The sequence below is a fragment of the Megalops cyprinoides genome, chromosome 9, assembly GCF_013368585.1.
Source record: "Megalops cyprinoides isolate fMegCyp1 chromosome 9, fMegCyp1.pri, whole genome shotgun sequence".
NCBI lineage: Eukaryota > Metazoa > Chordata > Actinopteri > Elopiformes > Megalopidae > Megalops > Megalops cyprinoides.
Window position 1 is genome coordinate 10,630,327 of NC_050591.1, and position 144,179 is coordinate 10,774,505.

Sequence of the window (144,179 nt, forward strand, 5' to 3'; positions counted from 1 at the left end):
CAAAATAAAATCATGTTCTCTTTCAGATCAGTCCCTCATAAAAGTTGATAAAGAACTGTGTTGTACATTAAGTGTAACAGTTTTAAGTACTTCTGTGCAGTTTATACAAATATGTCTGTGTACAGTGTTGGTAACGAGGTGTTGGGAAACTGAGGCCTGTGTGTAAAATAGTGGTAAGGAGCAGGAGTTGTAAACGAAAGATTGCCAGTTGGATTTCCTGTGCTGTTGTCCCCTTGGGCATGGTTCTTAACACAAAATTGCCTCTGTAAATATCCAGCTTTATAAATGGGTAACATGTAAAAAATGTAACCTAAGTAAGTTGCTGTGGATAAGGGTGTCTTCCAAATGCCTGTAATGTAATGTCATTTTTTTTTCCAGCCTGAAAGTAGCCAAAGACCTGCACTGTATGTTTGGACACATCACAGGAACAAAGTGGATACTTTGAAACTGAAGTGACTGCCATGCATAAAGTAGTTGCGTCACCATTATAATGTGAGAGAATATAAAGCCAGAGAGGTGATATGACCATCCACTGCTTTAGTAGTGGTAGAAAACATGGAAACTTTGCAGAGTACATCATTGGCACGGTGTATGAAAGTGAATTTCATGATTTATGATTCCCTCAAATCCAGACATTGTATGTGACTCTACAACTTTGATTTTTACAGGAATTTACTGTGTTTAAAAGAAATTGCAAATTGCAGTATTAATGGAAATAGATTTATTATTAAGTGAGAATGCATGGTGATTTTGATTTATAGTGACTGATTCAAGTGGCACATTATTATGTATTTTATTAGTGCTTTGAATTACACTCGCAGAACAGAAATTGAATGCTATGGTATAGGATAGGGAGAAGAGGGATATGCAGTACAGAGCAGATGGGCACAGCATTAAGGCATAGGACTTGTAAACCAAATATCTGTTTGGCCTGCTGTTGTATCCCTAGGTAAGGTACATAATCCAGATTGTCTCACTAAATATCCTACAGTATAAATGGATAATGTGTACAAATTGTAAGCTATATACATTGCTCTGGATGCCAAACAACTGCAATTTAATGTGAGATACAGAAAATGGAGTTTGTGTGTCTCTTGGGGGGACACTTACACATAAGCACCCTTGAATCTGAAGGGTCACATTAATGTATGAGGAAAATAGTTTGCCTACAGGAAATAGTTTCAGATATAGACTGACACCTTTAAAACTAGTGAACAGACATCACCACTACTTCAAATGGAAAAAATGGGTTCAAACCACACTATAACAGCAACAAGTTTTATATATATGCCAATACAGGCAAAAATCCACAAAACTAAATTGGTTTGCTGCCAAAGAAATGCACATATATATGTACAGATATGGAGAGATACTGTATATAAGCTTGCTTGTTTCCCTTCAGAAATATTAGTGTTTTCTTTGTTGGCTTAAAAAATGCAGTCTCAAAGGGTAGGGGGAGATGGTGATATCCATAATTCTACTTACATTTGCACCTTATAAAAAGTATCGGGGATGTTAGTCTTCCTCACACGGGGTACCAATTGTGTAGCGGACATACCTATCCCCACAGAGGCACCAGCCATTTGGTGAGGATAGTTAACATTCCTCAAAGAACATAATAATTAATAAAATGAGATCTTTTAGCATGGTTTGTCAATACAAAATTCAGAGGCAGCATTTTAATTAATAAAACAAGTTTATTAACACAACGCAGACAAACACTGACGAAACGAAACAAAATAAACTAGGATATCTAAACAAACAGGACAGAAAATGAATTAATGAATCAATGGTGAGAAGGTTACTGTGGAACAGGGCAACACAAAAAGGGTAAACGTAATGATAAGGATTTATATGTTTCGGAGTGGTTATTAGCAGCTAAGTCAAACTACAAGAGATCACAAAGTGATGGCAAAACGTTAATTAGACGTGTTTCTAACTGTTCAAGTTACCTTACTTGACAAGTTCAGTTGCCTGACCATCGTTGGGGAGCAAACGTGGCATCCAGGTCCATCACCGGAGGTCTGCTTATTATGGCTGTCCTTGCCAGACACACATCATTGATGTGGGAATGTCGGAAAGATCCGGTCATCTTCACAATCAATAAGATAGCCGTCTTTTCCAACAGCTTCCAACTTCGTGTTGGGCATTTCGGTCTCTATGGTCACATAGTTCATTGTCAAGGGACTTGCTTCCAGAGCCGGTCTGGATTCAGAGGCAGCATTTTAATTAATAAAACAAGTTTATTAACACAACGCAGACAAACACTGACGCAACGAAACAAAATAAACTAGGATATCTAAACAAACAGGACAGAAAATGAATTAATGAATCAATGGTGAGAAGGTTACTGTGGAACAGGGCAACACAAAAAGGGTAAACGTAATGATAAGGATTTATATGTTTCGGAGTGGTTATTAGCAGCTAAGTCAAACTACAAGAGATCACAAAGTGATGGCAAAACGTTAATTAGACGTGTTTCTAACTGTTCAAGTTACCTTACTTGACAAGCTCAGTTGCCTGACCATCGTTGGGGAGCAAACGTGGCATCCAGGTCCATCACCGGAGGTCTGCTTATTATGGCTGTCCTTGCCAGACACACATCATTGATGTGGGAATGTCGGAAAGATCCGGTCATCTTCACAATCAATAAGATAGCCGTCTTTTCCAACAGCTTCCAACTTCGTGTTGGGCATTTCGGAATCTATGGTCACATAGTTCATTGTCAAGGGACTTGCTTCCAGAGCCGGTCTGGATTCATAACGGGGAGTACTGCAAAGAGCTTGGCCATGCAGAGTTGAAGATGAGTTCACGATGCATTGGCGGTGAGTTCAGGATGCATTGTTTTGATTTCAGGAGGGACTGGCAGAGGAGTCTACCTCTTTCAGAGCTTGCTGATTTCAGAAAAAATAAGTGCATCTGTTTCGGGGCGAAAGGACCCCCCCCCCCCCCCCCACCAGAGCAAGGAGGGGCCCGCTAGCAGAGCGAGATGAGGTGTGATGCCATCAGCAACAGGGAGCAAGGGAAACAAAGGACACTGCTTTTGCTGCACTTCTCTAGAGCCACTTCAAACGCTAGAGTCTACGTGGACACACAGTTCAGTCACTGGTAGAAAACTCGCGCCTCTAATCGTCGCGCAATCTGATTGGACGATAGGAGCCCATGTAGATGCTACGTGACAAAGACCTGAGAATCTCCAGTGAACTGTGTGTGATCCCATAGAGGCTCACGTTTCAGGTGTCAAGTGTCTCAGAGGTATTGCACACATGGCTGTGCCAGGATGTGTGTGTTTATCTTAAACCAAGAGCAGTGTCACGAAGCCCATCAATAAACGGCTTAGTGTTCTTTTGTAGCCTGATAAGGGTGAGGGGTCATGCAGAGCCCAATCCTCTCCTTACCCGATGGCCAGGGCCATATACGTTCCGAAGATGCCAGGAGTAAGCATGGTAAAGAACTTGACTTTAGTTGTAGATATGTGTCCATATCCCTACAAAAGTAATCAATTAATTAGTTAATCTGTTAACAGTCAGCAACTGTAGCTACATTTCTGAAGCTGGAGCTATGCAGTCAGGCAGGTGTATCTGTTTTTCTATATCAAGTTCAAGCCTTTTGGTAATGGCTGGTTCTAGCAACCATAGTGACTGCATTTCACATGCAAGTATGAATATTGAGTATGCTCAGTATTTACACTCACTTCACCCACACTCACACCCACTTTGCAAACAGAACCCAATTCATTTTACTTTGCGAAAGGTTAGATAAGCACACAAGTGGGAGAAAAATAAGTACTGAAATTTAACCATATTGCAAATATGTATTTAGCACAGAAATGTTAATTTCTTGAATAGCTTCTGGCTCATGGGTCACTTTTTTGAGACAGTTGTTGAGTTACATGTTATATGCTGGTTGATTTGATAGAAAAACCCAGTTCATTATATTATGTGGTGACAAGTATATTGTTACAGCTGTCATACCTTATTTGTCTGACATACAGTAACAATATACATTTTGTTATTGATATATGTTTGTACATGCTAGTGAACTGTGCCTCATTACAGACTGAAAATTGGTTTGTTATAGTATTTTGTGTTATTTTTCATATTTTGTTTCCCCTATAGTGAACAAAATAGGTTGTTTTTATGTTTCAAGTTTTCATTTATTTTGAAAGCACATGCAACTTTAATGCCGATACCTAAATCTATAATCCGATACCGAATCTATTCAACACTTGTTGATATACATTGGTTTCATTTTTTTCTCAACATGTGCACATCCATTTAGATTCCTGCCTGACTCATTGGATTGGTATTAAGCACTTGTAGTACATCATCTTTTTTTTTTTTTTTCATGTGTGTGATTTAAGGCCATTGGATTGGGTGTCGTTGTTGTGTCAACTCTCATAACAGAGAGGTGTAAACATGCTGTGACATTTACGCGGCAATCAACAAGGTGCAGCAAGCACAGATGAGACAGCCTGTTCCCTGTACTCGTGTTGCATTTAACCCCTGATCAAGCTGTGCGTTGGATAAGATGGAAAAACCATATGCGAAAGACATACAAAGCATGCAAAGGGCAAGGTGAAATACTTCAGGTGGACCTTTTTTATGACCTTGCACACAGACCTGCCATATATGTTTAAAGGAAAACTCTAGTCAAAATGTGAGACACTTATGAAGCGCTTGCATGCATTAGTTAGATCTCTGAACCACAACCAGGAAAAAAGGAAACATGGAGAACCTTTTCTAATGAATCTGTTTCTCCATTAATATCTCACCAATGATTTAAGACATCACATAACCAATTTATGTTAGTTGTATTAATTATGTAAGAATTATTATTAACGTGTTGTAGCTTTGGGGCCACCAACATATACAATTTTTGCATAAAACTTCACAAAGAAGATCCAGATTACAAAATATTATACATGTATACACTTTATTACTGAACCACTTAATTGACCCAATCAAGTAACAAGAGGTCACACTAAAATCCGGTTGTGTTGATTGGCTAGTTCAAAACCAAGGTGCAAAAAGGAAACATTACATCAAAGTCAAAGAGAGCAACCTTTATGTTACAGTTATGTTTTAATTAGTGAAGGGTGGCTCCAGGCCACAGTAGCTAATGAAGTACTATAATATGAGGATCATAGGATATACATTAAAGTCCTTGTATGCATTTTCATTTAATATATTGTCAATCACCTGATGCTCACCTAGAGTGACTTAAAATGTAAGAGGACACATACATATATATACTCAGTGAATGACACATTCCAATCTATGGTCCTCCACAGACAGCAAAGTTGGTAACATGAAATAACTTTTTGGTTATTTTTTTGTTTGTTTGTGCCTGTGCTGTCTGTGTTTTTCCAATCCACTGAGAATTCTTCCCAGGAATCACAGCATTTGCCAACAGCCCTGGGAATCGGGTTTGATCCAGTGATTTTTTTTGAGCCTGCAGGGTTGGATCACAGCTCCGGCTTTGGCCCTTGTACACCAAGGCTCCGCTGTGTTCAGGCCCCACCAGCTTTTGATCATCCTTCTCTCGCATCCCTAGGCAAGCCTGGCTCGGAACAGTAATTGAACTTCTCTGCTGTGGATTAGCTCCTCTGCACATTTCAAATGACTGTGTGTGCTTCAGCCCCCCAAGACTCGTGGAGAGCGGTCTTCCCGGCTCTGCTCTCCAGAATGAAGCCCTGCAGCTCTCTCTGCAGTCCTGAGGGGTGCTCCGACGGAGGAAGAACTCCACTCATTTGCATTAACCATTTACATGTGCTGTAATATTCAGCAACCCACTCCTACTGCAATAAAGATGGCATGAAATATGCATGGCCTGCCATTCTCGCCATCCTGCCTAGAAGAGAGAGAGGTGGTTGGGAATGCGTGCCAGGCGTCTTCCAGCGAGTCCGAATTAAAAAAAAACCCAGGATTCCCTCGGGAAATCGGGTTGATGAGGCACAATCACATTTCCTGCGCCGGAGTCTGAGAGCTTCTGAGAGCTCTTCAGCGGCTTTTCCGCCATTTGTGGCCCTCGTGTGTCCCTCGTGTGTCCCTGAGGCAAGGGATTAACCCGCAGGGATAGACGTCCACGAATCTAGCTAATGGCAAACCGCTGTCAGAGGGTCAGGAACATTGCACTCATATTCATCCGCTGAAGGGAACAGGTGAACATCATGCATGGGATTTACAGGACTGTCTTTAGGATACTTTCACAAAGGAGGTTTAAGAACATAAAAGTCAGATACAGGGAGACAACAATGGCATAGCGGCAAGGTAAGGAGAGGTGATGTGCTGGGGAATAGCAAGGTAAGAAACTAAACCGAGCATTCAAGGTTACGATATTACCCTACGGCCCATTACATACATACCTAGGGTGGCGGCAGTGTTTCCAAATCTAATCTCGCCTTTAGATATAAACAAGTCAGATTTGAACTCGAAGTTTAGTTCAGCTTATAAATGACTTTATGTGAGAAATCACCCTGGATTTGAAAAACATGCACTGAACAGCAATGGTCCACCAAAACAATCTTTTGTTTAATTTTCAAACAGCCTGACTCAATGACTCACTTCCAAACAGCTGAAATATTTAAAATTTTCCATTTCTTCGGCTCAACAGCATGACTTTCAGAACTTCAAAATGATCACATTCTGTCTATATACTCAAATAATTCAGACTATGTTTTTCAAATGCAATGTCATATGATATATGACATTTATTTATGGGCAACCAGAATACTATTTTGCAAAGTGGCCTTAATTATCATGCTTTTTAAAATATATGTTGCTTTTAACATACATGCCAGATTACAAAATACTATCTGGGTCAACCAAATATATATTCTTAAAGAAAGACAAAGAACAAAGAACAAAGGAGTATTATACTTCCCTCCTTATCCTACAGATAAACTCAGTAGAGGCCAGGAATTCTCTCACATTTTTAAAAGGAATACCACTGCACAGGGAGAATATGAATTTCTACCCTTGATCTACTGCAACAAAAAAGATGATTCTGCACACAATCATTTATCTTCATCAGTTAAATGAAAATATGACATTCCAGTAGTGCCAATGTCACAACAACAATTTACATTGAAATCAGATGTTGCTTGCTTAGGAGAACTAAAAAAAATAAAAAGAAAATTTGAGCGATGAGCAATTGTGATACTGAAATTTACAGTAGCTTTATGTACTAATCTATGCATACTGAGCATTTGTTGGTGAATGCAAACATGGCAACAACAGTACGTGGGCTGATATATTCTGGAAATAATATTTCAAATTATTTTCAAATAAGTGGTATTTTTATATCTGAAATATTACTTTGCCTCTGCACAATATCTGCTGTGCACTTCAATTTATACTAAATTGCCTCAGTAGGATCTTACTCCTTCCATACATGCCTATGAATTCATGAGCCAATTTATACAAAGTTAATTTTCATCTCTGTGAGTTCTTTAATGCACATACTCTTCACAGGTCAAGCTTTTGTGACGGATGCCAAATGATCCATGAGTGAAATTAATTATTAATATTAACAAAATGTTCATGTTCACACAAAAGACAATATGGAGTGATACCTGATAGAACTTAAATCTATAATTATCTTGCTTTTTAATCAATAAACTCCCTGAAAAGGCACTTAGAGTAGTTAAAATGAGGACATTTGCCTCTGGTTGATCTTAATAGGCACTTAAAAATCATTTACTTGCTTTATACAATGCTTACCCAGCAGTTTGCTTTTGAATTTTTGTTGATTTTTTTTTTTTTTCCAAAAAAAAAAAGAAAAATAGTTTTAAGATCCATTTAGATATACAGTACATGCTCATGGTGTTTTTTGAGGTAAAATGTTGATATCGTTAGAAGACACCCATAGGTCCTCTTTAATAGGAAATTAAGAGTGCAGATAGTTTTGGGAAATTTATGTTAGAAATTGGATATATTGCTCATAGCTGTTGACTCAGCTTTTGTGAGTTGGAAATTAATTTTTATAAGTGAAATATTCAAGCAAAATCATCTCAGACAGTTAAATAGTAAGGGTAATATCTAGCCACTTCCACTGGAGCATTCTGTCAAGCCTCTAACTGAGCTTACTGTACATGGTCATTACTACATGACCATGCTAGAGCATACAAAAGCTACCCCCAGCCCACCCCAGATCCACTCATTCATCTAATGAATGGTGAAACTCAACAGAAAGCCAATGAGACCATTGCCATGTTACTAACTTTGTCATTCAGAATCAGTTCTGTAACACTTTTCACTATCATGTTCACTCACACGTTCACATCTTCAATCACTATTCACTCGCATGACTAAGGCAGATTCTCTACTGAGGAAACATTCATCAATTTCACCTCAGAACACAAGTTTGTGAAAAAAGGAGAAAAAGGTAAGCTTTCACACCCAGGAAGAGAGAAAGAGAAGAAATGGCAACAAGTGCAATCAAGAACGCACCCTAGAAGAACCCATTTGTTGAAAGGGTCGGTCAGCATGCATAAAATATGCACATGCAAAGCATGTTTGTCAAAGCTAATGTTCCAAAAATGTCAAGTACACTCATATTTCTAATGTCATTTGCATATATGGTAATATCTCAGTGACAGGGGTTGTGAAAGAAATGGAGAGAGAAATGAATGGCAGTGCAATTGCGAGAGAGTTTATATTCAGTTGGGATAGTGACACTGACGAGGAATTTCTTGGGTTTACGAAGGGCTGGGAGATTTAAATGAGGAGGATGACATCGAAGGGTGTGTTGAAGTGGAGTCCCACGCAAGGAGAGAGTAGGCTGACTTGCAGTCACTACCAAGTGAAGACAAAGCAGGTCAGGGGGAGTGACATGAAGTGTCACACAAGGGATTACCTTGTTCAGTGACACCAAGGTGGTGTCTTCAGGTTATAGTCAGGGCTACAAAGAGTTTGGAGTAGTTCTGAGCTCCATGACCACCCCCCCCCCCCCCCCCCCCCAAACACACACCTGACATCCTCGATTAAATTGATACCTCAATTTCTGCCCCCTAACACCTGCCACTTGTGGTACTTACTATTCTACATGTAGTATTGCCATGTGTTTTAGATTCTGTTATCTAGTGACTGGTGTATGGTAGTGTACTTGGCTTCCCTTGCCTACTCAGTTTGCATAAAATAACTTGTGGTAGGCTTGAGTAGTGTTATGCTCACACTCACTGGTCTGGGAGTGTTTTCAGCCTGGTCTGACACGGTTGCTCATTCAATTTGAATAGATACACTTATGTTCTATTGTGCTGGAAGTCTCTCTGGGTAAGAGTGTCTGCTAAATAAATGTAATGTAATATAATGATATGCTAGTGCTGTTTGTGACTAGCACATCTGTAGCCCTGTTTTCCATGTCTGAGTGATTGGAGACCCACAGATGGGCGTCAGATATAAATGTTTTGGTATCAGGTTTAGTAGCCAAGCCAAAAAAGCCCACATTACTGGAACAGAAATTCAGACTTGCTTAGATGGACCATGAATAATGCTCCAAAATAACGCAGAGACGGTATTACAAAATATTGAGCTCGTGCTTGCATTTCACCAATAACACACAGCATGCGGAGGGGGCACATCCAAATCCATACTCTCTTTGATGAAGTTCTCAAAAACACACAAACTGAGTACCCTATCATGGCTCTATCATGGCCTCTCAATAGACAGGTCCATGATTTCTTTCCTTGGCAGAGCTTTTGCAGACAGAGTTTTTGCAAAACTTTGTTATAGCACTCATCTAAATATCTGCATTTGGCAATGGGGAATATCTGTATAAGTATATAACTCTAAATATGAAGAATATTGTGAAGCATAATTTTATGTTTATATATGTTTATATGTTTTGCGTGGAAAAAAAAAAATGTCACAGATTGGAAATATCTTTGCAAAGTTTATGTGTATTGGTGATATCATTTTCAACATTTACAAGGAATGCAAGGACACAGAAATCCTCCGTCCACGTTTTTATGGCCTTTTATCCTCTTGTGTTAAAATGGCTGCAATGAAAGGAAAAATACAAAGTTGCTTTGCACCAGACTGTTATTCCCATTTTCCAAGTCTGTTTTAAAGGGCCATTGTAGTCATCTAACCATGAGAGAGGAGTACTCTTCTGTAGTGTTAACAAGTTGGTGGCAGTGGCATCATGGTCATTGTTTGAGCTCTTGCTAAAAAAATAAATAAATAAATAACATAATACTGCATGATGATAATGTAATTTCAGACAAATGCCACCACAGGGTTCATACATTCAGGTGTTAACTGCATGAATTACTGTTATGCAAACCTAATGCTTTCCAACACCACTTTACTCTTGGGCACCTGAAACATGCTTGATTGATGATTATATAAGTGTGGGTGTGGATGATACTGTGTAAAATGATACTTTGGATCTGCACTTAAAGCAAGAATGCTGATAGAAAAGGTGCTCAAACTCAAATTTCTGCAGTGAAAGTCCAGCTCTAAGTAACATGTAATGTGATAATTATTTATGCTGTCCAATGTAAGGGCATCTTCTGTGAAAATAAGCGCTGTATTCTGCAAATCTGGCAGCAGCTGCCTCTTAAGTATGGAAAATGCATAGCATGATGTAATTTTATATCCACAAAGGCTTATGAGAGACATTCATAAAATGAACGAATGAATGAAAAATTACACTATATTTTCACAAATTCTGTACATTCTACCTGTAACCTCAGAAATTCAATTCAGAAAATTACCATATTCACCGAATTCTTTACATTCTACCTGTAACCTCAGAAAATTCACTCAAAGGATGGTGTCTGCAGGCCTTGTCATTAGTCTCTTTAAAAATGACATTACAAAAGCCCAGGTCACAAACACTATATGGCCAAAAGTATGTGGACACCTGACCATCACACCTATATGAGCTTATTGGACATCCCATTCCAAAACCATGGGCATTCAAATGAGCCCCCCACGCCCCCCCCCCCCCAACCCGCACCATTTGCAGCTATAACAGCCTACACTCTTCTGGGAAGACTTTCTACAGGATTTTGGAGTGTTTCTGTGGGAATTTGTGCCCATTCAGCCAAAAGAGCATTTGTGAAGTCAGGCACTGATGTTGGATGAGAAGGCCTGGCCTTCTAATTCATCCCAATGGTGTTCAATGGGGTTGAGGTCAGGGCTCTGTGCAGGCCACTGGAGTTTCTCCACACTAAACTCTGTGTCTTTATGGATGTTGCTTTGTGCACAGGGGCACAGTCATGCTGGAACAGGAAAGGGCTTTCCCAAAATTGTTGCCACAAAGTTGGAAGCATACAATTGTCCAAAATGTCTTTGTATGCTGTAGCATTAATGTTACCCTTCACTAGAACTAAGGGGCCTAGCCCAAACCCTGAAAAACAGCCCCAGACCATTATCCCTGCTCCACAAAACTTTACAGTAGGCACTGTGCATTTCGGTAGGTAGCGCTCTCCTGGCATCTGCCAAACCCAGATTTGTCGATCAGTGAAGCATTGTTCATGTCAATGGAGATTGCATGGCTATGTACTTGATTTTATGCACCTGTTAACAATCAGTGTGGCTGAAACACCTGAACTCAATAATTAGGAGGGGTGTCCACATACTTTTGGCCATATAGTGTACTTAGTCACGGGGTAGTGAAACTAATTACTTAAAATCCAGGTTATTTAAGTTTGTGCCTAGTTTTTCCACCATCACTGAACCGCTCAATCATCTGTTGAGAAAAAAAAAAAAAAAATAATAGAAAGTTCATCTGGACAGAAGCCTACCTGATGACCTTTGATCAGTTAAAGACAATACTGTCATGTGAGCCTGTTTTAACTGCTCTGGATTTTTCATACATTTTTATGTTTGCTATTGATGCCCTGTGATGTAGGCGTGATTGTTGTACCATTGCAAGCACATGACTCTGGAACAGTCCCACTTGTAGCTTATTGCACAAAGAAGCTTATGAAACATGAAAATTTTATTAAATCATTGAAAAGGAAGCCCTAGGTCTAGCGCTGTCCATTTGACATTTCGAGGTGATGTGGGCTATCACCGTGTATACCGATCACAACCCACTGGTGTTTTTGGAAAAGTCAAAAACCAAGCATCTACGACCTTGCTGTTGAACCTTAGTGTTGCATAAATACAAGCTTAATATACAACACATTGCACAGATGGATAACATAATAGCTGACATCCTGTCAAGATCCTAGCTCACCCATACCCAATTCAGGAATTGTATAACACATGAATGGAGCACTGAACACCATCCACGCGATCACTTATTCACATATATAATATTATACTAATATTATTATTATTTTTTTGTTTTAGGAAGGCTGTATTTGATGCCCTTACACAACTTGGGGTGGTTAATCCAGAAGTAGTTAATATGGGAATCTCAAATGTCATATGAGGAAGAAAGGAGTGTTGGCAGTTGTCCAATTGCTAGATATACTGTATGTGAGATATTTTTGGTATTGCAAATAATACATTTCTGTCAGTAAAAACACCATCTGAGGGCTTATGAAACTGTTTCAGCAAAGAGGTGTATATTTGGACACCTATTTTCCTTTTCTTTTGGTGGGATATTATCTTTCTTATTTGTTTGGGTTTGATTCCATTGTACTTGAATTGTGAACTGTGTGGTAGGAACAAACCAAAACAAAACAAAAAAAACCACTCTCCGGAAAGGCACGACCTGGCTCTTTCAAGCGGCCTGAGGAGTCAGACCGCACTTCCCTGGGGCGTTTTCCACAGCGGATGGAGTTTCTTTGATTTTGTTTCTCACAGCACACTTGACTGCACCCACACTTACACCTCACCTCACTTCACCTGCTCACTTGGGTGCAAGCAGTTTTGTGGTCAAGGATGGATCGTAACCATACCAACTAAATACATCATTTTAGAAACATTAAGTAGATGAAAACATTAAAACGATGCATCCCCACATTAGTTATTATCATGTGTCGTCCCTATTAATATAATGTAATCTAACAAAGTATATACATTTTGATTTTGTGCATTTTGTGTGCTTTTTGTGTTTGATTTGAATGTAAAACTTGCATGCCCATTCTCCAGGCTTGATTTCACCCAGTATGCTTTACTCAGACTCAGCCTTAGCTAAATGCATTGGGGCTTTTGCTCGGCTGTGGATACCAACCTCATCCTCCACAACAGCTGGGTAGTAATTACTGTGCCAATTAAGCGACAGTTTATATTAAAGACCTAATTAACCTATACAGGTGCAATGTACTTCCATGAGAACTGGGTAACTGCATGCAAGTTAGATTAGATTACATAACTGTTGCATTTGCAAAACAGGTTTAAGTTAGGTTTGGTTTAGGTATTCAGATTACAAGATGAGCTGGGCTTGTTATGATGCCTTGTGCACTCATATACCATGTTACATATTAATTACTATGTAATAAGATGTATATGTATTGTCATTACAGCATAATTATATGTAAACAGTATATTGTCTTCTCTAAATAAAAAAGTTAGTGATTCAACAGTTGTAGTTTTCTTGATTGCTCAGAATAAAGGTCAAATAGTATGATTAGCATTGCAATGTCATGTTGCAATTTCCTGAACATCCCTCAGTGTGTAGAGTAGCGATTACACAGGGATGGCTAAATGGTATTAAAGCTGCAAAATAAAATGTAGCTGAACCTTCTCCACCTTAAATTTTGTCTTCTGGGGAAAAAAAAATCAATTAAAACAATGTTAAAGTAATTGTCATTCATTTGTATACATTCCACTGCATCATACTGGTCATTCTACTTACTTCAGCCAAGTTATATGATGTATCATCTGAACAATCAGATGCAGTAGGGTAGAGTCTCTCACCTTACAATTCAACCAACCGCGTTTTTTTTTTCAACTGCAGCGATCTTTGCTGCGACTCGTTTCACCGCTTGTCGGACGCGTGACTCACTGCGGGAACAGAACAGCTGGCTTTGATGGCACTCGCACGAATCCGCTCCCTTCCTGGCAGCCGTGTGCGGAAGAACGGAAGCCATCGCCACCAGTCCAACTCAGACAGCATCCGCTGCAGTTGCGAGAGAAGTGGGAAAGGGTTTTTTTTTTGTTTGTTTGTTTTGGTTTTGTTTTTCAAAGGCAAATTTTGCATTGACGTATTGTCTCGCAGAAAGACAAAAAATAATGTTATATAAATTGGAATTGAGGTTGATGTTATGCAACAAAGCAGTTTCCAGCTCTGGTGGCAATTCCGCACACAGCTTTTTTTTCTGTAGCAATGACTCAAAATTACAAGGTTAGTTTGAATGCAATATTTTTGTCAATGCCTACATTTCAGCACCCCCAACCCTTACAGGTTATGTAAGACCAGAAAATAACAAAACTCTTGGTTCATGACTCACCAATAAAGGCAAGGCATGATTGTTATAGTGCCTGGTCTGCCAAGGAGGCAAAGTTTTGTTTCTTTTTTAAAATTGAAGTCCATTTTCTGAGATTTCTTCGCATCTTTTTTTTTTTTCCTTTCAAAGTTTTCAAGGTTCACAGGGGTAGAACAAATGTTTTGGTTCAATGCCATTAGCATTTCCCAGTGTGTAGACAAACAAGAAAGAGAGCCAAAATGTATTTTATTATATTTTATTTAATTATTTTTCATACTAGTCTTGCCATCCATACTTTGAAAAATAATAGAAGAAAATAAATCTCTGAATTTGTGTGAAAAGAGTGCGAAACCCATCTTTTCTTGGAGTTTGAAGTTTACACATCTTACCTTAACGGTCACACTTCTATTGTCTTTAACTGAAATAACAGGAAAAAATAATGTGCATGTAATGTTAGTTTACTTTGCTTCAAATTTGTTTTTGGGTATGTATTGCTGCAACTTATCACATCGTGGTTGATGAAATGAAATTTGGTTTCTGAAACCAAACAGACCTCTGAATGCATCTCATGAGATAGAGAGAACAGAGGAAAGTGAGAGAGGCACATTAAAAAAAAATTTATCCAGGAGAACAGTGGGTCTACTGTGTCAGTGCCATGCTGTATTTTTTTCATTCATTTCTTCAGGGATGTCTGTTTGATTTATAACACCTCTTGATATTTACAAGTCAAGTCAGTTCAAGTCAATGTAGAACAACTGGGCAGCAGAATATTTATCCTTTGACATCCAATATGTCAAAAGAAGGGACAGGCACAAGACCCACGGGGATATTTGAAGCCACCTTCAGCTTATTATATTTGATTTCAGCCCCGGAGAAAATGCGTTACTCCAGGGATTCTGAGACGATGTTGTCCATGGTCGAGTTTTAAAGGATGAGGGCTAGAGCTTGTTGCTTGTTGCCAGGTATGACAGCCCATGGCGTGAAATTGATTACGTCATACGGGATACAGAAAAACCTCCTGTCCTTTCCTATATTTTCCTTATTTTTTACATTTTTTGTGGCTGTTTTGCCTGCTGTCTCTGAGGAGCCAGGTAAGCCACTAACAGTAAATTTGTGGGATTCAAGACTCAATCTAGACAGGAATATCCACAGGGGTGTTGCTTTTGACAATAGTCCTCTGTCTCTTCTATTTATTCCTTCCCTTTGATATTTTTTCCCCCCGCTTAATTGGCCTGCTCAGAGATGTTCTGAAGACAGATACTTGTGTCGTGTGGCAGCTTCCTGGATGATCTTTTCAAACCCTGACAATTCTGTGCCAGCAGGCGGTTTCTGTCAGCTCCATGCTAAAAGAAAAGCAAATCAATAAAATTCTGGAGGGTGTCTGCACTTTTAGATTGGTGTCCAGGAATGAGCAGGAGCACAGAACCCTCTTTACTTCTCACATTCATGGGTTCATTTGCACCATTGTCAGTGCATCTGTTTTCTAGAAATGTAAAATCTGGAATTGAGAGTTCTCGCCTACCATATGAAAAAAACACAGGATATCACAGGATTTATCTTACACACAACATTATGACAATTTAATTCAATGGAACTGGCAACATGACAGCAAACTTGTTTGATTGCACATTTTTTTCTCAAATTAATCAAAAATAGATTTTAGTCAATGGCATTTTTCACTGAATGCGGTCGCGTTTATTGAAATAATGAATGTCTGAGGTCCCAAACAGATTAAGTTGAGGGAGTACAAATGTCCTTGGCATAATGTTTTTTTATGAATTTAACAGGATTTAGCAGGACCAAAATATATTAAATCAGGATTTAGCAGGATTTAGAAATGACACCTACATCAACAGAAATGGCGTTGGATTTGTACCACCATGCGGAGCTAAACATTTAAAATGTAGTAGGAAATCACATGCTAAATGATTTTTTTTTTCTCATTTTCATTTTTAAATCCATTTAAAGCAGAACAATTGCACGGGAACCATATCGTCATAAAATGTCAGTTATTGGATGTGTCTGAATATGTTCTGAATGTTCTGAATATGTTCAGTAAATACAAAAGGAGAGTGAAAGAGATAAAAAAAAACAGAATTCTGAGAGGGTTTTGTAAGTATTAAAAATATGTATTTTTTTTCCTATGCCATGCAAAGGTTTTTATGGAGTCGACAGCTCAGTATGTGCTTTGTGAAACTGTGCTGCTCACTTGACGAAACTCTGAGCAGGTTCCAGCCTTGCCGCGCCGCAGTCTGTTGTCAGAACGTGGCTCAAAGCCTCGGTGTTAGCCTTCTTCTTTCCTTTCTGTCCCACGTTGACAGAGGAGTTGATGGATTTTCAGCTCAGGAACACATCTTGCTCTCCATATCCTGGAAGGGCTCCCGTTAGTAATATCAGACTCCCCGCAGTGATTGTCATCCGTTAACCTTTTCAGTCTTCCATCACCGTCGACAGGTGCCGAGGAGGAAAAAGTGCACACTGGATCAGTTTAGGATTATCTTTTCAAAGGGAGATGCTTGTGCCGGAAGGGGCATGCAGGAGAACCTTGGCTGCATGCAAATTTAAGCATGCACTCGGTGCCTCCGCTGTAGAAGATTAATGTCAAAGTCGTTAACTGTAATTACATGTTTAAATGGTTGTCTAATAGAAGGCACACATTGTAAATTTGCAGAATTCGACCGCTGGTCTAGCCCTGGAACCTCTGCCTTGCCGAAACTGTTAGGTGTCACGATTCTATGGTTCTGTAGTTCTAGTTCTGTTTCCATTTGTGACTAAATAAGAGTATCCCCATACCCCCCCCCCCCCCCCCCCCTCCCCACATACTTACACACACACACACACACAGTTTTACTGTCTCCAGAAGAACTGATGCACAAACCTATTCGCCATATCATAAACACAATTGTGTTGACTCATGGTCATTGAATTTAGTCACATGTACCTACAGTGTATATCCATGCCACTATATTAGATGTGATTAAATAACAATGAAGCAGTCGCTAATGGGTGAGCCTTAGTTAAACTGGTACATTTCCTACGCATATATAACAATAACCAATCAGGTTCAGGGTCATCATCAATATGCTTCTCTACACCAAGCAAATGAGCCACCACTTTTGTTTGTGCATTTTAGCTGCACATAAACACATAAAAGCCTCCCCCAAGGTGTCTCCAAAGACATGACAACGAAGACATTATAACACAGAGTGGTTTCAGAAGTGGGATCGCTCTCCACTCTCAGACAGGCAACTGAACAGCGAAGGGGAAATCGCGGTCCCTTAGTCCTTAATGCCATCTGCTTTGCTTTGCTAATTGACTCAAAGCACAAAGAGTCACATCTGTAATTTGCATCGCAATACGGTAATCCACAGGCTTTCAGCGGTCTCATCCCCCTGGCAAACAATAGACAGATGGATTGCTGAGGGGCTGGAGTGTTAACGGGCTAAACTGTCACCTCTGAACATTTCAGTGACCCTCATCACTCGGCTCACAACCTGTAACTTCTGTTGCCAGTGAGTTACATGGAGCTCTCTCAATCATGACTACAGTCCATTATTCTTTATAGACATGCTTTAGTATGTACATGCGTACAATGACTTATAATTATGAGAATATGTTTTTAATCAAGAAGTCAATCTGAGATACCCTGTCTTCACTGGATTATTATAATGCAACTAATAATAATACTTTATACTTGGACAGACAGCATATTCCAAAGGGGCTAACACATTACTATGAGAAGTATTGCTATTTTCTATTTCCATGGTTCACAAGCAATTGCATACTCAACTATTTTAATCCATACATTTTCTTCTGTTACCACAGGTAACAAATTAGCTTTACAACAGTAACATTTAGTCTGGCAAGCAAGGGTTTAATGCATGTTGGAATTAAATCAGAAAGGCTGTCATAGTCATATCCCTTGCTAGGCACTACTATGAGAGTATGACAGTCAGGCATCAACATGATATGACACTGTATAGAAATGTATTAAAATCTTCAAAACAATATTGTTACTTCTAGTCTACATTTGTTTAATATTTCCAACAGTGAAATGCCAGCGATTTATAGGTACCTCTCTAAAAAAATGAAATTTGATGAATCATTCTAGATCTTTACATTGAGTGATATGTGCCATGGAGCTTTATGGACTAAATGAAATGTCAGACTGGGGGTCTTATGGTAACAAATGAGATGGTATCTTCCATTGGTGATTGTACTGATGAGGATCAAATTAGGTTCTAAATAAGTGCGTACATATTTTAATCCTGAAAGACACAAAGTAATTTTTGAGAATAATTGATACAATGATGTCATTTTTTCAGTATAAATTGTCCCAGAAAATTTCACAATGGTAAATTGTCTTTAAGTGAACTGACATTTATTTTCCAGACGTATTGCCAATGAATGTAATTCACTATGAGTTTCTCTTGTAAATTCTGTGATGTGGGCTTGAATGGTTTCTTTTAATTAGTATTGGGACCGTGATTGATATTGCCTTTTTCACATGGATGTCTTGTCCTTGCTCATCATGAGATGAAGTAGTATTTTGATTGACCTCTTCTATTTGCCTTTTAGGACTGTTAACATCTTCTCAGTTGGCTGAATGTAACTGCTGAATCTGTGCTGAATCCTGAACTATTGCTTGTGGTTGAATTTTTATGGCACATGTAAACCAGCTTCTAAATGTGACAAATGTGCCCTTAACATTTATGGCTTCATATGTGTTGCCAGTTATTTAATGAGAATGATGAATGAATTTACATGTATGTTTTTTTCTATAATGATCTTTGTACCTCAAAAATGTTTTATTTAATGCACATATATGGGATGGTGACCAAGGAAGGAAACTAAGGAAGAAGAACCAAAATTCACTGGTTGTTTCCTGCTGTATTTCTGTTTTGTGCGTTTGTGCGATTGCATAGGCTATCAGGCCAAGTGAGTATCTGTTTTATAATTAGTTTACAATGATGTAATAGAGTTTACAGTACCACTGAGTCTCCCACATATCATCAATTCTCAACAGCAATCCTACCCATTTTCAAATGATCAGCGTAATCAAATAGTCAGGTGTCACTCCTGTAATTCTGTAACACTGCCCATCTTTGCTATTCCAGTTGCCTTTGATTGCAAAGCACCTTCAAAAAAATCCTAACCGCAGGAGATGCTTTTAAAGAAAGAAAGAAAGAAAAAAATTCAACAGGAAAAAACTGAGTCATTTGCCCCTGCACCTTCTAGTCTCCATTGAGAGGCTTTCCTCGCGGTTTGTGACTTGAAAAGGAACTTCATCAGGCAGAAGGGTTTCCTCAGGAAAAAGCTTGGGTGCAAACCACTAGCGGAGGCTCTTTCGCTTTGTTTTTCCTACCAGGGTCTCAGAGGCGGCTGAACCGAGTCTGTCAGCGCCACTGTCAATCCAAAAGAGCTCCAGGAGGCTTGTTGAGAAATGTGAAAGGGCAAACCGGCCCATCCTAATGAGTCAGGAAAGGTCGAGAATCATCTCCGCGGGTAACCCCATGGGTGTTTGCACAGCACTGGCCTCAACTACAGTATATTTACTTTGGAGTTTTTTAGTTAATTGACAGACATGCTCAGTGGCAGCTGTCATGCCAATCATTTAACTTTTTCACCGTTAGACTGCCATATTATCTCAATTCAAAACAGTCATTTGGAAAAAAAAAAATGCTGTAAAATAAATTCTCATGTTTGTGAGCCTTGCAGTGGTATGGCTGGCACGCTGATGATCTATTAAATATTAAATGAATGTTTTTGACCATGGGGAAATAAGTCAAACATTGGTTACTCCAGTAATGCATTGAGAAGATTCAGAACTTTGGGTAATATTCAGACATGCCTTGATGCACACCCTCACACATCCACCCTGTATCCCTCCGTCCCTGTTGCGCGTTCTGTATGATATTGTGCTCACTTGCTAAACAGGATGGCATAACGTGCTGTATGACCCAATATACTTGCTCTGAAAGGTGCAAAAAACCAGTCTGAAGATGTGATGCAAATGAATTGCATCAACATGTTGTGAGGGCTGTCTTTGCAGTTTAATGAACAGGGAACGCTGTATGGACTGTTTGCTTATTTAGAGGCTGACACTCGCGGTTTGGCATTAATCAAGCTGATGAGACAAGCTTTCCATCCATTCATCAGAAGAGCAACATGATTACAATATATACTGACTTCCGATGCATCTTCCCTGCAGCTACCTCAGCTGCTCACCAAACACCACTGCTCACCATTCTGTATCTCATTTCATTGTTCACATGGCTTATTATCACGTGAAACATAATAAAGTTGTCATTTTGTTGGGAGGACATAAATAAATAAACTGTAATAACATTACTTCACATATCCACTCCAATATGTCTTTAATGTAAATTATGTGAAGTGAAAAGCAATGGGTTTTGATTCTTTGAAATGACCCTTTGATGCCATATGCATTAATTGGACTTGAGGTTTGACAGAGAGGTATACCAATGGAATGGCTATCTATTTCAGAGGCAGGATTTGTTGTCTACCTCCTTCCTTCATTAGACATTTTTGTAAGCTGTGTCTCATCCAGACCTTTATTATCAATCTTTGATGATTTGATCATTGGCAAAGTCTGTGCATATTTCTCCCTTATGTGATCCAGGAGGAGAACATTCTTTGCCATTAGTCTTTTTTGCTTCAGTTACCCGCACCTCACACATATGATCACTGACAACCACAGAGCTTCTGGTCTGGGGTAATTTCTAAGAATAGAAGCCTATCTGTCAGCTACACCACAGTTCAACAGTCTCACACAGACACACTGCACAAGTACACATGGATTAAAGGACTTACATTCATGGAATGGCATACCTCATACAGTATATGTATGATGCTGTGGATTTAATAAGTCAGTCTGTCCTGAAGTGAACAGAAACTTACTGTGCACGGCACACGAGAAGAGGAAGTGCAATGGATGTTCAAAGGCACCTTGCTGACCAAGCGTATCATGGCGCTGGCAGAGATCAGAGAGCACTGAATATCTGAGACGAGTTCAACTAATTTTGATTTTACTGCAGTGGGATTGCTCTGCATCAAGAAGGTGGTAGGCGCCACATGCAAAGTACACTTGTCTTTGCATGTCTGTGTTTGCACAGCTGGTGCAGCATGTTATTTATTTGTGAGAACAAAGCATCTGATCAATATGAATCATATTACAGACTTTATTTGGGAACATCTGTCTCTGTACTCCAGGCACCAATGAGCTCATAACACGTGTTTGCATTAAACACTAAGACATGGTAGACTATGCAATATATCCACGATGTCTTGGCATTGCTGTTGTGTCATAAATGTTGATGGTGTTTAGGACCAGGGTGTGGCAGAGACTTGCTATAGTTGTTCCTTTGACAAACCTCCATGTTCTCAGGTAATTTGAGAATTTGAGAACATGTTTCTTCAGCCCTTAATTTTGAAATGATCCCACATAATTTTAACCAAGAATTATAGCTGTTAAGTTAGTAGCCAAGCATTTTAATAACTAAAAGAGAGCCCATATTGTAAGGTGCAATCAGTGTATACCCCCAGGCTTGTGCTACTGACAACATTTCTAATGCATTCACAAACAAGGTATAGATTATGCCATTAGCTAGTCGGGTAAGCTCGTCTGGCTTGGTTTCTTAGCCTTTATTTCTTTATTTATTTATTAACTGAATGATGCAAGGGGGATTTTTGTGTTTTCCTCAGATCAACTAATGGCACCATTTCTAGAAGCTAAACAAATGCAATTCCCTCAATTCATATTAAGATGTGGGTGGATCTAAGACCTTTAAATTAGCAATATCATGACAACTAGGCTAAAATCCAGGAGTAAGTTACAGTATCCTGGCCCACAGTGACAGATGTGTCCTAAAACGGTATGTCCATCATATATGTTGGGATTTTAGAAGCATGTCTGTTTAATCATACATTCCAGTCACATAGCTCAATGCCCTCATTACATTTTCCAAAAAATTCCAACAAGTTCAACAACAATATTCCACATGATACTTTTTTCACTATTTGGATTGATTTTGAACTATTAAAATAACTAGGCTGTGTCTTATTTGCTTGCAGCAAACAAGCTTACAGCATCCCTCATTTCTCCTCCTGAAGAAAGTACAAGAACTGGACATTAGGTCTTAGACCTCTCTGTTTCCAGTGCTTGGTGGATAGTCAAGTAGATCAAAATCAAATTTTACCCATTACTTCCTCCATTGCCTTAGAGACTTAAATGAGCACTTAGGACAATTGCAGGAACATGAGAGCCTATTGGTTATTGAAAATCAACTGCTATTGAAGTAAGACCATATTCTGTATTGTATAACCATTATATCAAGAGTCTGAAGCATAATATGAAAGCCATTAACAGTACACTGTTATAAATGCTCAAAAATGCTCTGTGCTGCAGACATTTCAAATTTCATGCAAAATATATAAGCTGCATGTGACTCTTGCAATATTTCAAGAAATCTTACTTGTTTAAATGGTCATAAATAATAGCCACATGAGTGACTACAGTACTTTTCAAATATTGTTTGTGTCCTCCATCAGCCATCAGGGTATATTTCATATAGTGACTTTCTCGCTAGCATACATGATGTTCTGTGTGGAACCTGTTTGCATCTCAATTGTATCTGTATATGTGAAGCCATACTAATAATGTCCCAAAACTGCTGCAACCCATCATAAGTCTAACTAAGTTTTTACATTGGCAGGATTACCTTAGCTTTTACTTGTATTGAAATAGGTCGGGAACCTACGTGGTAAAAATGCATGAAACCTGACTGCTAGTTCACTACTGATCATTCATTTTTCCCTGTTTTGCAGCATCTTTGGGTGGGGATGAGCCTGGCAATGCAGCTCTGTGGTCTATGAACCTTTTTTTGTTAGCCAAATTGACTAAATTCTCTCTGCTATCAAGCTCATACCAATGTAGTGGATTTGAAAAGCCAGCCACCTTTTTTTTTTCCTTAAAAAAAATCACATCAACCACCATATGTTTTCAGGCACATGAGCGAGATGGACTCTTTCCTGAGTAAAATGAGTCATGATTTTGTGTCCTTACTGATTAGTTTGTTGTAAGAAGCCATGTGTTGTTTAGTCTATTTTTTTCCTTGATGTCTCTCCAATGTGAAAGTTGCTAAAGATTTGATTGTAAATGTAGTATGATGGTTTTGGCTGAGGGCTGATATTACATTGGCTTGGGAGTTTGAAATCAGGCAAATAACCCAGCTGAGACCTAGCCAGCTGAGACTGCTAGGCATGTGTGGCACAGCCACCTGACTCTGGCTTGTCTGCCAAGATAATGCTGCACCCTCAAGGTGAATTTTTCCCCTGTCCTGCCTCAGATAAAAATGTGCCTGTGGACTCATTCTACATTTCACCCTGCATGCATAGTTTGAATTCATGCCTCTTGACTCTGCCTAAGTTAGCATTAACCAATCCCATTACAAGCTGCCAATGGCTGTCGGAAGTATCAAGTTCATTTAAATGAAAGTTGGTTAAAGTAAACCTGATATTAAATACGATTCTGTCTTTTTTTCTTTATCTACCTCAAAGTTAGGATTAAGGATTCTTATCATTATGTAATGAATTTACATTAAAGATGAATAAGAATTTATCAGAGTAACATTTTAAACAAACCCAAAGAACCTCTAAGCTCTCAGATCTTGAATATAAGTGTAGTGATATATTCATCTGGCAGCCTTGAGTCTCCAGCTGTGTGGTCACTGCTGGGACTACATCCTTTGTTCAGCATGAAACTGCATGGTCATATGGCTGGGTGCTGAAGCTGTTCAGCTGTGCTTATGCTGACAAAGATCTTATGATCTGGCAAAGAACTTCTGGCAGGTCCCTCTTCACAAGCTCCTCTACAATGCTGTTAATGGAGGTTTTGCACTAAAACTCATTTCTGGGCAGGTCATTTGGAATAAGCTTGAAAATAAACCAACATATTTAACTTTTTTCCTCTGATTGACACACACACACACACCCACACACACACCCACACACACACCCACACACACACACACAACGCACGCACACACACACACACACACACAACAACAACTTTCGAACAATTCCACTGAAATTAAACAACTACAGATGCATTAAGCTAATGTATGCACACAACATAAAAGTCATCTTCTGTTTGTTTCACTAAAACCTTCCAGGGTGGAATGCTTAACATAGTGTAATACATTGACCTATTTTTTTTTTTTTATTTGAAGTTTTATTCGGTTGCCATTGCTAAGCTTCTTGTCTTAAGTACAGTACTACAAAGCTTGTCAGAGGCTTTGGAGTGTTAAATTGATTTCTGACAAACTCTAGCTGAAACTAGCCAATGTAATGTGTTTGGGCAGGGTAGCTCTCATCTCTCATCCCAACCTTGGAGTGCTTTACATCTCAACTAATCTTTGTCTGGAAGTGTATACAGTCACTTGGGCATTCACGATACTGGTGTTTCTGTGCATTAACTTTAACATTTAAGTGATACTCTACAAAAATGTTTGAAAGAGTGAATACAGTTTGTATCATGGATTTCTTTTCCAGTTCTTGCATCTTAGGTGTTTAGTTTATCCTCTTCTTTAAAGTTTGGGTGGCAAAATAAGCGCTACTGAATGGTTGTCTATTGGGATTTATCCATTTTCAGGAAAAAGGCCAACAACGTCCTTTCTGGTAATGCAAATTCAGTCAGGATGAGTACAAATCAGAAAAGTGGTTATGTCTGAAGTGCAAATCATTCCAGTAAAACTGTAATGCAATGTTCTTTCATGTTATATATTGTATGTTATGACAATTGCATGACAAAGTGAATAAGTCATTGCAATGTTACCAGAAAACTCTTGAAGCTGATTCAAGCTGATAACACAAAAATACTCCGAGGGTTAAAGATTACTTTTCAAGATAGCCCAGCTAATTTCCTTATATGTACTTCTCTGATTGGGTTAAAATTCTACTTACATTTTCTTGTCAATTTGCCAGAAACAACACAAGACCTAAAAAAGGTGAGACACAAATGTTATATTTTTGGGTTTTTCTTCTGTTTGTGTCTATGCAACATGACCAATTATGCACAGATTTCACTGACATGCTGACTTGATGATTCCCTCAACACCCTATCGATTTCCTGGTCATAAGGTCAAAGATCAGGCCTCAATGGCTCTTAGCAGGTTTTAGGTTTGCAGTCTCTAACTTGACCTATTCTGCTTCGATTTTAATTTTAAAAATTTACTTCAGCTTTCTCATTTTACTGAAGAATACCAGTGATCCTGAAGTTAAAAGGTCAGACAGTGTGGTCACGGAGAATCCTGATATGTTTCAGAACTGTCTCATTACCTGCGCAGCTGCACTTATATACTCAACTCCATTTCTGACCATTATGCATTGTTTGTGTGTGTGTGTGTGTGTGTGTGTGTGTGTGTATATATATATGTATATATATATATATATATATATATAATCAATGCCAGCCTTGACAGGTTTGTAGATAAGTTCCAATATTTATTGTTTTGTGTTTAGGCCACAGAAATGCATCCTGAGGAAAGATCAGATTTAATCAAATCCATTTCATGACAATCCGCTGGGATTCACAGAGAGACTGTGGACTGCTCAGATGATATGTCATCCTCCATGTGTTAGCTAGCATGTCTATCACCTTGCTCTTGCCAGCAGGAGACTCCTGTCAAATGTAATTTAAAGTTTATTTTTATTTCATGGACTATCCACACTTGCAAGAGGAAAAAATTGAAGGATGTTATCCTGTCAAGCACATGGAATGAGGACAAGATTTTTTTTTCTTAATGTGAGATAAATAGAGTGATTCTTTTCCTCTGAGTCAAGCTAAAATCGCTACCATGAAGATATTCTGATGACAAAGAATGATGGCTTTTGAGCTGCAAATGATGATTTGTGATGATTTTATGATTTAACATTAATCACTGATTCAGGCATATGTGTACATTTCTATGTATGGATACAGTTTTTATATTCTGATATTGTTTATCCCTGCCTTTTTTCATAATAAACCTAAAGACTTAGTCACTGCACGAAGCATTCTGGGATTCCAATAAGAAATTTTGAAAGTAATCAATGTGTACAACTATATTCAAAGTAGTGCACATTTATATAGACATTAAAACAGTCTCCTTAATTGAGAAAATTAAAAACAAGCACAGATCCTTATATTATAGTCACCAATGTATTAGACATAGCTTTTGTAAGATATGTATTGGCATATTTTTGCTGCATGCTGTTGTTTGTGAAAATGTATATCTAGTTTATATTTTTGCACCTTAATTTGTAAAGGCTTAGGTAGATTGTTTACTGTTTTGCATGTTTTCATGGTGCGTCTGCTGGGAAATATTTTTTGCACATGCCTGAACCACTTCAACTGACCTTCTTATAGTTTCTTCATGTGTCTTACCACTGTCCTTGTAGTATCATTATTTTATCATCTGATTTGATTTTTTTTGTCATCCCTGCAAATGTTTGATGTTGGTTTGCATTTATTTATTGATTTATTTTTATTTTGTTGCGCTATTATTATTATTATTGCCTTTTCCTGCCATTTCACTATAATCCTATCGATTACTTTCAGATTCAGCCATCAAAAACGTGTATCAAAATTCACACCAACTGTGTTATGCTGTAGGACTGTGCATTTTGTCACAGTGCAGCCCTCAACTTCCTCTACTTGTCAAAATAGGTTGCCAGATGGCACTCATGTTCCTGTTGGAACTTGCTGAGAAATTACATTCATTTTGTTACATTCCTATAAGTCTACAATAGCCTACTTTACCTGAGTACAGCTTCCAAGTAACTTCCTTTACACTTTATTCAGGTGCTGGATATATCACTACAGGATATATTCCTACAGGTCTACTTTGTCGTTGTACAAACAGGAGATGTACTGTCTCTACGGTAGGTGTTAGTTGCAAAGACATACCCTATACGAATATAAAATATAAACAAATGCAAAACCATGCAAATTATTTACAGGTTAAATGTGCCATCTTGAGAAATTCCAAATTATGGATAGCAAAAAGTTTCACATCACTATCAGATTTTACTCACTCAGCCCGTATCCTTTAGATTTGTAGAACTAGAGAAAGTGAGTAGGCTTCATGGTTTTTGTAGCCCTTACTGTCAACCTACTGTCCTAAATGCTACATCATATGTAAGTCATAGCCAGTTGCCACCATTTAGATAAGTAGGCCATCTCTACATTAGCCAGGCCTACTAAAAATGGTTAAATATATTAGTATAAGAGTTTTAGTATAAATACAGTGGAAACCGCTTATAGTGATCATGTCTGTCCGGGTGAAATTGATCACTATAAGTGGAAGATCGTTATAACCAATTTTTTTTTTCTTTTCTTTACTTTGCATGCAGATTACCATCTAATTGACACACCATCACATTGACTTTGTTTATTGTACATTGACATTGTATATTTATTTCATGAATGTATAATTCAAATACACTATAATACAGTATAGTACTGTATATAAAATATAGCTTATTGTAGTTCAAATTATGATTAGGCTATAGCCTAAAATGTAAAAGTATTGTGCGGTTTACAAAATACAGTAACATGCGAATACAGGCTAAAACACGACTTGGCCGGGGTTTCAGTGCATTTCTCAACTTGTAACAGAACTGAAAATAAACTGTAGGCTATCAATGATGAAGTGGTAGCAGAGTTTGAAATCAAACTTATTCGTAAAATATTCATCCACTTGACGAGGGTGGCTTCAACCACAGGTGCTTTCCCTGTGTGCATTCGTTTTCTGTCTCCATCATTAGCAGCCAGGACTGTTTCTTGTTGTTAGAGAAGACTACACAAAGTAGCCTGAGGAACACCAAGTTTCGCTGCTGCGTCTCGTTGGCTTGTTTTTGGCAGTTTGTCATAAGCTTCGATGAGTCCACGTTTGTCATTGAGAGAAAATTAATTTCTTTTTCCCATCATGATTTCTGTGCAAGCAGCATTAGCCTTAGGTAGCTAGCCAGAAGCAGATGGGTTACCATGAGGCAAAGGAGGCCTATCAAAGTAAAGTAAAAAAAAAAAAAAAAGAATTACCCTAGTTCTAATTTTTTTCCATATGTTGTCATGTATAAAAAGACCCAAAATGAACACTGTAAGCGGACTACTTGATTGCTATAAGCAAATTATTTAAACAGTATTTGTATAGGAATGATTCTGTCCCAAGCATTTTGATCTATATAAGCGGTTGATCACTATAACCGTGGTCATTATAAGCGGTTTCCACTGTATATTGAAAATAGTTCCCATTCATTCCTTTCATTCAGATGGTACTCCGCAATTTTAATTTGATTTGGTAGTTTTGAGTCTGAGTCATGTCAAAAAATCTTCAGGAAGTGAGATGTTTTCATCAGGTCATGAATAATAGCCAAACATTTTGTTTCATAATGTAATACAAAAATATTCATAAACATTTTCCAAGCCCACTCCAGGATAATCATATCACTGTACATGTAAGAAGACAAGTTAGCCTCCTTGTCAAACATTCTGAATGGATATTCTTAATTTAGCTCTCAGAGTAACAGTTATAGTTATAAATTTAATACAGGCTTATATTGTATTGGTCAGAATCGTTTAGTATATAGCAAGCTGCAAAAAAGATTGTATGTATTCACAGTCAATAAACACCCCTGAATTAACTCAACTTTGTATGTCACAGTGCCTCCTTAGTTTTCCTAGAACTTCACTGTTTCAGTACTGGGATGGCATTTATTTCATCTGCCAAGTAACAGATAGTAAGGGCATACACCATACCCATACAGGAGTCAGCGTTAGCACCTTTTTGGGCTATGACCACAATGACCCTGATGACTGATTCCTTATTAACATTTATTTTATACCATCTAACCTCATTTGAACATACAGACTTCTGATACAACTTCAGGTGACCACATAAATGGCCAAATAGCCACACTTGGCCCATTTTGCACTTTTGTCCTTATCATCTTCTTCTCCATTTTAATTTTCTTGCCACATTACATCATGACAAATGTTCCTCTAGCCTTAATTACACTCTTAACCATTGATCTCTGTTCATATTCAGCTAAAATCTGTTAATTTTCTTAGTTGAAACTGGGCCCTGCTGCTGTAGTATCAGATGAAAATTTTATGGACATAGTCCTTTGTGTCACACAAGTCTCTGTAATGTTTTGTTACACTAAGGGCATTTTTTTTTTTTTAGGGGAGATGTTATAAGTGATATTCCCCTCATAATTATTACCACCAGGCACCTGCTGTTTATTGTTTATGTTTTTATTTTTTTGGTGTCTGCAGTATTCTTTGTTTCTCTAAGTGCCCCACCAACCCTTTCTGTTTAAAAGGATTACACGTTAGTCATGCTGGCCCAGGCAGCTTACCTCACACTTTGCCACAAGACATGGAATTCAGCCAGAAACATAGCCCTTTACTTATTTACACGTAATCCACTGCAATATGCAAATGCATGAACAACAATACAATAGCATACAGATGGAATGCCATGAAGTAAAAACACCACGCGTACATTTAGGGACACAAATTAAGATGTTTTAAACACTTGAAATGGCGTCATTTAGAGTGGCAGCATTCAGACCAGACCCTTGTGGCTGATGACTAACACAAGAGGCACTGGACGTTAATCATGCCTGATTACTGAGGCACATGAATGAAAGGACTTTATACAGAGAAATGTGAATGTGATGGTGTCCTACAGTTTTAAAATAATAACTCTGAATAACCATGAATAAATACTGAGAAATATTTCTGAGAAAAATAGTCTTGAAATGGTACCTGGAAACATTTGCATTCTGAAATTTTGGCCCTCTAATGGAGGGGAAGCAAGACTTAATGGCAAGACCAACCAATGTAGACTGATTTCTTAACGGCTCACACTGCTGCTACTGCTGTGTTCTGTATTTTTAATTTCATATGGTTTTACCCAAGAGGTTTGTTAGCAAAGCAATGCTGTGATTTATTTTTGATTAAAATACAGTATAAATCTGTTTCTCTGTGTCTACTTTCTCTGGTTGAACAGATAAATCCTCATTTTGTTAACAGAGAGTTCACCTCAAAGCTCTACAGTTTTGGCAAGAGTAGAAAATTCCACGAAGAACAAAGGTACCTTTGCATACTGTAGATCACAATGTGAAACAAGTAATAACACATTGGAAAGAATGTGCTGCGGCATAGCTTGAAAAGGCACTCGTTGGTCCAAATTTTAATCACAGAAAGCAGGCAGAGCCTTGTGTTTGAGAAAGTAGGCAGGAATCTCACCTCAGCTTTGTCCTTTTCATGTTATTTGTTTCAGCTTGATTTTGAACCAGCTGATTCAACTGAACTTCAGCCTGACTGAATCAATGCACCTTCTCTTCTGAAATAGTGAGTTAGAAGCTGAAAATGAGCAGCAAGACCTTTTGGAACTTTGCCCCTCTATGACCAAAGTTTCAGCCATTCTGTCTCTAACGCTAAAACCTAACAAGAAGTAATAATGAGGTGATAGTGCTGCAGACGGAATATTTGAACTAATACAATCAGCACCATTTTAAAGTGAGGCATCACTGATCATGTCGAATAGAGTACTAAAATGTAATTTTGATTGAAGTTGTGGGGATTAGATCAAGTTATGGATTATGTTTTGGATTTTGTTTCTAAAAACAGCTGTGAGATAATCTCAGTCTGGTTCAGTCCCACCTTCCTCCCGAAGATCACATTGACAAATATTCATTAGTGTTAGACTAAACATCCACTATGTCTTTTTTCAAGGATGCTTAATGCAGTTCTTGATGCTTTAGGGAAATGTTGCCCAAAACACATTAAATCTCAAACATAAATGTACAAAAACAGCACATTACTCACACGCTCAATTTTCTCCAGAAAACAGCATATAAATATCCAAAACAATTAACTCTACCACTAAAAGTATCTGGAGAGAAAGCACTGCATGTATGCCACACCAAGGATATGCAATGAATGTGCAAATCTATAGAGCATATTTCAAATGTATTCAAATTTATACAGTCATCATACATGTAGAACCATGTCAAAAACTGCTGTGTCGGCTGTTCGTTTTCATTATTCATGTGTAAAAAATGTTGACTATGTGGCGCTGTCATGTCAGTCTAATCTGTGTGTGATGTTATAGGAAAAGAACTGATCTGCTTAGTTTCCCAGTCTGCGTGTAATTTTTGGCTGCATAGTGGTGGGGGGACCGTAAGCAGGCCACACTGTATTTTTTGGCTGAGTTTATTCTTTGCACCATTCAAGTCCAAAACCATCTGAAACCCCCTGGTTTCCTGGCTACTGGGAGTCACGCAAACAATTTAACCCACCTCCACTGCCATGCTGGAGTGCATAAAACCTGAGCTGAAGAGGAGGCTCCTCTACTGAAAAGGATGTTGGAGCACCTCCAGCTCTAGTGTTGCTAAATATATGGTGCAGTCTTTCTTAAATCAAAGCATTGGAAATTGAAGAACCTCTGTGGATTATCAAATGTGTGCTTCGCCGAACCATGTATTAATTTCTAATTTATCCACTTAAATTGCCTTATTGTTCTTTTTCCTTGATTAATCGTTACTCTACAGGGCTCTGGAACCGGCTTGAACTACTTCAAACATCTCTGCCATTACTGTGCAGCCTTTGATGTGCCTTTAATACATGGGTAAACCCTGAACAATCTCAGTACCAGAGCAGCCGGTTTTTGATCAATCAAGAATGCATACGTCCATCTGTCTTCGTCTCTGTGTCTTTTGATTGAGTGCATTTTTTAATGACATATTTTTGAGATGATAAATTAAGTTGGATTCTCTAACTTAGGGGTAACTTTTGAGGTAGATGGGGTTTTCATCAGGGCAGAGTGAGGAGCAGCAGGCTTCTATCAGGTATATTTATATTGCTGAAATAAGACATGCAGAACCTACATCAGAATAGAATCAGAATCAGAATAGACTTTATTGTCATTGCACGGTGGGGGTGCAACGAAATTGTGGGTGGTCTGCAACAGTAGCGGACTGAGGAACATTTATGTAAACACAGTACAAATAAGGCACACGACATAGGAGAAAAAATATACAAAATATACAATAAAATACTATAAATACAGTAAAATACAAATTTACAAATTTTAAAAAAAGACACATTGTAAATGAAAAGAAATAAAAAGAAAAACTTGTGCACTTATAATACTGCAATAAATGAAACAAAAAGGAAGAAAAAAGTAGGTAAATATTAATCAAACTTTAAATGTCAACTGGAATCAACCCTTTTCCTAAGTTTGGCTTGTTAAGTGAAGTATTATCAGAAGGCCTTGAAAATGGCTTCAAAATGTAATTTTGAATAGAAATAATCATGACGTATCCATGGATAATGTCCCATGAGGAAAAAGCTATGTTTTTTGTGTAACACTATTTTGAAGCTTCATATTGGAAATCATTATCAACTTTTTTATCTTTAATATGCAACTAGGAAGGGTTATGGTAATAACAAAATCATGGAAATTTTGGGCTGGATGCACCAAATATTTATACAGCAGCCTTTTATCTGCTATTGATTTGTGTCTGTTTGGTACTGTCACGGTTCAGACAAAGACTCAATCGCAGACCACAGGAGCGTCGAATTCCAGGCGGTTTATTAATCACAGGCAGGATCGTAAACGAAAAACAAGCAGGGTCAAAACCAGAGAGGAGTCTGAGGGCAATCCAGGTTCAGGGAAACAGGAGCAGGCAGGGTCGAACACCGGGCAGGCAGAACAATCGGGCGATCAGGGCAGAGCGGCAGGCAGGAATCAGGTCGAATAACGAACAGGTCAGAAAACGAGAATAGTGCACAGACGAAAAACAGCGGGGACGAAACAGGTGAAATACACGCTGCTACGAACTAGCAACAGGACAGGGACACATGGGGAAGATATAGAGCAGGGCTAACGAGGGAATGGGAAGCAGGTGTGCAGACAATCAGGTGGTGGGAGATCTGGCGGGGAGCGGGGCAGGGCTAGAACACAAGGGAAACAAAAGCACATGGACAGGAAAAACAAAAACACCACAGCTAAGGGGGCAGAGCACTGATAGGTACATTTAACTGAATGTGTTTAATCTTCAAATACCTAGTTTCTTTCCCTTGAGGACATAAGAGTTCAAGTTTCAGTTGGACAGAAGGTTAACACTGCTTAATGTTTCAGAGTGCAGCCTTAGGTATCCTTAAAGTACATGTTAGTACCTTATGCATATGAAAAATGGTACTATTAGGTACTACTATGGTTACTATTCAAACTAATTGGTATTCATGCTAAATTGAGTTTGAAGCCAGCCTGGAGCTGAACTCCATAAGCTACTCAGGAGCTGCGGGCAGAAAATTAAGGGCACCACCATACTTCCTGTGTGTTTAATAACTTCCCACATCATTACATTCCTAAATATGTGATAATCGGCTTCAATTACATACAATCAAAAAGGCATATGCATATATTATGTGATTCAGAGGGTACACAAAATGTTCATGTTCATTTTAATTTAGTATGCTTATGTTTACGATGAGAATGATCTTTGATGTGCACAGTAATGAGAAACATGAATTGTAGTTAACTATTTCACTGAAAAGAACTGTAATGCAAGAGACACATTAAGATACCACTAGGCACAAGTTCTGATAAGAGATGTGACAAATCTGAGAGATACTTTTAAGTACTGGGATGAACAATACACCATTCAATGTCATTTACCAACAATCTCATTATTAAAAATTAGTAGATTGTTCATGCAAATGCTATGTCAGAAATGTGGGCAAAATTGCAATGAATTGTAGGGCACACTCAGGTACACCCAAAGTTATCGATTTCACCACCATTTTGATTCAACATAAATATATTGTGAAACTTTTGTAAATCAGAGACTCTTGGCTGTTAGTCCCTTCCTATGGAAATCCACTTACAAAGAAATTCTGTTATCAAGCACAATCTGAGCTAATTATTCATTCCTGATATATTCCCAGCTTCTTGTGCAGTTCCATAGTGTTGTTACATGACAGTAGCAGTATTGCTCTTTCCCAGATACATTAAAACTCTGTCTTGAAGGAACAAAGCGTTTCTGAGTGAGGTATTTGCATTTCCTGAGCAGTAGTTCATTAAAGGAAGTGTCACAAACAGTATGTCAAAGGAAAAAATTGAATCACTTTTAGTCAATACGGGGCCAAACAAATTTCTTGCACCTGGTTACGAACGTAGGTGATGAATGAAATGGAGACAGGCTGGCAATCAAATGTCAAATGTGAATGTGCCGTTTGGTGTACCGGGCATTGAAAAGGCTCTCATTTCTGGAGTGTCTTTTTGTTTCTTTGACAGGACATTGGCACCTTCATCTTTGCTCATGAACTCTGGTTTTGTCTAAATTGATTTTCACTGCATTTCTTCACGCAGTGCCTGGAAGTAATTTATAATACTGGACTCCGCTCTCTTTTATTCTTGTTTTCAGTACAAATGGCTGACCCGTTTTACAACTGTGTGTGACACACAGATTTAGATAAGGGACTAATTCGTCAAATACGACTGGTGTTCCAAGTCTCACCATGCGCCTAGTGTGATAAAGGACTTCTGAAGGTAGCGTAACACTGTATGTTTTCCAAATACTACAATACATGAGCCTTTACGCAGAATGTATTAGCGATGTGAATGTGATGTGATGTGAATTGCATTATTTCATGTTAATCTTGATGAAACCCATATCCATTTTATAAACCACCCCAAGCATTCGTCATCTGAAGTTGCAATACTGCATCTAAGATTTATTATGTTATTATTTCCTTAGACAATCCAATCCACATATGTCCTGAAATATGAAATGGGATGGCGAATGTATACCAAATGGTCCTGATGGAACCACGCATTTTTGATATGTTGTAAGTGCAGCAAGACGTTTTGGTTGCCAGTAATCAAAGTTACAGGCATTGATATCTGATTAAGATTAAAAGGCATGTTGGAAAATGGTGGCATTAGAATCTGCTACAGTTTTTCACTAATGGTGTAACGTGCTCCTGTCAACAGAGGGCTTTCATGACTAATGACCATGATCACTTTGTGGGGGGGGGGCAACCCTCATGAGCTGTACACCCCCACTTGACTAGAAAGTTGGGTGCAAGAGAACTGAGAGTTGGCCATAGATATTTGAGCCAATGAGGCATCTTTTCATCCCACTGTCATTGACTCACGCGTTTGGTGTCTATTGGAGAGACTGATTTTTGTCTGTACCACATCTAATCATTACACAGGCAGCTACAGTCCCCCCCCCCCCCCCCCCCCCATGCATTAATATAGGTGTTGTTAGCCGCGCATCATGAGGACGTGAATAATTCATGACGGCCTGATTAATGCCCAAAAACCAAAGTAGTCACACATTCAGCGCGCTCTCCCCTCCAAATCGCCACAGATGAAACCACGCCACCAAATTGAAAACAGGCAAATGAAGCAGCAGGTTGCTCATTCATTATTTATGAAGGGCCCAGGCATCTGCCGTTCTGCTGCGCGGTGATTAATTTCCGGATGGCGTATGCTGCGTTGACACGATCGATAGAGAGCCGAAAGCGTAAAATTCGGGCACCTTTTTTTTTTTTTTTTTTGACGTGATCAAACATGCGTTCCATTATCGGGAGCCATGCAGCGCATGCCAAAAGCCCCGGCCCCACTCCCTTCCATTTGCCCTGTGTGGCTAAGTTGCTGGCAATAACTAACTTTTGGTTGTGAAAGTGTTAGTCATGGTTATATGAGTTAGAGAGGAGAGTGAATTGTATAGTGGATGTTTCTATTATTACCTCTTCTTTCATATTTGCATAATGTGGAGTAATGCATCAGCATGGGAACCATAGGCATCTTCACTGGTACGTCCCTGTTTAATCCTCACCCATTCAGTGTCACAATTTTCCTCTTATCTTAGCTGCTCCATTATGTATGTGCCTTACACATATTAAAGGGCAGCGAGAGCTCAGTGTGAGTGGCACAAGCCATTGGTATAATGCTGTAGTAGGTAAGGGACTGGATTTTTTACAAGGGGGTCTGCAGGTCCTAGGTGGGGTTTTGCAGTTATTCTGTTGAGTGTGAATAATGTCCATGAATATCCAGAAGTGTACTGCATAAAAAAACCTATATATTATTCAATTAAATATATCTGTGTGTGTGCATTTATTGGAAAAGGACACCTCTGCCACTTGTGATGAAATGGCCTGTGTTTAAGAGGAATGTGCTTATCCATTTTAGGTGCTTGGCTACAACAGTGGCTGACCCACATTTTGGGGAGGTTTTTATTTTATTTGTTTATTTATTTTTTATGGCTCTTTATGGTGGTACATTAGAAAGAACTCAAGTCTTCCAGCACATTCTGCTATGAGTAATGCATTTGTATTAATCCAAATTGGATTCGCCAGACCTTTAAGCAGCCCCATGCATATTCATGCCTTCATGTTAATCATATTATCACATTTTTTATGCTATTTAAGATTTTGACTCATGGAGCGAAAGTGTCCAGAATTGCTCATACCTTAATTGTTCTGCATCTTAATATTGGAGCAGAATAAATAGAACCTTCTTGTTTTAATCGTTATTTGTCATGCAGCGCAATTGTTATTCTGTTTTGCCCAAGGGGACACGTCTTAGCGTAAAATGAATGAAAGCACTGGTTTATGCAGAAGGAATTAAAGGGAACAAGAGCCATACCTGTCCGAGTAATGCAGTTCCATCACTGCAAGTATCTCCTATTAGTAATGTATTCTTAACCTACTCTCCTAACTCCGTGCATCACCAGCCATGAAAACTGTCCACCCCTAAACATTACATGGCTGTCAAAATGTGCTGGGTCATAACTCCGCGGACATGACGGACACAGCCACTGCGTGTCTCAGCTGATTGGGAACGACAGGCCTGGGATGGAATTCTCCATCACCGACGCTTGCCGTGGGTTCACTTCTGCTCAGGGTGCATTGCACAGATTTCTCATGACAAGGCGTTTTATACCTGTCTAAATATTCCAGTGTCTGGCCTCAGCCTGGAGGAATGAGAGCATGTGAAAACTTCATTGGGCAGGGTAAATGGTTTGTTTAATTACAGCCTGAGCAACCGAGTGTTCAATACTGCAAAGACTTCAGTAAATTGAATCTGAACTCACAGACTGTACCCTGGCTGTAAACAGCTTGAAAAATTAGATTTGGATTAAACTGCATTACGACAAAGTGGCAGCCAGAAAGCACTTTCCTAGGGAAATCTGGGCTTTCTCATATTTAAATTACGAGAGCCGGTTCTGAGCTAATGTCAGAATTGTAAATACGGCACCTTTGTATATTAATTAAAGGCTGACACCCCTGTTATTTTCACCCAAAATTAAGTTTACAAACCCCTCCTAAAGGGCTTAGATGACTGTTCTCTGATAAAATAACTAGGAATTTGTCGCTTTCATCATCCAATGCATTTCTAATCAGAGCTTTAAGTGAACCATTCTGGAAGCAGTCGATAGGAGTTTAAAAATGAACTCTGCAGAAAGTTTATTTGGACATGCCAAGTACACCAAGTCAATGGCCCTGATGTCACGTTATGAGAAATTTCTTGCCGTTTGCCCCTGGGCACGAATTCAAGCCCGCGCTGGATCCATTTTCCTCCTCAGTGACTCCCACAACACAGATCACAGACCATGCAGGTAAGGAGCTAAGTTCTCTATTAATACACACTTTCACAAAAGCAAACACATTAAACAGACTTTCCAAGACCAATACTACCATGTGGAAATTCCCGCAGTCTGCAGCCCCCGCCACCCCCCACCTTCCCCAACCAAATCCCCCACTAATCTAAGCAAAACTAGTCCAACAGTTATTTTCTTCTGCTTTCTGCTATTCTGGGCTGAGGTCACATTGTTAAAGTGTCGCAAGTCTTAGCAACATCATATTAAAAAACAAACGTCATCCATATTCTGCATTACCACTGTTGTGGTAAAACAAAAAGTAGTGGAACTTAGCTGAGCTGATGATTTTTAATTTTCCTGGAAGTGTGTAATTGTGATTAACGATTTTGGTGTTCGCCTGTCCATCCCACCTTGATGAGGACGCTAATGAGCGAACATTTTTACAAATGTCAGCCAAATCATTGTAACCGAGGCAAAATGAGGAGAAGTCAGTTAAGAAACCGACATTTAGTACAAGGTCTAGTTTATTGCTGTGGCTATCTGTCAACTCCGCTTGGAAAAACTGTAAAAGCTGCTGGATCTATGGGGCTGTGGTGCAGTTTGTAAATCACATATCATAAAGATTTGGGTGCAGATTACAGAGATTTATTTGTGTGCACCTTTCCCAGCCGAGTGGTGTATTAATGCACTTATTATTAAGGAATGGCAGGGGTACAGTATTTAGAATCTAATACCTAACATCAGAAAGGACATTTCCAAAATTTCTTTTTGCACAGTGACACAATACACAATACACACACAATAGGTGGCATCACTCCAAATATGAGAAAATGAAAATGAGAAAAAGAACAACAACTTCATTTTTTGGGGGCATATCTTTTGCTACACCTCTAACCTGTTAATTGGCACTACCCCAACCCCCAAATACTGCACTATGTTGCACCTATGCTACCCATTACAACATTGATCTGTGACCTTGTCTCACATAGCACAAAAATAAATCAAATTAGTATATTATTGAGTCACACAGGCAACACCCTTAACAACTTTAACTTACAAAGATCGATGTCTTCTTTCTTTTTTTATGACATATAGGTTATACCATACAATGACGAATAAAATATATTTGGAAAAAGAAATCAAAGCTGCAATTTAATCTAAATGATCAAAAACTAATTAACAGCTCTGGTTAAAAAAAGGAGCAATTAAAACAATGAGCTGTGCATAAGAATAAGTTTGATGTGAAAATTTGCCATAATGACAACTTCACCAAGACAGGTGTGGTGAATTTATGCAAAGCAAGTCAGAAAGAAAATCCTGACTAGTTACTGACAAGTTAGTCACAAGACACTTAGCATTTTACTAGTTTTCCACCCACTGATGTACCTCTTCATTGTCCTGTCCTGTCCTGTGTAATACAAATGATTGAAGAATAAGCAAACACAATTATTGAGAATTTCTGAGGCATCAATAATCGCTCCGCTCACATCTGTTTTCATAGCTTCATAAATGACTTCAGGTTCAGAGTTCTGAGGGGTGAGAGTTTATTTATTTATTTATTTATTTGTTTATTTAATTAATTTATTTATTTTTGACTTCCCACTCTTACGTGGGAAATATCTATGACAGAGAAAACTGTGAACGCTGGCACAATATTTAGAGATTCACATATTCATGCTTCAAGTATGCATTTTGTGTCTGTCAATTATTTGACATGTTTATCCAGTAAACATATCAATGTGCTCAGATCCAAGACATTTCACATTTCAAAAGATAATTTAAAGAGAGAGCAAGTTTCATTTATTTCCTCTGACTGGAGGATTAACATATCTGATATGGTTCTCAAACAAGATTACTGCAGATATCCAATTTTTCACACTTTTTTGTGTCTTTAAAAAGATGGCTGGGTACAGTTACACAACAGGGTGGGGGTGGAATACAAAAATGGTCTCATTTTATCATTTCATTATCAGCATTAAGATTCAACTTGAACATGAACATTACACTCATACATAATCACTGTAGCTATTGGTATCATCTGGGTTGTGATCCCTCTGTGTCCCTGCACTAATAACTGAAGATACAGTAGCTATTTATTATTGCACCTATATCTATGTATATAAAAGCTGTTTAATATGATGTTGATGTTGGTGTATACCCCTGCAATAGACTTCAGGACTTGCTGTTCAATCAATTTCATTAGAGAGCTACCATTCACTTTCATACATAGCCTCTGTATGGTGTTTCACACAGTTGGAGATCCCTGTACTAGCATGCCTACACTGTAACTGGGGAAAGTGGAAGCTTTAGAATTGCTGACAAAATGGAGAACATCGCAAGGGTTAGGTCGTATCAGTAACTACTGCATTATGGGGGACCTAAATGAAGTAAAGAACACAGTTTGTCGTTGTGTCACATTTTATCATCAGGTTTTGTATACAAACCACAATATTAACTCTTGAAATCTCCATGTGTATTGCATATTGTACAACTTAACGTGTTATGTACATGTAATACTACAAATGTGATAAGCATATATTGGTAATAGCTAAGACTAAATGAAATGCACTTTGCCATAAGTCCCTGCCCTAATAAAGGGAACAACAACCTCAACCAGACAGACTGCAAATGATTAATTTCCCGCCAGTTTTATTACATTGTCTTTGTGCCTGGTTACTGTTGTGTGCATTATAATGAGATCAAAGACAGCTCTGACAGATTTGTTTGTTTATCTAGAGCCGGTCTGTCCTGCGAGCAGATTCCATCAACTGTGTTAATTTCAAGGTGCAAATTGCAATACAAATTTCCCCCTCTATTTGTCCGTCTCATTTTTCTCTGCGTGACTCAGCGAATGGCAATGCAGGGACCTTCGCGATGATGTGGCTCATTAACTTAATGGCAAATTCAAATCTTTAACTGTTAATGAAACATTTTTGCAAAGGTTAATTTGTGTCAGACGAATTTGTTGAAACTCCATTAATTCCATTAACGACGATGGCACAAAACTTTGTCTAACAATGAAAAACATTTCTCTTTTGACGCAAGATTTTTTTTTTTTTCTTTCCAAGTAGTTGCTTACAGTGGGAGGAACTTGCCAGCCAGTGGAGAGGAATCTTCTAAATCTATCTTTAACAGCTGAAAGCATTTATTATAGACAGTTTTATGAGTTTGACTTTCCTCTGAGAAATTACTGAACACATGGGCCAGTCTGAGGGGAATTTTCCTGCTGTTCTGATTCTGAACGAGAAGCACTTAGCACTTCTTTGGCTATCAAATGCAGCAGGTATCCAAAGCAAGGCCCTCTCTTCCATCTGCTTGAAAATTTAGCGTGAAAAACCCAGTGTCAGCAGTCACAGTCAACAGACTTCATACAGATGGGTTTTTGACAACATTCACTCATTTGTCTGTCATGTTGCTTGCTCATCACCCATGATGTAAATCCGCAAACATTTGTCTCAGCTTTTAGTTCCTGAGCAAAGAAAGCCACACCTGATACAGAGGCAAAACACAATTTTTGAATTTGTTCCCTGACAGTGTCTGTTTGTCTCTTATTGGCTCAGGTATAAGGTGGCTTTTTGAAAAGCCATTTGGACTTGTCCATAAATCCAGAGTGAGTTGCATATGTTAATGCTAAGTGGGAAAATGTAGCACTGTCCACTTTAGTGGGTTGGGTGCAGAGTCAGCAGTTGCATAGTTTAGTTACCACAGCAGTAGGAAAATAGATAATCCTACCTGCACTGATCAAAAGCTAGACATGTAGCAAGGGGATTGATGAAGACCTATGATGCCAATTGTAGGATCATGGTATTTAATGAAGCAGAGGCCTCAAACACCTGTCAAACTATTGAAAATAATGTGAGAAGATGATGGTGCAAGCAAAACGGAGCCCCTTTTAAACATTACCTCTGCAGTTCATTTGAATGATAAGATGAGAAGGTTGTTGAATTTGTGATCTAGATATTTAATGAGGAGATACCAGCTACCAGGACAATAACTGGATTACAAAAAAGAGCTCTAACACAAAATCAATCTAAGGATTGGATTGTCTATACTGTCTATAGTGAGATAAAAAAAAAAAAAAATGACACTCCAAAAAAAAAAAATAATAATAAGGACCTTCCTGGCTTGTCAAAGGCGCTGGCAACATTTAACGTATTGTCCTTCATAGTAACCATAGCGTTCACTACAATATTTTCTTTCAACTGACCTTTAAGAGATGGTATATTCCTAGAGCTCTGCTACCACAGGCTTGGTTACCCTTGTGTGAAATGAGTGAAATATCCATATCGAGACCTAGCAGCCCTTTCACAATGTGTGATAGTTAATGATATATCCAAGTACATCATTTAATGATGTGTTTCAGTTCAGTGCAACTCTCTGTCTGTACAATTCTTAATGCAATTCAAGTAATACAGTGAATGTTACGTCATGCATGTTTTTCCTTCAAGGTGGCTTGGAGGAAGACAGACATGGAACTGAAGCTTTCAGATGAAGTCTGTGGGTGGCCATCACTGCTGTGTATAGATTAGTCTGTGAAATATTTTTCTGTGCTTCAGCAGTCAGTATTTTAAATTAAACAACTTTGTCAGTTCTTGACCTGGTTGATGTTACATTGCAAGTTCTATTGCAAGTTGACCCACAGAGACAGAATGAGATTATAAATTATAATCAAAAGAATGTGAAAGGTAAATCAATATGAATCGTAAAACATTTAAAATGCGCAGACAAAACTAAATGGCACATTAGTAGAAGGTTCCTCTCAGCAAATGGGGCTGAGACTGAACTCTTCAGACTTGTTAAAGAAGCGAGAATGTTAAACACGTCAGTCTGTCAAAATATGTAACATGCTTTGTATAAAAAAGTAGCTAGTTTGCTGAAATAGACACTTTTTTCTTATGCTAACATTGCAAAAGAATCCAGCAGTTTCCCATCACTTTACTAAAAGGTAATGTCTGCTGATTGTGGTAAAGGGGGGAGTACTGGAGGATTGTTAATTAGATTATTGCTGGTAAATCAACCCTGCTAGTCTTACATTACCATTGTATTTGTAAAGCAGTGTACTGCACATGGTCAGTGTAAATGTTAATGCATATTTATGTGGATGTGTAATATTACCTCTCTGGTAAAGTGCAATTTCCATTGACCAGAATTCTGGGCCCCTGTGCTGGGCTGTGCTGTAGATACATGCAGTGTTTGACAGTGCAGGAGTCTGAAGCTGTCAACCTGGAAATTGGACATTGTCTCAGTAATTAAATCCAGGCTAAAACAGTTCTCTTCAACCTCTCACAAGCTCCCTTGACACCTTTCTTACTATGGCTGTCAATCATACGAGAAGAGCTAATAACCAGGAGGTCCTTGAGTAATCCCTGGTAAGTCTCCACAGTCTTATAAAATGATTGATAGACTGGCACTACCCGTGGCCGAACCCTAATAAGGTCTGTCTGTCTTCATCAATCTTATTGAAATGACAGTGAGACCTTACATTAGTTACATCATTTGTTTGCTCATTAGACACCCTTACCCGATTTGCTTAGCAGCCAGCATTTCTGCATTATCCGTTTTACTACTGGATACACAATGGCAAGTCAGGTACGCCGCTCAATGGCACACCATGTCCCATACAGGATCTGAACCTGCAATTTTGTCATTTCTACACTGCATGCAAAAATAGAGAATCTCCCTGGATGGCCATGTAGTATCAAAATCAAAGACACATAGCAGAGGTGCTGTGCTGCACCTCGTATAACAGCCCTAAAAGAATTTGGTTGTTTCAGTTATCCTCATGGTTAGCCAGACCAGCGTGGAGGCGCTCCACAGGATGCTGGTTCTTAGTTGCTTAGAAAAAAAAAAAATAATATTATATATATATATATATATATATATATATATATATATATCTGCAGACATATCTTGATCAAGTACCCCACAGACTCAGCTGAAATTGTTGTGCATTTTGCATTTTAACTTAAACACAAACTATGGCAGACTGACATTCATATCTTAGTGACAGCATTTTTCCCACATATTTACAGGAGTTTATTAAATTGCCTCTTGCAACGAGATCAGAAAATATTTTCCTTTTTTTTAATTCCTTTGTCCTTTGAAAAAGTGTTCTATGTCACACAAAAGAGAATTGATTCAAATGCATATTCTTTTTTCAATTTCTTGAAATCACCTCTATAGGTGAGCTTTGCACAGGGCACTGTGCGACTTGCAGTGTGGATGGTTTCAATGTCTTTAAAAAGTACAGACAGACCAAAAAGATACATTACTCACAGATATATCTAAATGAAACAAGACAGTCCAATTAATCCTTCAGTGTCTTCATCAGAGCAAGCCTTTGGCAATTTTCTTTCAAAAATCGTGGTCAGATTTTCCTGAGATGGTCCGATAATGATTTAAGACAAGCCACTCGCTGTGTAGTGTCAAAAATACTGGATGGAGAAATGCATTGTAGTACAGCTCAACCCACAATACATCTGTACAAAGACTTTCAGGGCAATGCCCCTTACAGTAGCATGGTACTCATGATTTTCCATTTCTTGTAACTCCACCCCCTGGAAATAATCAGCTATTATGGTAAATGCTCACTATGTGTAAATGTCTTGCTTAGCAGATCTCCTGATGTAATTGTGGTAATTTACGGCACCAGAGCATGTTCTGGTGTATTTGTTTTTCCCCAAGGTAACCATTTATAGTAAAGAAATGGTGCTCTGACTACCACAGCTGAGAACACCACAGCTTAATAATGTATACACTGTGAGCAAGTGTTTAGTGTGATCCCCCTGCTACCTGTATGTGGCTTGCCGTTTCTCCTCCATTGCTGTGTAGTCAGACAGAAAGTTTGCTGTGTTTGTACAAACCGCCCTTTGCTTTAATTGGCTATTTGGTGATTTATTTAACTGCCTAAAGTGCCTGATTAATTTTGTGTTTAATGACTCTGCAAAGGACAAAAAATACATTTTTGCTTTTCCCTTCCACAGGAAGTACAGTATATCATCTTATTATTCGGCTCAATGTGCTGGACCCTTAAGTTGAACATCATGGCCGGGTTTATCTCTTTACATTAGATGGGAAGACACTAAGGTCTTAAAGGATAATTATAACATAAAATGCCTGCTGTAGCAGCATAGTGGGTCCAAGGGAAAATTGATGTGTTTTGGTGATCTGTACAACATATAGAAATAGAACCAAAACAAACTGTCAAGCAGGGTTAGCCTAAGGTCCACCCCCACTCTCCAGGATGAAGTAATTCCCTTCATGCTGCACCCACACTGTTTGCAGTTGTGTGTGTGCGCGCGTGTGCCTGTGTGTATGCACAAGGGGTTAGGGGGTCAGAAGAATGGCTGCTCATCTTATGGAAGATAAAACGCACATGCAGACAATCAGCAAACTGGTCTCTGCCCCCATCTGCGTTTGAATGCTGTGCCATTGAGATACAGCTCGGCTCCCCATTCAATGCGTATCGATCATATCCCTGATAAATGGCAATGGAGCGTTATAAAGTGTAATGATTTCAAAAGGCTTGTCTGATAGACTGGAAAAGGATCATCAAACATGCCTGAAGAAGCTGGCAGCAGGGCCTTGATGGAGTTTTTTTTGATGTGGTTTATCCATGGCTGCTCCAAAATGGGAGCATAAAGCTTAGATAAATGGATTCTTCAAACCACACAAGCCCTGATGGGATCATCTTTGTCCCTTATATTTTGATAAAACTTCAAAACGTGAGGGAACCAGATATTTTTTACAGATACACCTGGAGGAGATGGGTATAACTTATTTTCAACATGGGAGCTGGAGCGAGAGTTGTATAACATCAAGTTCTGTGCATGTAATAAGGTGTACAGGCACACTCTAAAAAGATAACAATCGATTTCAAATGAGTGGTACACTCATGATTTTCATTAGACCTGGGGTGTCTGCAGTTCTGGCCAGTTGGTATCATATGATTGGGTAACTCCGTCCAACATCTATAGCAATTATGGGCAAGTACCTTACAACCTGGGGCATACCAGGACATTCTACTCATTAGGCCAAAACATATTTCTTACTATGAGCTTTGACTGTAAAATGTGTGAATTCACATTGGGTTTATTTAATATGTCTTACTTTCCTTATGTCTGTTGCCTATTCCCAGTATGTTGTACATAAACATGGTGTTCACTTTGACTGATAGGCCAAAATTGTACACCCTACTTACATGGTCCAGTGGCTGTGCTTTGCAGGTTCTCTGAAATGAAAGAGATAAGGACAGGCACAAACCACTAAGGAGAAAACAGCGTGTTCTGATAAGTACTACAGCCATGAGTAAAAGCAGATTACAACTGCAGTACTGGTAGATTGCTAAATTCTGAGAATATGAATCTAAAAAAAAATCTCTGTGGTGTAAAGATTCCATTGCTAAACAACCATAGTTTTTTATTCAGGATTGAGGTTTGACTGTGTGGAATCTACCGCAGATAAGTATGAATTGTGAAGACTATTTTTACAGGGAATGCAAGAGTGTGATAATGTAAACAAAGAGCAACATGTAAAAACATTGCTTTGCACAAGCCATATATTCAACAAATGAGGATTGTGAATAAGACTTTATAGCTTGGTACATTGGATTTCCATGTACTAGTGCTCTATTAGTGGTCCAGGTCCAAGTGGTCCAAGAGCAAATGGTTGGTAAGTGAATACATACGTACAACAAAAAAAAAACAGCAGGGCTTATGCTATGCTACCAGTACCAGTAACCACTGCACCAAGCGATTGCTGCAATGCAAATGTTTACTAACTTGCTTCAATTCAGCAGCTTTCCATTTCACATAGATTGCAACTGGCATTTGATATAAATTGCCTGTCACACTATCACACCCCCCCCTCCCCCCCACTCATGAGCAATTATTGGAACACACTGTTACAAGTGCGGACCCTTGTTGGTTTGAGATGTCAAAGTTGTGTGCTCACGCTCATTATTAATCAGCTTTGACGCACACAGACAGACACACATGGTAGGGTGAAAGGTAAGTCATGCTTTACATGCAAAAGACTCAGTGCTTGCACCAATACATGTAATCGACTACTGTGTGCAGATGGGTTCTGGTGCTCGGATGAATAGTTCTGTACATAAAATCAGTAAACCAATCCATTCAAAAAAGAAATTATGTTTTTAACACAGATATACAACAGCTTGTTAGTTTCCAGTGCCATCTTAATAAGGAAATCCTTAATTTGCGAACCTTATCTGTAAAATACAACACCACACTGACCCTGCAAATAACCTTTAACTACCATACACATACCTCTCAAAATTTGCTAACTCTTAATGCATACATTGATTCACTACCCCTGCATTACTATGAAATAGGACATTGTATCCCATGTTGTATAGTCTTAATATGATGCACTTGTTGCCGTGTGCTGTTTTGCTTTTGCCACAAAGCTTGTATTTTTTTCATCTTGCTTTTTTGTTTCTTTTCTTGCTGACTACTATCTGATATATATTAATTGTTTTGGAAATTTCCTGCGGATTGCATTGTACAGATACAATTATAATTATTTGTGTCATAGTTTATTTTTTAATATTTCACTCATTGCCCCAAATTCATCAGTAGCCCGACAGAGTTTCTTCTGTTAAAGTATTTTTTTGTCTTAAATATTTTCCTGATTTTTTTTTTTCTGCTGTAAATAATCATGTTACTTAGCTTCTATGATGTTTGTAATTATGTAGATTAAACTAAAAACATTAAATAATTTGTATATACTGTAATGGTTAGCCTTAAATCACAATAAAACAAACATTATACATAGATTGTTGTAAGCTAAATTAGCACAGGCAGTGCTACTCAGAGCAAAGCCACGAAGGGAAAACCACAAATTAAATTAAACAATTAATATAATTAAAATATTTTTCTTTCAATCTTTTTCTTACGTTTTATTTTTGTCACACTTAAACATCCATCAGTTCTGTTAGGTATTCTCATATGGTGTGCTTTTTTTTCACACCAAGAAGTAAACATGAGAATGGCTGATGGACAAGGAAGAAACATACACAACTGCGAAGACAACAACTGGTCATCAAGGCCTGTTGTGGCAGTCCTTAGCTGTAGTTAATACTAGGCAGCGCTAGCTTTTACAGTTTGCATAATATTGTATATTTAGGAAAATTAAAAAAGAGAGCAATCACAATCCCATAAGTTGTTTTTTTTCTCTCTTTTTTTGTGTGAACTTACGCAATGTTCTGAGACGACTGAGAAAATGTCTCTCTTCTCTAGACAGTACTTCATACGTGAGGAAGACATTAAGCAAGAGAAGCAAACATGACACATATTATAACACAAATTGCATGGCTGATGTTTGTTGTTAGCTGTAGACTAAGACTGTAGACTGTAGAGAATTTCTATAAATTAGTGTTGAAAAGTGCTGGGAAGGCAGCTTGACCTGGTGAGAACGATGCTGAATGCCAGGATGACTGACAGCAAAAGGTCTTTTGAAGACATTCAGAATACTTGACTGGCAGCGATTAGATGAGAATGCATTATGTGAGACAGCATCTGACTTTGAAGAACAGCCATGAGACAGATAACATGAAAGAAGCTCAAACTCAGCAAGTTGGGTTGACATGTTGGAAGTTTACATTTGCAAAATGCAATCTAGATGTAGGCTAGTCAATTTCTCATTCTTTTTTTTCCCGTTAAATAAATAAATATTTTGCCATCAAAGACTTCATTTCATGAAAATCAGTGTGTGAAGATGGCAAAATCATTGCTTTTTTCTTTCTTGCTTCAAAATAGTCCTTTACTTACAGAGCAGCATATTTGAAGTTGGAATAAAGCACAGCGTTATCTAAGGAGTGCTGTAGTTACAGTAGTAGTATGTTTGAAGCGGAATGAAGCACATCATTATCTAATACCCCTCATATGGACTTGCTTTGTAAACAGTGGGATGCCAGACATGCCATTCATTAAGCTACACACTGGTGGGGCGCACCATATTATACAGTAAGATTTAGTTCATTTTTGAGATATCCTATAGAAATAACCATAATGATTATAATGATTGGACAACTTGAACGTTATTTATCTTTTTTTTCTGCTTCTCTGTCTTAATTTTCCTGCCACATTAAGTCATCCAAACCATTCCAATGGCCAAATCTTTGACTACAGCAAGTCACTATTTTGTCTTGGCTGAAAATAGATGACAGCCTTCCTGGTTACACCCAAACAACAAATGCCTGGTATTTAACTCATAACAGGTAGCATGGGCAGGTCTAGATTTAATATCCATGGCCAGCTGTATCACCATCTCTGAATTAAAGACTGTCACAAACTAGCTTACTAATTATATGATCATAAAGTCGGCTTGATAGCAAAGTCATTGGCTGGACAGCTAACTTGCTAGCTAGCTAGTCAGCTTTGTCGTTAGCTAGGTAGCTAGGTATGCATGTCACTCAGTTATATTCAATGTCATTTAAGCTTTGGAATGCCACTTTTTTGACACATTAACTGTACTTCTCACTTAAAGCATTATTTAGTGCTCAAACCATCTTGAAAAGGGGGTTTTAATACTATGTTGGCACAGAAATGCTCTTCATGAATTACACTTCATTATTGTATATGAGCTAAAATTAAGATTAAAGTTAAGATTAAGATGCTATATATCAGGGAGTGGTGCCACTGTTTACATTTGAAAAGTGTACAGTCAAGTAGTAATATCTTTATGACATCAGTCATACTTTTATTTTGCCATAGAAAGCTTTGTCTTTAACTACACAGTTTAACTCAATATTTATTCCATGTTGAGATTATGTTAGTACAGTAGTCCCTGCGGATTGCTGAAACCGTGGATAGTAACGAACCCTATATATATGTTTTTTCCTATACATCAGTGACTAATGGGCAGGTAGCATATACAGCATGGATACGCTGGACAACAAGATGATTCACTTTCCGGGAGGGACAGCATGAGATTTCATCATGCTACTCAGAACGGCGCACAATTTAAAACTTATGAACATGGTTGACTGCAGGTAACTGAAACCGTGGAGAGCGAAACTGCGGATAAGGGGGCACCACTGTTTAGTATTGTAAACCTGACTTAAATACCATAGCCTTGGTTTCTATGCATTAGCCATTTGCAACCAAGGACATTATTCAGTCCAATAATATCTGTGACATCGATTATTATCACTCTTTTATGCCTTTGAATGCAGCTTGTATATAATACAGTATATGCCTTGTGAACGCTTGACACTATCTCATTCAGGTGCGCAGGAATACTGTCCGACATTGCTCGGCTCAAATGCAAAATACTAAGACCCATAATGCATTAGCACAGAGGAAGTTGAGGAGGTCGAAGGACACTGATAACCCTGCCCTAACGTTTTGTTCTTTTAAGAATACATAAACAACAGTCTGCTGTTTATGCTCTGATGAAATAAAAGCAGAGAGAACATGACGTGTATTTCATGGAACAGGTTTATCAACTATAAAAAGCAGGGCATGAAATCAACCACAACCATGTCAGATTTAGTCAGCACAACTTCTGCTGTTGCCTGAAGCAATGCATGCGATCCCATCTCTCCATTTTCACCAGGGAATAAATAAATACATAAATAAATAAACCAAATAGAACAAAATATGTATCAGTCTGCCAAATGTGACAATTGAACATGTGAGCATACTACAAAATGAGCTGAGCTTCACCTAGGACTGATGGCCTACAATGTCATGAGCGAAATTTTACCATAGAGGCTTTTTTATGGCAGGCGCGTGGCACAGCATGCGTCATGGAATCGTTACTTACCATAATGAGAATGTAGAGCCTTGTTGTACAACACAAGGAAGCTAACATGCATAAAGCCATGTCTAATGCTGGAGCTCTTAGCATACTGGAGGATGCTTGGAACACACACACACATGCACGCATGCACACGTGCACACACACACACACACACGTGCACACCCGTGCAAGCATATACGCACGCACGCACACACACACACACACACTCCATGAGTGTATGTGCAATAACCTCTTCACTCAACAATTTACACGCCTCTGATTTTGTAACTGGAGAACGTTCTGTGTTTACATTTCTAGTCTTCGGTGTGTGGACACATGCTGACAAATTCTGTCTGTCTGTCTCTCTCTGTGGACAGGTATACCATCCACTCAGATACAGGTTGGAGGATTATACCCCATACCTACACAACACAAAAGTTAGGTTTTGTTTGGGGTTTCCTATAATTACATACACCCACATGAATATGGAAAATAAGTCCTTGTGGTTTCCAAAAAAAAAAAAAATTCAAAGGAAGGATGTATGCATTTAATGTCAATTTCCATCAAGCACATTAATTAAGCACTAGAAAAACTCTCAAGTACAAGTGCAACAGTAATTATCATGTGTTGTTGTGATTAGTGTGTGAATCATCTAGTTGTACCTGTGATTCTCGTAAACCTCAGTGATCTGAATTTCCAAAAATGAAACTGAAGAGATTCTCTGCATGAACATGAATCTCCTTCTTGAGGGGGTGCTCACTGGGCATTGCAATACACTTTTAAAGGGCAAATTTGTGGTGAACCTGCAAATTGATTGGTGCATTTCAACATAATTCAGAAAATGCAGGTTCACAGATTGATAATATTGAAAACATCATGTATGAGGACAAAACCAATTTTGTACAAATACACAAACAAGAAAAAAAAGTTTTATGCAAAAATAAGAAAGTTAATTGTAAATAAATAAATTAGTAAATAGATGGATGAATGAGTAAATGAATAAATGCTCCAGGATGCATTCTCTATGCAAAAGAATGTGCAGCAAAACAGACTGAAAAATACTGAATATAGTCTTTTCCTTTTGAGACCACTGAAAATTACCAAAGATATTTCAGTAGAATTACCCCTACCACTCAATACTGACTTTAATTTCCCCCTGGAATTGTTATTTTAGGCTGCATTTTGGAAACCTTTCTTCAGCCTTTTTTTTTCCTTTTTGACAGTTGTCACTCAGTTATTTGTGTTCTGAGTTTTGGGACAGGTGTGATAAATACTTATTCTTTTTTTTTTGTAAAACTTTTTAGTTGACTTTGAATGTTATCATCTGCCCAAAGGTTAATTAAACAAATTAAGCAAAAGCTTTCTCAGCTTCCTTCTAACAAGTACAACATGTTCTAGAATTAAAAGATATTTCAAAATAATTTAATTAAACTGTCACTAAACGTTTGCAAACAAATGGCCAATTAGACTTCTTTGAACAATCATTATTCAGGGGTCGAACCCATTAGGCTATTCCAAACCAGCTCCCAGGCCATTGGTGTTGCAGTACTGGTTGGCGCCTCTTTGAATCTCATGCTAGCTGATTTCAGATTTTGTACTCTGAGTGTATTGGTAGGTTTCCAGCTTTCCAGTATCTTTCTTTGTCAAGATATGTACAAATGATATGATTACGATTATATCTGCATGTAGAAATGCATCTGATTAATTTGTCATGTATTTTGTGATGGCAACACCATTGCACCAGAACAAAATTGAAATCTGGCTAATGTTACCCTACTCAATTGTTGCTACTGATAGATAGCATACCCAGACATGACAGATAATGAAGACAAAGAAAGAAAACAACTGGGGTGGATTTTTTCATTACTGTAAAGCATTGCTTACATTGGTAGTTTACGCATCTCCCACAATGAAATAAGGTCATTTTGGGAACCACATTCTGTGTCTGAGTTTCATTTTAAAGTCAAAGACAAGACTTGTCTAAATAGTGCATCAAATAGGCATCAAAACCATCTTGAACATACGATTGTTAATACTGTAAGCTACTGTAGTTAGCTAGTTATCTTATGTCTGTAAAAGGTATATTTCCTCTTTTTCTGTTATCAATTACTATTTGTACAGGTGTTGGTGTTAGTTTGTTGTTAGGATCATGCTAGATAGCCAATGTTAATTGCACATGCAGTAATTACTGTGGCCTGCTATTGACATGCCCTGTACTGTACAAAGCCGATCAACAAACCAATTGCTTTTACTATGCAATGATCCATGCTATTATTCAACTAGATACAAAAATTTCAGAATGTAAATTAATGTTGGTCAGTTAGGGATTCTCTCTTGTATGTTGTTTTATTTGCCTTTTGAGTGCTCCTTCCAAGTGAAATTTGAAGAATCTGTGTGAGACATGAGATATGAGAGACTTCCATGATTGCACGTGTAGGTGGTGCATGGGTTTGCATTCTTTTCTGCTACATATGGATGGAATCAGTTGTCAAAGCTTCATCAATTGACAGTTTTATTGGTCACTACTAAGCAAGCACATACAAATGTCAGACCACAAAGTAAGGTACCCATCTGAGAAGTCTCACAAAAAAAAAATAGGCCAAACAGACAAAATGTTTATGTATCACTGTACCTTTGCGTCTGACATAGATGTGACATCATCTGACATCTGACATCATCATATAATTATTTCATCTGTAATTAGAATTACTAGCAGTTGTCAGTGTTAGTTTTTTAGTCTGTTCCCTCATCAATAACAAATGAAGCAATTCATCTCTGGTTGATTAATTGTTTCCATACCAGATTAAGATCCAAATACTACATTTGGATGGTAGTGCAAAGAAAACAAGCTTGTTTATTGTCACCTTCTTCTCTGAACTTCCTGTTGTAAGGACTGTTGGGTGGATAGCTCACAAACTGACTGTATTCTGCAGGCTACTGCCATGAGTTTTCATGTCACTCATAACTGTGAGTAATAATAGAGCAAAAATAATAATAGCAAAAACAGAGACCAACTTACAGGACACTTACTTCTGTAACATCAATTATACTGTGAATGGACATGTAAAAACTAATGGTTACAACAAACAGAAGCAAGGAGTATGTAAGCAGCCTGCATTTGAACACTACACTGTTATGCTAACATGAAAAAAGAGCATCTCAAAAGCCTGCTTGTTACAGTAGCTAGCTCATTCACTAGCCACCTGGCTAGCCAGTCAGTTCAGCAGCATGACATTAACAGATTAACACATCGTTCATCCAGTCTCGACTCTCTCAAGAAAATTGCAAACCATTTCTACAGTAACCTTATAGCACCATGAACCGAACACGTTTCCTGAAATAACCGAGCTATGAAATAGCTGCCCCCACATTGCTGTTGTTTGACTCTGTAATGTGTCAATGGTAATTTAAATATCAATTCAAAAGTATTCTTGACAGGCTCTACAGAATTTGGGTGCAGTGATCAATTTAACCAATTTTTCATTGAGATTATTCTTTGCAGTATCTTACTATCAGTAGGTAGCTCAAATGCATAGGATGAACTTTGTATTGTTGCCTATAACAGGCTAATGCAGTACACATGTATGTACACATTTCTTGACCCTCCATTTCTATTCCAGCCATTTGTGTACTATATAACTATGCAACAATAAGTTGCAACTATAATTGCAGCTGTCAATAAGTGTCGACACCCAAACTACAATGTGTAGACCAGGCTATAAAATCGAAACCATTCATATAAATTATTAATCAAAAGAACTAGGATGAAGATCTTATTTTCTGCAGATTTAAGTTCAGATATCATTTATCTGCTGTCTCTCCATTTGAAACTGTTTTTTGACAGCAATGGCAAAGATCATTGTGGGAAAGGGTGCTGTTTGTGTAGTTTTTAAATTTCACACACCTGCGGAGAATTTTACTGTTTCAACCGACACTGTGAGAATTATGATTTTGAAGTGATTTCCAGAAGCCAAGTCACTGAAAAATACCATTCCTGCAAGTATATACTGTAGGACTTTATTTGCGTCATGTTGCATGAAGTATGGACTCCTTCATTCACTCATTTGGATTGGGAGGCCTCCTCGTTCTCAATACATACTTATCTGCTTTGCAGAAAAGGGGAATTTACTCCCTCATATGGAAAACAAGAGAATTACAACATCAATGAATATTCATCAGTGCATCCACATGCTGTCATGGCGGCAGAAGATGTGACAAATTAAACTGATGCATCTGTGCTTACTTAGACTTTCTGTAACAGAAGTCTGAACTTCACAGTCTTCTAAGATAATAATTAAAGAAAGTGTTTGATTCCTCAGCCTCCCCTTTTGTGGCAGGAGTAACCGCTTTGCCAAGACTGATTGAACAAGGATAACGATGGAAACATTCTTGGCACTCTAGCCATGGTATCCTAACTTGCATTTGGCCTTTGCTAACTCTTTCTATTGGATCAAATGTCATGTTTTGACTGGAAGTCAGTGCGCTTCTCCTTTCACTGATGGTAGGGACAAGAACATGTTATTTGTAAATGCTTACAAGGACACTTGTCAACCTTGAAATCAACCTTGAAACCTTCAATGACCTTGACAGGTCATTGAAGTCTCCAAAAACAGGACAGACTCGTGAGGGAAGCACTAAGAAAAAAAATGTAAGAATTATCCACATCCACGGTTGATCAAGCAATTACCTCACAATGAAAAACACTGCCATGAAAATAAGATCCCGTCTTCACAGTCTGAAAATACTTAATTTCTTTATTCCCCTGGACTTGGATAGCTTTTCATGGTACATTTAGCATTACAGCAGGCTTCTGAATAAAAGCAAGTAGGTCATGCTTAATTGTTGAAGAATTTTCTGCCTATTAGCTTCTTATAGCTTCCTTGCAGTCTTCACAGGTTGAACGATGGAGCCATTCAAAAATCGTAAAGGACCCGTACATTTTTTTTTTTCTTTCTCAGTGGAGAACGGGTGTATAGTTAAGAGATTATTTAGCTTGTGATGGCACACTTTGTAGGCAAAATTGTATCATTATCCTTTAGGGAAGAAACTCCAACTATTAGCAATCCAATGTGCAAAAACTTTTTTTCTGCTTTTTGCTCTATTCCAGGGGAATCCACTCCAGAAAAGGATTGAATTTATTGTTATACAAACAATAATAAATGATATTAATAACGGATATTAATATCCTCAATATTTTATTCTTAATCAGGATCACCATAGACTGTACTCATTTCTAAAGATGAGTGCAATTAATTCCTATATAATGCAGATATATTTACAGTGATGCTAGTAAGCAGATGACCTGTGTAAAAGTATTCACAACAGTCTTCCAGCATGCTGTGCTACTAAGCAAAGCAACTAAACCTATTATTTGTCTAATGTGGTTCTGATTTTACATACCAAGCAATATCACTAAATTAAACAAGACTTTGCGTTGACTACATTCATCAGTGTAATTCTGCAATTCATGAATTAAACATGTGAATTGATGTTTGGGTTAACATTCATGTACACAAACAAATAGCAAGATTGTCTCAAATTGATGTCATTAGCCGTTTAAATTGGTGCATGCGACCAGCTAAATTGAATTCTGAAAAGGGTAATTGCGCAGAAAGTGCTAAATTAAATCTGTTCCAAAAATCCCTTTTTGTCGCTCCCAGCCTGAAGATGAAAGATGGTTTTTTAGTGCTTCGCTCAGTGGATTAGTCTTGCACAGTCCCCTGTCATGTACTGATTGGTGGATAAAGCTGATTTATTGTGCAGAAACTTCAATAGTCTGAGTAAATCCATTCAGGGCAAGAGAGGGGAAGAAAGGAGAAAGATTGGAAGAGGATTATGTCCTGTTCAAGATGTATGTTTTCCTTCTAATAAGGGACAGAATATGGGAGTCTGGTAATGAATTGCAGAGAGGAGGCATATGGATCCTGACTATTGATACCATTCCTCAGAGGGGCTGGTGCAGGACATGTGGTGAACCCTGTCAATCCATCACAAACCAACATTTTCTTTGTGTAATGTGAAGGAGCACCACAGAAATGAAATGAATTTCCTGGATTTATTGCTTTTGTCTCAGATCTACTGGAAAGAATGATGACTGTCTAGCTCTTTGGACACACCAACACACTTTAATCTCAGTCAAGAGGAAAAAAAAATAACAATTCCAATATCAGAAGAAAGAAACCTTTTTGTCAAACCTTTTTTTTCAGTGCCAGAGATGTGTGGGCAAAGCCTTTCAGTCTCCTAATAGAAAAGAAACGTGGCCTATTTTCTACTATTCATCCATTGATTAAAGTTGTTATCTGACTCTAGGTTGTGTATGTTGCTGTGTAGAGGGGACAATTGTTTGTTTAGACTGTGTTCAGTTTATCTAGTGTATTGATGAACAGTGTAAACATTTGCTGTCATAACTCCTCAGATAATTACTATTGGCTTTTATGAACTGGAGGCAGCATAGAATATAATAATTAAAGCACTGAGGCACTAGGTGCTGTGGGATTGAATCCACAGGGGTACTAGTGTTGCAGCCAGTAAAAATTCTGTAGTGTAAATGGCTCGCTGAATATGTATGCTTTTTTTGTATTTTTTTCCACACACCTCACAAACATTTAAGAGACTTACCCAGGTCTGCTGAGGTTATATTGCTTCAATGAATACTATTTTTGTCAGGACCTTAATGGCTACTTGAGTCATTCTTTCATGCACAACCAAGATGCCCATGGTATATTGTCAACCAGCATCAGAATGTAACTCGCAATTGGTCATGACGGTCAGATGTGACAATTGTCTGGAAAATAAAATGAAGATGATAAGGAAGAAAGTGAAAATGGTTCAGGGATGGGCCTTTATTGTCTGATTGTATAAGATTGTATTCAAATTTTGTTTGATTGATATTTGCAATGAGCCTGACTTCAGGGTCATTATGGTTATTTCTCCCAGGGAATCCCAAAAAGTACTCATCTCTTAGCACTGTATAGACATGTGTTATGCCCCACCTACCAGTAATTTGGTGGATGGCCTACATCCCACCCCAGTAACTACTTAATTTCAACTCATCAGTTCCACTGCAATATTCATAAGTGCAAATAACATATTTATAGATTATGCATACTTTCTGATGGTAAATCAAAGGCTTTCAGCTGTACGTTGTTGACGTTAGAGCTGCATACTCCTCTGGCTAAATCCTTTACACACACACACACAGATTTATGCACAAATTTTTGACAGGTCATCTTGGTGGGCTGCTGAGGGTTGGGACACTCTCCTGAAATATTATCTTAGAAGACTATAAGCCTTTGTTGCAGAAAGCCTAAGATATAAACCATAACATGTCATACATATGCGAGAATATATAGCACACCTGGGGTAATGAGTCAGCCTAAGGCGCAAGCTAACAGCCATTATCTGCCCCAGAAGTGTTATATAATCCTGTATATGCACTCTTTATGGAGTGGTTTTTATCTCTTATACTATAGCTAAAACTAGAACTGAAGTTTAAGAAAAAATGAAAGGGACATGACCATATTAGAGAGTAGATAAATGCTTGATGTTGTAGTTTCTTACATTAGTAACTGGTTTGTAGATGTTTCTATATATTCACTTCTTGCTCGTACTAGATAACTACCGACCACTAACATAATATGTTGTATATTATACAGACCTTACTAGCTGACTACAATATGGCATGCATTGCTATTGGAAACACTGAAATGTCTGAAATTTTAGTTACACTGTACATTAAGAAAAACTGCATAAAGCAAAAATTAAGTCTAGATAAGCATGGCGCAAAGGCTGCATGAATCATTCATAATACATTGTGCAGGATACATGACACACTTAATCGCATCACAATGTGCTATGCAGAAAAAAGATGTACCATCCAATCCTGACACAGTGTCACATGACCCATGTGAAAGGTTGAGGTGTCCCGATGTCATGTGACACTGAAGGGATTGGATGAGAGATTCATTCTACAGAAAACATTATGACATGCTATGAAGTGTGTCATGTATCATGCACAGTGCATTATGAATGCTTAATGAACACATTGTGCCATGCTTATGTATCATTTACAGTATGTATATTTTTTGCAGTCACTCATCATGCACTTAATTAATTTAAGCTCGGGTTCAAAATATGCTGTCTATTTTCAGTTATTTACATTCTTAATGTGTACCCTTTAAGGTTTACCAGATTTTACAGTATGGTAAAAAATACAAAGAATTCAGAAACTGTAGATTTTTAGATAATTGGATTTGACCATGGCTATTTTCTCAACTGGAGCAATGTGGTTATCATGAAAGTGCATAATAATTTTTATATGTAAATGCATTTAAATGCTCGATTGACATACATTGATTTTGAAATACAAAATCCCAAATTAACACTCTCTGCTTTTCATTCATGCCCAGTATCCTTGCATTCATCTGGTTTGACATATGAGCTCGCATCAACTCAACATCAACAGTCACAAGTTTCTTTTGAAATGAAATCATTATGAATAATGAATTTAAAGCATTAATTAAATGCCTCTTGACCACATCCTGGAGTTTTGCAAAACAGCAGCTATCAAAGCACAGTTCACATAACTTTCTGGGGCACATGACTTGATTGCACTTTCTATTTGCTCTGCAAGCAAATGCTCAAGTAGGGAACATGACAGCTGTTCTCAGGTGGGAGGGAGACTTGGACTGGAACTTTGTAATACAATAGAGGAGGGGTGGAATGGAACTTGACTGTATGTTGGGTTTTTTTTTTTTGGGTCTACATTTTGCAGAAAGGTAACATCAGGATTTTGGACATGGTCTCTGAGCATTTTTATTAGAAATGATATAATTTTCTGTACAAATATGTACTTTTACTGTTATGTTGATGAATGATATGACAGCGGTATTTTTGTTAAGCACAGTTAGTTGGTGGGGAGAGGAGGGTATTTCTATAATATCTGGAATAAGCAGTTAAAAAGGTTAGCCCCAGTAATTTTAAATGAGCAATATGACACATGATTTTCCTTGCAGAGCACATACACAAGCTTGTCATCAGTTTTGCTGAATGTCCAATGTTATGCTCTCTGCCTCCAGCATCTATCCCTGAAGGTGGGAGCCCCTATGTTTGTGTCTGTGGCGTTTATTATGATAGATTCAGATATTTTTAATGTACTTTCAGCTCTGGCTGACTGCCCTTACTTAATAATTCAAATAACTTTGAGGTTTTGCACTTTAGCTTCTAAACATCAGTCAGTACATTATAAAAATATGCAGTAAAATATGCAGAATGAGCATGAGGCAGGTTTGGTGGGATATTTGGAGACTAGGCTAGCCCTCACATCTGTGACACTTGTTTCAGTTTATGTGTTTTCTATGTTTTCACATAGAAATACAGATTTTGAAAGCATATAGCACTGCAACTTAATATAACCTTTCATGTCTACATGTTATAAAGAGGGAATTTGATACATGAATATACACTGATGAGCCAAAACATTATGACCACCTGTCTAATATATGTTGGTCCTCTGTGTGCCGCCAAAACAGCGCCGACCCGCCAAGGCATGGACTCTTCAAGACCCCTGAAGGTGTGCTGTGGTATCTGGCACCAAAACATTAGCAGCAGATCCTTCAAGTCCTGTAAGTTGGAGCCGCCGTGGATCGGACTTGTTGGTCCAGCACATCCCACAGATGCTCAATCTGATTGAGGTCTGGAGAATTTGGAGGCCAGGGCAAAACCTTGGACACTTCATTATGTTCCTCAAACCGTTCCCAAACAATGTGTGCAGTGTGGCAGGGCGATTATCCTGCTGAAAGAGGCCACTGCCATCAGGGAATACCATTGCCATGAAGGGGTGTACCTGGTCTGCAACAATGTTTAGGTAGGTGGCATGTGTCAAATTGACATCCGCATGAATGGCCAGACCCAGGGTTTCCCAGCAGAACATTGCCCAGAGCATCACACTCCCTCCACCAGCTTGCCGTCTTCCCACAGTACATCCTGGTGCCATCAATTCCCCAGGTAAATGGTGCACACATACACGCCCATCCATGTAATCTAAAAGAAAACAGGATTCATCAGACCAGGCGACCTTCTTCCACTGCTCCAAAGTCCAGTTCCAACGCTCGTGTGCCCATTGTAGGCACTTTCAATGGTGGACAGGGGTCATCATGGGCACCCTGACCGGTCTGCAGCTACGCAGTCCCATACGCAGCAGAGTGCGATGCACTGTGTGTTGTGACATATTCCTCCCGTAACCATCATTAAAATTTTCTGTGCCACAATAGACCTTCTGTCGGTTCGGACCAGACGGGATAGCCTTTGTTGCCCTCGCACATCGATGAGCCTTGGACGCCCAACACCCTGTCGCCGGTTTGTGGTTTGTCCCTCCTCGGACCACTGTCAGTAGGTACTCACCACTGCTGACCGGGAGCACCCCACAAGCCTTGCCATTTCAGAGATGCTCTGACCCAGTCGTCTGGCCATAACAATTTGGCCCTTGTCAAAGTTGCTCAGGTCTTTACTCCTGCCCATTTCTCCTGCATCCAACACACTGACTACAAGAACCGATTGGTCACTTACCATCTAATCTACCCAGACCTTGAAATGCGCCCTTGTCTGGACATGATCAATGTTATTTGGTTCACCTGTGAGTGGTCATAATGTTTTGGCTCATCAGTGAAAATGATTTATTTAACTAATTTAATTGTAGTTTCCAATACATTTTTTTTCCAATTCCAGTGATCATTTTAAAACTATGAACCACACACACACTTAACGCAGACTCAGAGGCAAAAGCGAACCATGGGGTCAAGTACTTGGCCTTCAGTAACTTAATATGCTTGGCCAACAAGCGCACAACAGCTCATACATATATAGAAAAGCACACTAACTAATAGCTAATGTTAGCTAGCATAAGCAAAGCATAAGTACCAAAGGCATCATTTATGTTCTGAACTGTACAAAGTATAAAGTATACTAGATTCTGCACATCCACAGCTCTCACTAGAGATGAATATGAATACAGATGAATACAATCACAGATGTGCTATTTTATTTTACAGTGGAAAAAAATAAATAATAAGAGCAGAGGTCAGAGCAAAAAGCAGCATACATATGACACGCTTGTATTGCAGGTGCAGGAATATTCCAGCCCCTACCAGAGTGGAGATTAGGATCTGCTCAGCAATGCTGATGGTTCCATAGCAGTTCAGAAAAAAATATGGCAAAGAAACGGAGTCAACGCTCATGGAAAGGGCTCCATTTACTGAGAAAGGAGTCATCTCAGTGGACTGGTTAAATGATCCAGGTTACTGGTCTTTAAGGCAAAATTGGAGACATGCTTGACTACAATCCATTCACATGCTTAACAAAATTTGATAAGGGAGGTATGAAACAGATGGGGAGGGGTGATGGAAAACATATCAGGTGAATTTTCTAGAGAGAGGAGGAAAGCGATAGAATCCCAAGGACAGAGACTGCAGAAGCCTGGAGACACAGGAATCTGAGAATAGAGGGAGATGAGGAGGGGGAGATGACCGGGGGAGAGCACTGCTGTAGGGGGGGGGTATGAAGCTGCCTTTTCAGATTTATAGAACCTTTAGAATTCAGAAACTTCTTAGGACACTACCACATCATTTGCAGTAAGACAGAAATAGAAGTGTTGGAAATGTGTATGTGTGTGTGTGTGTGTGCTTGTGTGTGTGGTGATGGTGCAGTTGGGGGGTGGGGGGGGGCATTGCAGTCAAACGGTAGCAGTTTACATGGGTTAGTAGCTGATGCTTGGCTTTTTGCCTGGAAGAGGGATTTGTGCAGAAGTGATGAAAGGACAAGATTCATAAGATGATTCCTCCAAGAAGAGACTTGAGTGAATGGAATGAAGGGCATTTTAGGACTCTCTGGCTTCACAACGTCTGTGTGCAAGATTCTCTCTTGGAGATCTTTGTCTTCTTCCTTCCTGCCAGATTATTCAAGATTATAAATTCATCAGTACTTTTTTCATGATCATTTGGTTGTTTGATTTTCAAGTGAGAAAACTGTTCAAATGGATGCGCTTAGTTTAACCCCTACAAGCCAAAAGCAGCAAATTGCAGCCATATGAGCTTATCTCATTCTTGGTTGAACAACTCAGCGATTATTTTTCAAGTAGAAACGTCTTGTCTATTTTGCCATGTGCAGGAGACTTGTGGCTATGATCAAATACGTCATCAGTGAACGTAAAATTGGCTCCACGTTAGTGGCACAAATTCTGTGTATATTTTTTTGGTGTTCTTGTTTACCTCAAATGTAGAAACATATATACACTAGGGTCCAAAATTTATTGGGACACTCACTTTTTTTCTGAAAACCCACAATATTTTTGTTGCATATTCCATCAGACATCGGGAAAGTCATATTTATGTCAATGTCAATTTCAGCTTCATCTTCTGTGACCATGTTCCAACCTTGTTAGGTTTATATAGGCTTCAGTATGAGTGTTCAATTAGGGGGCAGGGCAACGTTCAATCAGGCCTAAATGAAGTGATGGTCATTTTTATTCACTTGTCTGCACTCAATAAGTATATAGGTACCTTTTCAAATTAAGCTAATGTCACGGAATTGTCAGTTTGTTTGGCAGAATTAATGTCATACATATTATTAAAATGTTGGAAATAAGGGTAGTCATCAGGCAATCGTGTGCCCAACACATAAAGAGATGTATTGAAAATGTTAATAGTTGCCAAAACATGTAACTGTTTTCGCCACACCATAAATTAGGTTTGAGTGATAAAAATAATAGCTACATGGACACATCCACACTTAACCACAAAATGCCCAGGTGTCCCAATAACGTTGGACCCTAGTGTATGTTTGTTTTATTGTTAATCAAGGAGGATAAGGTGGAACAGGTTGAAAGTAATGATAGATTTAAAGGTAGTGTTCTGGCTTCCCCTGTTTCCAGCTCACCCACCGCCACTGTTTGAAAGGGCATTCAAGTAAACACTTTTTTTTTCAACAAGCAATAATAAAAGAGGCATATCACATTCCTTATGTCATGGTCAGGGCTAATGATTGAATTCTACATTAGACAAATTAGTTGTGATCATACTGAGACATGGCATTTGTAGATAGTTATTACAGACCCTGAGTAATCTTCCTAATATTGAAGTAAGTCAAAAAAAATCCCAAAACAGGGCAGGGTTAATCCAAGAAAGTATATAGAAGACAATCGGGTAAATACAGACCACATCAATGTAGAGAAACATCAAGAAGATCCTGGAGGCTGCTTGTAAGTCATGCATATGGAGATGAATAGGTATGGAATATTTCTTACATCAAGTCCTGTTTAATTCTCCCGCTCACTTGGTTAATACCCACTGACTTTAAATTCGCATCCCTTCTTCTTCCCAACTCAAGACCAATCCATGGCCTCTCTCACTTTCCCAGGGTTCAATGCATAATTATCTGAGCAGTTCAGTGATCTTGTTATCAGGACTCTGACCCCATTAGCAGACCTCCGCAGAGAACCCATTCTGCCCTGGATCCATGGTGTGGACTGTTCCAGGAAAATTATGTCAAGAAAGGACTGAGATCCACTGGTGGCAAGAGAGATGATGAAGTGCATAACAAATAGCCCTTTTTGGATTTTTTTTTTATATCTGTGATTACAGTTATTCTGATCTGCCCTTTCTCAGAAAAAAAGGGCTTCTGAGAGATCTTTTGATTGGCATCACTTAATTTTTAAAAGAAACTGCTTATAGTTTTTACCATTGGAAAGATAATACTGCAATGTATGCAATGGTATATATTTTTAAACTAAGGACTGATTATTTTTAGGCTTCTTAAAGCCCCTCCATTGGACCTTGGTGAAAACTGTAGTATTATAAGCTCTTCTGTGTGTAGATTTCACCCTTTGGTCTGCAAAGTAATTAACAATCTAAATGCTGGCACAGACTGATATGCCTGTAGGTTCTGTGTTTAAAAGGATTTTTCTTTGTATTTTAGAGAAAAATATCTGAAATATTTGAACACTGGCTATCATGAAGATCAAACTAACCTCAGATCCACCCCATTCCTCTTGTTTTCCACCTTCTTTGAACTTTTACTAACTGCTCAAGCTCTCTGCTTAAAGTAGGAAACCTTTTCAAAGGGCAAACGTTCATACTTCACAACCATAACTCCAAAAACGTAGGTGAGCAGTTAGTCAAAAGTCATGTAACCAATCAGAAACTGAGTACTAAAGCTTCCCAGGAGTCATTGCTGCACAGAGCTGCTTTCAAATTTGTGAGGCGTTGTGCAGATTGCACGAATCTCTTACGGCTATGTAATATTATGGCTATGTGGAAGTGTAATTTTAAAGCAGTGCAAGCTTCGATCTTAAATTCCCTCTGCATTTGCTCATACCAGAGAGTTAATTTTATGAAGTCACTAATGAAGTAACATTAATGATTTCTTCAGATATGAAACTTTAAATAAAACATTTATTGTGGTGAAGCACATGGGCAAGAGGCACATCAAAAGGCAAGAAAAGCAACTATAAAAATAGGACTTACTTATTTAATTAGAACAATTTCTGCTTATATATTATATATTTTTTTATCAGATTTGTGTTACTCACTTATTTGCTTCAATTAAGCTATAATACTTTTCACACAATATTTGAAAAGTTAACTAGTACTTATATAACACCTGTGAACTATTGCTTTTCACAAAGGTTAAAAAAGTGGTGATATTTATGTCTGAAGACATAGATATAGAAAAGAATGAGCTGGGAAAATGCTTTGACTCTAGCATTGGGTTGATGTGTCTGTTCTGTGCTTAGACATGTTTGTGAAAATGTGACAATGTGTCTCCTTTCATAATTATCCCAAAGTGATGTGAGGAGTGAACTTTAGTGTTAGTGCTTTGACCAATTTTCTTCAAAAGCATCCTCTTCAGCCCCAGAGACACAAGGAGGTCATTACAAATGTCAGATGTTTTATTGTGACAAACAAAACAATATGGTGATCACTGCAAACACTCACAGCAATTACACTACACTTGATCAAATTCTCTGTGACAGCTATTATCTGTAGAAATAAAGGATGATGCATTGTCAAACTGCTGTAAGTGACAACTAATTATGCATTTTAGCAAAAGCAAAAAATGTGCCTGTCCTATTAATTTACAAGAAAAGTAGGTGACATGTAGGATGCGCACTACCATTGCAAGACCATACTGTTAATATTCTTCAATAATAAGTTTGATCATTTTAAAATAATTTCATTGATATTATAAATTATACATGTCATATACAAAAAGAACATTAACATATTATTATGATTATTTGATTATACGGTGAATTAAAAATACCCTTTTTCATAACAGCCCTGTATTTAAAATTTGAAATATCTTCAACTAATTGAACAATGTGTAGCCGGGTAGTGTGATCTTCTCTATTTAAGATCTATTTTTGTTCAGTTGCCAGTAACCAATTAGAATATTTGACAAGCTCTCCGTGTATAAAAGATCCAGGTAAACCCTACCTGAATGTCTGGTTCCCGGATATCCGCCCCTTACGCTACCTGCTCCTCCATTGTTAGAAAGGTAGGTGTCGACTTGCGGTGTACTGCTTTGCTTGGGTTTATGCACCCGTCGATTTGTCTGTTTTGTTTTTAGCTTGATTTTGCAGTTGCTGCCGGAGCAACTTTCAGTACATTCCTCCGCTACTGACCCTCAGGGAGGCACATTCTCAGTCCTAGTGCTATATTTTCCCTGCTATGTTTTGCGTAGTAGTAGCGCAATTTTTTTTTTTTTTTTTTTTTTTGTAGCTCATCTGCCAAGCTGTAGCACTTCCTAGTGTTCATCTTTGATGTGCGTTTGCCACACTGTGGGTACGCACGTGAAGGGTACGGTGTTATTTTTAAACATAAGGTTTATTTCTTTTTTTTGGTAACTTCGTTTTGTCCCGACGGCCTGGAAACTGTTCCAGGGGAATCGGTATTGGCGTCCCGCATTCCGATCAAGCTGCTGTTTTGTCTCTGTCATTGTTTCGCCCACATTTTCTTCTCAGTGTTTTCTCATACTCAGTATTGCCCAGTGTGCGCGGCGTCTGCGTGGGCTGTGTGGTGTATGTAGCGCAGGGTTAGGTTGTGCATAACTTTTGGGGACCGTGTTTAGTTAACTTTGTCCTTTTTTTCTCTACTTTGTCTTTTGTATGGGTTTGTGGATAGGCTATTTGGAATTGTGATCTTTTCTTAGTTTGAAGTATAGCCTGGTCCCAACTGGTATATAATATTTTGTTTAGTGTGTCTATAGCCCAGGTAACACATTTTTTTTTTTATTTAAAGCTGCAGCTGACTGCCCCCATTGGGGAGGCTAGTCACAGGTGGTGGTATCCACTCAGTGTGGAGTCTCTAGGAGCACCCTAGTTTGTTTCACCCATTATTGTGTGCATTGTGTTTGTACGTGTACATGTGGCTTGGGACCTGGGCACACCTAAGGCTGCTGAACCTCTTTTCCCATAGCTACAATGGTGGGCAATTGTTTGTCTGTGTGATATTGGAAAAATTTTATCCTTTGTACAGATACATTTTTAAACAAAAACTATTTTTGTAATAACAAATTTAATTATTGCTATAACTTTGTAATACCCAGGATTTTACTCAACTACAATAAACATCGTTTTGCTATTAAATTGGGTGTTGTTGCTGGAGTACTTTTTGTAAGCTTTCAGCTTTGTAGTAATTCCACTACCCCCTCAGTCAATAAAATTCCACTTTATACCTGAAATCACGCCTCTTGCTTCAATCAATGAACCTGTGTTCTGCGTGTAAGTACCAGGTTGAAACTTTCTGGGTGAAATTCCCAGGGTGGCGTAGCTGGCTACAATTTAAACATTCTTTAGCTGACTTGGTGTACTTTAAGCACTCCCTCATACCACAAATGCATGATCACCAGGTTAAAAATGACTAAAAACATCAACAGTGGATCAGTTCTTCCTACTCATAAATACTTTGCTAATTTTAAAGCTTTACACATATAAATGATTTTTTGCCAGAGTTTCACTTTCAAGGTTTTAGGCTGATGTTTTACATAAGTGTTGTGTGAACAGAGACTTGAACAACAGCCATTGAATCCACCTGGCCCAACCTTCAAACAGCAGTCACAATAAGCTTGTTAAGCAAAAGACCCAGGGAAAGGTCAGGGAGGAATTACCATCTGTAGTAGACTTAATAGCACTTTGAGCTCCATTGCACCCCCCCGGGAGCAACCGCAATCAATGGGTATATACTGTGATGCCATCCCTGAGTCAAACTGTAGCCATAACAGCACTGCAGCTTCGAAACCCTGCCCCTATATCCACACAGCACAATTCCCAACAAAACACACAATCAGCCTCAGATTAGGGAATCAACCAGATACTTATTCTCAGTTTAGGTAGTGATATCATCTCCTGTGCTGAGCTTGTGTGTTTTCATGAGCTCAGCTACACAATGTACAGTAATGTTGCAATTTAGTGATGCTTGTTATATCACTGCTTAAAAAACAGTTAAAGGCAAGCAAATTTGCAAGCAAATAAATCTTAATCCATAAGATTTATTAATATTAAGTCAAAATATTACTTATCGTATATTAAAACTGTTTCATTAGACATTTTGATCCTTTTGATCTAGTGTGAAAATGCCATTCACCTACAATAAACTACCTGAAACAAATTAAGTCCTCCAATGTGAAAGACAGAAGTACATTTGCCTGAGAATAATACCATGTCACTTCTGCATTTCATGATTGGTGCATTCACTGGTTAAACTAGAGACAGAGGGGCAAAACCAACCTTTGTGAAAATATCAGAAATGAACAAAGCCTCATGTTAAGGATACACAAGCAAATACCAGAGAACTGATAATGGATGTAACCAAAATGTACGGGCTTAAACATTCCTTTACGCCAAATTGAAGACACATCCAGAAAACACAACACAAAGAGCATTGATTGGGAACCTTACTGGTGATGTTGGAAAAATCTGTTTACTCAACCAGTGCAATTTATAGATAAGAAGAGGATAGAAAAAAAGCATGCAAGGACAGCTCTCCTGCATCCACAACCAATTTGGAGATCAAACCGCTTTTCTCCAAATCAAAAATGAAACCTTTTGACTCAAATCAGTTCTCTTTTTTAATGGTACATAGTGCTACAAGATGGCAAAATGGTTGAGAGCCAACTCAGTTTTACAGCAGATTAGGACAGAAAAAGAGGTCACAGAAAAAAGGTGGAGATGAATTATATCTTTTGATGGATCTTTGATCGGTCTTCTGAGTGAGAGAGAGAGAGACAGAGTGAGGAAAATCTAACCAAGGAGAGACTTTCTGGAGACCTAAAATGAGTCAAAAGTAAGAGGACCAGACTGACACTTTATGAAGAATCAGTTCACTCAGTCCGTTGTTCATCAAGTGTTAAAAGAATCCCAAAATGATGAACATATTTATTGGATGAGGATGTATCTTTCAACTCACTAGCTAAAATGGAATTTTCATGTTGAGTTAATCTCATTATGTTGCTGAACAGTTAATCTGCATCAAAATGTTCAAAATACATGCATTTATTCAGAACTCTCAGATGAATGGTTCCATACTCCAATGAACAGTTCACGCTAGGTGCAGCTGTTACACTCATCTTTATGTACGATCCAACTGTAAGAGGGAAAAAAGGAAAATAAACAGGTTCTAAAAATGACTATTTTTATTATTCCAAAGCATCTACTGAAGTACTAACCACACTGATTCCTGAATAGATTTATTCAATAACTCCATTGCAAGTGAAATTATTACTAAGAATAAAGGAATAAAAAAATGTCAGTTTTTTGTTTCCAAGTGCACAGTGAAAATGTTTTCAGGGGAGATGCGAAGACTTTATGACCTTGACCTTGGCAAAATACATGGTGTCAATACTATTCAGGTCATGGACATGGGAAATTCAAGCTATTGGAAGCTTCTGAATTGCAACAATGCAGATAGAAACAAGCTCTGGAAATATACCATAATATATATTGACATTATCACAAAACCCAAAAGCTTCTGGGGAAATTTTCATACACTTATAACACATATTCATGTCCATCTAAAACAGATATTATGCACGCTCAAGATCTGCAGAATTCTAGAGTTCTGATTCACTCATGTTTGCTATTGTAAAAAATAAAGAATGTGGAGGAAAAAAAAAAAAAAAGATTTTTCATCAAGGGGAATAGGCATGTGCATTGAATACCACTCTCCCAAGACCATCAATTAAATGGCTGTGACTAAATTAAATCAAAGTTAAATTACTCTGTGAAATGTTGCCTGTTGGCACCAAGATATGCATATGTAGCACTGTTATAGCATTTACAAGGGCAGTGCTGCAAATGAACAAAAGTTATCACTTTCCTCTCCAGTTTTGCAGGAAGTCCCTAGGGAAAATTTAGAGCTGACTGAACTGAGCAATCAAATCTTACGAGGGTTCATTTCATCAATAGCATTTTGTCCCAGAATCACCCCAGACCTATCCAAGGAAATGTACCTCACTGCCACCTTGATGAAGCTTTTGATAGTAGCATGTGTGTTGCATACGTGGTGGACATTAGGACCTGTTTGGTGTTGAAAAGTTGGCTCCAGGTGTTTCATCAATATATGCACTATAGAAGAAGAGATTGTGCTGAATGAGGTCTGGCAGATTTCTAAAATGTGGGTGGCACTTATAATTTAAGCCAATCAAGAACAACCCACCCCACCGTGGAAAGAAAATGAAAGTGGATGCATGAATACAGAGGTGACTGGTTAAATATCTGTGGTTAACAGGTAACATCACCCCTCCAGAAGGTGATTTAAAGTGATATGGAGAACAAGCTGGGTGGACTAAAGAGGAATGCCAATGCTGATAAATAGCATTTATATATGTGTGTGTGTGTGTGTGTGTGTTTGTGTGCGTGTGTGTGTGTGGTTCGGCGGGTGGGTCTGCTTGAAGAAACCTCCAAAGAAGTCAAAACGTATAACTGTCTACTCAGGAATTAAGTAACACTTTGGGTGTTACTTAACCCACTGTCTATGTGAGATGTTGGTATGTTCAGCATTTCAAATCAAAACAGCTGCATCACACAAATGGCTATAGCAGTATAACTCGGAACACTCAGATTGGTCTAGGTCATCAGTAGTAGGCAGTACTGAATTATTGAGGAAACATTGCATATGTCCAAAAATGAAAATGAAAATAAATGTAATGCTTACACAATATATAGTTAATATGAAAATAGTTATGACTGGGATTGCCTTACATGGGTAGGTAGAATATACCTTTGTGCACTAGATTGAATGTTGGCAGGTAAGTTCCATGCATTTCTAGCTAAGTTCGAAAACAAATGTAATCTCAGATAGGATTCCGCCTATCAAAATTATTCTGATTGTCAGCAATTTCATCTATGTAGCTAGCTTTCTTTCCTAGTGTTGGCTGTCATTTGCTGTGTGTACCATGGCTCCTGTGATTTGATTGACTTTGGTAGCCTGGGTCTACAACTCACACAGGGTAAGTGACAGAAATGCAAATAACAATAAAATGTTCCTATTAATAATCTTAATCTTAATATCTTAACATTTTTGCCTACATGTCCTTAATGTGAATGTTTAATTCAATTTGCATTCAATGTGGTTAAAGCCTTCTCCGGTTAAACTGTTCTGTCACAATCAAAATGCTATCTTATGTACACAGAATTTATCAAAGATGTTGTTCTTCCTGGATCCTGTTTTTCTACTGAATATAAAACAATACTTACTTTTTAAAAGGCTATACCTTGCACTTTTAGTAGAGAATGTTGCATTTCTGTTTGGACGCTTTTATGTATTTTAATTATTTCTTAAGTTATTCTTAAGTCACACATCCTTGCTTTAACATGCAAAAAAGGATTTGCCTGCATTCATTTTCATTGGACACCTGCATTACTGCATTGGCTCTCAGACTTCTTTCACTTACAAAGTCCCAATATAAACCCTCCACACCACTCTGTCACTTCTATTTCCCGGTAGTTTATGGGACATTTATTTTGTCAGCCTAATTAACAAAATACTTTTGCTGTGGTAGGACAGAATGCCGACTCATACTTGTCAAACAGTGAGTCACTGTCAAGTGTTTACATCACTAACACGGGCTGCAGGACAGCTTATGTACTAATTGGTTTAAAATAATGGCATAATATCATATGATGACTGGCTTGGAGGGAAAAAAGCTAAACTCAGCATGTAAGACAGCAGTCTGCCTGCCTGCTTCTTCAATTTTTTTAAGCTGTCGGATGCAAAGTTTCGTTGGACAATGATTTATGCATTAAATGACTGCTCCTGCCTGTCCCTAGAGATTAATTTAAAAATGTTCCCTTCTGCTCCCATGGGACTCCCATACAGTGCTGTAGCACTTCCAAAAAGATAAAGGTATTTCATAGTTCCATACTGAGGGAATCCCAAAATTGTGGCTCTCTGCTATGGCAGTTCGGTACTATAATGATACGGGAAGGAAATTTTGACAGCAACACATGAATATTGCTTATATTGAAACAAATTCTGATGATTATTTTTGATAAAGAGCATGGGGAATGCTGTTTTTAAACATTTCCATGTGTCTGCATGACCATATTCAACACTTTCTAAGTATAGAAATAGTTAGAAAGAAAACAGTAGTAGAGCTGCTGTGAACACACACACACGCACACACACTCTCTCCAATGGAGTAGTATTAATGACAGATGGAAGCCAGGTTAGAATTGTTCAACTCCAGTTGCTCACATGTATTATTCTTCTACACTGTACTAAGTGTCTGCATTTACAACACGATGTGCAGGCAGCTGATTGCAATCAGTCTGCTATTAATTTTTAACTAAATACCTGGATATGCACTAACATCCTTAATCTGTCACTATTGCATTTGAAAATTATTATTATGAAGACGCAGGGCACTCCAACAGCATATAATTCTGAGATAATGTTTAGTACAGTTGTATTTGTTTAACCCCATGCATATTTTGGCACTATGCTATTAAAAAAAAAATCAAAATAGTTAAAGCAATTTTCGTTATACAATATGAACAGGCAGGCTGTGTTAGAAGCACATCTGGGTCTTTTATTTAATTAATTTATTGGCATAATTGGTTTCTAACTAAACTGAGAGAAGCATGATAAATAGTTACTTTATAATGTTAATCATAAAATTTCCATTTTAGGTTTTCTTACAGGGGAGAGCTTTTGGAGACCAGCAGCATGGCATCTTAGTTAAGGAACTAAACTCATAATAGGAATGGTGTGCGTTCAAATCTCAGGTGCACTGCTGCTTTTGTACCCTTGAGCACAGTAATTAACCTTCAATAAATTTAACAAGCTTTATAATTGATTTATATGTAGAATTGGAAGCAGTGTAAATCACCATGGATAAGAGCATCTGCAAAGCAAATAAATAATATGTAACTCTGGGCTATTTCAGCAAGCAAGGTACCCACCTAATTTGCTTGTAGTGAGTTAATCAGACTCTAATGGGAAAATTCCACTGAATTATCCAGTATTTGAAAATAATCATTTCATCCAAAGTAAATATGAGCACAGAAATATGCCGTATAAATTATTCATAACAGTCATTGTAGTAATGTAAAAGGGAGGTAATTTAAAAGCAACCATGCCTCCATTTCAGTGGAACTTTTATGAGCTACAGTTTCAAATAAGGAAGAAGCGTAAATAACCAGCTGCATAACTGGTTATTATTATGGATAAGGTTAATAAAAGATGAATATGTTGGATAATCTTTTCTAAAAGTAAGAAATAAAGAAAAAAAATGAAAACAAAAATCGAGACTGGTTTATTCATGAAAATTGCTGCTTTAACCCTTAAACTACTGAATGTTCCAGGGAAGCAGATATTTCTGTAGTTTTAGTTTTTAGACTTAGTTATCTTTTATGAATTATGCCTGATAAATGAGATGAGGTATTTATGGAAACAAACTCCTCAAAGAGGGTTGATCATGTCTTAGTCATCGTCAGACAGAATCAGTAATATGGCCTTCAAGTGCTGCAATAGACATAATAATAAGCCAAATACTTTCTGTGGCAGCATTATCAGAATGTCATCTCACAAGCTGTCTTTTTGATCATTGTCATCATCATTTTCAGTCCTAAGCACGAGACCCCTAACCATAACTAATTCACAGCTTTATCACCACTTGCCTCTGTTCTTTGACAGACTTTAAAATGCCAGGCTCTCCTCATTCATTAGTTTGACCTGGGTTGCAAACATTCACACTTTGTGTTAATAGTTTAAACATTTCATTTCATTACATCAACCTAAAAGAAAAACTGATTAATATACACCTTTAACGTGAATGTATGTGTAGTGTATCTGTTGTACCTATGTCAAACAATAGCCTGCGAGAGTGTTTTGTCCACTTTCCTGTTTGCACAACTTTGTCAAGTTGTAGCTCTTTCTGGAGCTGCTGTAACTATTGGGTCTCCATATGCCTGGAGCTCTTTCTTCCCATCTTCTTTTCTTCTTCCTGCTTTCTGTTTGTCTTCTTTGGAACTAGCAGAGTGATAGTGTCACAGTGGGAACTAGATTTGAGTCCAATAAAAGTCCTGAGGCACTTTGCTCAGACCAGCTCCCGTGACATTGTGTTTGAATGTAGAACATTGTAGAGCATTGCTGTGTAGTCTCCAAGGATCAGGATAATCTTTCCCACCACGATAATTGAAAGGGTCTCTTTGAGCACTTCATTATGTTTGTTTTTGTGAATAGTCAGATAGTGACTTCTCCTTTGAAAGACTTCAAGCTTCTTTCAGAACACACATGCTCATTAAGAATCTTCCCCTGCAAGTGAAGTTGAGTTGCTTTTGTTTTTATTCTTTATTTCCCGTATTTCCTTTTTTTTTTTTTTTTTTTTTTTTGCAGTTATCTGTGGGGGACTAATTTACATTGAAGGGAAGGTTAAAACAGCTACCTTCATTTGCCTGGTGCTTTCACTATGCTGACTGTGTTACTGAACAGAGAGTTAATGGCAGGAGTAATTATATCTAGTTCTGTTTTTTAAATATGCCATGTGGATTGGGTCTTTTTTTTTCAGGAAAAAAAAAAAAAACATGAACCCATGAAACTACTACTGCAATAGCTGTACACAAATGAAATACTGACTCATTTCGAAAAACATTAAATGCAAACTGTATAGCGAGATATTACAAGTTGTATACTTTCTGAATTGAATAACCAAACTATTTTCAAAAGATTACATGTTCCAAAATCAATGACTGGTTGTATAATTTTTACCTCTGGTACCAATACAATCAAATATGCAAGGGATTACTGTAAAACAATTGAGCATGACATGTAATCTTATTCAGTTTTGCTGGCAAGTTTCATGTGGAAGTGGGGACCAGCTTGAGGGAATTGGAAGTGATGTCTTCAAGCTCAGAAATATTTCATTATCTGACACAGATTAGAGTTTGCCAAAGAAGAGTGTGTGTATGATTTGGGGCTTGCATTATCAGCCCTCTTTCTGCTTTGTCTGCTGTCTTAGAAGTAAAGCTTGATTAATAAGCAGTTTTTTCTACAACTTGAAGACATCCAGGGCCATAATCCCCTCTTGATGCTATAGACTTATGGGTAAAAATACAATCGTATTAAGCTTTATCAAGGACTCTCCCAGGGTAATGACAGTATAACTCCTATACATTTAAAATCTGAATTTAAACACATTTTTTTTTTTTATTGTTTACGCAAACTTCGATGACATTATTGTCTAGCTTGGTTCACATTTACATTTCTTTGCTTTGCAGATGCCCTTGTCTAGAGTTGGAGTCTCTACCTGTTGTAAATGACAGCTGGGACATCTCCTGAAAATTAGTGCCGATAGCTGTCGCCTGTGTCGCACCTTTTTAAGGGGTGGTGACCTCCAGCTAGTACCTACCCAAGACAACAACAGCAGTGGCCCAGCGAGGAATCAAACCAGCAAGCCGTTTACAATTTCACGTTTTACATGTGAAATTTGATCAGGTTGCCAGTTTGCACTTTTCCTTGAATGTTATGTTTGATGTAACTGATATGGAGTAGACATAGTGGCAATGTCAGCAACCACTGGATGAAAAAGGGGGAAGTGTGTGAAAGTGGGTAGGGTTGGGAGATTACTCACCTTAGGGGGGAGAAGTTGGTGCCATGGGGGAAACCTGGCATCCTCAATACCAGAACCAGCATAGCTGCAATGGTGACTGGACGAGAAGGATGGTAAAACTGAGCATTATTGGCTGACTGCGTGTTCAGATAAAGGGATCATTGAAACCTGTCCTTGTTAGGTGTGCCTGTGGTGACTGGGGCGTGAGTAAAGCATAGTGGTATGGAGAAGGGCTCATAACCCAAAGGTTGCTGCTGCTGGGGCACTGGTGCTGTACCCTTGGGAAAGGTACTTCACCAAAAATTGCCTAAGTAAATATCCATCTGTATAAATAGATAACATGTAAAAACTGTGAAGTGTGTCAGCCTGCTAAATGACTGTAGTGCAATGTAATGTGTCAGTACAGGGTTTATTTTCGTTACCTGTTGGCAGGTCCACAGTGTTAGCTGGGAGAAGGTGGCCACTTCCAGCTGCAGTCCCTGGAGGGAGAAAGAGAGAGAGAGAGAAAGAAAAGGAGGAGGAGTGGCAGTTAAGTGATAGGGGAGCTGTAGGTTATGACTGCAGTTATGGGGATTATTAGCAGGATTAAAATTTTAAAATAGATTTTAAAATAAAGAATGATATACTACCATGCACATGCACACACATTGCAACACTTCACGAGTCTCACAACACCACTCTGGTCTCCAGTGAAACCATAGCCAATCTTACAGTTGCCAATTCATTATCATGGCCTCTAGTGAAAAAAAAAATGCTCTTACTGGATGGCAATGTCACAATTATTTTGTCTTTAAAGCAGAAAGGAGGAACAATTTTACAGTACAGTGCAAGTTATGCCTTCAAGCTGTGAAAATGCTGTCATCATCCAAGGACTCAACATCTAATTTAAAGAAACATTTACAGGTAAGACCAACCGCTAACGTTAGCTACACAGAAATCCAGTTAGCTAAAGTTAACATTAGTTAGGTAGCTAATCTGTCAATACTACTACTACTACTACTACTACTACTACTGAAAAATATTGGGACTGTAGGTGGTGATGCTGGTGACGGGATGGTAAAAGCACAAGCCCCAGACTGGAATAAGCGTGACTAGCGTTAAGTTGCTAGCTAGTTAGCTAGCAAACAGTACCTAAGGTCAGAAGTCAATATCTTGGCTTGCAGTACGAATGTTAAAATTAACTGTTTGTTCAGAAGAGACATGATGAAACTGTATTAGTTTGATAGCTAGTAAAGCACGTGAAAGCCAAATTAGCTAGCTAGCTACTTGCACATTCAACTAAACAGTACAAATACCACCTTACAAAGACAAATCTAGGTACCTGGCTAGCTAGCTTCAATACAAACAAAACAATAAACGTAACTAGACTTCCCAGGTAACACACAACATTGCAGCAACGTTGCCAGTAAGTGCTCGTTTGGTCACCGTAAAATATGGTCGCCAGGATGTCCCCAGGACGTCAAGGTTACGGACTAACAACGTCACAAAATTATGTCTGACTTGGCGTTGTAGCAACGTATGTTTGGTCATTAAATTACATTGTGGCAACATAAGGGCAACGTGACTGTGTTAGCTGGGTAGCTACTACATTTCACTGACAAATACAAATATCACCTTGCAAATAAACACATAGCTAGATCGCTACAATAAAAAAAAAAACAAAACAACGTAGATCGATTGCTTGCTAGTTAATTTGGCTTTTACGCACTTTGCTCAACTGTCATATTACTAATAGCTATCTAGCTAGCTATCAAACTAATACAGCCTCATCATGTCACTTCTGACCAAATAGTTAATTTTACCACAGGCACTACAAGCAACCTGTTCTGACAGTTTAGGACTGTTAGCTAGCTAGCTACCAAATTAACATTAGGCCTATAGTCATATTTGGTATTGAGGCAATCCAAAACTAACGGAAATTAATCAAGTTACATTACTTTAATATTGTGATACTTGGATTAGGTTACTGACTACATTTTTAAAGTAACCCTCCCAACCCTGTGTGTGAGTCCATGTCCATGTGCTTGTCTGTGCTCTGTTCTTGTGGTTAGGGGTTGGAGAGAATGAAGTTTCCTTCAGGAGGTTCATGCAGAGTAGAGGAGTCTTTTTGTGAGTGCATTGTGGTGTGCTCCATCTTGCCGTGTATGTGGTGGTGGGCAATGAGACTAGCCCTGTAGAAACCTGAAGTGCATGGAAATTGTTATTATTACCTGGTGCTTACCTGTACTGTGTGCTGGGCATTGAGGGTGAGGTAGAGAGTGGCAGGGCAGGTGGATTGGCTGTAATAGTAACATCAGTGAGTTGCATTTGCATACATGTACGTTCTATGAACTGTACAATAAAAATACATAGAATTGATCTGTACTGTGTCTGTGAAATGCTTGGTGGGCCGACGGTGGATTCCTTTGAGGGTGATCGTCAGGAAAACCGCTGGAGTGTCTCACAGCTCCTGACAGCAACATCACCTCCTGTTGGCATTATGCCCTTCAGAATATCGCCCAAAAACTGGCTGTTTGTGAATGTACCTATGGGAAAATTACAAAAAAAAAAAAAAAAACATCTATGCAAGCCATATAATGGTACACATTTAAGCGCAAAATACTGTGCATCTTTTTTTCTCTCTTTAAGTTACAGTCTAGATGTTTTTCAATGAGCACAGCCGAGCCTTTTTTTATATGTCTGCTTTTAGAAGCTGATGTTGCTATTGTGAAAAGTACTTCCCAGTTTAGCCTGCTCTTAACTGTTCTTTTCTCACCCGCTAAGCTGAATGTGGGAAAAAAAAAATGTGAGGTTACTAGGTTACTCATTACTGACCCGTGTCTGATTGTGTCTCGCTCACTTAATTATCACGTATTGTACTGACTATCAGGAGATTAATTCCCCATGGTCATGAGCAGAGCAGAGTAAAAAGGGTGCTAACATCAGTTCACATGTGTTAATGTTCTTCCAGTGTTAATTAAGGTTGCAAACATTCAAACATGCATTGCCACACCAACGGCTCATAATTGCAATGACAGGATGGGGTAGGTGTGGAGGGGACCATCAGTCGTAGATAATCACAGAAGTCATAGAGGGAATAGCTTTTATTTCATTATACGAGCTTGGAAACAGTACATGAATATAGCTAACACGTGCTAATGTTGATGCTTGATTCAAATATGAATCTGGATCACAGGGATTACTGCTTAGGGCTGTACCTGCACATTACAGGCAGATGACTCACTGGTATCATACAAAGGATCCACGGAGGGATACAATCCACCTACAGCTTTCGTTTTTTCTGTTTTTTCTGTTTTATTAAGGTAATATCTGTGCTGATCGTAAAACAAAAATGTTCACTGGGAAAGATGTTCTTTAACATTTTAAGGGTGATAAACACTTTGTTTCTATGATGTACCACAAATATACAAAACAGTTTCAGGAGATGTTACATACAAATAAATTGTTTGCTCCCATAAATGAAATGCAACCGTGAAAGACATTTTCAACCAAGATATAAAATATGCTGTTTAGCCACATGAAATATTCATGAAAATTCCTTTCATCTCTTGCAAAAATGAAATTTCAGTGTAATCTGGTCAAAGATAAAACAATTAGTTTCAATTATGGGGTACAAATATTTTGTGTAAATAAATTTTTAAACAGTTTTTATAGTTATAGTTTTTTTTTAGCAATTCATCATAACAGCAGCACAAGCAGTTGTGATGTTTGCATGATAGGTAGGGAAGCCATATGTGATGGCAGATAACAATGGAGATTTGAAATATGAGTTTGTGCTTAGCTGAAAGTCTGTAGCAGATTAAATATGCACCTGTTCTTGTCCTATGTAATCGCCTGTGTGCAAGAGAGATTTCCTACTCAGGCTTAAACTCATGTCACAAGATGTTTTGAGTGGGAAGCATACGTACCCTTCTGTGAAACCACGAGCAACATTCTGCAAAATTTTGCTGCAGCCATATATGAACATGAGTGAAAAGCCAAGTAAAATATTGGCTTCCAGAGCACAGTAGCTTGTAGTCCTTGCCTTGCTTGAGTAAGGATGGGGCATGTTTATGACGAATGACAACAAATGAATGCTGGAGTGATGTTCTGAAGAAGACACATGGTACCGGAATGCTAAGTTTTCCACCTCCATGCCATTATATCTTTTGCTCTTTAATGTCCTGGGAAAATGAGGTATGGTCACAAAAGTAGAAGAGAAAAAAAAAATCCCATGATTCTTGGGACAGTAACAGCCCTGGGACAGATGATAATGCTTGAAAAAGAAAAAAAAAAGTAGTTCATAAAACTTGAAACAACTCACTAGGGTGCTATCTTTTGAAATCATCATCAGAGATAGTTTGATTACTTCATGTAACTACACCCTGTGATCAAAGTCAGCTGGAAACTAACTGATAGTGTTGGAATTCAAAAAGACAACTCTTGTCTTTTGGCTAAACTCCAAGAACAGAAGTTTGAAGCAACTGAAAATATGAAGTGTGAACTTTTGAACCATTGTCAAAGAAGATAAGTGTATGAACTGCTGTAATTCAAAAGATATTAATCAGTTTTAGTTTAGTTAGTTCTTGGATCTAAATTAATCATTAATGAACTAATTTCAAAAACACAATATATTCAAAATTAAATGTACATAGTGAATTTCATGACAGATGTCGATTTCTGACCATTTGACTGCATTTGGTATTGATAATATGTGGAGAATGCATAATAATTTGATGACACTTGCAGGCTTTTCATTTGACTGTCAAGGTTTCGTTGATTGTTGTCGATTACAGTTTTCAAACTATGTCTTCTTCTCTGGTTCACTTTACAACAGCACTGTAGGTTAATGTCCCGACTTGTATATCTGTAGTTCTAATATCAATGTTTACATGTGCATTTTGAGGAGCTTCACTTTCCACATGTCATAATTAACAATAGTAGGTCACTCCCAATCAACTTCATTTAAAATGTTTTAATTATGTGTGTGGGAGAAGGACAGCCATTGGCTAACAAGCCACACCTGCCTAATTAGCAATGGATTGTATACAGGTGTGTGGAAACTGAGGGGATGACATTTAGTTGTGCTGTTACTTGGTTTGTGGCAGCTGGTTTGTGTTAGTGTACTGGGTCTTTGTGTGTGAGGTTCATTTCAATCTTTGAAGTTTGAAACCATTACTTCTTCTCTGGTTCCTTTTAGAAAGCATGCACTGTAGATCAACTTTCTAATCGTTATAACACAACCTGAAAGCATCACGACATAAGATTCAATAATTAGCCGGTTCACAGAGATTAAAGCTGACTTTTATTTAATTTAATTCCCAACTGCTTCACAACTCCACTTTGTAATTGAGTCAGTTCATCAGATGTGTGTGAGGCGACTGGGCGATTTGAAGAAAGAAATATGATCTTTGCTAAGTTATTACGTGACCATCAAGCAAATAATTTTGGGTCACCTCCACTACTGTATCTGTGGGCTGTTGGATTTCTTCATGTTCCTTCATGTCACAAAACAAATGGTAAATCAGTGGCAGTGTCAAAAAGAGGCAGTAGTGTTAAGAATGTGAATAAAATGAAAACTTAACAACATGTACATTGCATACTATCGGTTGCATATGTACAGAAACCATGTACATGTACAATGTTACAGCTAAATCAACGGAACAGCTTTCTAATTAGAAGGGATGCACATATATTGATATCATATGAGTCACAGCACTGAATATGAGCAAATGAATCACTGTCATGTAGCCAAAAACAAATTAAATCCAAGTGCAAATTCATGTAATGTGTTCCAATAATCTCTCACACTTTATAATCCAAGTCAATTTCCCTTGCCTGCAAACTGCATTCTGAGGTCATAATTTCATGCACTGTAAAAGACATAAATCGACACTTTAAAATGACTTTAATCTAATCACATGCATCAGATGTCATTACTTTGAAGTAACTCAAGTCACAAGAAGGAGTTCTAACAGGTGTGTTTCTCCACGACTACTCTGACCCCTGCTGGTTTCATTGAGCTTTTTAATCTTTGGCTACATGCAAATGAAGCAACTATGAACCAAATGCATATGGAAATGAACTTGGAAGAGCATGACCTTGTGGTAATAGCTTTTGATGTGATTGTTTCCACTAGAATAAACTGCTGTTGATTTCCAAGTTTCCTTATGCATATAATTTCTGGCTTTATAGTGGGACAAGCATAAAAGGGTGCATTCATTTTGGATGCTTCAGGTAAAGGTGTACTCAGGCACTTTAAAATACCATGGGTAGACTTTATTCCAGCAGTTGGATATGCTATAGACCATGAGAGTAATTCAAGTGATATATACAGTACAGTAATGAGGTACTATCCAAGTGGTTATTTATAGATTAAGGCTATGGCCAGTTAGCAGGAATTCCAGACCATCTTGTGAAGGACAAGTCATTTAAGGACAATCCCTAGAGATTGCTAGAGGTAAAATGTCTTTGCTTCTAAAAAAGGACATGCTGCCAAAATAGGCAGACATTTCCAATAAGAGGGATAAATGGCAAAAAAGTAGAACAAAAGTATTCATACTACAATCAGATTCAGGAACAGATGTAGGCTTATTTTTCACTAATTCCACAGGGAACACCTTCATTTAGTATGACAACCTTTTTGGGAAAATGGCTGCAAGGAAATCTTCTGTGTTCCTTCTTGTGTCACATAAAGTTTCTATTAAGACATCTATAACTACCTGAAAAGAAAATGAAGACTAAAATATAAATGGAAAATATAAATGGAATCGAAACACACGTTATGTACTCAGAAAGCTTACAAAATGTATGCAGTGGTGTAGCTTGAGAACATGCGCATACATAGGGGTATATCTGCTCTTTTGATTTTATATTTGTATTTATGTAAACAGTTGTTTATTTTTGTGGTCTTTAGTTGTTTTGGATTAAATGTATTCATTTCATTTAGTTTTTACATTTATTAATATACTGTGTTCAAAATAAAAGACATCAGTTTTATCTAACTTTAACATTTCTGAGCATATTGTTGCCAAGGACTTTACTGATACTTTTCAATTTACAAAGCAATGGAATGTCACCCTGACATGGGTTTTATATGTATACCTGTAATGAAACAGACTGGGATCCAGATGCGGTTACGGGGTTTTAATGACAGAATCCAAGAACGTAGTCGGGGACAAAACAGGTCAGCAACAGGAATCAGAAGCACACCAATCCAGAATCCAAAAGAAACACCAGCAAGGTCCAGTGAACAGGCAAGAGGTCAAAGCACAGGAATAGCACAAACAAATGGCAGAGAGCAGGCTCAGTAAAGTCACAAGAGAACAATACCTCACAATGAGGCTAATTGAAATGAGTCCTTAAATAGCCAGGGCTTGATGATGAATGGGTTACATGTGTGCTTGAGTGGGAGTGGTTGAGCCAGGCTGAACTGGGCATGGCTAGTCTGGCTGAGCAGGTTGAGCTGGGCGTGGCTGAGCTGGCTGACTGGGAGCAGGTGTGACAATACCTTACACAATCTATGCTGTCAGTCTCTGTCGATATACTGTATCTGAGCTTGTGTATTTTCTTCTGGATTTTGATTCAAGGCAACACATTTTTTTTTCAACAACAAGCAAGAGTTACTTCACTTTTTATAAAAGGACATATAAACTTTCCTAATGTCATGGTCAGTGCGGCAGGGCATTTTTGACACCTGCCTCTGAGTGGAGTCCAAAGACATGGGAAAACAGGGCAGACTGCATAGGGTTAAAGATAATATACTACTAAACTAAAGACAATACATGTCATATCTAAAAATGCTACATATAACATAAAATATTCCTTTTTAATGAGGCTGATTCAGACTTAAGTGTTCTGAGGAATTTTAGTATGTTATTGTTATGTTTTTCAAATTTTGGGATTCAGACTTGCACACTCACGTATGCATGTATGTGTGTATGATGTATGTATGTATGTATTTTTTCAAGGAGGGGAAAAATGCCTAACAATGGACAATTTACTAGCTAGGTACACAAAATATTGCCACTGCATTTAGCAGCTACAGCTTTGGAGATACTATACTGTATGTAACAGTGTACCACAACAATAGCTGGAACTATGTGGCCATGGTCAAAAGCATACTTTTTAAGCATAACTAAAACGGTAGTGTAGTTAAATTCCAGGTCGTCAGAGAACAGCCATCATAAATCGCCCATTTTTCCTATGAAAGTGCTAGAAGCACTGTCTGTCAACACCACAAGATTTAAACAAGGCTGAGAATTTCTCTGTACCCCACTCTCAAGCTCTTGGAGTGCTGTGTCTGGATCATCTCCACCACTATTGTCATTGCCAGAGACAGGCCATTGTAATGTTTTGCTCTCCAGACTTCTACATCTGCTGACCTCTGGTAACTGGCAGAATAGTTGGAGATACTTTTCCGACTGTAACAACTCTACCAGGTAGTTATTCTTTCAGAGAACACCTGAGACTTTACCATCAACTTGTTTACCTCATGAATGCATAGTACCTAGGCTAACTTATAGGGAATATGGTGAATTGTCCTAGAGGACTATATGCCATTAGTTTCATTATTTTATGTTCATGTGTGCTTATATGTATGACCAATGAGCACATTAAACACCCATTAATCAATTTAGCATGCAGTCTGCTAGTTATACAGGGTTATGTTATTCAACATTTTTCCTACAGGGAAGGGTTGCAAAGAGAAAAGAGACTTAATTGTCAAGTGGGAACATGTGCATATTGGAAACTAATGAGAACCACCCTTTTTTCTACCAGTACACCCTCATTTTGGGCAAACTCTGCCCCAAACACGTGTCTCCCACATAGACTCTGAATGCACTTAGTGCTAACAGAGGCGTGCAACTCTCAGCGGAAGCACTTAAGCAGGATTAAGGCACGTGTATCTCACATCTGAATCGGCCCCATTGTGATTGTAGTGAATATGTGCCAAGGCACAGAACTGCACACATTTTCATCATGAAAACATGATTTACTACTTTTTCCGCGTTCAGAAAAGAGTCTGTTGTGAGCTGCTCTTGTGCCCTTTGGTATTACAATTTTATTGAGTAGTTATTAGTTGCTTGGCAGAACGTTTGCTCGTATTGCACTATTAGAGTTAAAACCATGAGACCTGTGAATTTGTGATGGCTTAATCACCAAAAAAAGAAAAAAAAAATGAAAAAGAACTGACATGTCTCTTGATAACACCTTGTTTTTATCATTATACATACATGGCAGCTGTAATGTATCATTTACCATGTTACACCATGTATACCTTGTTATTCTGATTAAAGTACTATATTTCCTTGAAGGCTGGGCAGCAAAGAGAGGGAAGTGGGATCACTGACAGAAGTAGGTGTTCTTTTCCTTGAACAACTAAAACCTATTGCACAGAGCAGAAATACTGTCTTAAATCTGCAGCAAGCTACATGCACTGTATTGATCTTGTACCCTTAAACACTCACAGAAAGATAAATCAAAAACTAGTTAACAGTTTTTTTTTTTTTTTTTTTAAATACTGGTAAAATCTAATGGTGAAATGGAGGATAATACATGAATCCATTCACCTCGAATCAGGGATTCACAGCAATCCTTTGAGATATTTGTTTTTCTGAAAGTCTAAGCTTTTTCAAAAATGTGCTTATGTTTTTTTTACTTTGCAGGGACCGGCATGTTTAAAGGATACCATAAGGTGTTCTGGGATTGATGATGAATAGTCACAGAACTCTGGCTCTGGCAGAACTCAGCTATCTTTTGAGTAGAGGTTAGTAAACATAGCATTCATACAACATGAAAAACAAAACAGCAAACAGGAAAGCTTCTTCTGACAGCCACTTCTGGCTTTTTTCTTGAAAAAAAAAAAAAACATATATAATTAACAGTGACCCTCTGTAACAAATGTCTATGGAAGTGCTTGTACGGAACCTACATAACATGTATGGCAATGAGTAACAATTTTGAAAGACCAGATAGCCATCAAATATGTACAGGTTTGTGAGATACAGCACAGTTTGATCCCTTACTTTAAAAAAACAAATCATTCTCTGTTAAACAGACACACAAGCACACATACAGTTAATATCTGTGAGGTTTACTTTTATGGCTGATCTGATTTTAATGGAGCAGACCCTTGAAAAATGGACACATCTCTGTACTCTCTGTGCTCTGTATCTCTCAGAATCAATAGCAGCACGCTATCTTTCTCTGGCAGTTACAAGCATGAAACTTGCCAAAGGACGAACTGGCTCTCACAATCAGTATATGTTGAGAAGTGGTCAAGATGGAGGGAGCACACCCCAGAGGTGAAGCGTTGTGCAAAGATTACACAAGAACATGGTCGAAACAGTATTGCCATTGTGAAGGTCCACATTGGTTCAAGACTACCAGGAAGTGAACATTGCATCATAAGCATGCTGTATTAAATACAGAAGCTGTAGAAGACTGTAGAAATCGCCTCACTTAGAAGTACATGTCCGGATGCTACTGTGAGATTTGACAAGTGTAGACCCAGATGGCTGCCATAAGTGGCATTAATCTGGTAGCAGTCCACCTGGATGCTGCCAATGCTCTCAATTACAGAACTTTGTGCCAAGCAGATGTTTAAATACTTGACATAATAGTTCTGTTTGCTAACCAGAATGGTCTCGTTTGTGTTTTAACGTATTTTCAAATGCAAATAAATAAACAGAATAGATTTTTGACCTATATATTTTCTGATATATGTTGCTTACAAAAAAAAAAAAAAAAAAAAAAATCTGCTTCTGTGGAATGCTTCAATGACAGGCAGGAAATAATTACTCTCAAGTGAATTCTGACTTTATTCACAGTTCAAAAATAATACCCTGTCACAATGTTAGACAAATTTCATGTGACTCTGGAAGTAGGGCAGCTACTTTTCTATTTTCTTTCTCTGTCCAATAATGTATAGTCATTATCACAGTGTCAAGAAAACAGTGGAGCCTATATGTGTGTACCATATCCTTAAACTGTCAGTCTTAACTGATTTTTTTCTTCTTCTTTTTAATAATAATAATAATAATAATAATACTAGTCATACCATTGCAACACTGGAGTAGTAATATGATTGATCATGATATACCATCACATTATACTGATATGCATTCACAAGGATAGCATAAAACATGTAATTGGTAGTTTGTGAAAAATGTTATAAGGCACAAAAAAAAAAAAAAAACAGTAGGTATGGAAATTCAAGACATCACCCTTCACAGCATGAAACAAAGAAATGTGCCTTAAGAAAATGTTTGCTCCTTTCTGACTCTGCACCACCACTGGAGGCCAAAATGAATATTCTGTTCTGCTGGAGTTACATATTCCAGTTTCCTTTGTACAAGTACGTTGTATGAAATCTCATAGCTCTGCAACGACACATCAGCGGTAACAAACTTGCATAGGTTGCACAATTGGAAACAACTAATTTTCATAACTTCAGATTCTGTGAGAAGAAACAGCTCCAGCAAGCTAGCCAGCTAACCACTTTCTTATTGTTCTCTACAGCACTCAATTCGTCAAGTCTTGAGAGACTCTCTTGTCTCCTTCCTTACATTAACCCTTTTACATGTGAGTTGTAAATTGGTCTGCTAATCTTGTGAGCGGGAGTTTGAGAGCAAATTTTGATAGTTTTATTTCATTATAAAACTGTAGTTTTAAAACCAGTCTTCATTTTTCTGTATGGAAGTTTAACTGTTTCAGTTTTATCCCATCTCTAGCTACCGGACATGTATCCTAATTGTTGTATGTCTTGTTCAATTGATTACATTTTCATGAATATACATAATGTAACTGGTTGTGTTTCTTAAATTGTAACTGTATATTATATCCATTAAAACAATTAGATGAACAAAGGTTTAGCAATGATTGAATCATGGTGAAAATACATACTCTGATGTACCAGTGTGGCTGTTCTCCCTGGGAACCAGCCAATAATAGATGCTCTACTGTGATAGTATGCATCAAAGGGTTAATTATACAGCTGTGTAGCAACATGGTCACTGTCCATTTCATGTATGAATTTTAGGCATGTCATCATACCTCTCAGTGAACACACAGGAGTTCACCTGAAGCTGCTTGAGTTTTTTTTTTTAATCTTTTCTTTTTAGGAAGACTTGATGTCCACAGCCCTGTGCTAGTGGACAAAATCTAGACTGAGCACACTGTATTTGATGTACGCTTAAAGAAAAATCATAAGCAATTGTGCAACTTGCATGAGTGTAGTGCATTTTAAAATATAACATGAAACTGTGAACCTGGCAGCCTGGCAGTTTTGGAGTAGAACAGAAAATAAATGATATTGAATATTCATAAAATGGAAATTTTCAGCTACTTGGCTTCCAGTATTCAGACAGACTAAGAAACTCTTGAAAAGCACACACCAACATCATAGGCCTCAGTGCAGCAACTATTCCATTTCGCCTGTTTTAAGCCTCCTTAAATACCCGTGTTCAAGATTGGTAATGTAGAGGGGATAAATAATTTTATGACAGGTTTTTGGAGCAGGATAGGCTCTGACTTTGCATCCCGTTGACACAATATGATAAGAGCGCAACAGATGAGGACTGTCATGTATAATCTGCAAGGCTTTCCTCTTGATTGAGCTTACAGGTTACAAGTAGCAGGAGTTGTTTGGTACCATCTATTTTTTTGCTAGCCTATGGCAGTAATACACAAAAGCACTAAGTGAGCTGTACACAACATTGCCAGAGTCTTCAGTGTTAAAATTGAATTTTACGTGCTTTGCATGTCAGAGAACAGCATAGGAATTGAAGTGAAAGTGTTTCAGTAGTTTAAAACTGTAACATTAAGGCACCATGCAACAAATATTGATATTTTCTGCATAAGCTCATTCAGTTAAAAATCAGTTGCACTATTTCTATTGGCTATTTTTAGCATTTATTCTGTCTTTATTTCAATTTAGTGCCACTCTTTAAATGCCACAGAGGAAAAAATGTAAACTGAATTTAGCATGTTGCCTTTGTCTAAGGAAGGTCAACTTTAGAATATTTGATAAAGTGTGACTACTTCATGGCCACTGTTGAATATTATATTTGTTCACAAACAATGTTCCTTCTGTTACTCATTTGCATGAATTTGTAAAACTGATTAGCCTCCAAACGCACATGATCTTTGAGTTTGTTGCACTCTGAAGACATGAAAACAATCCAAAGATGAGGTGTTTTGGCAAGATTGAGAACACATTATAAGAATAGAAAAATAGAGAAGAAAATATATATAAGAAAAATAGTCCTCACCATTACGTAACGGAACACCCCCGGGGTTGTTTTTGCATTTTATTAACTATTCAGATGTCAACAGGTTGTTGTAAGAAAAAAAAAAAAAAAAAAAAAATCTCATGAGAGCCAAATCATCTTCACAAAATTCATACGAGGGCATAGATGAATAATTTTTTACTTTCCTAATTATGATGATGATTGTTGCTATCGAGTTTAACTTTCAAGCTTTTGACTGTTACAGATTACACGCTTCAGCACCTCTAGGTAATGACAGCAGGTTGCTAAAAAGTGAAGAAAGATCCATCACCTGCAAGACAAGATCTGAGGTTTCTTTTTTTTTTTTTTTTTTTTTTAAAGCTGTTTAATTCCTCCAGCAGACATCAGTATTGATTGCACCTGAACTCCCCTCCACCTTCGGCAGGCATAGAGGAGCTCTCCTGCTCTCCTTGTTACTCACTACGTGTCCTGTCAATTACGCTTTGATTAGGAGGACTCGCTTAGGCTGATTAGCAGTGCATTCCTGTTTGATGCATAATAAACAAGGCTGATGAAATATTCATCAGTGTCACAGGGGGTTTTAATGGGCCCTGACAAAATCAGGGGGAGGCGCGGCGGTGATTGGCTGTGTTCCGCGCACCGGCTCGTTGGAAGCGCAGGCAGAGGACGTGGCAGAGGAGAGGCAGGCGTTGGGGGAAGGAAGGAAAAAAAAAAAAAGTTTGCAAGAAAAGTTCTGTGTGAATTTAAATGGCTTGAACACCTGGAGAAAAATCTCCTTCTTGATTAAAACTGCAACACGCTCTCCTGTCATTAGAGGACATGTTATTGCTGTTGTCATTGTCGTATGTGATTTAAGCATGTTAGTCGTGCGGATGAATACAGCAGGCTTCTCAAGTCACTCATTAATGTGCAGTTAATTTCTGCATGTAATGCAATTCATTTGTCATTTGTTTTATGATAACGTCATGATGGTAATAGTTAGTTAGCTAGCAGATTTGGTGTCCAGGTGGGGCAGTGATGACGTCTTTGTATCAGGTACTCAGTCTCTTCTTTCACCATGTTATCCAGTTGCATGTAAGTATCAGGTTTAAGATGTAAGTTACAATGGCTAAAAATGTTGCTGAGCAAATGGGCAATAGTAATAATGGTATGTTGCAGTATCATTTTATACAGCTAGACACTTACTGAGGAAACTCAGGCTCAGTGTCTTTTCTACAACACAGAATTTGGACTTGCAACTTTCTGGTTGCAACCTCTTAGACAGACAGGTATTGCAAACAGAGGCTTGAATATCACTTGCTGCCTTGGTGCAGAGATCCAATGCCTCAGTCGTTTTAATTGCTTTCCTGATTTATGTTATTCACCTTGCATTATCATAGCCTGCCCATGGGCTGTGTGATGTGTGAAGTTTGCCGTTCAACTTGACTCAGAAAAGAAGGTTGTTTAAGGCCTGCTAAAGCACCTAGGGAAATGATCAGGTAATTAACCTGTACGGAAAGGCGGACACTGGCTTGTCACTCAGAGAGTTGTACACCTGGGGCAAGCATCTTAAAAAATGCGATTGCTTGCAAGTTGTGTTTGTGAGTGAGGGGTGTTGGGTGTAATGATGGTGCTACAATATTTTCAGTTTGCTGAAGCTGGCAAGAAAGAAAAAAAAAATCACGCTACTAGAAAAAAAAAAAATGCTCAATTAAAATGTCAAAGTGTTTACTATCTGCATGCCCATTCTGAAGTCAGCTGCCCTGAACAGAGGCAATCAAAAATGATTGCTTTCATCAGCTAAAACTCAGATACATTTGGAATTAAGATACTCAGCTATAGGCACCATACATCAATCTTGTGCATAAGCATTTGCATCCGTACTGGGTTGTTACTTTATTTGGTTTCGCACCCCTTAGAGACCCATGTTTTCCCATGTCACTACTATTGCATTACAGGAATTGATTGGGCACTTGAATAATTGTTTGGTTCAAGTGTCAATTTCCTCCTGTTCGGAAGGCATCCCTTTTTGGAATGTGAATCTCCAGGGCGAAACGTTGATGCCTCTGCCCCACTTGGTTCAATTGCGTGCATGTGTGTTTGCATGCCTTTATGTGCAAGTAGTGTGATGGAAACAGGCATTAGTTGCAAATGGCTGCCATGCCCTTCTGCGACTTTCTTCAGTCAATTTGAACCCATCGGTATGGTTTTGCTGTCAAGTCATTCACCTGCCCATCGTAACTGATTCCTCTCCTTAATGCGACTAAGGAAATGCCTAACATTTCCAATGCAGATGAATTGAAAAAGGATAGAAAAAGAGAAATACAAGTGATATGAAGATATCAATAGATGGAACTAATTGTTTGCCATATCATTCATTCACAGGCTTCCCATGCTGCAGAAGCCTTGCAGAGGCTCTGATTCTGTAAGGATCCAGAAAATTCCTCATGTCTTTTGTATCAGGTTTCCCACGAATTTGGAGTGGTGATGCTGTCAGTTAGCTGGTTGGGTTTGCTATGTGGGAATAGCATACAGCATTTTTATGTGGCTGCAATTTGGAGAAATAAATTTTCATACATACACGATTTGAAATATTCATTCAAATATTTAATGGTTTTACATATAAAATTCATGTACTATATGTGCAGACAGCACATTAAAATGAATGATGATGTTTCCACATACAGTATTCATGTAGGCTATAGTCAGCTTGCTGTATTGAAACTGCCAATCAATTCTGGTTTTGCCAGCATATTTGCAGTAAAACAGTAATGATGCTTCTGTGAATCATTGAAATTAATACATAACATACATAACTAAATGAAACTGAGGGGGCAGTTTCACCCGTGAATTAGGTTCAGGCTAATGTTGGTGTCACAGTGGGGTGTCAGTCAAGACAAAGGAGTCAGGTTCCGGGTTCAGAATTTTATTGAGGATTTCCATGGAGTGGAGTATGTGTGGTATGTGTGTGAGCATATGTTGTTGGTGTGTGTGGTTTCCTGCAAAGGAATGAGCAGGAACAAGGCATTAGGTCAGTACAGTCACGAATGTGAATTCACACTGCATTAAACACCACAACTGAATGGAAATTACAGTGCAATAGGAGCCCTCTGCCTGAACACAAACGTGAGGTAACTAAACCTACAGACTTGGTACAGCTATGCGTTCATGAATGTCCTCCTCATGCAATTGGTACACTACTCGTGGTTAAGCAGTGCAGTGCTTCTCTCACAGCCACGGTACACTCAATCCGACTGTGAGCTAATAGCGGCTAGGCTGCCTACTGCTTAGGAAGGCACCCCCTTACACTACTGCGCATGCGCAACAAGGCTAACAATAGGACACAGTTCTGTCGGCGACCGCAGGAGATCCTAGATGTGTACTGGTCTAATTTCACTGCACCGCATGCATGTAGAGGAAATGATGACGCTAGCTCTCCAAACTTACAGAGAAATGATTGTTTCGTCTGCTATTTGGTCCGCAACAGTGTGATCTACTGTAAAAACAATGCGGAATGCTAACGCGTTGTCTTACGCGAACAAACACTCGCCTCGTCTCGGTACAAATAATAGATGAACGCGATCTTAATTAACATGCACACATGATAAACATTGCATAATAATGCATATAACCCTTCTCTCTCTACAGACAATTGTAATGCAACCAGTTGAATTGAGACATACTAATTACGTAGGAACAGATACACACAATAACACAACTATCTATCTCCAAGGGTTTGGTCTCCCCAGTTCTTCACCCCACAGGTATTGGTGCAGTACTGAGGTGGGAGAGGTCACCACTACTTTTACATTGTCCCATTTCCCTTGGCCCTGTTGGGGTTCTTATTGTTGGCCAAAGGATACGGACAGGTCAGAGGGCAAATGGTGACCTGGGGGCTGTCCTTGGGGGTATGCCTGTGCCTCGGGTTACCTGCGGGGCTCCTGCTGAAGAGGGGAACAGCAGGACCAGTTTGGCAGGTTACAACTAAGTCGTAAAGTGTCTGTGAGAGGTTGGGTTTGTGTGCACAAAAAGGGACTAAGGAATGTGGCCCTTTTCTACACTAAACGTATCCTCGACGTGTCCACGTGGATTAGTACTGGCAACAGCGGTGAAAAGGACACTCTGTGTGATTTAATTAAGAGAAGACTTATACATTGTAAATGTTAATGATGTGCTCTCTCATCAGGAAAGCTGTTTCAGCAAATGGTCCTCGTGCCAGCAGAAGCGATGCGTTTCATCAGACCGTGAAGGACTGGCTCCTCGAACAAGCGCAAATCTGACGACATAAACCGATGTTAGCGGTCGCCATCCTTTGATGCAAATTACTGTACATCAGCGCTAATCGCCCTGGAGTCCTGAGCGACAAGACGAGGCACCGTTTCCATTCCGCGTGCTCCAGTATGCCAGGCACGCGTCCTCATTATGTTTAAATTTGTACGCTGGCCAGAAGTTGCAGGATTGACATAGCGTGTGTTTAAGCTGTGCAATCACGCCTTTGTTTAAAGACGCAGGGCTTCCTTCTTCATCAGGGCAGAAATAATCACAGCCAGGCTGGATTTTATTTATTTATTTTTTTATTTTTTTCCTGATGCCAATTAGTCGGGCAGACACCAGTCAGCTTCCGGGGCTGCAGCCACCTCTAGGTCCGCTGAGGAATACTGCAGCGTTTTATTCCACTGCTCTGACAGTCAGTCCCTCTGTCCTTCATTCACACAGTAATGTCACATTAAAATTACTATAAAATTAATCCTAAACCACCTAGCCACGATTATCTGGATTATTATTATCACGTCAAAGCCTGATCATGGGTGGTCGTGGTGGAGTGGCACACTCGCAGAAGTCAACTCAATGTTACCCCAAATTTCATTTTTTTTTTTTTTTTTTTTTTTTTGGAAGGCTGCATTTTGGAAACTTGTCTCTGAGCAGGTGTCAAGGATGTGGTGTAAACATGCCATGGTCAGGTTGGCTCATGTGATCAGGTAACACACTGCTAATTGTCTCAGCTCAGTAATCTCTTGAAATAAGTTAATGCAAATGAGAAATAAAGCACCATGTATGTTGATTATGATCAGGTGATCAATATCTGTCCCTGCTAAGTGCAGAGAGACATTTACAGAATCAGAATAATCTGTGAAATATGGTGGTAAAATGCTCTCTCTTGTCAATGACTTCTTTTGAAAACAAGATATTGTTTGATTCAATGTTTGATTCAGTGAATGGTTAATTCCAAATGCTTTAAATACCATCATGCACTCTGCTCAAGGTCTCCTATGGTATTGGGAGAAGATACTAACCTGTCATTGTAAGTACAGCATGTGTGGGAGTAAGCTCTTTTATCAAGTTGACAAAAAGCCCACCATTTTTTATTTATTTATTTATTTATTTTAAATTCACTTCAGACATTAATCTCTGTACTGGGGTCATACCACATCATATCACACTATATCTGTTCCAAGGAAGCCTGCTATTTGAAAACACACCTAATTGCTAGGAAAAGATGTGAAAAGAATGAACTGGAAGAAAACCTCATAAAATACCCATAGGCAAAACTCTAACTCTGTGTTATTTCTTACTTAGATTAATAAATATTACACTAGCAAAGCCTGCAACTGACACAAATGTAAGAAGAATAGCAATTGGGTGGAGAAGGACAAAGAAACAAATAAAACCTAAACTCTAAGTATATACTGTGATCCTGAGTGCACAAAAATGCATAGGATTTGAATGTGTTTGTTTATCTTTCCTTGGACAGCAATCCATGTATACAGGGTTCTGTGGGTTGCTCATCTTCGCTCTAAAATACCAATATGACTGAAAACCTCCAATCATCTATCATGCTATCTCATTTGAAAATTAATCTAATTCTCTCTAACCAATCACCTGGAATTGTTCACCTTCAAAGAGGTGATACAATCGGGTGCAAGAACAATATTGACACACAGTATGGTGTGATTGTCTCAGGAGGACAGGGCGATTTAACAGACTATGACCAGATGGACTATTTTGTGCATTGCTGCATTGTCTGTGGGGCAAATGGTAAGGGTGGACTGTGTCTTGATCAGATATGCAGCAACTAGACTAAGTGTGCCTATTACTTTATTCTTAAAAGAAATTCAAAGGACTACTTTTAGTGGAATAACAGTAATCTTGGAGTCTACTCAGAGAAGAAACACTCCAGTGAAGCTGGAGAATGAAAGCCAGTCAACACTGATGCATTCATGGGTGGTACAACACTCTCAGCAGGCCCATTTAAACTGTTTCTGACTCCCAAGGAAAGAGTGACAGTGACTTTTAACTGGTGGCAGTGGTTGCAGGTGGCTGCTACAAAAAATCAGATATTCGGCTCATGAAATTTATGAGGTTGGGGAATGCCACCACTAGAGGAATCGGAAAGCTGCTTCAGGCTATGAGCCATCTTAAGGGGTTGAACCCCAAAAGTTTTGGCTTTTCACTAAAAAGCACAGCACAAAATCATGTCCCTGTTAATTAAAAAGGGAAAATAGCAAGGGGGAGGGATATACTGGTGGGAAAATTTGTCCAGTAGTGCATAATATCTAAGATTGTTAAAGTATATATTTCATTATGGTAATGTTGAATTCTGTTACACATGTCAAATTGCATCTGTTCTAACAAATGGAGCCATTTCAAAGACACAGTGGTTGGGCTGATCTGAATGTGTGGTGCCGGTCCAACTATAAAAGTAATATTACACAGCACATTTTGCAGGAACATCAAACCACATCAATCACAGTTATGGCAACCTTCCCTCTGACACAGAGCAATGAAGACGGATAGCCTGCCGTGTTGATGTATAATATTCCTTGTCCCGTATAATACATAATTTTTGACTGCCAAGGTAAACAGTGACAATGTCTTTTGATACCAATACACGAGAACACTACAAACTTCAGTATGCTTCTCTTGGACTGAAATGAAGAATGTTGAAAATTCCCTCTAAAAAAATTTGACGCTACTTCAGTAATTGAGATAAATGCACCGAGATTGACCTGGCCCATTTTCATACACACACACACACACACACACACACACACACAAACAGACAGGCGCTCATCCCAAATTTCCACATTCATTGCATTCTGCTCTCCAACTCTGAGCAGTGAATTTTTAAATAGTTTTCTGTTTGCTTATGTTTGGTTTGTGCTCAAACTTAATTGGAAATTTCATCAACCCCCAAACTCAAGCTGTTGCATATGTGTATTAACTATTGAAGAAAGTAAACAATTCATAGCTCAAAGTAAACGACAATGAGTGTTGTCTAAGACTGAATATGTTTTTTCAGACTGAAAATCTGGAAAAAATAAAGAATCATGTTTTGTTTTTCTGTCAAAGGTAGTTTGAAAAATGGGGAGGGTATGGTGCTGTTAGGACATTTATAGTCGACATTCTGCCGTTTCTTCTGCCTTTCATGATGCTCGAGTAGCTGTGAAGAAACCTTTTTGTTCACATCTTCCATGATAAAAAACAAGTAAAATAAAAAGCATAGTTTTATGGAGATTGTTGCTCTGTGGTTTTCAAAAGTGAAAAGCACATATTTCATTGCTTTAAGCCTGGTGACTCCTGGTGTGGTTTTATGCTTTGTGCTTTGTAGTTCCTAGCAGTTATTTAAAATTTCCAGTAATCTCCATTGTTATTATGTGCTGTGTTCCTCATGTACAACTGAACAGGAAAAAACCTTTTAGTTTGTGTTACATACAAAATGTTTTTGGATGAAAACAAAAATGTAAAGTGGGAAGGAGCTACTTCTTAGATGAGTATTAAATTGAACTTTAAATTAATTCAATTCAACTTTAGCCAGCAACATTGCACTGAAAAAGAGTAGGAGTGTTAAAGTCCAATGTCCTGGTAAAATCATTCACCTTACAGACACAACTGATCTTCAGTCAATACCAAAACTGATACCCATTTCACTGCAAAAAATGAACCACGTCCTCAGGTGATTTTCCTGTCAGAAAATGGTTTGTTCTATGTTTGGTGCTTAGAATGCATTTTTATGTAATCTTAGTACATCATTCCTGATTTATATTACCAAATATATACACAGTTCATGTATGCAGTTGTATACATTACAAAATTGAGAAAAAAAAAAACAAAACTGTCCATACATGTTTTGATCTAACTAGCTTTGGGAGTATAATGTTCCCATTGCTTGCATTCTGTTATGAACAAGGTATTACGGTCAATACAATCAAGCTTTTAATTCACGTACCCACATTTTTTCACACCGTACAGGTTTGTATTTCTGGACAATTTGTCCTCAATTAATGGCGGTCTCAAATAATTGAGAGACTGAAAACAGTAACGCCCAGTTTGCTTCCACCGCTTGTCTGAAACCCCCACAGAGTTTGAAAGGAGGCAGTTTGGGGACCTATCATTCAGCTGAGCAGGATAGCGGGCAGTGTTGGAAATGTGACGGAACGAATGCTCGCCCCATTGCCCGCTGCTCTGGCGAAACAAGAAGAAAAGGGGGGACAGAAATGAGATTTTTGAAGGGAAAAGGCCTCAAAGAAGCTATTGTATATTTTCCGCAATTTTTTGCCAGGAGTTCAGTGCTCCCTCTCTCCATCCCCTTTGTCCAATGGTCTATTACTTGCCTGAAAGGAAATCGACTATAAGGACAGCTTATTCCACAAGGTGATGCACTTTTCAGGGCACAATTTTTGGGAGTGCTTGTTTGGATTAATTGGGCAGAACAAGAAGTCATATACGAGGGCTGAAGAATTTGACTTTTTTGCCTATCACTATGTTCAAAAGTGTTTTTTTTTTTCTCTCTTTTTCCGAGCCCTTACCACTGTATGTATTTCTATATGGCCTTATTACAACAACACCACTAAGAAGTCAATAACTACAATCATGATAATTTCATGGATCAAATAGGCCCTTGATTAGGAAAAAATAGCCACCTGCAACAGTGTCCTAAATTTACCATCAACATTGGTAAGTACCAGCAAAGGTATTGATTTGAGGCTCACAATAGTATATATATGCAGTCAAGAGCATGGTTTCCGAGACTTGAACATGTGACTCAGCCGGATCCACAGACTTATAAAACGGAGGGAAAATGATGCTTTAACTCTGCCAAAGGCTTGCTCTCTCTGGGAATGACAAAGCAGACTGCAAATTATCTTTCACTGCTAGATTAAGAGAGAATAATGATATCATGCTGATATCACCAGTCTCAAATAGGATGACATTTACCAAAATTAAAGATGAATGGATTCACCACCTCAGAGGGATGTGTATTTTGGTTAACCTGCAGTAATAAATTCCATCTGAAAGCAGAAAAAGGATGTATTAATTCCACAAGGGGTAGAGACAAACTAAATGACACTGTGTTATTATACGCTGACAGTGAAAGACCGACATTTCCTGGAAAGCTTCAAAGTGGTGTAAAATTATCTTTCAGTGTTTAAAGATATTTGAAGTAAAAATAATGCATGCTTATGTCCCTATTTTAAAGGGAACTATCAACCACTAGCACACTGAAAGATAGAGGGATGTGGACATTGGTATGGCAGTGCAGTTACACACCAAAAAAGAAACAGAAGAAACACAGCAGATTGCAATATTTCTTACAACCTCTCATCAATAGTGCTGTGTAATTACACATCAACACACGACTACCAGCAGTAAGTGCGGCTTGTGGTATTTTTTTTTTTCCTTTTCACTATAAAGTTCTTTTCAAAATTTTTAGCCTTGGCTGTAACTGACCAAATGAATTACAGTTGTTCCTATTCAGGAGAACCCAGTAATGAAATGGGCTCCCTGGTTTGCAGTGCTAGGTCCTCTCTGGGGGGGGGGGGGGGGGGGCGGGGGAGTGAAAAAAATAAATACATGTATATCCTTGAAGCATTGACATTCATGGCCTTCTTCACAGCTGCAGTCTTCTTTGGTTCACCTAGCCAATTCCGCTTGTCAGGATTTAAATGTCAGTGTCGTTCACCCTGGTTGACACAACTTGTTTCCCTCACTGCAGACTTCAGAGAGGCTGTCAGTTTTTAATGGTCTATCAGTCTTTTGGTCCAGACAAAAATCATTTTCTGCAGACCGGAGGGCGAGGACAAACTGGCACCCAGGCTACCTATGGCAGTGAATTAATTAAAACTTTATTTTCCTCCAAGTCCCTGAGCATTTACTTAATCAAAGCTAGACAGTCTGTTGCAATTGCTGTGGGGCCAACAGGCGCAGTAATATATAATTAGATGTTAATAACAAGGTAATTAGTCTTTTCTTTGCGGCATTAAAAATTTCATTAAAGTTTGCATTAGTGAGCTCCAAATTTGGAACTGTGCTTCAGGTTTCATAAGAGGCGAACATATGATATAAGTACTGTGGAAGTGTTCAGGGAAACCATGAACATTTTGGATAAAAATTACAACAGAAAATATTGCATGTAAGTCACTGAATGAATGTGGATTTCCCATTCACCCAAATTAATTGATTCATACCATAATAAACTCCAAAGTATTCTCATCAGTCATTATTCGCTGAATAAAATACAATGATGTCATTTTACTGGAATGTTATTGTACTCCACAGATGGACAATCCATTATTTTTACTTTTGTTTTAGAGAGAGAGGGAGTATGTGTGTGTACATATGTTAAAGTACAGTCTTCCCCCCCATGCCCTTACATATCATGTAGATGTCAAAAATTCCTGGCCTTACTTGGGCCTTCGCCGTCAAACTACCTAGACCACCACCTTATAAAACAACCCCCTATGCACTCACTCACCAGCCCACAAATCAGATTATCAGATTATACACACCATTGCAGTGTCATTAAAGTTTGCCAACCAAGACCACAATTACATTTTTATGTCAAAATCAATTCAGTTCCCTTGACAGGGTGATGGGGTATATTACCCATGCAATGGACTGGCAATTGCCAAGGTATGCATACGACATACATACAATAGGCTTACATTGTAGAATGGTAGAGTCCAGGATTCCACAGGATTCTTCAGGATATTGTTGCCTATTTTCTTTTGCATTTATGTTGTACTTAAAAACAAAATGATGATCTATGCTTTACATGAATGCTTGCTTTACAATTCAATGCATGTGAAGCGGCATGAATTACAATAATTACTATCTTGGCTGTTTCTTGTTTGTAATATGATATAAATGCAGACATTTTTTGCATTGCGTTATAAAATACATTTTACTCTGCAAATGCACCAAAACAAAAATCATATTTAATGTGAGGAGTGCTTTTTAGTAGAAAAATTGTATTAAACTTACAAAAAATGGAGTCACACCAAAAACAATACAGAAAATAATAGCAGCTAATATATGTATGCCAGAGTGGAAAAAATATCTGCAGAAAATTCTAGAGTTTTTGCTTCTTGGTGGTTTTACACTGCTTCAAAAAAAGGAGTTTGTGTGTGACTCATTAAAAAAAAAGAAAAAAAAAAAGTAGTAAATATGGGGAGTAAATGTTTCCCCATGATTATTATTATTTTTTTTGCCTGTGTCACTTAAGGAGTCCACTGTGGTTCATCCACAGTAAAGTCCAATGACCTTATTAAAAGGCTTTTAACATTAAGTGAAATGGCTGAGTGAGTCAAGGGATTCCTGTATGGGTGATACCTGAAAAAGGTTGTTAATTCCTTATTAGAGAAATGTCAGCCTCCATTTAAAATTTGTACGTTTTACTATTAATTAGGTTTTTTCTACGTCTAACTTAGTAGCTAACACTGTGAATGCCTCTGGATGATGTCTTGTTTCTCCTCCCCATCTGCATTCCTGGGGACTTGCTGAGTCCCCATAGAGAGACATCCTGCAGAGCATACTGACCCATGGCCATGAGCAGTGAACTGACATTTGCCTGACCCACTGCTTCCATATTCTTTCTCTGGCCATTTAATTTCTTTCACAGCCATGATGACACCAACAGGATCCATGAACCCTCAAAGTACAATGTGCAGTGCTCCATAAGAGTTTTAGTTTAAAGGGCACTATATTACTTAAAAGTTGATTTATTGACTATTAGCATTTCATAGATTTAGTGAAAACTTTATTACCCACCCCTTGATCACAGATAAATAGCTAATACATTTTGAAGTTTTGGTGTGTTTTCCAGATGAAATTTAAAACATTTAAAATTGTATACTTATGATTGTTATAACTGTTACCCAACTCTGAGCAGTGCCAACAACTCCATCCAGTTTGAAAGAAGGTGATAACAAGTTCATTTGGGTTTAACAGGAGGTTGAGTTAACAGGATTAATTTTTATTCCAAATGTGCACTTCAGTCTTGGGTTATTATGCAACCCTGTCTCCTTTGGTTTGTACTTTTTGAGTAAGGAATTTAATAAAGTGTTAATTTCTTAATTTCTCACACAGCAGTTTTCTTCAGTTTCAGCAGCCACTGAACTTGCATTGAATAAGTAATGAAAAAAGAAAAAAAATGCTAAAATGTATTCAGATTCAGGTGGTTCATTGCAATTCAGCAGGATGAGCAGTGACAGGTTTTTTGCTTGCAAGGCCAACCATACGCATGAGAAAATATTTACTACATTACCGTTACAGTGAAAATTACAATTGATTAGCAATGAAACACTTTCATTCCGACTGTTCAGTTGTGCGGTAATGTAGCCATCTGGAAGTTGTGGCTGTGTTGGCAGGGCACAGCATTAAATCACTGTAAACTATTTTATTAGCAAGAAAATTGAGTGACTTGACAGGAAAAAAAAAAGTTTCAATGTATGAAAAGGTCTTTCAAAATCTGTTGAATTTCCTTATGACAGAAATGTGCAAAATGCAAAAAAAAATAAATAAATAAAAAACCTGTTATATTTCTATCCTGATACCTACAATTATGTGCCTGCAAGGACCGGACATGCATTTCTGTTCATTATCTTATTTTGTACACACTGCATTATTTATGTGCTTAGCACGCACCATTATCCAGGGCAAATTTAACCATTCCCTTTTGACCTATTATCCAATTATACAGCTGGAACTTTACTGAATCAGAGCAGGAGTATTTTGCCCAGGAGTAAAAAGACACCTTGGCCTGGAATTGAGCTTGCAACCTTTAATTACTCCTACTCTAGGGTGAACTGAATCCCTAGCATTCCACCCCATTCCAGTTCTCCTTTAGGGAAACAGTTGCTTGAGATTTCACTCATAAAAGAACAGGCCCACCATGGTACTCCAGCATGCTCAAAAGCAGTTCCTCCTCCTCATATCTCATATCCCATATAATCACTGGACAGTAGTGTTTACAATGTCTGCTGTTTATTTCCCTTTGAAGGTGTAGCAGGGAAGTGTGTTTTTTTTTTTTTTTCAACAGCATGGTACTCTGAATGTGCCTTCCTTTGGGATTTAGTACTGGGAATGTTTTTGTATAGGGATGAACTCCAGATTACCCATTTTAGCGTGCACACCTCACTCAAAGTCCCTTTGCAGTAGATGTAGGTTTCTTTTTTGAATTGCACTACTTTTTCTTCCTTAAACAAAAGGGAACCATCTATTTGATCCCATGGTCAAGGCAGAATTCCTTTACTGAGAGTTCATTGTCAGGGTTCTGCTGTGCTCTCTTCCTTGCCTTTCCACCCTTCCCCCCTCCAACACAACCAAGGAAGAGCGAGCCACTGCTCAATCCAAGAATAGGAACTTTTCCTGCTCAGCCTCATTTACATCAAAGTCTCCATGCTCCAGAGCCTTGAGGGAGAAGGCAATGAATATTTAACTCCCTTTCTTGCGCACGGGTTGGGTTTGAACAGAAGCACGGTTTTCATACTGGCGGAAAAAGGAATCCTATGACTCTGAAGACCAGGGAAGTACCTATTCCAGTGTTAGATGTGGAAATATTCAGGCGTATGAACAATCTAGGCACATGTAGTGAGGTAGTCCAACTTCACACACCTGTACTGATTTTAAATGCATGTCATGCCATGCACAGGTTGCTGAGGGAAAAGGTGTGTTTCCCTGTCTGCTTGACTCTCATGTTCTCTGAAACCCAGATAGGCACACCTAGTAAGAAGTATTATTTTTTAGTTTTGTTGAACTATAGTAAACAACTGTACACATTTAGCATAATGTCATTGTGTATGGTTCCCATATACTGAGTCAAAATAACCAATACCTAGAGTAATATGCTTACAGCATATATGCTCCTGAATTCTCATGATGTCTGTCACTGCATTATATAGCGCAGTACACTGCTTGAGTCTTTGACATTTATGTTGGTTTTCAGCAGATACATTTCTGAGAGCTCCATCATCATGATTTGGTGACTAACCTTGGTGTTATTTAAGCCCTCACCAAAACCTGGAGGGTGTAGAGAGTTGCCCCAGCCTTCCCTCTCACCAGAATGCCTGAATGGGAGGAGGGCTCCCAGCTGCCAAAAAAGAGGCGAGGTCAAACCTTGTTTCAGGCATCGGCGTGACCAAAGCCCAATATGGAACAAAGGCTGAGGATTTACCCATCTCACTCTGTCCACCTCCTTTTGGTGAGCTGCAGCAGCACAGACAGGAGTAGCTGAGCTGACAGCCGCAGTTACAATCAGCAGGACCTTGCACTGTTTCTCATAGAGCCATACAATAGTCAAGTTCAGCCTGTGCTCATCAGAGTGGTGAGAACAGAGAAGTTAAAAAAAAAGATTTTCACATGGTTACTTTGCAGGGCCTTTGATCACCCCGGTATAATTTGGGAGTACTACACATTCATTCATTCATTCAGTGCCACACATTCATATATACTGTATGTCACGCCTGTCAGGAGCAGTAGTTGGAGTTCAGATACTGTGCAGAATTGGTCTCCTCATCAGCTGGGCTCGTGGTATTAACTCATCCTTGGGGATCCTACGCGTTACAGAATGATGAAATCACACTTTTGTTCACTGTTCCTCTTTGTACCCTTTGGTCCAGTGCCTCATTCCTATTATTGACTATTTTTGGACTAGTAAAAACCCCTGTGATTTCTGGTGAATATTATTGTTATTATCATGACTCCTAACTTAACTAACAACAAAATAGATAGATAAATAAATAAATAAATAAATAATACTGTTTACAATGCAAAGCAACAGAAATTAATCAAGTGAATCTGTGTGAACTGTCCTGTGAATCTGTCCTGAAACTACATAATGGATATTCCCAGCAGGTATTTTTTTTCTGTTAGGGTGTTGAACTGTTAAGAGGTAAGCATGTACATTTATGAAACAGTAGGTGTTTGGCTCTTAGGAGGTAAACATGTACACGCACAAAATGGTATGCTCTAATTGGTTGTGAAGTTCACGGTTGATAAACCACAGGAAAGGGCCTGAGTGGTTCACATTCACAGGACATGGTCTACACCCTCCACGTATGTGAACTGCGGGTGTGCTGGGAGTTTGCTGTCATTCTGAGCACACAGCCGTAATTTGTTATTGATTGAAGTGAAAGTCCACTTGCCCTGAGAATGAGCACAGCCTTTCAGCTCTGTTGCAGGAAATCTGGATAAATGGAACCTTATTCATTTATTTATTTATTTTTTTAATGTATTTATTTTTTATACATCAACTGACTGCTCAGTGTAATGGTATAAAGTGAAATAATGGTAAAAAGGGATTTTTTTTTTTTTTTTTTTTTTTTAAGCAGGATGTTCTTGTCACACTAATGTAATGCAGTTCTGTCTCAAAACATTTTTCACTCAGATAGTTGAGGGAGACAGCTGCCTCACTTGAAAGAACAAAAATTACCAATCACAAAATCAGCAGCTTTTAAAATAAATTCACATATTACTTTGAAGAACAAAGTCTGTCAAAAAACATATATGGATATGTAGAGATCTCTAAACTCAGATGACATGCGGAAAAAAAAAAAAAAAAGAATATGCCCACCAAAAAAGGGCAGACTAAGATTAAATAAAATTTAAATACATATTCCTGTATGTAGAATGATTTGTGTAAGGACTGAGAAAGTGCATATTTATTCTTGATTTACGTATTAAGCCTATTTAAGCCAAGAACGTCAACTGGAAACTTATTTTTCATTATCCGGTAATGTCCTGGTTGAAAAAAAAGTGAAGGTATTCAAGGCATTCATTGCATATGCAATCAACTGATGTATGGGGTTGAGGTGATAATGTGGCAACAATTAGATTATTTTTACAAGGTACAAACATACATAATATTCACAGATTATATTAGAAATCTGATATATCTGTCACATATAAAATGGGTCACCTCCAGTAGCACAATGTTCCCACCACTACACTGGGACATTAGTGTGACTTGGTCCAGAAAGGAGAGTCCTCTCTACTGGTGCATCATCTTCCAAATGTTTGTTCAGCCAGACTGGTAGACATATCAAATGGAAATTAATTTGATCAGATAAAATATGTAATTGGCCAGTGTTTCACAATCCAGGATCCAGGGGATGCACTGTACATGCTCATTTCTCACATCCTCATTAACTGAGGTATGAATTTATGAATTTGTGTATGAAGTAGTGCACCCCTACTGGCTAAGGACACACCTCTAAAAGCTTAGCATTACCTGACAAACTTCAAGCCTTTCCACTTTGTGTCACTTTGACAGGTAAGAATCACTCTCCAAAAAAAAAGAAAAAAAAAAAAAAACAATCCTGGGGACCACTCCCCTGCCAACAATTTGCAATCTAGTAAGAGGAGTTAGCTTCCTCCCTAATCACATACAAATCTGTTCTTTCCCTAACAGAGTCTAAACATCCCTCCCTTGACACCTTGTTCCCTCATTACTCACTGTGCTCACATGGCTCTGCCAAGCCTTCACTCTCAGGAAAGTTTACCAGGTTCTGACAAATGTTTCGGAATGTTCCAGAAATGCAAATACTGAGGTACTGAGCAACTGTCAGGTAGAAGTATCCTGAAAATCAAACGTGCAAAGCCCCTCAAGTACTTTCATAAGGTACCTCAGGTTCAAAGCTGTGTGCTGCAATGCAAACTATAACAAGGAAGTCAAAATTCCACTTGCTTTATAGAGAAAAAAAATCCTTTTAACAAAGAATGAAGGCAAGTCTACCCTGGAGTCTTGAGTCTACAGTAATGCAAAAAACAATTTTTGGTTTTGTAAAGACATGGAACCTGAGAGTAGCAGATAAGAAATTGTAACAAGTCTGAAATATTGATTAGGTGAAAAGAGATGGAAAAAAAAAATAGGAGAGACCATCAAAGTAGAAAAGTTTGCATAGTGTGAAAGAGGAATGGAATCTGGTCAAAGTGGTACTGAGGCATGAGACAAATAAACTACAGAAAATATGAAACTGATTTTGATGATCTGGTTGCCCTGAAAATACAGATGTTTAGAAATTTTAACAAAAAAAGATATGAAATATGAAAACAAAACAAACTAGATGTTGCAAGCAACACTGAAGTTGGCCATGCAAGCATTGGTAAAAAAGGAGAGGTTGAGTCAAACCTGATGGGAATTGAATGATGATCTCCACATAAGGCAGAGGGAGACATTAATATTAATATTATCACCAAACGCTACAGTTTGTAGCATTGTGTACATTTACATATGGTTGCCATTTTGTTAGTGGATTTTTAACTTTACTTAGCAGGACAGCTAGCCGGTCAAATTAGCTTTACTGAATCTCAGACCGATTTACTGAATCTCAGACCGATCGGTAGACCACTAAGAGATTTTTTGATTTATGCCAGCCGGTGTAAAGTGAAACTGCAGGGAGAGAGTGAAGCAGGGTACATGGGGATTATTGAGCACACCTGAGGGGGATGAGTGATTAGTGCCGGCGGTGTGCGAGACAAAGAGACAGCCGTGTTCTTCGTTTGGCAGAACTCAAGGTGAGAGGAGCTGTCTGGCTAGTGAGCAGGTGAACTTTACGTTTTTAAACAACCAAAAAGCTAGTTTTAGTTGTGTTCGTTTTGATGAGTGAGGGAATGTGTGTGTGAGGGATGGAGATGTTGGCGTGGTGGCTCCAGGTGATGGTGACGGCAGCTGCAGGAAAAAGAGTATTATGGGTCAAGCAACAGTGGAGTGGTGCCAGGGATGGAGCACAGCAGCACGGGTTGGGAAGAAGTCTCCTGTGTAGTAAGGAATATGCTTCGCTGATGGGCTTAACTGTGTGAAAGTGGTTTTCCCTGTGAGGCAGCTGGGCTGCTTTCCTTCTCACTTCCCGTGTGTACTTCCAGACTGAAGGGCAGGGGTATCCAAACCTCTCCTGGAGGGCCACTTGTGCATGTTTTAGATCTCTCCCTGCTCCAACACAGCTGATTCAAATGATCAACTCGTTATTAAGTCCTGAAGCTGCTGAATAACAAACTGATCATTTGAATCAGCTGTGTTGGAACAGGGAGAGATCTAAAACATGCAGGACAAGTGGCCCTGCAGGAGAGGTTTGGACACCCCTGCTGTAGGGGAAAGAAGACAGCAGGGGCTGGGCAGAGGTATGGAACGGCAGGACCCAGATGGCAGACCAGTGCGGAAAACTGTAGTGTTTTACAAGGTTTCCTTTTTTTTGGTTTTGGTAAGTAGATCAGCAGAATGGCACAAGCTGATTGCAACAAACTGCTTAAATACAGCTGTGGTGCCATGCACCACTACCAAAACAGGTGTGCTGGATTACTCAGTAATCACCCAACAATAACACGCACCTGGCTGTGTTCTCATTCTCTGGGCTGTCTGTTTCACCACTTAACATCTGCTTCAGAGGACTGGGTGGATTCAGGTCAAAATGATCCTGGTTAGCATAATAGGAAGGAGATAAGACCATCCCCTTGTGACAGTTACACCTAGTGTAAAAAAAGACTTGTGGCAAGTCCCAGTCTTTTTCTGTTTCTGTGCGTTCTGATGAAATCACAATGTCAAAACATGTCAATGCATAAGTAAAAATCATTGGAGACAATCACTGAGTGTATGATTATCTTTTATTTTAAACAATTGTGTTTAAGCTCGCAACTTACTTCAGCTACCCCTAAACTCATTATATGCAAATAAAAAGTTAAACTTAGTTTCAATATTGCAAGTCAAGGACAAAGAACATTGTAATTACACTGGATCGAGGCCATAATGCATGAACTTCTCTCCTCTTTTGGACAAGTATCAAAAATCAATTTCTTTGCCTGATAGCATGGTGAACCTGAAAAAGGCCAAAGAAAAGCTGCAGTCAGCAGTCTCACTATAGTATATATATCATCTATATATATCTATATTAGGGCTGTCAAGTGATTAAAAAAAAAAAAAAAAAAACTAATTAAATACATGCTTTGTTTGATTAATCTAAATTAATCCCATATGTCAATATTTGCTGTGATAAGCATTTAAAAATATTTCAATTCAAATTTTTTGGTAGATGATTGCATCAATAATAATAGACATTATAAACTTTAAAGGTCAACATCTCTTTTATTTCCCATACATTCAGAACATTTTTTTCACTGTTCAATATGCAATAATGGCCATAACAATCAAAAATATGACCTAATGAATTGAGGAAATAAAAAAATCAGAAATGTTTCAGCAAGAACAATGATGGAAATAAGTCTGTATATCTAGCCCATCCATGTATGCTAAAACGTAGCTCGCTAGCCTGTAGAGGGCTATGATTAAAAGTGGCTTGTTTGCCTACCGTATAGCTAGCCTTTACGTGTTATGATAAAAAGCAGTTGGCAAGCCTGCTGTCGGGTATGAAAGAAAGTAGCTAGCTAGCCATTTCGTGTATGATAAAAAGCAGGAAGTTAGGTATCTAGCTAACTAACCTGCAGTCAAGAAACTGTTTATGTGTTGCTTGACAACACGTGTAAATCTACTCCTGAAGGGACTATTTTTGTCTGTGGAGCCAAAAAAACAACAAAGAAACATAAGTTGTTGTCTCAAATTATTGTTACTTCATAAACAGCCTTGTTTTTAGAACTGTTGAATAAAAGCAATATCACACTTGAGGTCATGCTGTTTTACTGAATATCAGCACAGCTGTGATTATCTTTGGCACTTGGCTTGCAGCCTCGTACCTACAACCGAATCACAGCAGGGCTGATATTCAGTATAACAGTACGACGTCAAGTGTGATATTGTTTCAATGCACGTGATGTATGGGGTCAAGGGGCATCATAGAGTACGATTAATCTGTGTTAATTTTTTGACGCGTTATTTTTTCTATAATCTTAATCGAAATATATATACACCACACACACACACACACACAGGGTAGACAAAATAAATGGAAATGCCAAATTACTTTTATTTTGAAGGAACTAAATCACAACTAAGGAGTCCACGTATGAGATTAATACTAATGTCAATACTAATGCCAGGATGTGTCTGCTATAAAGACTTTTAAAATCAACACTTCACTATGTGAGGTTCTAAAGCAACATGAGACATCTAATAGATTTTGAAAGAGGCCAAACAGTTGGTACCTGAATTGCAGGTGCATCAGTCAAAAAAATGGCAAAGTTAGGCATTGTGTCAAGGAAACCATACAAGGAAAAACTCCATTGGGAAAGGGGAACAGTGGTTGAAAGCCAAAGCTCACTGATAGGGAAAGTCAAAAACTTAACAGGATAGGTGCTAAAAACCTTAAAACTGCCCAAAAATTACTACAGAACTGAATCTATACCTCTGTGACCGCCCCCTCAACAAAAACTGTATGTTGTGAGCCTCAAAAAGCTGACATTTATTAGATTACATTACATGCATTTAGCAGATGTTCTTATCCAGAGCTACTTCTATCACAATAGAACATAAGTCTATCCATTCAATTTAAACAAGCAAGTGTCAGACCAGGCTCACAACACTTCCAGATCAGTAAGTGTGAGCATAACATTATTCAAGCCCTACCACAAGTTAACTTGTGCACTCTGACAAAAGCCAAGTATACTACGATACAACAGTACCTAGAACACAAATTCATAATACATCATAACACTACTTATAAAATTAACATCAAATGCAAGACATAGCAGGTGTTAGGGGGTGGGAATAGAAGCAGAACCAATATGCAGTCTGAAGATTTGTGATAAGGATGAAGATTTATGATCGGGATGCCATTATGAAATCACTTGCAACCGATGTCAATGCATAACCTTGTGTAATGAGCACACAACCTGAACCTCAGCAGTGGAAGAAAGTGATATGGTCTGTTTTTTTTTGTTTTTTTTTTCCTTTCTTTTACTCTTTTTCTTACATCTGAACAGTGTTATGTTAGGAGCAGACCAAAGCAAACCAGCAAAATGCATGTCCTGTTCCCAACTATAAGTTTTGGAAAGTGTGGCGCAGAGTAGATTTCAAACTCCCTCACCTCTGAAAGAACTGGAGCTTTCCTTCTTGAAGACCTGTCCATTATCCCACTCACAGTTGTTCTATTAATTATCAAGTGCTGTTTCCGTCAGTCCATCAAATGTAGTGTTAGGGGCTCAGGTCTAAAAAGGCAGACAGGACTTCAGGCAGGGAGTGTATCCTCTGTTGCACATCGGAATATGTGCATTACCATTCTCTCTGTTACATAATAAACTAAAGCATGGTAATATCTGAAAAGCACTGTATGATTGCCTGCTGTAGAAGTTGCCGGACAACCCATTCTGTCACAATATTGCAGTTTTTTGTCACAGAAAGATAAGTTATTGCCTGTATGTATCAGGAAATCGTATGTAGTAGATTGTGGAACCACTATTCACATTCACACGCCATGGAAAGTGGATTTTGTGAGGCTATTGCAAAAATCAGAAACTGATGCTCTCTGATGAACAGATTCCACAAAGAGAGCTCTTTTTCCATGTCACAGCTGAGCAGAACTGTATGCTTCATCAGAACACCTGGTTGAGATAGCTGCAATAGCAATTCCTGAGATAATATTTTGCCTAATTACCATTTGCAGCCCCGAGAACTTGTATTTGATCATCAGCAATAGTATAACAAAGCAAACTGAACAGTTGGTGCAGCTAATATACAGAGAGTTCCTCTTCCCCAGTGGTGTGAAGGCCCCCATAAACCGTAAACAATATTTACCCTCTGGGGATTGCTATCGAGAGTGCCTCCCTCCCACATGATGGCTGAAATCAAGCTTGTATGCTGAGGCCTCCATCTGCCTGGGAAAGAAAGGTTGAAATATATTCCAGATGAGTGGGAGTGTGCAGTTGATGAGGGTATTGACTGTCCAGGGAATTAATCTGGCACATATGTGCTTAACCACGAGACTCTGTGGGTGGGCATGCTGCTGCTGCTGGTGGGTAAGGATTCCCTATTGTCTCTCTGAGTGACGTTTCAGAGGGCCCATTCCACTTGCATGCTATTTATAGAATGTTTGGCCAATCTCAGTTTTAGCAGAAACATGTGAATGTCATTAGACTGCCAAAGACTTTCTGTATGAAATCTTATGGGCATGTTAAGTGAAACAAATAAATCAAATTTCATAAACCATATTGTTTTCTTAGCTCTGGGCCCTGTAGCAGTCAGTGATTAAACGATAGATTCTTAAAAGCCTCCAAATTGTTAGAACAAAAACTCGGCCCACACATTCAGTCTTAGAATCACCTGTGGGCCCTCTGCCACCTGAACTTAAAACCGCCATCACAGAGCCTTAGCTAGGAAAACGGGAGAGTTAGAGAGGTGAGCAATTCTTACAGATGCGGCTAGGAACGCTGCATAATGCTGCATTAGGGTAATTATTCCATGTTCGCAGGGGACCGCAACTCACACTTAGAGAATTCCACTGTGATTTATTGAAGCCTTTTCATCTGTGGTAATTTCCCTTATGCGTCATGTCCATCTTCCTTATTGCCTCCAGCTGCATATGCATCACGCACTTATGGTAATTTTGTGCAAGTGTAGATGCATCGGTCCTTACCCTTTCAGATCACATAAGCCCCGACCATGAAACTATTCTGTTGAACATGGGCTGTAAGTCACAAATATAGCATTGTAAGTTCATAGATTGCAGTGCAACTGATATTAATAACCTTCAGTACTAATAATGTAGTTAATGACTGATTTAATTAGAGCCCGGATGCACAAGCACCACATCCATTTTAATTTATGCTAATTAAGCATAAACATGTGTTATTGATCATTTTAGCAATTCAAAAAAAGCGTGACAGGCAGCTCTGCTTCTCATTATTTCAGGGGATTTTCACATTTTCCTCCCAGTGAAGGAAATAATTATAGTAATGATAGTGCCCCGATGTTAAAAGGGGTTAACGCTCAGTCTGTTGTTCAGAAGTTCTGTGAATGACCTTGGCACACAAACACAAATGACAAACCCGAGATACTTCTACTGTCATTATCTGGTCAAAAGCACAATCATGGTCTGTATGATGTTTATTGGTTTTGTGGCTGCTGCCAAGAAAGACGTTTTACAGGGATGCTCCTTTGGAAACCGCCCTGCGTTTGCGGAAACCCGTCAGAATGTTATAGCTTGCTTGTTACGGTTCCCTGGGGCCTGCCTTGGTTCACTATGCACTGGCTGGCCTTTTCTTGCTGTCCATGCACAGGCCTAATAAGCCTTGCAGTGTGGTTCCAAGAAAAGAGGCAGTCGATCACCCTGCCCCAGAAATGTGAGCGCAGTGAGGGCAAGAAATGCCAGAGATCTGCAGTCTTATTTACATCATAAGATGAAGAGCGGTCACACAGCACAGCATGCTACTTTGAGTTGGTCAAGGGTGCAACTGTGTGTATGCCAAGGGTCTACAGGTGAAATAAGAGGTGGGCCACAGGTCCAGAGTCAAACGCATTGAGGGGATGAAGCCAAATCTGGCTGTCATCTCTGGCTGTCATATATTATATCACGTTACACTTACCTAGCAAATACTTGGTAGGGCAAGGGTGTGGTTACACTAATTTGGCAGTAGTGGCACAATTTTGGAGATAATTTGGGAGAGCTTCTATTTTCATTTAATTTGCACTGGCTAGCTAACTAAATGCTACATAGTAACTACAGTAACTACTGACTGTATACTGCCTGAACTCCATGTCCATAAGAGACATTGAGCTATGGTTAAATATGGCAAATGGAAACTGAGCAGAAATATGATCTACTTACATAATAGACTACCTACCTAATTATTCACTTTCATTATCTGTCTTGTCTATCTGGGAACAAACAGATTTCTGGAGTGTCAGAAATGACAACCTTAATTTGGACCAGTGGTGGGTTCATTCAGTCATTAATTGACTTGGCACTAACTTCCTCAATCAAGTCATCTCATGTTGACCCTCCAGGATCTGTACTCCGTGAGTCTGTAATGTTATTCTCATCATGCATATTTAGATTTGGCCTCCAAAGTCTCAACATTTTTTTTTTTTCAACTGACAAATAATTGAGTTTTGCTGTATAGTGATGCACTCCTCCTATAACAGATGTGATTCATGCTCCATTTAACATTGGCTTGTACAGTTGTGCTAAAGAATAAATAAGCATGTTGACCATGGCTGTACCTGACCTACAAATGCCTGAAAGGTTAATATTAATGAGGCATAATTCTGACATGCATCTCAAAAGTGTCAAAATGTCAGTCTCCCATCACATACTGCTTTCCCTCTCATCTGCAGAATTCCATTCTACATATTTGTGCCTATGCTGCCTATTTTGACAAACCAGGAAAAAAAAAAACTGGAACTGGAAACTGAAAATTCCTACAGCAGCTGCATTTGAATCATGTTTGGGGAAAAAAAAAAACATGTTTTGATGTCCAGTTATAAGAGGTTGTGTGGGGATATTCTGGGTAGCTTTCTGAAGAAGGTTGGTTGCAAAATGGTGTTCATCAAAGTTGCTGTGAGTGAAGTAAAGGAGGCAATTCTGACTTCAAAAGGAAGAATTTGGTCATGTTATTTTATTTATGAACTGTGCTTACTACTGCGTAACTGATTAAGATGCAGCAGGAACAGCATCTGCATTCTGAATAATCCGTTCTTGAACTTCTTGGAAACTTCTTTCATTTCTCTGGTGTCTGCTTGGGAAACTTGCCACAGGGCATTGGCTGCTTACTGTGCTCAGTGCGAATGACCACTGCACGCTGACAACCTGGGGGTCTGTGACAGAGAAGCTGCCTGTTTTCATCTGTGTGATAAAACATTTAAATATTCTCTTACAACTTTCTCCTGATGACGAGCTGTTTCAGACGAAAATATTTTTGAAAAGTTTCAGTTCATTGTTGTTTCAATGCAGTTACACAACAATAAATGTATAACCTTCAACCCAAAGAGAAGAAAAGCAGTGAACCTGGACTGGAATATGATATTATTACGCAGCAAATGAAATGCACTGGAGGGTTTCTCATCCCTTACATTAGTAATCTGGCCAGACCCATTTGCCATGGCCGTGTTATACTGTTAGCTGCCAAAGAAAGGCTTGTGTCTTTGATTTGTTTGTCTCATTAGCTGCAACAAACTGCAGATATAAAAGCACTACCAGTGAAATACTGCTAATTATTCAGCTGCTCTGCTCAGCAGCACCTATGAGAATGTCATAAATTTATTGCTCAATATCTGCACAGAACCGAGGCGGTGCACGGCACGCCCGTCCCCATTGGTGGGCATGATTGATCAGTACGGGCACTTCAATGTGGCCTGGCAGAGCACAGCTGAAGCAATTGCATTATTTACAGATTCGGTGCAATGGTTTGATTTTTATTTATCTCACTGTCTTTCCCCATTACTGTAACCATTACCAGAGATGAGAGTGAGCGAGCGAAAACAGCGCTACTAGTCGTAAGTGCATGATTGTAGGAACTGGCTGACTTTGTCTGGAGGGAATGGACTGTGTTCTCTGCAGCCCACACAGTGTTTTGAATGAGCCAGAAGCATTTACTGTGTGTTAAGTGCCTGGGTATGGCAGGGTCTGACAAGGCAGCCGGCTGAATCTAATGAAACCTCATCCTTCCACACATATCACATACGACAGAAATGAACCTTGCTAATGCACATTAACAGCACCGAGAGCACCTCTGACAAATCAGACTTTGCTGCTGATACAACTGAGTTCACTTAGTGAGGCCAATGTACCATTTCTGAACCAACACTGTGAGACAAGAAATTTAATTGTGTTTGCCTTCAGCTCAGGTTTCATTATACTGAGTATATTCTGTGCTACATTTTCTTCTGGGATGACTCAGTGTGGTTGAGTTTCTGCTGGCTGGTCCATTTGAATAGTTTGTGTTTAGTGTGGTCAAATGTTATTTGGAATTGAATAATTGTCTTTCGTGATGGCATAGCTAGTTACTCGCTGAGCATATTTCATTTCTTAAAGCTGTTCACAGAATCAGTGTTTATTTCAGTGCTTTATTTGAAATAAAATACCATTACCAAAAAATTGGTAATCATTTTGTTCACAGTTTTGAGCTGGTTGGCTGTTGAAATCAATCAGTTTATTAATAAACAGCATATTGTAACCTGAAATTAACTTCCTTTAAGGAGTTTCAATACTTGTTCATACCATGTGTTGCACATCTAGAAACAGATGCAAGAAAGCATAAATCTTGTCTTCCTGTCCTGACATTCAATGTTCTTTTTACCAGCGAACAAATTTGAATTTGAAATTAAACAATCATTGTCCCCACAATCAAACAGCCATATAATATAAAGTATTTTCTCTTTCCCTCAAGGCATGCTGTTTTACACTGAGCAGCATGCTTGTTTATTGCCAATTTTTCATACATTTAAGCTATTACTTTGTCTTGCCAGCACACTTTTATAGAACCAATGATTTAAAGACTTCAAATTGCCTATTTTAGATTATATCTATACAGTATAGGTACTACTTGTCTGTAATACTATGAACATGTGCTAATCAAGGCAATTAGCAATTATTATGACATGGCATTAAATCATGGTATCCTGTTTCAGTTATTTTGCGTAGAAATAAGGCAGAATATAATTCCACTTCATTTTGCTGGATCGGAAATCATTGTTTGGGAAAATTGGATATAGCCTTTCCAACATATGTTTCCATGCTTGTGAGAGAACACAGCTTTGTATTTCTCTGCAAAATACATTTAAAGCAACAAGCACATACGTAGAATGTAATGGATAATCTAAAAGGAGGAAAATCTAAAGGGGTGATCTAATGACTGGATTTGAAGAAAATAGCCAAGAAAATAATAATGTCAGGAGGACTCTCTGACTAGCACCTATTGTCCACTAGACACCCACTTCACTGTGGTGTACTGTCTTATTTGGATAGTGGGGAAAAAAGCCACTGGCTGCATGTGAGTGTATCAGAGGATTGCATTTGTCTTGACTCATTGGTCCTGCGCAGCTGCAGAGGATATCATGGTGAGAAGAAACTCATGTACCTGCAGCAATTCCAAACAGGTCTGCATGAGGGGGAAATACATGAAAAAGTAACATGCACATACCTACAGTAGCTAGTTACTTAGAAAACATTCCTTTTAAAATAGGAAACTGTTGTGTCATTTGTCATTTACTACTCTCAGGTGTTTGTGGAACCAGTTTGGTGGCAGGATGTCCATGCTTGGCAGTGAACAGTGGTTGGGAAGGATGTGATGGAATGTGCCTTCAATTATGACTGAAATAAAGCCGGCAGTAATTTGTAAGGACTGATGGGGAGTAATGAGTTTGAAGTAGGAGTTGAATGCTCCTTTTCCTAGTTGGTCAGTTTTATTCCTCGAGGTGCAACCTGATTTATTTGTGACAGGCAATGGTGTGATCAGAGATCCAAAGGTGTCTAGATGGGTGGGAGGAGAGCAACAAAGTGGTGAATTCTCAGCATCTGAGGGAACCAGAGAAGAACAGTAGGAACTAGCCTTCTAATGTTTTATACATAAAGCTAACCAGAGCAGAGGATAGGAGATGCAGGCAGATAGAATGTCTCTTATGATGGGTTTTCGGATAGGTTAAATTCTGTACAAGTCCTTTGAGGAGTAGGTTAATTTGAGGCTTTGAGATGGTGAGACAGCTGGAAACAAAAATGAGCTCATGGAAGACATGAACAGCAGTACACCTTTATAATGCTACACCAAATGTGCAGGTTGCAGTGACTGTGATAAGCGAAGGAGGATGTAACAAATAAGTCAAAGAGGGGAAATGTTTGTGAACAGCTGTAAATTGTGATATGAAGACTTTAGGTCACTGTTGACAAAACATGATGCTATTGCACCACTTCATTAGCAGAATGTGTCAAATGCACAGCTTGATCTTGCAGGAGGCATCCGGGATGAAGATGTCAGGGAGGGATTGAATTGAGGAGGTGAGAGTGAGCAGTTGTGAAATGAAAGAGTGGTCTTGGTAAATGAAATATATTGAGATGACCTAAAAGGCTGAGCAGTTCCTCAGGATTCAGAGGAGAGTTTAGAGGACAAATATTGAAACTTGAGTGGTTTGGTTAGTCACTGACTTTATTGATGAACACACAGGACACATGCACAGAACATGCATCTTGCCACAGTGCAAGACATGAAGGAAGTGACAGCTTTTGTTGCATGCATCTACCTCCTCAGTTCCTCAGACATAATATTGCAGTCACAACTGAAATATGATGTTGCAATATGAATATGATATGAAATACAGCACACACCAGTACAAACCTGTGTGCAAACACCAAAATCCTTACAACCCCAATATGTCTGCTGGTTTCATTGCTTGAAGGAAGCAGCAGCTTTCAGTGACAACAACTGATGGAATATGCAGAAGTGCCACCAGGCAAGTAGGGGCAGCAAGTGACAGCCCATCCAGCAAAAAAGCCCAGGAAGATTAGCGAAAAGCTACATTGTGGTTGTTGCTCTGGGCAGATTAAGTAGCAGGTTAAGGCAGATCCAGGGAGCTCCTGTAAAGGGAATTAATAGTCAGTTCAGAAAAAAAAAACACTTCCTGAAGTGCAGACTGCAGGTGTGCAACCAACCGGAAAGATGCTGGAGACCCATGGAAACCGGGGTTGAGTGGGGACGCAGCCTGGACTGTCAAGTAGGCAAGACAGGGTAGCATGCTGGCACCAGCATAAAGGAGCAGAGATCACACCTTCCTTTCACAGGAATTGAACTACATGTGGAGGAGACAACAGAGGTGGCAACAGGAAACGTCACCCTGTAAACCACAGTGAAGGTGGCGGATCGGCCCATGGGTGTCCTCCATATGAAAATAGGAGTGAAATGGGGCACTAGAAAACTAGCTGTTGAAGAGGCCAGCTTGGAAAGCCATCAAGGCTGAACGGGAGTCATGTAGCAGGTGGTGGCTGAGGCAAGCAACAAGGTAGAAACAGGTAGCAAAGTGGAGTCACCAGCAGCAATACTTATAAATAAGTAGCTCATATAACAGAAAGGAGAGGTTAGTATGGGGTTTATTTTATACTATGTATATAATGACAACGCATAATTGCACAAACTTCTTTCTATTTGTTGTATTTTATACCTCTTTATTTATTTTATTCAATTTATTCTTTTGTTGTTTTTGATGCGTGCCGGACGGTGCAGTTGTGACACTTCCTTTGGGATTAATAAAGTATTTCTTATTCTTATTCGCATTATTTGCACCATTATTGATTTATAATGGTGTCTCTAAAGCAGTTCCAGCCCTCTAGTCTCCCTCATTCCCTTTATATAAGAATTTATATTCTGAGAGACCAGAGGTTTTGCCTTCACTGTGTATACAGTTGTTATATTTACAAAAGAATCATTCACAAGAAGTAAGTAACTTAGGCCATATTCAGTGTATAATTGCTTAGGGACCAGCATATGTATATAATATATGCATATACAATAATATAAATTATTACAGTTGTTGGTTAAGTCATAACTTTTAGGGGAAAGAAAACTTTGGCACGATGCTAAAGCTTTTAGGATATTTTCTGAAAGGTACTCATTATACTGTATATATCACTGTCCATGCACAGTCGGGTATTCTGCACAGTGTATTCTACACTGTTCATGACTTTTCTTTTCCTTGCAAAGATGAAAACACTGTCAAGGACTGTGATGCATAAGTCAGAAAAAGCCATTATACAGCGCACAACATTTTTCTATCTTCTCTTACCACCTCATTCATTTCTATTATGGATTCATGCATGAGCACTATGGGTTACACGCTGTTCTTTGCTGAACGAAAAAAAAATTACCTTGGATTTGAGTACACTACCTTCTGATATTCCCCCCATCATACTTTCAGTCCCCATGCAATTGACACATAAGGGGAAAAGAACATTTGGGTGGCACATACACTGGCCTCTTGTCACCTTCTTGACTAGAAGGTTATGGATCATCATGGGTTCACGAGCCATTCATATCATTCTGGTGTTATCATCGCTGAAACACCAATCTGATTCCTAAATTTGATTATGATCTCGATTCATGTGTGCTTAGCCCATTTTTAATTTCCATTGTTCTCTGAAAGGACATAGACCGCGTGTGATAATGTAATCTATCTTCAGAGCAGTTAGCTGTCAAGTGCCCTTACAGTCGCATTCAGTGCAGTCTTGGATGGGGAAGAAACTGTTCTCAAAACCCCATGATCCTCCATGAATATTTCTCATCACAATGCTTCTATAATCATTGAAAGTGTAGTCTGTCTACATTGTTTCCTTTTTTTGTCTAATTTGTCACACATTTTTGAGCAAGGTTCTGACATAGGCTTGCATGACTGGCTAAGCCTTTGATTTGAAAACATAGTGAACTTCATACAAAAGTTCACTATGTAACAGGCACAGAGAAAAAAAAAAATGAGCCATCAAAACATTTTCTGACCTGGAGCTGTCTGTAGGTGATGAACGCATGCACAGAAGAAACATTCAGAATATGGTGAACATATTTCATCAGATTGTACTCTTTAGTTGCGCCCACAGTGGAATCTCATGTTCTCATGTCTAAAATTTTTAATTCAAACAATCTTCATGTAACAGGTAACTGTACATATTGTTCTCCAAAATGTGTAACAAAGGAAATCCCCATTGATAGGGAATCAGTGTATCATAGTGTTAACGTAAGTCAAAAGGTTGCTGGTTTGATTCCCCACTGGGGTTGCTACTGTACCCTAGGCAAAGTACTTAACCAACAATTGCCTTAGTAAATACCCAGCTGTATAAATCAGTGACATAAAAAAATTAACCTGTGTAAGTTGCTCTGAGTAAGAGTGTCTACTAAGTGACATTAATGAAATGAATGTTGAATTAACACTGTTGATTTTGTTGTGTATATATGTTAATTCATGGTTCAGTGGTAGTCATTTTCTGGTTGTAATCCAAAACAATGAATGCTGTCAGTGCGGAATGGAAAACAGCATGAACAAGTCCGAGGTTTTCATTTTTCTGTGAAAGCAGGTGATTCTTGTATAACCAGGCTGCCAACTCTCATGTATTCACAGTGATATATATGCTTAGAGACTTGTGAGAACTGACTCCAATAAAGCGTTTGTCTCTGTTCAGTCTTAGTGACAGGGTCCAGTGTCCTTTTGAGAATTGGTACAGAGATCAGATATTGTATTGTCTCTGTCTGAAACCCCTTTCACACAGAAGATAAATGCAGTTATGGGGCCCTATTTTCTACATTTATTATGGTTAAGTTCACATGCAGTACAGTTACAAAAGGTAACCTCAACTCTAATAGACAATGCTTTTTGACACAGTTAGCAGAAACCGCTGATAATTTAGATTGCTAATCAGTATGAGCTTAGGTGTATGAACCAGGAACAGGAGCTGAATACTGGTAGTAATTGTGCACGGAACAAATGTGCATAATAACAATTCCCATCATACTTAGAAAATCAGACAGTGCTATCATTGTGGCATAACTGTCACTCAGGAGGTTCATGTAGCTGCATTGCTTACTAACAAGTGTAACAAGAAATACATCCAGTAGTCTTTGACAAGCATTTACATCATCAACAGAGAACAACAAACCCTCCAACATCAACTCCATGCATGTTTACTTTGAAAATATCCCATTACTACAACCCAAAAGAGATTTATTTTCCTTACAGAATTGTATGTTCCTACAGTTCACACTGTACCATAAAATGCAGCAATTAGTCCTTTTCCTCTTCACGTGATCAGTGTCCTCTTTCCATACTATCCTGTATGTGTGGAAAGCCAGACGACAGGATTGAATAGTTAGTCAATATGGTTGTTGAGCTACAACGTGCATGTACAGCCAGAGTATTTTCTGCCTGTATAAAAGCACAGAGTCTAAGGGTGAGGTGATGCTGTGCTAGCAACCGCTCAGGTTGCTGTGTGATCTCATGTTGTAATTTATGTTTTAATTCAAGGACTATGTATTCAGCTACAGAGTTTGACTAATCCTGGGCAGTGCCTGCAAGGTACAGAAATGCATGACAGTCTCAAACATCTGTGAAAATTTCAAAGCACAAGGTAGGCAAATAAATAATTAATACTACAAAAGAAAATACAACAACCCCCTGGAAAGTGAACTAATTACATTTATTTTCCATGTTCTACTCTTCTGCCATGCTCTCTGGAGTCTTAGAAAATGTGACAGTTCCCTTAATTTGAGAGCTCGTGGCCTGAACCAATCCAATTGTGAAAGAGAATAAGGACAACTTCAGAAGAATTTGATTTGACCATTCCTATCACGTAAGTGCAGGCATTTTGTCAGCTATGTGAAGTGGCAAAGGCGTTCAATTCCTTAAAGTGAGACAATATCGCTTAATTAATTACTGTCATGAGTACAGCTTTCCAGTTGCCAGTGACTGTTGTGAGATCTGCTCAAAAATCATTTATTCATAACTTCCATCAAAGTAGCACACCTTTTGCTCCCCCTGAGGGGTCTGCCATAATAGTGGAGGATAAGCTGCCCACAAACCCAGTTCCTGGAGAGAAATGCCCTATAAACGTAATCGAGTGTATTATCTGGCCATGTTATCAAAAAAAGGCCATTTGCATTCATTTAAAACCAATTTAAGTTTTGCAGGGTCTGATAGATTTAATTCCGGGGGGGGGGGGAGTGGGGGGGGGCTGAAAATATGCTTCGGACATTGGGCTACACTGTTTAAAAAAAAATACAATATCACTGTTTTCAGAATGTAATCACTCCAATCACAAATTACTATATCTCTATTAAGCAGTATTCAGTCTATTCAGTTTTTGTGTATGTGTTAGAGATGGAAACCAATCAAATGTTGTTTTTAAGGTGAATTCACATATTAAAATATTTAATTTTGAGTACACAATTGTTATAATTTTAGTTAAAAGGTATTGTACACAAACACTATAATACATGCAAGTGCTATTCTTATATAAATAAGACAGGGAATACTAACTACTACATTACTCATTTTGCTATTTGTGCTCATTTAGGAATCTGTCTGTAATAATGTCCAAAACCTACTAACTGATGGACAAAATAGCTGGTGTGTGTGTGTGTTATGACCCTAAGTGTGTGTGGTGTGTGTGTGTGTGTGTGTGTGTGTACGCGTGTGTTAACCCAGCACTAACTATAGGCTTGCATCTCATTGAGAAATGGGGCCCAGCCTCATGCCTCCTTAAGGGGATTGCCTCAGTGCCTATATTTCCATTTCAATGTATATTTCTTTTACATCTCTTTTGACCCTCTCTTGATATTTTGTGTAATGTGTTTAAGAGTTACAAATGTCAAATCTACATAAAAATGCTGCTCCACATCGAAAATCATTCTTAGAAACTGTGGCGAATTCTATGAGTCAAAATTGACTGTGATATGTGAAATACAGGGAGGAGATAATGAGAGATGGACATTAATTAATTGTAGTTTTGTAATACAGTGTAACCTGAGCAACAGTTCCTACTACTGTGGAAAACTAAATGGGTTGGGATGTTGGTTGTGTCTGTTGTTTCCTGGGCATAGCATCGCATCACACAGGAAAAAGCTAATTGAAAACTGACTTTCCAAGTCTTAATTCAGCATTTAGCCAGAAGCATGTGAATGTGTTCCGTTGGGTGCAGAGGGCTTTGCTTTATTGCATATCATTTTAAGACAGGCAATGAATGGACAAATTTAAATATGCTGTGTTACAAGCTCACCCTCACTCCTGTGCAAATTTAGCTTTTAAAACTAATCCCCTGCTAAAGGCAAGCTAATTCATAATGAGGACAAAGAAGAATTCCATCTGACTGTGTGTGAGTGTGTGAGTGGGCAAAAAGCATCACAGATAAGTAATAACACTTAGCACAGTGGTTATCAGGCTGCCAGTAGTTTGCCCAATGTGTTTGTTAGTGAGAACAAACAGACGATAGGGTGTCAGTAATTCCTCACCAGAGAAGCTTCCACCTTCAGTAACTCCAGGAGACAGTTATTTAGTTATGTAATGTAAATATGTATGTAATAAAAGTGTAATTACATGATATTACACTGTAACTACTTTGTAATTGTTAGTTACACCTATATACACCTATTTAATGAAACAAAGTAAAGTGTACCCTGCAGCTGTTGACTTTTCCTTGTTTACCATACCATTTACCTTTTTCCTTGTTTTTCCATTGTAATTGTCCTACATCATCATAATTTTCCCTTTTCAGTTGGTTTTGAGGAGTGTCCATTTATTGTTTCTCGGTTGCATTGTTGTGTGTGGTCTTTCCTCAGAATAGCTGATGAAGAAATTTGCAGAAGGTAGTCCAGCTAAAATTCCCGCTGAGAAGCTGCACTTCTTTTGTGCAGGTAGCAGGAATGTGAAATTGTGATAGAATTTATGTGTTGTGTCCATGACCCTCATGCACCTCCTGGGGGTGGGGCTTAGGGGAAAGGTTTCTGACCTAGAGTGCAATGTGTGAACATTGAAGGGTGAAAGTGACAATATGTTCGTTTTTTTTTTTTTTGTTTGTTTGTTTTTTTTTTACTCCCTTTTTTATTGACTGGGGGACATAATATATATATATATATATATATATATATATATATATATATATATATATATATATATATAGATTTTACCTATTTAAACACTGTGTATAAAACTCTGCACTTGGACTCACTGATTTTTTTTCCTCATGTCTGTTTATCTGGACACTGTAAGCACCAAAGGCCATTTTGTGACAAGCTAGATTGTTTTAATCCAATTTTATATCCATTTATCAGACATTATACTACACATTGAAAATAGGATTTTTCCTTTGTTGTTTTGTATTGAATTAATATGACAATTCCCAGGTGCCATTGAATGCTACCAAAGGAAGAAAGTTATTATTTTTTTGTTATCAAAAGTCATTTTAGGCAATAGTATAGAAGAACCTCCAAACACATACACACACACCTTCTGAATTTGCTTCTTTCTATCTCAGTGTGCACATAACTAAGACCTCTAATTCTGTCTGCAGCAAGATTACCCTTTTCTTTGGCAGTGTCAGTTTTTGATTAGAAGGTGTCTGATGGCATCATACTTGCAATGTGATAATGTCATTGTGCCCTTTTACTACTGTGAATGTAGCCTGACTTCCTCTGACTGAACCTCATAAGTGGTTTAAAGGTTTTGGGTACTTGAAAAAGATAACCATGTGAAACCTGCAGAAATAAATGAGTAAACAAATATATCTGCATACCTTAATGATATGAGTTTATAAGCCCCGTAAAAATTACCCGTTTAGGGCCAGCTCTTGTGCTCTTTCTGCAAAACTAAGATAATTCACAAGTGTAAAATGAATGTAAAATAAAGTGCTTAATAAAATGCTTAAAATGAATATAAAATAAAGGAAGGCCATCTGATTCCACCTGGTGGTGAGGCACCCAACAATCAAAACAATATTTTGATAAGTTATTTACCAAAATTACCCGTATAAAGTCCTCCCATATAATGATTCAGATTTCATAATTGCCAGTGAAGCAGAAGTAAACTCATCAGGGAAGGAGACAGCATGACACAAGACCATTTTACCACTGTTAAGCAACACCAGAACAAGTCTGCCTCAGGTCAACAGCTATCTAGCTGGACAGAAACAGTGTGTGTATTGTAGCTGTATGAACACAGTGATACACATCATGTACTTGTGCAATACAAGGTAATGACATTTGCTCAGGCTGATATTTGTGCTGTTGAATGGACAGCATATATCTGTGCATTTCACATGAAACACATTCAAAGTTAGTATACTCTGTCATTACTTGTATTTGATCTTCATTATCTGCTTCTTAGTCTGTCACCTTTTCTCATTTCTTTTTTTTTTTTTGTAATTCCTTGATAGCTGTTACATCATATGAGTATGTTATTAAAGCGGCTTCTCTGTGCTCCATTTTTTGTGCAAATTTGTGTGTTTTAAAGGGTCACATGCAAAGCAAAATGTGATTTACTTTATTTACTGTAGTTTATATTAACTTATCCTGATAGACAGTTTAGATCCACTTCTGATCTGTTAACCATGAAGGGGATTTTTGTTTTTAAATCAAATAATACTCTGAACATTTACAATTGTTTCACAGCCACTTACATTTTTTTTTATTAATTCATCCAGCCATTCATTCATTCATTCATTCAGTTAGGCAGTGCATTTAATGATCAAATGTTCATTGACTAAAAGACCTGTAATCCTGTTGCACAACTAATTGAGCATGAACCATCAATTAGTGAATTTGTCTCTGCAAAAAAAAAAAAAAAAAGTTGCATTTAAAAGATTCCTGACAGTAAATTATTTATGCTTGCTAACAGAAATCTCAGCAGAAATCAAAGAGCAAGGTCAATTCAAAATCCTTATTAGCCTTTTATTAGCAATAACCTTGAGTGGGTGAAAAAATGCTTCAGTGATTACAGAAGCATAATAAGAACAAATCAAGCCTTAACTCGTTTACAGAGTAGACACTGCACCTGTGTGGGAACAGTCTACACTGATTAATGCTATGACACATTAACATCGTTACCTACTGTAAAATTAATGACCACCTCATCTCATTTTTCAAAGGTAAAAAACCTTCTATTTTAAAGGGCAGTATTTTCCCAATGACAACCCTACACAGAACCAGTGCATGTTTACCTGCCCATTACCCTTTTATCTAGTGTAAACAGGAGTGTTTCTTGACACAACATACAATGGGTGCAATTCACACCTGAGATACACACACACACACACACACACACACACACACAAATCTACTTTAATGCTTTAGGGGCAGTTGCACAAACCTTGCTCTACTAACCACTTTTGGATATGGGTCATTTGAAAATTATTGTTTTTATTTGATATGTATTGTTTTTTTATCTTTTTTTGTACATTTGGATAAATTCACTCCATTTGATAAGCATACAAAATTTGTCTACCAATGAAATTTTGAATGTTTAATTTATTTAAATCGGGAACAATATTCTCTTTGTTGTTTGAAACTTGCAAGCACAGACTGCAAGACACATTCATTAATGATTGCTAAACTCAATTATTTTAGCTACCATAGTGTGCTGTTTGGTCATGCATGCTTACATGTACATAATTTCCTGCAAATAATATCATATGGTGTTCTATTAAAAAACTAATAATCACATCACCATGTGCACTGTTCTTGAATTAGTGAATCAATGGTAAAATCTCAGGATTTCTCTGAATACAGTAGTTAGCAAACACAAAAAAAAAAAAAAAAAAGATTTTATTTTAACACATTGCACAATAGCACTGTCATTTGAAAGGGAAGATTGGCATTACAGTTCAATTATCTATTTGAAAACAACATGAACCATAATTTAAACAGTAGCCAGCTCCAGACAGGGCGTAGTACTGTAAAATAGCTGACAGTTGGAACAGTTGAAAAGTGTCTCTGACCAGTGTGCCAGTTAGCAACAAAACTAGCTAGAGGTCTGGAGAACAATTACAATCTCCTGTCTCTGGCAATGGTAAAGGTGGCAGAAATGATGGAGACACAGCTTGCACAGAACTTGCGAATGAATGCTCAGCCTGGCTGACACTGTTTCCAACTTGTTTGGCTTGATAAGGCGATCATTTATGGTGACTCTTTTTCAAAGACCTGGACTCTGCACTTTCAAGAGATACACAGATTCATAAGTCAGTTTTGAATCCTAAAAACTGAAAAACAAGAAAGTGAAAGTGCAGAAAGTGCAATAATAATAATGATGATATTTGCTAAATTCCCTTAAGTCTGAATTGTCCCCAAGGATAGGAGTATTGGCAGTTACATGGAAAATGTCCTGCCATGACGGGATGCTTATCAAACCAATTCAGCTTTAAGAGATCATTGGTATATATTTCAATCCAGACAGTGTCAGACACAAATTCAAAGCATGTGAATTAATCTTACCATATCACATGGTGAGGCATATGTTTATGTAGATGAATGCACACATTATTATTACTTCAGTACACTAGAATGAATGAACAGCCTTGAGTATGTGATGCCTTGTGGCTTTGTGTATCGAAAACACCCACCCACACACAAACACACACACACATTTTCTATCAGACGGACACCATCTATTTCAACATGGTAAAATATATTCAGCATATACTGTACAATGCCTTTGATTCCTGAAAACTATACATATCAAATATAATGTAATAGAGTACACCTGTCTTTATTACTTTTCCCTGTTGGTTGCATGCCAGATGATTTCAAGTGTAAGTGTCACACACCTGTGTAGGCAGACTGCATGGTCATACAATTGATTCTCTAATAAAATGAAGAGATGAAAAAAAAGAGAACTCTGGCCTTGGAAAGCCCTTTGTACTTGGAGTTAGAGGAGCTTCAGTTTGTCTTATTGATCCAAAATAGTTGTTTGCCAGCAGAAAATTGCAAACCTGACGACAAGCAACTACAGGAAAAAAACTAAACTAAGGATATGCATGGTGTACTCCTATACATTTCATAGTGCAGTTCACAGAGGTTTCAAAATGCCAATATGATTCTTTATTGCAGAAGAATTGCACCAGACAAAGAAAGAGGATCAAACATGAAGTTGATTGATCCACCTGGCTATGTGAGATGTTTTGCAGTCCAATGCAGACAGTTCCTTGGACAACCCTGATCTGCAGTATGTTGAATGTGAAATGAGTTCACAAAGCATTGGGGTAAAAAAAAAAAATCCACATGTAAAACAGGTGCACTTTAATACATCACGGTGTGAGAAACATACTATGTGAACAGACATAAAAAACAAACCCCCAAAATATTTTGCTATTGTTTTATTACTTATTTTATAGGCTTTTATATTTATTTTAAGTGTACTGCTTTGTGTTGTTTCTACGGTTAACTGAAGATGTGCAACATGTACACTAGGGGGGCGATCGAGGCTCATAAAGCTTGTTTTTTTTTTTTTATTTCTTGCATAAAGAGTTAGCTGAATAAAAGTAATTAGGCAGTTTACAACATGAAAAGTGCAAGTTTAGCACAGCTTGCTGTTGACTGTTGAAATGAATTTTTGTGGAAAAATGAAATTTGTATTTCATGGATAGTTAGTAGTGACTGCTCTTTCAAGGAGCAGTTTTTGTACACTCGCTTAAAAAAACCACAGCAACGGTGATTCCTATGCTTTGCAACATGACAACAATATTTCGAAGGAAATGTTTCCTGTCAAATGGCTGTGTGGGGAAGGATACCTGTATTACCTGTGCAAACAAAGTCATTGCTGCTTTAAACACAATGTTGATCTACAGACATAAGAAATGCATCTCTCAAAGGCACTGAAAAGTTTTGCTCACTGCAACATAACATCATTAAAGTTGTTTTGCCATCGTGCTTAGCATTGCTGTTTTGTGTCACAATGTTCAGTAGCTACAAAACTTAGGTATACAAAAGATACTGAACTAGAGTGATAAACAAGCAATTATCTCGCTTGCGAAGGCAAGGGTGAAGTAATGATCTCAGGGCATATCTGTCAATTTCATTGCAAGTCTGCCGGGGCAAGGAAACCAGTGTACTTGCTTTGAGAATGGGGATGGCATTTAATAAATGATTAGCATGAATTTAACAAGCTCTCCTATGACATGCTTGGTGCTTATTTCTCCAGAGTCACTCATTAAGAATGCAATTAAAGCACTTGCAAACAGTTAAACAAATTCATTGTGTTCTAGGATTTATTCCTATTCTGTTACTGCCATGACCTGCCTATTACCAGTGTTTTTCTGCCGGTACTGTGGTTGCCAAAATAGCAGTATATTACACACCATTAGAGTACTTGTTTGGTGCCTCTGTATATGATGTTCCCATGGTGGTATTGACAAAAAATACTAAATATAAATGACAGAATGTTGCCTTCATTGGAAATAGAATATCAACTCTGGAAACATTTTGGTGAATTCCATGAGTACTTGTCTTTCTAACTATAATGGAACAATTACTGTATTCATCGAGAAATGTATGCATATCACAAATCCTTGTGCCTTACATAAAAATCTGTTGGGAAACTGCACTATGTATATGATGATAACGCCAGTAATATTCTCCCATTAACATGTAAATAGGGAAAGTAATGTTAAAATATATATATATATATATATATATATATATATATTATAATCATATATATATATATATATATATGATTATATTGTTCTTAGTGCTTATTTTAATTTAGAGATAATTAGAGAAACTAAATCCTACTTTGCATGGAATGAAGGTGTATTCCAGTGTAAATGGTATTGGGAAGCCAAGTGGTACAGTTAAAACCACAGAATAAAAAGGAAAATGGGCCTGGTTATAAGAAAATGTGAAATTACACACTACACTGTACATCCTGGGCAGAGGTTAAAAAAAAAAAAAAAGATGTGTTGAATCAGGAAACATGACGTACAACTCGTGAGTGATAATTTTATATTCTGGCATAAGAATGCCAAGAGGGAGTGGCAGCAGTCATCAGCAAGCAAGCTAGCATATCACTGATAGAGTACAAAACAATAGATGAGAAATTGATTTACAGCAAACTGCAGCTGACTGTCAGTTGCTCAGTGCTGTGCTCTAACAAACGGTAATAAGAATGAGATGAAAGACTATCTGTCATCTCGGGCAGCTAAAAATATCCATACATGCTGCTGAGATTATACTTGGAGGTTGGAATTTTCTGAATACAACATTGGAACAGAGAAGGAGGTTAAACAGTCTAGTTTTGTCTGAATTGTATTCGTATGTCAATTACATCATCAGAGTTACTGCCAAGAGTGCAAAGGTTGAAGAGGGGTAACTTTACTCTATATTTAAAACAATTCACTTACATTTTTTTATGATTGCTTAAGAACTAAAATTAAAACTTTCCCACAATTAGCAAAACTTTACACTCAAGGAGCAGAACACCGGCCCAGATTTGCACAACTGTAAGCACATTGTCAGCCTCACACTTTTTGCAAAACACTACACACAGTGATTTGCAAAACACTAAACACACTTGTATACATTTGACACAGAAATTTATCATGATGTCATTTCCTTGCAATTTCAAAGCAAAGGCTTTCAAATGAACACACCCATGAACCAATTTGTTAAACACAGCCACCAGGTGTGCACACACACAAGTGCTTAATTGTAGACACACCAATCAGGTTTAAGCACTATAAAAAGGCAACAGGTAAGTTCACCTGTCTTCAACAAAAATGGACAGTGTCAGAGGAAGAGGAAGAGTGAGGATGAGAGGGGGAATCCGGAGAGAACAAGGTGGAGGAAGTGGCCGAGGTAGAGGCCAAGGTAGAGGAAGAGGAAGAGGTAGAGGGAAAGGAAGACCTGGAGGAGGGTAGGACATGCACAAAGAAGAAGACAACCAAATCTGTCTAATGAAATTCGTGCTACACTTGTGGACCATGTAATAAACCATGGACTAACACTGAGGGAGGCTGGACTGAGAGTACAGCCTAACCTAAGCAGGTACATGGTGGCATCAATAGTTTGGACATTTCATCGAGAGCACAGGTGAGAAACTTCTGTCAACAGAAAATCCATAGCTTACTGCATGTACTATATCAACAGTTTTGGTATCTATTCCTGTATCATTTTACAGTAAGCTACATGTATTTTGTTTGGCCTACATAGGATTGAACGTCGAGAACACAAAGGAGGGAGGGGCCCCCATATTCACACAGGAGCAAAAGAGAGAGATCATAAACCTTGTTTTGGCCAATAATGCAATCAGAGTTAGAGAAATTCAAACCCATATTGTCAATGATCACACAATTTTCAGTAATGTCCAACAGGTCTCTCTGTCAACAATAGCCCGTATCCTTAAAAAACATCAAGTTCTGATGAAACAACTGTATAGAGTTCCATTTGAAAGAAATTCAGACAGGGTGAAAGTCCTGTGGCGCGAATATGTGAAGGTAAGTTTTGTTCACTGATTGTAGTATTGTGTAATGCGCACACAGCCTTTTTACTGTGCATGTAATTTTACTGTATAGCAGACCTACAGTATATTGATCTACACAATGTGATCTTTTGCTGTATTTCAGAGAGTTTTGCAAATGGAAGAGGAGGAAGTCCCGCATGAGTTTATATACATTGATGAGGCTGGATTTAACCTGACAACAGTGAGAAGAAGGGGAAGAAACATCATTGGCTACAGGGCTATTGCCAATGTACCAGGGTAACATTACCCTTTGTGCTGCCATTACATAGAATGGGGTCCTCTACTGCCATGCCAACTTGGGTCCTTACAACACTGACCTCATTCTTACATTTTTAGACAGATTACACAATATTATCACAGCAGCAAACCAAAGGGACCAGATGCAATACATTGTCATCTGGGACAATGTATCCTTCCATCGTTCTGCTCTGGTCCAAAACTGGTTTCATCAACACCCACAATTTACAGTTCAATACATTCCACCATACTCTCCTTTCCTAAACCCCATCAAGGAGTTCTTCTCAGCATGGCGGTGGAAGGTTTACGATCTCCGGCCCTATGTCCAGATGCCCCTCATTCAAGCTATGGAGGAAGCATGTGATCAAATTGATGCAGCATCAATACAAGGGTGGATTCCTCACTCCAAAAGATTCTTCCCACGTTGCCTTGCAAATGAAAATATAGCCTGTGATGTTGACAAGGCCCTGTGGCCAGATCCAGCTAGGCGGAGAGATGATGTTTAGTTTTCTTTTTTTTGTCAGTACTGAACTGGATATGTAATTTATGTTACAGTACTACTGTAAGCTTACAGTACAATGGTACGTTCAGTAATACTGTATGAAAACTGGAAAATGTTTTGTTATGAATGTTTTGTAGAAATGTTCAGTATTGACTGACTTGAGTATATGAAAATAAAAAAAAATATTTTCATTGGTCTGCACAATTGGTGTCATGTAGTGTTGAATGTATTTTTACACTTTTTCTGTGTAAATGCTAAAAGTGTTTTAGGTTGAGAACAGGAGTGTTTAACTGATTCAAACAGAATCAGGCCATATGATGGATGTGTTTATGTTATGACAAGAAAATAGGGTTTTTATAAGAAATTGTATAGTTTTGACTTAAGTGTTCCATTTTGCAAATGATCGGAGGTGTTGTGCTACTTGGGTGTAGTGTTGTGCTAATTGTGTGAAGTGTTTTGAAAAACCGGGCCCTGTTTTCAAAATTGTGCTTAAGCAATTGGAAAAAAAAAAAAAAAAACTGTAAGTGTATATTTTATGAAGTGAACTCAAGATAAGATGGAAAAAAAAGGTTTTCACAGATATATCTTCAGGCCCAGCCCTCAGATTAGCTGTCTTCTTTCTAAAGCTTCCTGCATTGACCACTCAAGAAAATGAACACACCAGAGCCTTATTACAAAGATACAGCCATTCCCAAGATGTTGTCATAAAGGCAACTTCTCATCTTTTTGAAAACTGGGATAATAATCTCCCCTGCTGGCGTTCTATTCTAAACATGAAAAGTGTCTAAATATGGTTGCCAAACACTGGCTTGATGTCTCCATTATACAACAAGATTCTAATGCAGCTAAACAGCTTGCAGCCAGCTTCCGTATTTCATCGTAATCAAAATGCTCTCTTTCCAAAGCAGAGTGAAGGCTTTCTCAATGTCCAAAAATACAGCTAGCTTCTTTGATCGAAAATACTTCAAGTCCTAAAAAGTAGTTGACCTACTTTTGTAAAAGCCGCCCTGAAATGGCACAAACAACTCTTTTGTCAGTCTGTACATTTTCTTTGGAGGTTTCCAAAAGGTAAAGCAGATATACACTTGAATATATCATAATCTGTGAAGGTGTCTTACTTTTTAAACTATTTTGATTCATACTCTTATGTTCTCTCATGGGGAAAATAAAGTCTTGTTTTGCAAATGTCAACCAGACAGCCTGACTGCACCATACTAAACAGGCTTTGAGACACAAATCTGTGCAAAGGTCAGGTAAAATTAAGTGTGAGACTATAATTGAGAGGGGGAGCTGAGTTTGGAGTTTGGATGGTCTGGAAGAGGTGGAGGACAGGGGTGATGTAGGTAACACCTGCTATTCCACAACCTACATGGCTCTGTTCCACAGTCATATTTTTTATACTGTTGTAAGGTCACCATATAATGGAGTTAAAGGAAAAAAAAAACAATATAAAACTGGAACCGTGACAGCTTTTTGATTCATGATGAATTTGAATCAAATTGTCTCTGAGATTACAACTGATATTCAGCTTCATGTATTGTCATTATTTGTTTCATGCAATGACAGCATTCCAGTCACTGTCTGGAAAGCACATTATTCCAGTACGCCTTTCTTGTTCAGGTAATTTCATTGCATTAGTACCCTTGTGCTGCTGGTATGTAAATTTCCAATCTCACGTTCCTCCTCCATGTGCTTAAATTGGGTTTGTAATAAGATTCTCTCATTGTTAAGTTTGGTATTGCTCCTGTGCTGAATGTGCAATTTGGAGCACCTCCACAGATATTGTTCCACTGCTTACTGTGCGCATTTTAAAAGGTTTAGACATCTGGCATCTTTTTCATGACATAACTATAGTGGTTTCATAGTGTTTTGCTGATTAAACCCTTACCTTAGGCAGTAGATTTTATTGGCCACTTTGAATGCCTCTCAGCTCCACTTGATTTTATCAACACAGGAAGTATCACTTTTAAATTTTTTTGTTGAACAGGCTATGTTTTTACCCTAAATATGGTTTTATTGCTTGAAGATTTGTGTATCAGTACAACTGAACTGTCTATGATTTGATTTGAACAACCAGCATGCAGCTGCATCTTAAATGTGGAATGGCACTTGCATTTTTTTTTTCTACAAGGCTAGTTACAATGAAAGTCCTATGCTGCAAAGGTTGTGTAAAGTAATTATGAGAGCATAAACTCTATCTTAAATGTATTTGATTTTCTATTTCCTTTTCTCCGTCTCCTTGTGCTTAAAGTTGACAAAGGGGCTGGTAGCCTGTCATGCTATTTTCTGACTACTGTTGTGTCACTCCTATAGTTACTGGTGTCAAATTGTTATTATTATTATTATTAATAAGATTATTATTAGTATTGTTATTACTACTACTACTTACCAAAGGCCAGTTGCAACAGATGGGAGGAGGTGCCCTGCAGAGTATTAGACTGAATACTGACAGGATTTTGATAAATATAATCCTAGCTGTGTTCAAAAAATAGAAGGCCTGTAATCTTGTATACAGTGACATACATATTGTTTTTGACAATTTGTTGACTCCCCCCCCCCCCTTCATTTAGTATTCTCTGACTCCAATTACAGACAGACATTAAATACATTTCAATGATAATTGGTAAGCTCCTTGCCCTAATATAAATTTCTTTCCAAGGCTAAACATTAATTTCTCTTTATTGGACAAGTTCTTTAACCCCTCAGCAAACCAAAAGAATGGCTAGATTGGTTTTATCATCAAATTTACAAAAACTCATTAGAACCTGCATATACAAACATGAGAAGGCAAGGCAAAGAACAGGAATGGGTCTACCCATACACATCACTCGGAACCTCTACTATAACAACTCAGTAACTATGGGCTGTATCCAATATGGCATTTTTTGCCATCATGCAGTGCAGATCTTGCGAGCTACTGCATAGGTATTGGATCCAACATACTTGTCTGCAAAGATTAGCAAACTGAAAAGGCAAGCTTAAGATAGCCTTCAAATGTACGTAGCTACACAGCTTCCGAATAACTCTGTAATTTTCCATGTCTGTGTCCTTTGCTGTTTTTTTTTATCCTGATGTCACTATGCAGCAATCGCAAGCTTCCTATTTTTTTAGTTAGTAAACTGTGATAAGGAAATATACAATACACAGCTAACCATCTTAAAATAATAACTAACTAAGGAAGGGTCAACAGGTTAAATAGCTGCCCTCTGTATACATATAGGTCTGAATGCATGCTGAATGTCTGAATGCATGAACAAAATACATGTCTGAACTCTCAGCTGAACAGATTAATGTGTATAGCATCAACACTGAAATCGGTACTACATCTGACATCTCTATTGATTTCCAGAGCAGGCAGAGGAAACCATGTCCTTGACAAGCCCAGTGTAGTACATCACTGTCTGTGCCCCTTTGAAAATGTTGAAACCCTCTGGGAATAACTGTGAGTAGCATGACTTAGTAATACTAACTGTGAAAAGCATGACATGTATGAGTTCTTCTTTGTCCTTGGAAGACAAATACATGTATTGATAGATTATTGACCATTTAGCAGTCTGATATGCCATCTAACACAGAAGTGAACAACATTGTCGGCTGGCTCCGATTTGTTTAGATAGTTTCTCAGATTCATGTAAAAATGCCCACCTTTCAATCTACCAGCATCGGTCATACATTGAACGAATTCAGGTATTCTTTGTTGGAGCCTGGGACAGTTGTTAACCACCATGCATGAGGGGCTTTGTGGAAGGTAGTCTACAGTTAGGTTATAAGTTCCGTTATTTGCTTCTTACGTACAATATTCATTCCACATTTTGTAGAATATACTCATCAAACTATGTCTCATTCTTCTGGCTCACACCTGAAACTCATATAATTACAGTATTAACACTTACATGTCATTTTGAAAGAATCTACTCTACAGTAAGACTGCACTGGGCACAGGTTAAAACATGCAGTGAGGTGCATGTCTGTTTAATGTCATGCCAAAATACCTTACACCTAATTTGCACGTTATCCATACATTCCTGAAATTGTTTGGATTATACCAGCCATTGTGCTCAATGAAGCAAAAATCTGTGAATACATTTTAAAAATGATCATTCAAAGAAATAATTAGTTAAAACTAATAGATGCAATAGACGTTCTTGGAGATGCCATTACAAAAAAATGCAAAATGGAGGTCTATCCAGCATGAAAAGTTGCATATCTATAGACAGTTTCAGCACCTATTCAGTGTGTGCACCTTAGGTTACAAAGGCTCCAATATTAAGAAAAGAAAAAAAAAAAAACATGCCACTGTATATACATATAGCCCTCTTAAAAGCACAACTTATTTTGTAATTAATGATAACCTGCACAAAAAAAACATATGGGGCCAATGCACCTGTGGTGTCTGTCCCATTACATGAACTTTTTTTTACTTAAAACACTGGAAAGAACAAAACAAGACTCTGGAGGAGCGGCTCTGGAGTAATTACAGTTTTTATGACTGCTTACACAGTAAAATTAAAAATAGCACACAGTTAGTGAAACCTGACACTCAAGGAGCAAAACCTCAGCCCAGATGTGCACAACTATAAGCACATTCTCACTACACACAGTGTTTTGCAAAACACACTGCTCTACATTAGACACAGAAATCTCAAATGATGTCACTTCTTTGCCATTTCAAGGCACTGCCTTTCAAAATACCACAGCTATGAACCAATTGATCAAACACAGCTGTCAGGTGTACAGACACTTACCAATCAGGCGTAAGCACTGTAAAAAGACAACAGGTGAGTTCACCTGTCTTAAACGAAAATGGAAGGCAACATCGCAGTATAAGAGGAAGAGGGAGAGAGTATAAGAGAAGAGGATGAGAGGGGGAGCCCACGGAGGAAGAGGGTTAGGGAGAGGAAGAGGAAGAGGTAGAGGTAGACCTGGAGGAGGATGTGGACAGAGAAGACGAGGACCAAATTTATCATATGAGGTTCGAGCAACATTGGTGGAACATGTTGTAAACCATGGGTTGACATTGAGAGAAGCTGGACAGAGAGTTCAGCCCAACCTCAGCAGATATACTGTTGCAACAGTAATTCGGACATTTAGACACGAGCATAGGTGAAAAACAACTTTTCTCTACTGTCTACAGTAAAATCAGTACAATGTAGACTACTATATGCACTACATCAGTACTTTTTGGTACCCATTCACTGCGTTCCATGTTTGAAACAATACCTTGTACACTGTCCTGTGACACTGTACATGTATTATGATTGGTATACATAGGATTGAGGGTCGAAAACGTCAAGGAGGAAGGGGCCCCATATTCTCAGGGGAACAAGAGAGAGCTATCGTAAACATGGTTTTGGCCAATAATGTGATACGCCTCAGAAAAATTCAAACAAACATCCTCAATGACCACACAGTTTTCAATAATGTCCATCAGGTGTCTCTATCAACACTGGGGCAAATCCTTAAAAAACATCACATACAGATGAAACAAATTCTGAGAGAGTAAAAGATCTGCGGCATGAATATATGGAGGTAAGTAATGTACACTTCAGTATTGCGCACTGCACACAGAATCTTTTTAAGTGTAAATTTATAGTAGGCCTTTACTGAACTACACAATGTTGTCTTTTTTTCAGAGAGTTTTGGAAATGGATGCTGACGCAATCCCACAAGAATTTATCTTCATAGATGAGGCTGGGTTTAACCTGACAAAAGTAAGAAGAAGAGAGAAAAACATCATTGGCCACAGAGCTATTTTGAATGTCCCGGGGCAAAGTGGTGGTAACATCACAATGTGTGCTGCAATCATGCACAATGGGGACCTCCACCGCCATGCCAACTTAAGTCCTTACAACACGGCCCACATACTCACATTTTTAGACAGACTGCACAACATCGTCACAGTAGAAGACCAAATGGATGCAGAGCAGATGAGATACATTGTCATCTGGGATAATGTATCTTTCCACCGATCTGCTCTGGTCCAAAACTGGTTTCATCAGCATCCACAATGTTCACTCCAATACCTCCCACCATACTCTCCCTTCCGTAACCCAACTGAGGAGTTTTTTCGGCATGGCAGTGGAAGGTTTACGATCTCCAGCCCTATGTCAGGATATCCCTCATTCCAGCCATGGAGGAGGCCTGCGACCAAATTGATGCAGGGTCTGTGCAAGGATGGATTCGCCATCCAAGAAGATTCTTCCCTCGCTGTCTTGCGAGAGAGGACATAGCCTGTGATATGGAAAAAGTGCTACTGCCAGATCCAGCTAGGCAAAGAGATGATGCTTAGGTTTTTTTTTTTTTTTTTTTTTAATTCATCTTTCTTTTGTAACTGTTTCTTTTGTAACTGTATGCAGTCATAAAAAAAAAAAAAAAACTGTAAAAGACAATTATGAAGTGCATTCATTTACATATCACTGAAATTCTAACTGCTGCATTAAATGTTAGGAAAATTTAGCAACATGTATTAATTTATATGTTAAAATGAGTTAGTATGGTAATATTTGTGAAAATGTATATTTTGTGAATTCTTACTTCTTATTACAGTTTTTGTTGATTGCTTACACACTGAAAGTGAATGCTTCTACAAAAGCATCAAAACCTTAACTTTTGTAACCACACCTTCAAAAAAGGCACCAGAAGTACAATCACATTTTCTGATTTGCACTTCATTTGCAATTCTTCTTGCAAAACACTACACACTGTTTATTACATTAGTCGCTTTGTTCAAAAATGAAATCTCTTGCAGTCATTGGGAAAACACTTCTATTCACAATGCAACACACCTGAAATTTGCAACACCCACACACACACATAAAAACACTTATACACTAATAAAACACCAATCAGTCTGAGCCTTAGCACTACAAATAGACCTCAGGTAAGCTCACCTCTTTTGTGAGAACTTTGCAAACATGGAGGCAGTGACGGCGAGAGAGAGAGAGGAAAGGGAAGAGGTAGAGGAAGAGAGAGAGGAGTAGGAGGAGGATGAGGACAAGAACAAAGAAGGGGACCAGGCAATAGACGGAGACATATTTCCGACAACATTAGGTCCACTTTAGTGGACCATGTCATAAATCATGGCCTGATGATGAGGGAGGCTGGGCAGAGAGTCCAGCCCAACCTGAGTTGCTACATGGTAGCATCCATAATACGCATATTTAGACTGGAAAACAGGTATGTCTTCAAATTTCTACACTAGACTGTACCTATGTAAGGTCGGGATCCATAAACCATCCACCCCATCCCTAACAATACTATTCTTTGTTTACCACTGTAATTTTACTGTAATTATTTTTGTTTCCGGGAGTTTGCAGTAGCATATTGTATTGATTACTGTACTGTAATTCTACTTTTCTTTGTGTTTTTTGTTGTTGTTGTAAAAACCTGCAATGCCAAAAAATAAGCTGTATATATGTTTTTTTCTGAAGCCTTTCTATTTTTGTTTTCATTGAAATGTGAGTACATGTACTGTACTGGAACAATCTTTCACAGAAGCCTGTATGAGAAAATTAAAAAAGGTGTACACCGTACATTCTAAAAATAACCGTTCAGAACCTTAGTCGAATGAATTATACTGGTGCATGTCCTTATAAAACTTTCAAAAAATGCTTTAATTGCTTTTTTTTTCATGTGAAATGTTATCATAATTAAAAAAAAAACATATAGACTGTATTATGTATTGCAGTTAAAAAAAAAAAAAAAAAAAAAAAAAAACCTGAGACCTGAGTTTAAATACAAATGCATTTTCAATGATCCTTACTTCCTATTAATATTGCCATTGTTATAGGTCTACATTCCACCATCTTAATATGAGAGTGGATAATTGTCAAATTGTGTGTGAGAAGGAAGTCAATCAGTGTGTTAATAAGTAAAAGGTCTGTGTGCACAGTTGTGAGATGTTTATTTGTTTTGTACATGAATGTCAGTATTGAGTTGAGTTCCCTGACTTGTGAAGTTTTTTTTTTTTTCCTTCTTCTGTGGATTAACCAGCATGATCACATCAATAAAAAACAATTTTTTGAGTCAATTAAACTAAAACATGAACAGCATGCGTTATTTAACTGCCACTTTACTAGGTCAAAGATGATTATGCTCGTGGAGCTCTGCAGGACAGTTGCTGAAATGTAGGCTGCCTCTTATCACACTTTGAAAGGGTGGTGTTTGTTTCATTCAGTTCTGGATCAGCCGTAGGGAAGGCATTGTCATGCTTCTCCTTGGGGGGGAATCCTCAGTCTAAAAGATGTTGCCTGCATGAAGGCGCATTAAAATGCAGGACTGCATGGCGTGAAAATTGGAGCAAAGGCAAAATATCCCTAAACCTGGTCATGATAACACCAGAGCACAGGAGGCTGGTCAGAGGAGAAAGCACGAGAATGATCCTTGCTCAAGAACAAAGAAAAAAACAAACAAAAAAAAGATACATTTAACAAAGCAAGCTAATACATAGAATTAACCAACCTTGCATTATAACCAGAAATTTTCTATCAGAAAAATATATTATGTTATGGCCGTAGCATGTGAAATATTCATTGTAGATACCATCAATTTTATGAAGCTGCCAAGGGTTTGTAGAACATATCTGTATCACGCTGTCTTTCTACTGATGCTTTATTTGATACTAATGAAACCATGAGTTACTTAACTTTGAAAATAATTATGTAGAAAATTTAGTAATGAAGAAAAAGATTATTTTTCACCTGCCATTGTGGCAGGTGAAAAATAACCCTACCAGAAACTTTGATTCCTCTTGAAAAAGTTGCAAATCTCAGTTCATTTTTTGAACAAGCATGTAATAAACGGCAACTGACTTCAACAGAATTATCGTCCATGGAAATCCTCCTATTCCCATATAAAACAAACCAAAAGAATTGATCAAAATATCTCAGTATATCTATAGTCACGGATGAATCAACAGCAAGGAAAGACTGTTTTCTCACATATTCACTGTTTTTCAAATATGGTTTGTTTTGCGAGGAAAATCCATCACTCACTTGCTGACATGGTATCCTATACAGTTTTGTTGTAAATGGCATAAAGAAATCCTCAAAAGATTTTGAGGGTAATATTACAGTTTTTGCCGATTGCTTACATGCTGTGTGCAGAATTTGGCTCATTGTGTCGAAACTCTACACACAAGCAAAATAAGACACACTTGATAACACACACCTCACAGCTATGTCAAAATGAAACCCTGCAATCAAAACCTAACAATCTTTTCTAAAAATGTCATTCTTGCAACAAAATGATACACATGCGCACCATTTGAATCTCTCTTTCAAATCAACAGGAACACACTGATGTGCTTCATACAAAACACAGCTGTCTTTGCTTTACTATTTTTATTGTCATTTTCTCACAGTCCTCTGTGAAACTCAAATGTAGAATTTCTGCAGTAATCAGCTGACAGTTTTTTTTTTTTTTTAAACAAAAGGTTTTTTTTTTTTTTTTTTACAAGGAAACAAAAATTATTACAACTAATAAGAAAAACAGAATTACGGTTATCAATATACAATCCAATTACAGTACATTTGTTGTGTTGTAAACAAAACAACAAAACAAAAATGAAACTGTATCAGTAGTAACTGATCAACTCGTTATGAACTCCTGAAGCTGCTGAATAACAAACTGATCATTTGAATCAGCTGTGTTGGAGCAGGGAGAGATCTAAAACATGCAGGACAAGTGGCCCTCCAGGAGAGGTTTGGACACCCCTGACCTATACATTTAACTAGTTTTAATCTTAAAGGTCATATTCAAAATTGAACTACTATCAGGGATATGGCTGCTGCTTCCTGGGGTTGGCCACCAGATGGCCGCATAACTTCCTATGCTCTGTCTCTAATTTAGTTAATGTCTGTTACGGCCCGGTCTAGGGTCAGACCGTAACAGGGGAAAAGAGGGGAGACCACGCTCGCGAACACTGGGGAAAGTGTAACAGAATTTATTACACTTAACATTTAAAGACAAATAAAACATATAACATAAATCAAGTGGGTAACCGGGAAACAAACTCAGGAGTCGACAAGCCAAAATAACAAACAAAACACAATCTAAGTAACGAGAGAGGGAAACTAACTGACCTAACAAAATAAATCTCAAAACAAAAGATACAGTAAAACTTCCCTATCTCCCTTCCTAACGAAACCAACGTGAAAAAGAGATGGAAAAGAAAATGGCATCGACTCCCTACTTCCCACACCCAACCACAGTGTTACGAAGACCAAAAACAATACTCACAGAAACATAAGGACGAGAACCTAAACATACGCACAACGATGTACAATCAATAATAACAAAATACAGAAACAAGTGGTCTCTTCCCTTGCGCGGACTGAGCCTTTTTGAAGGGAGCGGGCCGGCCAGGAAATGAGGGAAGGCTCCAATCACGGGCGAGGGGAGGAGACACCCAGCGAAGGACACACCTCGGGGAAGGGATGAGACGGACCTGGGGAAAACGTAAAACGACGCACGCACGCAGCCGGAGCAAAACACATATATCGGGGAAAACGAACACACACAAACACAAACAGTAACGACCATGGTCGTAACAATGTCTTCTACCTGTGTTAATTAGTAATTGCTAACACTTTTGTTCTCTGTTGCTTAAATCCTGTCTTTCATACATTTCTCTGCTCAGTCTTGAGGTGCCATGCTTAGTGTGTGAAGGCTTGTACCAAGCCTGTTTTGTTTCTCCAGAGTCTCCAATCAGAATAGTTTAATTAATAATAGTTTTATTTTCATTGCAAAGCTTGTGAGTCATCCCTGTATTTGGATTCTTTCTGCTCCTTGTCACAGCTAGTTCAGTTGCACAGTTATTTGCCATTATCTCCCGGTGGGAATTTGAAGGGCACTAGAAAGGGTTTTCTTTCTAGTGCCATTCAAACTGGAACTAGTAATCGTTTTAGTGCCAGTAAAATATTACTGCATGTGACCAGAGTGTGGACACTCAAATCGGAATTGACTGTGTTTAATGTGGCTCAACAGATTTCTACATCATTCTGCATGGACAGGTTACACTCATTGTAATTCTGCATTGGCTTAGCGGTACTTTAGCAATAATGGTACATGCCAATGAGACATATTAAAGTGATCAATTTAATAAGCATTTGGGGGGACACATCTATGCAAGCGAAGTTAGAGGGCTTGTATCAGGCTTGTAACCACATTTCAAAATGGCTGTGCATGGGAATTGTGAATCTTGATGAGAGAGCCATGGGGACAGGCCCTGGCAGAAGTATTCAAAAGTTCCCCCAAACATTCTGAAGTTGTGTTATCACTGCTTTTCAGTTAAATGAGTTCAGTTCATTTCAATTCATGGCCCCTCTCCTGCATCCGCCTCTATCTCTGCATAGAGGTGGCAGTGATAACTGCACCAACTGTTAAAGCTACAGCCTTACCTCCTCCTCTTCTTCCTCCTCCTCCTCCTCCTCCTCATCGTAACCTGATGAATTTGCTGCTGGCCTCTACTGCTAATTCCCTTGAATATAAAGGCTAGATCCATGGTTTTCACAGCTACAACGTACCATAACTACAGAGACAGAGATGTCTTTTGTTGTTGTTTATATGTGCATGCAGCACACTTCGGGACAGCGGTCCATTCACACTAAGATTGGATATGGGCCTCAAAAATGAATATGAACAGTCAGACAAAAAAATAATTGGACTGAGACACAATTCTGAACTGAGCATTAAGCCTGTGGCCTGAATGTAACCTTGGACTTTTCTCCTGGACATAGTTACCCTTTGGCACATAAGTATCTTCTCATCATGTAAAATCAGAAGGGTTGTGGATGCAAGTCAATACATTAACAATCAATGGAAAGATAAACATTCATCCTTGTGATATGAATAATTAAGTTGCAATGGAATACATTGGAAAACATATCTGTTGAAAGATAAAATATCAGTTATGTTGATGTGTAATTAAAAATAAGGAATATGTGCTCTATAGTAGCTGTTCATCTTATGAAATTACAGCAAAATGGGTTTAAAATACAGATATGCATCTTAAACAAGGATATTTTAATGGTTTAATTCTAAGTATAATCTTGTATAACAAAGATAAAAGCTTCTTGGATAATGAATATGCCACCATAGGTTATCATGATCAACTGGAGTCAATCTAACTCTGACATCCCAGAAAGCTGCATTTCCTTGCACAAATATTACGAGGATCAGGGTAACATCCTTGCCATAGCCTTGGATAAGTAACAA